The following is a 144179-nucleotide window of genomic DNA, read 5'->3' on the forward strand; positions in this document are numbered from 1 at the left end:
CAAGTTTGAAGAGCTAAGCAGAGGTTTTCTCAACAGGAGAGGAGCATCTACCTGATCGCAAGGGGTCTCAGGGTGCCATACCTGGCATCAGGCCCATCTGTGAGACCCCAGGTCAGCCCCTGTGTGGGGGCTGCCACAAGAAGGGCGAGGGGCTCATTTCTCAGGTGGATTGGCTCCTGTCCTGCTCAGTGATAGCAGGTGGGGGCTGGCGGCCACCAACATCACATCAGCTGGAAGGGCACTCTGCTTCAGGGAGACCCAGAACCAGGGCAGCTTCCAGTCCAGTGTCCAGTTCCAGCTTGACACACAGAAGCCCATGTGTTCTGAGGTTGTGCTCTTGCCATCTGTGAAACAGAGCTGGTTTATAGGAAAAGGGACAAGGGCCGAACCAGGGTGACTGAGCTGTCATCTGTCACTCCAGAGGCGAGATGTTTGTGGAGAGGCTGAGTGGAGGGATGGTGACTATCTTGAGGCAGGAATGTAACGTGCTTTCGGAGGGACAGGAAGTGGCTCTTTCACCAGTGGCCTGGGGACATTTCCTTTGCTCGGAGATGTAAGCAGCATCATCCAGATTAGCGTTGTTGGATTCCATGGTGTCCTTGGCACAAGTGTCAATAGTGTCACAGTATCATTTGTGGTGGGATTGAATTCTGGCTCTGTACTTGACCCAATTACCTGGAATTGCTCAGTTTCAGTTTCCTCATCTGTAAAATTTTTGTGAGGATTAGCATTAATGCCTATAAAATATTTAGTGTGGTGCATGACACCTCATTAAAGTTCAATTTCAATACATGGTAAATTTGTTTTATTTGCTTTCTTTGTTGTGGCTGTTTTGTTGTTTTGTTTGAGAAATGGTACTGTCTAGGTAGTATTCATCAATTTTCATTTGCATATTACTTTGCATTTTGTCATATCTGTTACTATCTGTCTATTACTTACTTAATATACATTATGTGGCTCTTAAAATATTTAAAGCCGGGCACCGGTGGCTCACACCTGTAATTCTAGCTACTCAGGAGGCAGAGATCAGGAGCATTGCGGTTTGAAGCCAGCCTGAGCAAATAGTTCAAGAGACCCTGTCTTGAAAATGCTTCACAAAAACAGGGCTGGTGGAGTGGCTCAAGGTGAAGGCCCTGAGTTCAAGCCTGCAAAACAAACAAACAAATAAAAAAAAGTTAAATACAAGCCAGGCATGATAGTACAAACCTATAATTCCAGAACTTGGGAGGCAGAGGCAGGAGGCTGGAAAGTTTGAGGCCAGCTGGGCTACATAGTGAATTCTAGGAAAGCCTGAGCTACATCGTAAGACCTTGTAATATAGTATAGTAAACTTGTGATATCACTAGTGAAATAATGGTTTTGGCTGGGTAGTGCTTAGAGCAACGTACGGCTGCCATAATAAGAGACACCATCACCTTCGACGTTGACATCAGGTGACTGCCAGTGTTCTGCTCTACCTGGCACCTGGCATTGGTCCATTTCATTCCTTCCTTCCAGAACAAAGTCTCTTGCAGTCTCCCTGCTGAGTGAGATCACATCCTTGCTCCTACATGAAATAACTGAGGTCATCTTAAGTGGCTTGCTTGGCCAGAGGTTTTATGCAAAATTCAGGGATTTTTTTTTTTTCCTCTCTGTTAAATAAGTTGGGCTCTGACAGATTACAAGGAAGTGGTTACTCAGAGCTGAGCACTCAAAGCTGTTTGCAGGGAGTGGTGGAAGTTCCCCTTCCTTGCCTAAAATAACTGGAACTGGATCCCAACAGTGTGCGCTTTGTCCAGGTTTGAAACAATGTCCTTTGCACGGAAATCCTCACCGATATGTGGTGGTAGTCCTCTCTGACAGGCTAGAGAAAGGTCAGTCATTCTGTGTTCCATGGCTAAAAGGCCATTGTCAGAAACAATGAGTTCCGGAGGAGCGAAACTTAAGCATGTGGAGTAAGCAATATTGACCTTCCCTAGCTCTCCTGCCCTTCTGTCATTTGATTTCCTCACTGTCACGGGCATCTGATTCCGGAAATAGATATCCTCTCCGTGCATTTGATTATTTTTATTGCATGGCTGTTTGTGACAACCTTCCCTGGACATTCCTGAGCAGGTTTTGAGGAAATGAGAGAAGGAAATGGTCGATCCTTCTAGTAGAGCAGAGTTCAGAGGCGCTGTCCCAGATGAAGGTCTGTGGGTTCAAATTCCACAGCAGTGTTTAATCCCAGGCCTCCACTGGTCAGGTTTCATAATTAGGGCAAGGGCGTGTCCAGTGTAGTCTTTGGCTGACTCAGCATGGAAAGACCTGGGGATTTGGTTTGAATGGGAATCTTAACAATGTAATGTAGACGTAAGGAAAAGTAGATTGGGTGACAACTCCTGAAGTGTTTCACTTTCTGTTTTAACACTACCTTATTTATTATCTAGGGAAATTTTAAGGCTAAGAGAAAAAGGCGGGGGGATAGGAAAAAAGCCATAAAGAAACTTTTTTTTTAAGCTCTGAGAAATTCTGTTAGTGTGGTCATATTAACCTCTGTGTGTTACTTAGCTTTCTATCACTATAAATAAACACCTGAGATAATGAACTTGTGAAGAGAAGACTTCTATTTTGGAGGTTCCAAACCTTGATCCATTGGCCCCATTCCTTCATGTCTGTGGGTGAGAGGGGCCTGATAGCCAGGAAGTAAAAAAGAGGGCACTTTCCCCATGACCTACAGTCGTCTCACTAAACCCACCTCTTAGAGGTTCCACCATTTTCCCATAGAGCCACCCTATGGACTAAGCCTTAACACAGTGGCCTTTGGGAACACATTTAAGACCCAAACTGTGCCACCATCCTAAGATTTTCTCTAGTCCTGAAACCTACTGCCTGTGACATATTAAGTTGCAGCTTGTGTTCCGGGAAATTTCCTCCTCAAGGAAGAGGAGGCAAAATGTAAAGGTACTTTAACTTTCCTTTCCTGGCTGAGGTCGCTCTCTGGTGGCATCTTGACCAAACCACCATTTCCTGTGGGGCAGGCCTCCCCCACCAGCAACCTTTCAGCTTCAGGAGGGAAGCACTGGGGCAGGGCTTTACTCCATTTACCTGATAGGCCGGATGGCTCTGATATTTAGTGGAGTGACAGGTAGGATTTAGAGCTGTCTCAAGCCTTTCTTTGCTTTCCCTCTCATCCTCCTTACCAAAGCAGAGGAGTTGCAATGTTGAACCCTACATGTGTGTTGCTCCAACTCTGCAGTGGCATGCTTGGCCAGGGGCAGTGGTCACACATAGAGAGAAACAATAACGTCAGTGGTGCTCCCAAAGGGGCCTGCCAATCCTCTCACACAGCTTGAGCTGGAGGACGTGACATGTCTGGTCCTCCCAGATGAAGGAGATCTCTTGTTCCCAGTATATAAGGACCACTTACAGGGTCCTATTTTTTCTTATACCATGGCACCTAAATGCAAGCCTGTGACTGCCTCTAGTGTTCCAGGAAATAGCTCCATGCTGCACGGGAGCCAATGCGCATGGAGGTCTGGAAGGAATCTTCATGCAGCATCTTTATTGACACACAGAATGGCCAACGGGGGCTCTGAGCTGGGTGTGTGCTGCATGCATGGCCAGTGAGATTCTTGTCTGAGGCTTTTAGAATTATGGGAGGAAAAGGTGTGTGTGTGTACTCACCAGCTGTGAGGGTTGTCTAGGCCTGAAGCTACAGTGATTGCTTTGGCATTCACATGGCCAGAACCTGCCTGAGAGTGATGCCAACGTGGAGAGCAGCAGAGCCAAGAAGTGACCATCCCGGGTGCAGCCTGCTCCAGCTGTGCTGAAGTGAGCAGTCAAGTCAGATGCTTCAGTTGGATAAAGAGACAAATTCCTTTCAATTCTTTTTTATTTTTGGAGACTGGGGTTTGAACTCAGGGCTTTGTGCTTGCAAAGTGGGAACTCTACTGCTTGAGTCACACCTCCAGCTTTGGTTATTTTGGAGATGGGGTCTAGCGAACTATTTGCTCAGGCTTCTTAAACCAGATTGAGTCGTGTTGCTGTTGCAGGCAGCTGAACTAGCAGACAGTTACTAGTCTCCTTTTGACCTGGACTCTGTAAGTACAGGTAAATCCTTCTTTTGGGTAATGACCAGACTGTTCAAGAGAGGAAATCCACCAAGCCAAGAATCAAGTGCTTAGCTCATCCTTGCTCAAGGGTGGACTTTCACTTAAAGTGATCGGCCTGCTTTAGTTGCAGACAGCTTGTCTTAGGTTTGCAAATTGGATTTAAATAGCCATTGATGGCATAACTTGGGATCAATCAGCCCTTCAAATGTCTGTGAGGAGTGTGAAGGATTTTTTAATACTCATTTTTCATAATAGACGTGCAGACTCACCCTTGAGTCACTGGTTAGCTAAGGGGTGCCCCTCCTTGTAGTGGCTATTCACCCACGTTCTAAGTTTATGGCAAGCACACTCCCACACACCTGTCTTTAATGTGCCTCCGGGTAGTGCTCTGGCATACAGGATGTCTGCCTGTAATCCAGTGGCCCAGGTAGAACCAGGTGCCTGGTTCTCACAGCTGCCCCTGCCTACTGAGTGAGTAGTGATTGCCCCATCAGAGACACAAGCCTTTGACTTGTCTTTCCTGTAGAGATAATGATCCATGCCAAGTCACCCACAGAACCACATGCAACTAGGGACAGGCTGAGCTATCTGGAGATGCAAAAGAACAGTGTTGTGAGCTGGTTTTTGTAACTATCGAGTCCTGTTCAAACTTTGTCCCGGAAGACTATCTTCCTCATCCAGCTTTCTAGAGAGCTGGTGCCCCAGGGAACAAGAATAATGGGTTCCATCTCCAGGCAGAGGTGTCTGGTGTCTCAGAAATAACAATGAAGAGATGCCAAAACAAAGGTTAACAAAAATTGGGGATTTTTCCATGTTTAAATGGAACAAAATCAGAACTGGAGCACACACACACACACACACACACACATGCACAATGACTGTTCATTGCAGTGACATTGTGCTAGATCCAGGATCATTGCATTTATAAAACAGGTTTTTTCAGAAAGAACTAGAGGTAGCACATGTAAAGCTGTCCTGTTTCTGCATCTCTGCAAAAGTGTGAGGTCTCTTTGGAGATGACATTGGAAGGTTGATATCTCCTGAACCCTCACTGCCAGCCCTTCACATGATACTAAATAAATAAAAATTAAGATTTAAAGACATGACTCCTTTGCGTCTTATGCTTTCTGCCTCCTCCTTAGGCCGGAAAGGGAAGGAATGGGGGATGTCATGGCAGAACCACTCCTTACTTGACAGGGGCCCAAGGGAATTCAGTGCTTACTTTGTGGCTTTACCTCGGCTTGCTGTGTGATCTTGGGTAAGTCACTTGCCCTCTCTGGATTTCTCCACGTATAAAAAAGCAAGTGGTGGATGAAGGCCTTGCAAGCTCCTTCTGAAAGTTTATTATACCAGTTTCGTGTGAATAGTCTAGGTATTAGGGATAGAGTTAGGGATGGAGTGGTGAAAACCCCCCACCACACACAGATCCAGACCCCACCTGCATGAAGTTTATCTTCTAGACACAGGTGAAGGGGAGGGTAAAGAGGTATCAATATATGTGTATATGTTTATAGTTAGCAAAAATACAGCTACACAAAGACAGAGAAGATGAGTGCTATGAAGAGCAAAAGAGCAGCAAAAGGAGAGAATGTGGTCTGTGACCTTGGCTGTGGGTGCTTCCCAGATGAATTTAGCAAGACACTAATGAAGGGTGTGCCATAGAGACGTGGAGGACTCAGAGAGCAGAAGGGCCATTAAAGGGTCTGATGGAGACAGGAAGTCACTCCTTGGTGAGTCAAGAAGAGGAGTGGGGGAAGAAGAGATTCCAGCAGCACTTGTGAGCCTGTCGGCAGGCAGGTCTAAATGGGAATCCCTCTAATCACTTAACAAGGTGTGCCCTCAAGTCCCACCTCCTCTCTGAACCTCAGCCTCTTCCTCTATGAGAGGAAGGAAGAAGCAGCTCCGACATGTGCAGGTGCAATGGATAAAGTCTCCACAGAGCTTAGCACAGACCAGCCCAACCTGTAATCAGTATTCAGCTGGCTAATGTAGATTGGCCATCATTGGCCGAGCAGCGTTTATCATGCTTTCTTTCTAGCGCTTCCTTTCACCCTCCCCAAACATGATGAGGGGCGGGCTCTGTTATGATCCCATTTCATGGATGAGGTAAATGATTTCGTCAGGGCATCTATGTTAGTCATCATTATTATGTCCTCTGGCAACGCTATGGGAGGTTGAGGTGACCCAGCTGCCTAACAACAGTGTCATCAAGAGCTGCTGATGGCTGGGCTTCCTGGAGAAGGAAAAAGAGGAAATACCATATTTAACACAAATACACTGCATCACCATTATTGAGGCATAACGTCTACACAACACAATGTGCCAATGCTACATCTTGTTTTGAAGCCTGACAAATACGTAGCCACTTAACCATCGCCACAACCATGACAATCACTAATTTGCTTTCATTTTAATTTTACCTCTTCCAGGATTTCCTCTAACTGGAATCGTACACTTCTTTCACAGAATTGAAGCTTTCTGAGATTCGCCCAGGTTCTTGAAAATGTTCATGATTCCTTGCCTTACATTGCCGAGCAATACTCCCTCATAGAGATCTGCCATCTTTGTTCATTCACTCACCAGTGGATGGACATTTGAGCTCGTCCAGGCCTTGGCTATGGCTAGCACTGCTGTGTGAGTCTGAATACGAGTTTTTATGTGGTCCCTGCCTGTGGGAAGGACCACTGGGTGGCATGCTAAGTGTATGCTTCACTTTATGAGTTACCAAACTTTTTGACCAAGCGGCGGTACCACTTTGCATTCCCACCAGCACTGGGTAAAAATTCCCATTGTTCCTCATCCTCCCCAGTAGCTGGTATTATCAGTCTTTTGGTGTCCAGCTACAGTACAATACGTGTACAGTAATGTCTCATTGAGGGCTTTACTGTGCATCCGTGACCAGTGAGTGCCTACACACGTTTATTTGATTTTCAACATCTTTTATGGACAGTGTCTATTCAAGTCTTTTGTTCATTTAAAAACTATCTTCTTATTCCATTGTAAGGAGTTCTTTATAGGTTTTTCTTTAATATAAAGTCTTTAATATATATGCTTTGCAAATATTTTCCTCCAATCTGTGCCTCTCCTCCCCTCCCCTCTCCTCTCCTGTAACCTCCCCTCCTCTTCCTTTTCCCCTCCTCTCCCTTTTCCCCTTCTCTCCTCTTCCTCTCCACCCCTCCCCAGGTCTTTTTTGAAATATGGTCTTATTGTGTAGCCTAGGGTGATCTTGAACCTATGATCCTCCTGCCCTGCCTCCTGAGTGCTGGGATTATAGGCTCACACCACCAAATCTGGCTCTGTTCATTTTCTTAATAGTGGCTTTTTAAGAGGAAAAGCTTTTCGTTTTTATGAGGACCAATGTATCCATTTTTTATGATTGAAAAGAATCTTGTGTTCTAAGAAATATTTGTCTAACCCAAGGTTACTAAGATTATTCTGTGCTTTCTTCTAAGGGTTTACAGATCTGTGTGTCATATTGAGCTCTGTTAGTTCATGACCCATTTCAAGTTACTGTTTTACTTTGTGGTTGAGTTTCACTCTTTTTGCATGTAGATATCCAATTGTTCCAGTACCATTTGTTGCAAAGACTCCACGGCCATTTCTTTTTTATTAAATTGACTTGGTGCTTTTTTATATAATCAATTGGGCATGTTTGTGTGGTGTATTTCTGGATGTTCCATTGATCTACTGGCCTTTGGTTATGTCAGTAGCACACTGTCTTGGTTACTACAGCTTTATACTAAGTCTTGAACTCAGGTAATTGAAATCTTCCAATTTTGTTCTTTTCAGCATACATTATGGAGTTTTCAAGGGCACAGTGGGTGTGGGGGAGTTGGAATAATCATATATATATGCATATTTATATGCATATATATATATTTGTCATACTTCTTATTGTGTGTGTGTGTGTGTGTGTGTGTGTGTGTGTGTGTGTGTGTAGTCTGTGCTTCCAGGACAGAACAGCAGCTGTGAGTGCTTGGAGATAAGACAGGCTTGTCTTTTCAAGGACCTTGCGGTGACATCCCTCAGATGGACCAAGGCTCACTGGATGCCGAAGGACAAAATTTGGATTTTATTCCAAGGGGCAACAGACACCATTGGGTGGCTTTAAGAAGGGGAAGGTAATAAGATTGGTTTCAGCGGGGCACCAGTGGCTCACGCCTATAATCCCGGCTATGCAAAAGGCAGAGATCCAGAAGATTGAGGTTCGAAGCCAGCCCTGGGCAAATAGTGAGACCCTATCTGGAAAAAACCCAACATAAAAAAGGGCTGGTGAAATGGCTCAAAGAGTAGGTCCTGAATTCAAGCCCCAGTAAAACACACACACACACACACACACACACACACACACACACACAGATTTCAGTTTTTAAAATGTTGTGTGTTATGTAATTGATTCTATTCTTTAACTGCTTCCGTGTAACTCAGTAGCATGAGTCAGTACTTGGCCTGTATTTCAGAAAATTCTAGAGTCCTGAGAAAACATGCTGTCTGGCTGTACCATCTGGAAACTTCCAGAAAGCCCCTGACCTGGGGTGTTTATGAAAATGCTCAGGCACAGAGGCTGTTGAATTGTCTTAGATGCAAACAGGAACTCTTCACTTTATTACCAGGAAGAATGAGTTTTGATATAAGGCGTGTGCCTATGTGTGTTTGGAATTCTTAATCACCAATGAGTCATTACGGTGTGTTTCCACATTTCAACTAAATGAACCTTCTGTTGATTGTAGGCTTTCTCTGTCCCCAGCTTTAAAAGTAAGTTTACACTTACCAAAAAAGCTGCAAATGTAGAACTAATATTAAAAATACCTGTGTAGCCTTTTTTAAGCCTATGAATGCTTTGCTATCCGTGTTTTGGTTATCTGTGAGATGCTGTAGTCTGCAACGCCCCCACAGTTTGTGTGTGTGAGTGTGTCTTTTATGACATTAGTAGTTTTAAAGAATATAGTCATGCCTCCTGGCTACCCCACTCCCAGTTACACCAGAATGTTCCTCACCTTGACTCTCTGTGAGTCAGCACAGATTATACACTCCTGGCTACAATGTGGGACACAGAGGATGTCCTACCTTTCTTCCTTCTCAGATGTCACATCTGGAGGCATGTGATGTCCATCTCTCTGTCACAAGTGACACTAAATACCCCCAAACTTGCATTCAGTTTTTGTGGATGAGACACAGTGGCAGAGCAAAGGAAGAAGGTGACAGAAAGAAGAAACAGAAAGACACAGTGACTCAGTGTTAGTTTTGTTCTTGACTCATCCTTGCTGCTGATCAACTCAGCTAAGGTGAGGCCCATGCACGCCACACACAGGCTCGGTTCCACTCAGCTAGCTCCAAAGTCCTAGTTAGGCTGTCTGTGTGATCTGGGTGAATTATGAAAGCCCTCAGCTACAGGTCCTCCGTCCATCCCTCCCTCAAAACGTGATGGATCACGTAAGGAGGCTGCCTTGGCACTCAGGCACCAATCAACACTGGGAAGGACAAACCCATTTCCACGTGCTGAATAACCTTGCTGTGTTGTTTCCTTTTTGGGTGGCTTTTTGAGGAAGAAGGAAATGGCAAGTGCCACGCAAAGACTAAGATGTGGGAAAGAATGTTAATAAGAAAGATAACAGATGGAGGACGGCCAGGCAGAGGAAAGAGAGTCAAGAGCAGCCTGGGAACCTGTGGTTGCTTATGTAGTCCTGAAACAAGTAGGAACTGAGTACCGACCATGTGGCAGGACCTGCCTGGGAAAATGTGTTGGGCAATGGGACAGAGCACTCAGGAGCGTGGGCAGATTACATTCTAGTAGGAAGGCAGAGGCCAAACAAATAAAGTGATGCATCCTGCTAGGGACAGGTAGGCGCTGTGAGGAAAGTAAGGCAGGAAGAAGAGTGGGTGTGCACAGGCAGGCAAGGGCACAGGATTGGAGGACAGGGGAGAAGAGCCCCAGAACACAGGGAACAGTAATTGGAAAAGCCACATGTAGTGAAGTACAAAAGAGCAAGGAGAAACAGAAGCCCAGAGGCCATCAGGCCAGGGCAAGGAAGAGAGATCTGTCACCCATGCATCTTTGGCACCTTGGCCATGGAGGGCTCTGCAAACTCTGGTGTGGGGCTGTGGAGTGGCTCAAGTGGTAGAGTGCCTGCCTAGCGAGCATGAGGCTGTGAGTTCAAACCCTAGTGCTGCCAAGAAAAAAAAATTTCATGTTAAAAACCTCTTGTGTGGTGGGTGGCCCTTATAGGAAGAGGCAGCAACACATTTCTCTGCCTTGGGTCATCCTTCCTGGTTCCTGCTTTGGCCAGAGGCCAAGTCCTCAAGGTCCTTATTACCCCAGGAAAGAGTTTCAGTTTGGTTCTATGATTTACATTTTAAATTAACACTACTGCTGCTTCAGGCAGGTGGCCTGAAATGTGACCGATTATCTTGATTGGCCCAAGACTGAGTGCTTTCCTGGAACTTTCAGTGGTTAAAGCCAGGACAGCCTTGGGCACTGAGATGAGTTGATCACTTGAAAACAGGAAGATGAGAGAAAGCTCCAGTCTTCTTTGATGGAGAAATGAGAGAAACTTGGACTTGGTACGATAGCAATGTGGCGATGAGAAGAGGCTGGAATAGAGATACCTTTTGAAGGAGCTGCTGCTTTAAGAAGCAGGTATGACAAGTCTTGGGGAAAAAGGCAGAGGCAGGAAAGCCTTGTGGAAGCTGGAGCTTCAGGCCTTGGTTCTGCAGGCCTGGCAGGAGACTTTGGGACATGACAGCCATCAGAGGCTTCTCATGGGGGAGGGGCTGGAGATAATGCTGACCCCACAGTATCGCCAGGGTTCTGTTGCAGACTTGGATGCCTTTTGTGGCAGGTGGGTGTTGATGTCATTTTAAACCTTCATAAAAGTTCAGAAGACCCTTAGGGAGCTGGTAGAAAGGCATGGATGTTTATAAAGTGGCAGCTGGTCCTCCTTTGACCAGACTGCATTCTCTCTGTGTGGGATATGGGGAGGGGGCAGGGGCCTTTGTTCTCTGCTCTCTGTCTACCACCCTGCCTGTCCTGTCCCTAACTCAGGCAGGAGTCATGGCTCCATCATCTTTACCCCTTCTCTGCTCTGGCCCTCCCCCTCCTGCCTTGTTGGGTCATTGGCTCTTCACAAGAGCCATCATCTCACAGTCCATGGCAGGTGGCACTTCATGACCTGCAAGGGCTTCTAAGAGGTCTTTGTGGGTTTTAAAGACAATGGAGTCCTCTCCCCAGTCCCAAATGAGGTTCAAGAGAAAAATATTACATCTAATTGGATTTTTGGAAATAATATACAACTGTAAATGCCACAGTTTATTTTCTTTTGAGGTGTTTTCTTCTTTTCTTGGGGGAAAGACCAACACCTTCTTCACAACAACTCATCATCTATTGGCCAATCCTACGCTGACAGACACTGCGCCTAGCACCTGTAGTAAAGTCAGATCAGCATCCCTGGAAGTAGGGATGACTCAAGGGTCCCTGCTTTCCAAAGGAAGAAAGAGAGTCTCAGAGATCACTTGCCTGTGGGCACCTGACTGCTCAGCTCTTGAGGCAGGATTTGATCCCAGATCCCCCTCTCTTGCTCCTTAGACTTATTTTATTATCCAGGTATCTCTCAGTCATCTATGTATGTATTTGTCATCTATCTCCATCTATCTGTCTGTCTATCCATCCATGTATGGATCTGTCCACCTGTCTATCTATCCACTATCTAGTTGTCATCTATCTAGGTATCTATTTGTCATCTTTCTGTTTACCTATCTATGTACCTATGTCATCTATCTATCTACCCATCAATGTATCTATCTATGTATCTATTTGTCCTCTATTTACCTATGTCATCTATATCTATTTGTCCATCCATTCATCCATCCATCTACCTACCTACCAACCTATCCATACATGTATCTATCTACTCCTATCTATCCATCCATGTATCTATCTACCCACCTGCCTATCTATTTATATCTATCTATCTATCTATCTATCTATCCATCCATCCATCCATCCTCCCATGTCTGGTTCCCTACTTTGTTTCTCACTCTGCTAAACTTCCCTAAGCCTGATGCTAGGTTTTGTAGGGTGACCTTCTAACACCCCATCCTACTGAGGACACGATGGGGAGGCAGGGAAGCGCTGCTAAATCTCAGACATGAGCCAGAGGTGGCCCAGGCACCCTGGCTTGAGGGATGGGAGGTAGGTCTGCTTCTTTTCACTCCTTAGTGCCTTGAAAGGGCTCCTCAGAGGTGAGAAGCAGAGAGCACAAAACTCCCTCTGCTGAAGTGGATCTCAGGGCTGTGGAGCCTAAAGGAGATCCTGAAACAGCTGCTTCCACTGGGTCCTGCCTGTGCCTTCCCTAAGTCCTTTACAGACATCGTGGTATTTATTTCCTAAGGAAGGAGACTGACACAAGAAAGGAAAACAAGGGACCACAGTCAGACAGGCTGCCATTGCCACTCAGCTTTGTCCCACTGCTTTCTATGTGGGCATTTCCCACATAGAGAGAGGTCTCTTGGATAAGTTTTCTGGGACTCACAAGAAGAGCAAGGAATATCCATTTAGAAAGAATCTTTTTAATCTCATAAATATGTTCTGTGAACGGAAATATACAAACAAAACAACCTAACCCAACTCATAACGTGCCTAAGGACCTCAGCTCTTGGATACAGAAAAACAAATCACAGACTGCTTAGCAACACGCAGGGGCAGAGAGGGGGCGGCAGCCAGCTGGGATCTCAGCCTCCCCAGCCCCAGGAGGAGGGTAGGGAGGATAGTACAGCGACTGTAGAAAGAACAGGGAGGTGGGAGAGGGAGAGGGAGAGGGGAGGGGAGGGGAGGGAGAGGGGAGGCGAGGGGAGGGGAGGGGAGAAGAGGAGAGAGAGTTAGTTTTGACCCAGGGTGTGCAGGGTGGGAGGCCAGCCCACTCAAGTTGCACAAAGTCGTCCCAGGTCCCTCGTGTCACCCCTCTTACAGTCACCATTTTGTGGCCTGGCGCCCAGAGCGCCTGGGTCCCCAGGACGTGCGCCTCTGCCCCGCGCCCGGAGCCCCGAGGCCTGGCCAAGGCACCGGCTGTGTCGCGCACAGCTCGGATCTCCCTTAAGAGTTCTGCAAAATGGTGTCGCTGCACCTGCTTCCGGTGCCGCGCCCCGCAGCGCGGTCCCTACGAGAGGCTATGCTCCCACAACTTGTCCTTAAGGTGACCTACATATCTGCTTCCTCGTACTGCAGCTCCTACAGAAAGTATCCCTGGAGGAAAGGAAAAGTCCCAAGCAATTGTGTAAACACTGCTCCCGAGATCTGAGCGCCGCTGCCCTCTGCCGGGCGCGGGGCGCGGGGCGCGGGGCTCCCGCCTGCTCCGCAGATGCGCTCAGCCTTCCCGGCGCGCGGCCAAGACCAGCTGCTGTGACTGTGAGCAGGGCACCAAAACACGAAATCACGGACAAGCAGGCCGTCCCCCTTGCGGGAACTAACGACGTGCTCACCTGCACACCCCTCAGGTTACTGACGTTGTTGGATTTGCTAGGTGGGCAAGGTTGCTGGACTCTTTTTTTTTTTTTTTTAATCAAAACAAAGAGGTTTGGAGTCTCCTCTCCGGAAAGTCCTGGCAAAGATAACAGCTCAGGGGATAGAGAGGATAGCCCAGTGAGCAGGACATTTTGAGAGTTAATGATGAAAGCACCAGGAGTGTGGGGCAAATCAAACTGTTCAGTGTAACACTGACCAAAGAGAACTTTCCAGGCTGATAAGAATGTTTCAAGATTGTCCCCATCACTCTCAATGTGGCCTTTGAGTCCTGGGAAAGGGGCTAGGCAACTGAAGAAGTGAAGTTTTGTTTTATTTAATTTTTGTAAATCTGAATTTACATTGAAATAATCGCATGTGTCTAGTGGTTAATTGTTGACTGTAAGCTCTGGTCACATTATTTGTAAAAACAGACCAGGCCCCAAAGGCAGCACTGAGGCCCCAGGCAGAGATTGCTGGGAGAGGCCCTCAGTAAGAATTTGTTGAATGAATAAAAACATAATCAAAAGTCACTGTGCTGGGTGACTCCCATGGTCTCCACGGTGATAAGCATTTAGCCTCCTCAGAGACATGTAGGAACTTTGAAAAATGCAACTTCAACTGGGGACAGCCAAGAGCCTAGTGACATTTCCTTAGCCTTGTCAGAGGTCTTGAGCAGTAACCTTTGCAAGTGGCTTGGGCATCGCAGTAGGGAAGCTTGTTTTTGTCTTGTTTCCAATGCTTCCCTGGTAGTGCCCTCAGCCGCTAGTCGCTAGTTTCAGCCTGGTCAGAAGAAGGCTTCTTTTATTTAGTGTTTCACTGGCAACTTTTAAAATTTCTTTAATCGTCTCCTGATGTTGTACATTTGACATTTTTGTTTCTAATTTTAAATTCCTGGTGAAGTCATGAAGTCCCCAAACACCCAATGGGGCTGTACTGGATAGGGAAAGACAATATGCTAACAAGTTATCTGGAGGTGTCAGAAAGAAATGATGAAAAACAGTGCACTTTGGGGAAATGTTTCCCAGCTTGCTTTCTGGTTTTAGCAACTGCACTGGAAGAGATAAGATGCACATGGCTCTTACAAGGAGACATCGAGGTCTCCAGGGACACGAGACAGAAGAAGAGAAATGGGCTGAAAACATGCTGTCATCCCATGTGGCCAAGGAGGCTCTTCAGGGGCTCTGACAGGGACCGTTAGGGCAGAGATTCAGTGGGCTCTGGGACAACTTGACTTCAGCTAGATGGTATTTGAATAATCTACTAGAGAGAAAACAGTTATAGCACACATTGTCACATTTAGTGTTGAAACTCTTGGTTTGACTGTTGAGTAATGTGCAGCCGTGCCCAGAGGTCAGGCCTACTCTCATTCAAAAACAAGTGGGGAATTGAATCAATTATTCAGATAATCCATAGACACAGCTACTGGCCAGCAGTGCATCCCTGACTTAGCCCGGGAACAGTAAAGCTATTATAAACTGTTAGTGATTTGTGGAGCCATCTTGAATGTATTAAGGAAAGGAGATTACAGAAAAATCCAGAATGTCAATGAGGATGCATTCAGGTTGAGTCATGCAAAGAGGGAAACAGAGCCTCCCACCCATGAAAGGGACATCTTGATTTCAGCCAAAATGGAAATAAAGAATTTGGGTTCAGATTTTGCATGTGGTTCAGGTCTCCACATCACTATTTTTACATGCACAGTTGAAAATTTTCATGTTGGGAGTTCATTTGACCTCAAAAACAGAGAACGGTAAAAGAACACATGAAGAATTTTGAATACTATGAATGTATACAGTAACTTCCCATGATTTTTTAGGGGGCTAATCAAGGGGAGGTTTTTCATTTATTTTATTTTATTTCTTCTACTTCTCCTTTTGTTTAAGTAGCTTTGACCATATTACACCTTACCTGCCTTTAGTGGAAAACTCAAATTCAAATAGCTTAGGTGTGATTTATTTTTCCTACCAGCGTGAAATTCAGAGGTGGGTGGCCGCTGGCGTTGGTGTAGCATCTGGTGAGGCCTGTCCCTCAGGGTCACATGTGTTTAGGGAGCAGGAAGGGAGAGGGCGAAAAGGCTCACCTGAGTGCTGCGACCCCACGCACCACCCACCTCCACCTTTAAGGAACTGTTTGGGAAGCCCCACCCAGTGACTTCTGACACCTCATTGGTCAGAGGCCTGTTGCAAAGGAGGCTGGGAAATGTAGTCTTAAAGGCGCTTCCTCAGGAAGGTTGCCATTCTGTTACCAAGAAAGAAGGGAAGCTTTAGTCTTTCTGTCGTCCCGAAACCGGGTTCATCCGACACCAGCCGCCTCCACCATGCCGCCCAACGACATCAAAGTCGTGTACCTTGTACCTGAGGTGCACCGGTGGCGAGGTCGGCGCCACGGGTGCTCTGGCCCCTAAGATGGGCCCCTTGGGTCTGTCTCTAAAAAAGGTTGGTGATGACATCGCCAAGGCAACCGGTGACTGGAAGGGTCTGAGGATTGCAGTGAAACTGACCGTTCAGAACAGACAGGCCCGGATTGAGGTCGTGCTTTCCGCCTGGGCCCTGATCATCAAAGCCCTCAGGGAGTCCCCGAGAGACAGAAAGAAACAGAAGAACATTAAACGCAGTGGGAACATCACCTTTGATGAGACTGTCAACACTGCTGCACAGATGCGTCACAGATTAGCCAGAGAACTTTCTGGAAGATTAAAGAGATCCTGAGCACCGCACAGTCTGGGCTGCAATGTCGATGGCCGTCACCCTCGTGACGTCATAGAGGACATCAGCAGTGGTGCAGTCGAATGCCCAGCTCGTTAAGAAGTACAAGAGAAAGTATTTCAATAAAAGATCATCTGGGCTTCTGAAAAAGAAAGGAAAGATAAAGGAAGGGAGGGAGGGAGGGAAAGAAGGAAGGAAGGAAGAAGAGAGAGAAACTGGTTTTGGGTAGGTATGGAGTGACTTTACCACTTTCCAAAACCTAATACAGCCGGGGGCTGGTGGCTCACTCTGTAATCCCAGCTACTCAGGAGGCAGAGATCAGGAGTACCTTGATTCAAAGCCAGCCTGGGCAAATAGTTCGCCAGACCCTATCTCAAAAAAAGCTCATCACAAAAATAGGGCTGGTGGAGTGGCTCAAAGTGTAGGTCCTGAGTTCAAAACCTAGTACCGCAAAAGAAAAAAAAAAGAAGTTAATACAAACCAAAAAAATTTTACCTAGTTAAAAAAATCTAACTCAATACTTTATTTGAGCAACTTTTATTTGTAAGTAATTGCCATGGATAGAACAATTTTGTATAATAATTAAACGTGTATCAAGGTTAAAGGCTAAAGAGGAGCTTCTGGGTTGTGCGTGAGCGTTGTCTAAGAACACCAACAGCGTTCTTATTCAATCATCTACCTTTCTCTTGGAGGGTTTAAGTGAATGAAGTGTGCCCCGTCCATCGGCAGCTATCTTCTTCCATTAGAATCTGAGTGGAGGGGATACTCCCGAGGACTAAATAAAGAGCTTCAGCAGTACTTGCTTAAGTCTGAAATGCATTGTCTAGAGCAAGTTCAACTTCATTAGTGATTTGAGGGGAGATTGAGCTGAAGGGAAGACCTCTCTGAATGGAGCATGTCCATCTTAATTTAAGTAACTAAAACAGCATGGTATTTGAATGGTTATTGGACTCAGTTCTGAAACAATTTCTTCGTGAGTCAGCTGTTATTAGTGGTGGAAGAAAGGATGGGGATGAAGGAGAGGGTGGAGTAGTCTACACCAGGGCATAGGGATCGGATCTGCCAGGGTTTTGTATGCACAGTAAGAGGTTGAGTTGTAGTCTGTGGTTCTGGGATGGCAAACTCCCTTGGGGCTGGGCAGTAACACTGATGTACAAGTCTGGCTGGGGTGGAGAAACAGAGAAAGGGACAAAACTTCAAGAATGCAAAGTGTTAGGCCTAAAAAGGACACAGAAGAGTAGCTAATGTACAATGTAAGTCTAATCAGAATTGTTACTATGAATTCCTCCCCCATAATGGATATATCCTGATATAAATTTATATTATGAGAAAGACACAGAAACCTTCAGATGCTGGAGCCCACTGCCACTTACAGACTGGGAGTAGATACAGGAGATTGGTGGAGAAGTCCCAGGAAGAACACTGGGCGGGAAATCCTTGGTTTGCCCTCTGACCCTCCTGAGGTAATGACTTAAGGGTAGTGTTTGTCATTCTTCTAGGTTGGGTGGGAAGTTTCTAGTAAATGGCTAAAGGTGGATATTTGTATTCTTTGGGTCCAGGTGGAGAGTTTCTAGTAAGCAACCTGTGAGGGGGAGGGGGTCTGGTCCTAACGTGGCTGCCCCATGTTCACCCTAACACAAAGCACCTGCCTCCCAAGGTCCTCAGTTCCAGCTGAGGCTGCAGACCCAGCGTGACCTGCTAGTGAAGAAAAAATCCAGTATCAGAAAATTTTCATGAAGTCTGTTAAGTTTGGATCAAGGCTGAACAAATGGGGCCCACATTTGGCAACTGCTTTGGGGGCAATGTGGTGCTCACTTGTAAAGTTCTGAGCCACCCCCCCCCACCATCTCCTGCTTTTCATTACCTCCTCCTCCTCCTCTCTTCCTCCCCTTGCTCCTCCTCCATCTCCTGTTCTTCCTCTTCTACTCCTGCTCCTCCTCCATCTCCTCCTTTTTCTCCATTGTCTCCTCCTCCTCCTCCCCTTCTCCCTCCTCCTCCACCTCTCCCTTCCCCCCTCACTTCCTCTGGTGACCCTAGGCCCTGCCTGGCAGTGTGGGAGGTGCTCTAGAGTGGAGGAGGGTAGCACTGGCATGCAGGTGGCCATTAACTGATGGCAGGGAAGCCAGTTAGGAAGCTCTGCTGTTTAATGAGAGCTGGATTTCAGGCAATGACAGTGAAGACGATGGGTCAGCTGAGCTCTGGAACAATTTCTAGGTGGAATCACAGGATTGGTGTCTGGTTGAGGGAGGGAGTGATTGTGTTGGAGATAGGCATCTGGGTAGTTAAATCTACCCCTCAGGTGTATTTTGTTTTACTATGTGGATTAGAATCTCTTCCAACTCGTAAGAAAATGTGAGATTTTATATTCAAATATGGGTTTGCAGCTCTGTGGATTTCAACAAACCAATGACAGCTGGAATTATGGATGGAATCAGGGCTTGGGTGGGGGTTTCATTGAGATATTGATAACATGCATGTAATGTACTTTGATCAGATCTACCCTGGTTACGTTACTCTTTCTGAACCACCCTCCTCCTCCCCCACTCTTAATGTTAGAGGGAAGAAATACTCAAATGGCTTGCAGGTGGCCTGCAGATTAGACACTGAAAAATCTCCACGGAAGACAAAACAATACAGTTTCTGCTCCCGTACCCCCACAGAAACAGGAGACCCAGCCCTCTCCAGCACTGCCTATCCTCCTTGCTGGGGGAAGTTTTCCAAGATTGGGAATAAGTGGAAGTTATTTTACCTAGGAAAATATGTTTCTGCACCACTTGTGAAATTGGAAATTAATTCAAGCAGAGGAGAATGGATTTGGCGTTTTGCAAGGGCTGGGTAGAAGAAAAGTCAGAGTGAAAAGTGGATTTCGACATAGGGGGGAGTAATGGGAGATAAAGAGGAATTTGAGGCGAAGGGAAGGAGGAACCTGAGACTTCAGAAGGCTGGGTGGGGCCGAGGGAAGTTTACTTCTAACGGGCTCAGTAGAGGGCATTTTGCTTTCTCCAGGAGGACTTTGCTATTATGTTACAGCCATGGGATTTTCTTCTGAGTTGTGACCACTCCTGTAATTTGCATTCCAGCTCTTTTGAAATAGAAATGCCTAGAAGGACGTTGGAAGGGAATCAAAGTTGTTTGATAGATGGGACAGAGCCACAACGCTGGGTAAAGGTTACTAAACACAGGACAAATGTTGCTTGATATAGAGTGGACAGGAAAGGCCACCAGTAGAGAAGTGACTAAGTGCCACAACCTGTGCACTTGACCACTAGGCTTTTATTTTAATTTAATTAATTAATTAATTAATTTTTGCCGTACTGGGATTTGAACCCAGGGCCTCCTGATTTCTAGACAGATGCTGTACCACTTGAACCATGCTTAGCCCTAGTTATTAGTTATTTTTTTAAAAATCATGTTTTTCAAGATTAAAAAAATTAAAACATGAGAAAATGCTGGTGATACAATGTTTAATTAAAAAATGCATGCTACAAAAATATATAGCAGTTGGGTCCAATTTCGAAAAAGAAAGAAAATCTCTGAAATGTTCACACTAGCTCTCTCTGGGTGATGAGGAAGTTGGTGATTTTATTTTTCATACATTTCTGTTGACACAACAATTTTCTATCACAAATATTGCTTTTATAATTCCCCCAAGGAACTGTTTTTAAAATGAGTTTGAGAATCTTTTAGGTGGGAACCCAGCCAAGGAAGGATTTCTGCTTGGCCAGAAGTCAGGCGGCAGGCCCTCAGAAGACTCTCAAATGCCAGGCTTCCACACAGTTCAGAGGATCTAGAACGAAGGGCAACAGAAGTCAGCTTCTCCCTTTTCCCAGCCCCAGTGGCATGGTCACGCTGCCCAATTAGGCAGGAGGCTACGACAGCTCCATTAAACTGTGGATCCAAATGTACCTATTTTGGAATTCTTGCTCTTTTTTCTTTTCTTTTTCTTTTGACTACACTGGGGTTTGAACTTAGGGCCTCACTCTTGCTAGGTAGGTACTCTACTGCTTGAGCCACGCCTCTAGTCTATTTTTGCTCTGGTTTTTCTGGAGATTGGGTCTTGCAAACTATTTTCCCAGGCTGGCCTCAAACCGAGATCCTCTAGATCTCTGCCTCCCAAGTAGCAAGGATTACAGGTATGACCCACCAGTGCCTGGCTTGGTTTAACTTTTTAAGTTCCCTTATCTGCTTAATTTAAAGGTTTATCTTGGAATGTTTACTTCCAGATTTTATAATTGTCTTAAGGAATTTTTCCAAAAAAAAAAAAAAAAAGGCCTAGCACTATGCGAAATTGATCAACGTGATAGGATCTAAAATAATAATGTTTTAGTCAATTCCAACTCTAACCAAACAGCAAAGGGGAAAATATCTTATTCGGGGCTTGTACAATGACATAGCGAGAAACCTGTAGCCATAAAATTATAAGTGTGTAGTTTATGAGAAATACAGAGGGGAATGTGTCTGATGTAATTTTAGGTACACAAAGCGTTAACAACAAGAAGATAGTCTGCATGCAGTTGAGCAGTCAGATGGTCAGTGAGTGTGTCATTGAGTCAATAAAATCAAGTGCTTCCTATACACCAGGCACTGGTATAAATATGAGATGACTCATGTAAAAAGTATTCAAAGGCATCTTGTAAAAATAAGGGTGCCTCAGGGAGATGGGATCATGGTGGATTGGTCTGCATTTCCCCTCTAACATTTAAGAAAACTCTTTCAGTTCCATTAATTAAAAAGAAAAAGAAATGCCTGAATCGACATAATGATAAGGAAATGCAAATGCTGAAGATGTGCTGAGCCCATCCCTGATCACCTCGGTAATGACATCAGTAACTTGCCCCACTTTACAGTGAGGACAGAGATAGGATGACCTCTTTGAAGTGCAGTATCTTAAGAGCTAGTTTTTTGGAGAGCTGAGTCCTTAAGGACTCCAAACACATGGGCATCCACACGATGGTGCCTGAGGGTTCTTCTTAGAGTTCTCTTGACACCCCGCCTTTGGAGGGGCGCCTCCTACCACACAGATCCTTCTTTTCTTGTTGACCAGAGCCGACTAGTGGTCAACACTGAACCAGCTGTTGGATAAACCAATCAATCCCCTCCCCCACACCAGCTTAGGAATGCGCTTGTCCACTTCACTTTTTCAGCTGTGTCTGCTTGCTCCCTGGGACATTTTTGCTGTGTGCCCATCATTTCAAATGGAACCAGAGCATGCCAGTCCACAAGACAAACACTTCAACCAAGAAGGCAGTGATAAAAACAGGAAATTATTTCACCCTGGGAATATATTGGAAACCAGGTTTGAATGATTGTCTCATGTTCCACTGGACACAGGTTCACTTCCCAGGTTGACTCACATATGCAAATACTCTGACTGCAACACACACACACACACACACACACACACACACACACACACACACACCCTTGTCCAAAACGCTGAGCATACAGCGTGAATGAGTCACTCCCAGGTCCTCCTTCGTCCACGTCGTCATCTTTGACTCCTCTTCCTCCCACACCTCTGCAGCCCCACCTGCTAAGCATGCACAGAATTTGCTCTCCTTCCCAGGCTGTGACAGCACCCAGCCAATTTCCAGCCATCTCTGAGCTGGAGGCCAGCAGCGGCCTCAGAACTCCCCTCTGTTTCCTCCACTAGAAGCTTTGAACAGAGCTGTGACATGGTCACATTGTGAAGGACTCTCCATTTTCCCACTGGTGATCCAGCTCCCCTCACTACACTATGAGCTCCAGGCAAGCAGGAACATGGCTTATCTGGCTCTCTGGCATGGCCCTGGCACATGGCAGCAGCATGCAGCAGGCCACTCACTGCATAGCTTCTGAAAAAACACGTGAATTTGTTTTCTATAGTCATAGGGCAAATGATTACCAAGGTGACCGCCTGGGACAAGAGCAGTTATGATTTCTCAGTTTCTGTGGTTTGGGAGTCTGGTATGAGTCACCTGTGTCTTCTGCTTCAAGTCCCACTTGGCTGAAATCTAATGTGTTGGTCAGGGTTGCAGTCTTGTTTGTGAACCTCTTTCAAGTTCACCAGGTTTTGGCCGAATTCAATTCTTTTCAGTTGAGTGGAGGCCTTGGCTCCTGAGGGTCTGCTTGCCAGGGGCTGCTGCTGGTGCTCTGCATGGCATTTGCTACAGAACACATCTGCAGTGGCTGCCCCAGTCTCCTGGAAGTGGTTACCTGCTTAGGTCAGGCCCACCCAGGATAACCTCCCCTTGATCAACTCAAAGTCATCTGATTAGGGACCTTAATTACAATTTTTTTTTCATCTAGTCTAATCTAATAATGGTAGTGAAGTCTCATTAATTCAAATACTGAGCCAGTGTTGCAGGGAAGGGGATGCCACAGGGGATGCACAGGGTGGAGGGAGAGAGAGCACAATCTTGAGGACCATTTTAGAGTTCCATCCCCACATTATGAACTGGTTATCTGTTAGAGCATCAGGTAGGACTGGCGTCCTGGGAAGTGCAAGGAGGTGTCCTTTCCCTCACCCACCCATCCATCAGCCTCCTGAGGCAGAGGCTTCTGGGGGCTCTGCTGAAGTGAGACAGAGCCTCGTCCAGGGCAGACAGTGGGCACTAGATCCTTACATTTTCTTCATGTCACCTACTTTCCAGTATTTCCAGAACCTGGGAGTCTGAATTTGCATATGAATTCTTCTGATACTGAACCCTAGGAAATGAATTTGAGGTTTAGCCAACTACTTTGCTCCATCCCCAGAGAAACACATCTGTAGGCTACATTATTGAAACTGTAGTTAAAAACTATTGCTGGAATCGGTGCTCGTGGCTCCTAGCTACTCAGGAGGCAGAGATCAGGAAGATTGAGGTTCGAAGCCAGCCCAGGTAAATAGTTCCATGAGATGATATCTGGGAAAAACCCTTCACACACACACACATACAAAGAAAAAAAAAATTAAAAAGGGCTGGTGGAGTGGCTCAAGGTGTAGGCCCTGAGTTCAAGCCCTAGTACTGCCAAAAAAAAAAAAAAACGACAAAAAAAAAACCTGTTGCTGGAAGGAATTACTAGTCTCTTGTCTCTCTCTCTCTTTTTTTATTGGTACTAGAGCTTGAACTCAGGGCCTTACACTTGCTAGAAAGGCACTCTATCACTTGAGCCACTCTTCCACCCATTTCATATTGTTTTTTTTCAAGATAGGGTCTCACAAACTATTTGCCTGGGCTGGCTTCAAACCTCAATCCTCCTGATCTCAGCCTGTGGAGTAGACAGGATTATAGGCGTGAGCCACAAGACTCATGCCAATCAGTCTCTTTTGAAGTCACTGAATCCACATCTTTGCTTTGGAGGCTTCTCTGTGATATCAGTCACTCTCAGTCACTCATCTGTCAGCTCGTCAGCCTGACATTGCTTTTCTAAATGTTGCTTGAGCTTAGAACACCCACAGCACGCAGCCATGTTTTCAGTCCTTCCTCTTGGTCTCTGCTCTTTCCTGATGGGATTAAAGGTGCCGCCTCCACTTGCTCAACCAAGCTTAGACATCATTGATGTGTTTGACCCTCTTTCTGTTTGTCATTCCTCTAACATCCAAATGCAGCAGGGTGAGAAAATAAATTACTTTTTGAAAATCTGCCTGGAACTCTCTCTTCAGAGGCAGGCGGGAGAATCCATCTATCTGTAAAGATTGCTCTTTCTTTGGAAAATCATGGCAATAGAACTTTAATTATAGAATTACAAAGGAAAATGACAGATTAATCTCCTTGGAGGAGTGGAGGAGAAACAGGTCTTATGAATGTCTAGACCCTGCCATGTCTTATTGGAAAGGTTCTAGCACCTTCCTATCAAATCCAGGCCCAAGCCTGGTCATAGCACCGCCACAAGGCTTTTCTGGCCCCTGACAGCCTCCCCACACTGTCCAGGGCTGGCTTCAAACCCATGATCCTTTTGCCTCAGCCTGCTGAATGCTGGGATTATAGCATGTGCTACCATCGGCTTCTCACTTCTTGACATCGAGTAACCAGTGGTTTGTTTATTGCCTTATTCAAGCTTTTTTCTATACTTCCCTATTGGGTCTCAGTATCTATTGAAAGAATGGACAAATGACGGACAAAGAAATGGATGGTGTGCTGGTGGCTCAGTGAATGAGAAGGGTTACATCCCTCTGGCAAGATGTCTTGTGCGTTTGTTTTCTTTTTCATAACGTTCTTTTATTATCTCTTTTTTTCTACTTTAAAGATTTAATTTGCTTTTATTTTTTTCAATGACCAAGATCAATGCTGGGTTCATTGGTCTTCATGCTCTCTTCTGGCCTAATATGCACGTTTAAAATTAAAAATTTTCTTTCTAAGTATGGATTTGGTTGACTCCTACACCAACAATCACTTAGTCAAAATATTTTCTAATTTCCGTTGGGATGTCTTCTTGAAGGCATGGGGTTTTCAGAATTACATTGCTTAATTGGCAGCTACTTAGATGTGTCCTTCTGGTCTCTTGTTGATTTCTAGCTAGTTCCACTGTGGTCAGAAAACATACTAAATATGTTTTTATCCTTTGAAGTTTTTTGAGGCCTCCTCCACTGGCCAGGATGCAACAACTTTTGGCAAATGTTCCATATGTACTTAAAGAATATGCATTGTGTAGTCATTGCTTGTTTTGTTCAGATGTGTACAAAAGGGTTGGTCAAAGTTAAGTTTCTTCATTCTCACTGGTTTCTTGTCTTTTGTTTGTCAGTTACCAATAGAGGTATTGTGAAGCCCACCGCCATGTGTGGATTTCTTTATTTCTCCTTTTAGATCTGGAAGTTTCCACTTTACGCATAGTGAGTCTATGTTGGTGGATACTTGTCGACTTAGAATTGGTTTATCTTCCTGGTGGGTATGACCCTGTTGCTATTATAAATATTTCTCTTTGTTTATATTGTTTCCTTCTTTAAGATCTACTTCCTTCTATACCAGAACAACTACACTGGCTTTCTTTTGGTTAGTGTGTGCATGTAGTATCTGTTTCCGTCCTTTCTGTATCATTATATTTAAAGGTTATTCTCTTGAAAGGAGAATATAGTTGGAGTGTTTTTCATTTTCTGTGAAATCTGTGTTTTAGTTGAAGTATTTAGTTTGTTTATATTTAATGCAACACAGTACCATTCTATTATTAGCTATTGTCCTTTAGTTTCATCTGTTATCATTACCCTCTCTTTTTCTTTTCTTTCTTTTTGTTTTTTTGGAGCCAGCGTCTCCTATGTAACCCAAGCTGGCCTCAAACTCCTCCTGCCTCATCTCCCACGTGTGGAAACACAGCCAGGAGCTACCACACCTAGCTGGTGAGTTCTCTTTGTTCTCCTTTTTGAACTTTTAAATTAATGAGGTCTTTTTTTTTTCTTTTTGATGATTCTGTTTCTCCTACTAACTTTGTGTGTGTGTGTGCGGTACTGGGACTTGAATTCAGGACCTTCGCCTTGAGCCACTCCACCAGCCCTATTTTTGTGAAGGGTTTTTCAAGATAGGGTCTCAGGAACTATTTGCCTGGGCTGGCTTCAAACTGTGATCCTCCTGATCTCTGCCTCCTGAGTAGCTAGGATTACAGGTGTGAGCCACCGGTACCCAGCTTCCTACTAGCTTGTTATCACCAATTTCTCTGTCTTTCTATTACCGTATGGCTGATGACTGATATTCTTGACTTATCAGAGTCTGATAAAATTAGTGCATTTGGTATGTCTCAAACAATGCAAGGAATTTGGAACATGCTTAATTCTCTTCTCTTCTATATTTTGTGCTATTGTTACTACCATGTTTGAGAATTATACATAGCTTTTAAACCTCATGTGACGTCATTATTTATCTTTAAACACAGTTGATATTCATTTAGACTCACCAATACATTTATCCTTCTGTTGCTCTTTATTCTTTCCTACATTTTTATTCTTCCATGTGAGAGCGTTTTATTTCTCCCTAGAGGACTCCTTTTGTGTGAATCTCAGTTTTGTTTTTCTAAAAACATATTTATTTCATCTTTACAGCTGTAGAATTATAGATTGGCAGTTATTTCCTTTCAACCCTTTAATTCTCCCTTTCTTCCTTCCTGTCTTTCCTTTCCTTCTTTTTCCTTCCTTCTTTCCTCCCTCCCTCGCTCCCTCCCTCCCTTCCTTCTTTCCTCCCTCCCTCCCTTCCTTCCTTCCTTCCTTCCTCCCTGTCTCCCTCCCTCCCTTCCTTTCTTCCTCTCTTTTGGTTCTTTCTTCTTCCTTCCTCTCCTTTTTCTTTCCCCTCCCTCTCTCCCTCCCTCCCTCCCTGCCTGCCTTCCTTCCCTCCTCCTTCCAAGATTCTCTTTTCTGGCTTCCATCAGTTGTACTGAAAAGCCGACCATCAATCTCACAGTTGCCTTCAAGTGGAATGGAACATTGTGGCACCATGCTAGGCTGCTTGTTGTAATCTTTTTTTTTTTTGCAATACTGGGGCTTGAACTCAGGGCCTTTGCCTTGAGCCACTCCACCAGCCCTTTGTGTGAAAGTTTTTTTTGAGATAGGATCTTGTGGAACTATTTTCCCTGGGCTGGCTTCAAACTGCAATCCTGATCTCTGCCTCCTGAGTAGCTAGGATTACAGGCGTGAGCCACTGGCACCCGGCTGGTGTAATCTTTCCTGGTCTACTTTTTGTAGTTGTTCTCAGTAGGCGAGATGCTTTTACATATTAAGTGGTTTTGGATTTCCCCAGATGATGTTGGAGACAGCAAGTGGAGGTTGAAGGAGCGAAGGATGATCAGAGAGAGAGAGGTGAAGAGAGGAGTATGGATCCTAGAGGATAAGCAGCAGTGGGATTCAAGGAAGGAGCTAGTGACAGGATGGCGTGTTCTGACAGCAGTGGTCCCAGAACCTCTGAGAACGTTCTAGCCGGCGTTACATTTGCTGTTTCTCTGTATTGTATTGGATTTGCCTGAAGCCACTCCGTGAAGGAGTGGCAACCTTTTCCTCTGGGTCACTACTAGAGAGTGGCCTGGAATGGTCTTTCCTTGGACAATCCAGTTGTCCAAGCTGCTGCTGTCCTAGGCTGCTCCACCGCTGAGGATTTGAGAAAACTGCCTCTTCCCCATCCACACCAGAATTTCCTGTCCTGTCTTGTGGTTGACTTAAAACATTTTCAGCTCCTGCTGCTGGTTTCTCACCGAGCCTCCTTCATGGTTAAGCGGTTATAAATTTGCAAAGGAAATGATTAAGCAAATCCAGTGATCTTGGCCATGGGACCTGATTTTTCAAGGCCCTCATTTTTGAGAGTTGAAGAAATCTGTCCATGGAAGGATTTTGCACATGAGATTTTTAGCCTCAGTCCGGGCCAGGGCAGAATTTCCTGTTTTTGTATTCTCAGAACTGCTAAGCTACTGTGAGCAACTGGCCAGCACAGATTAGGGAGGGGTAGGGGACATGGAGAGAGGGTGGGAGCCAAGGAGGGAGCTTCCTCCTGCGCTGGCAAGGCCTCTGTCGAAGTGGAAAGATGGTTTCTTAAGGCGGTGCAGTGGAGACCAGAGGCAGATTGTAACCCATGAGGTGGGGGCATCAGGGGTACAGAGAAGAAGAAACAAGTTCCAGCAGGAATTTTAATGGGCCGACAGACACTGAAAGAACAGTTGAATGGCGAAATGTTTCCCCAAGCACAAACACAGATTAGGTACTAATCTTTTGCCAGGCTCCGTGCTCTCTGCCTTGCTTGGAATGGATCACCAGTGTGCTATGCAACTTGGTGAGGTGGCTTCAGCCATCACCTCCGTCTTGTGGGTGTGAAAATGAAACTTGAAGATGTGTAGTGAGGTGCTCAGACCACGCGCTCAGTAAGCAGCAGATCCGAGCTTCCAATCAATGCTATGGGAACGAGCGCCAGTGTCCCTAACCATGACTTGGTTCCAAAGATAAAGAAGGTGACAGCCTTGTTCCCAGGCTTAGAGTGCACGTCTTCATTTACTGAGATCCAGACAGGAGCTTGGACCCTAGCCAAGGTTGCTTTCTGGTTTTGTTTTAATCTCTCAGCCAGGGATTCCGACTGTGCATGCCTTGCCTGTCTGCTCTTGGGTGCTCTTTCCCAGCTTCCCTGCAAACCACGTTCCCAAGCGCCATAGTCAATGGCTTCTGCACAAGCTCTGGGGCAATGCCCTGGGGCACTGATGTTTTTTCTGGAACTCCCATCCACAGAAAGGCAGTGCTTTCAGATGGCCCTGCTACCCTCAGCAGCCTCCTGCTGTCCCCTTGGCCTGGCACTTCCCACTGGTACTCTGGATCAAACAATATCACTCCTTCCCCTGTCTGTCTCTGTGATGGCAGCTGCAGCTTCCTTCCTGCTCCAGGCTTCTTTTCAGCCCCTTCAGAACCTTTCGAACTAGTGCTGTCATTCAGTTTCCTTTGTCAAATTACTGGCAGGGACTCGGTGTTCCTGAGAGGTGCAACCCCTGAGACCAGAGTGTGGGATGCAGGCAGTGGATTTGGGAAGTGACCCCAGGAGGCATAGAGGAGAGGGAGTGCTCATGGGTACCTTACATCACTGCTGTGGGGGCACTGTGGTTCAGTCCTGATGAGGACCCTTTGGGAGCATGCAGAGGACACCTCAAGTCTGTCCCACTGCAAGCTGGAGAAAGAGCTATTTAGTGCCCCAGGGTGCATAAAATCTCAGATAGTTCCAGAATGCCCTGCAGGTGGGCTGAAGGAGCTCCCACAGTCCCTGCAGAAAGCCAAGAAGAAAAGTGAAGAACAGGGTTCCTTTGAGATGGGAACTCAGATGTGGGCTGAAGAGACAGGGGGCGGGGCATCACAGCATCTGCTGCCATGGCAACCTGCTCCTATTGCAAGTAGATACAACCAAAGAGAAGCCAGAGGCAGACCCAGGTCTCCTCCCCAGAAATCCCGATGTACTTCTGAATGGGGTGCATGCTGGGAAAACCAATGCTTTGTCTTCTCTTCTCTTCTCTCCTCTTCTTTCTCTCCTTTCCTCTCCCCTCCTCTTCTCCCTTCCTCTCCCCTCCCCTCCTCTTCTCTCTTCTCTTTCCTTCTTTTCTCTCTCCCTCTCTCCTCTGTCCTCCTCTTTTCTCTCTCTTCTCTTTCCTCTTTTCCATCTCTTCTCTCTCTCTCTTTCTCTCTCTCTCTCTCTGTCTCTCTCTCTGTCTCTCTTGTGAATGAGCCAGTTGGTCAACTGATTATCAGAAAGAGGAGAAACTGGAACAAACTTTGAGCCCACGGAAGAGAAGACCTGTGTTCTACCTTGGGCAGAATCGCCTGTACTCTATCAGTAACACTTGCTATGCACATTCCCTGTGGGGCACTGTGCTCGTGCCCTGAGTGTCTCATTTGTTCTGCTCAGCAGCTGTCTTGACAAGTGCTGTTAACATTCCCACTCTACAGAGGAACAAGTGAAGGCTGGAAGACCTTACAGCCTCAGATCACCGCTTGAGGTCATCTGTGTTATAGCTGGGTCAAATTCCAAACCCACACCGATGACACATGGAAATGAACACATATGGGTCCTTTCAAGGTTTAAATCCATTTCTTAAAAAAAAAAATCCATTTCTGCTGGGTGCTGGTGGGTGGATCATGCCTGTAATGCTAGCTATTCAGGAGGCAGAGATCAGGAGGATTGTGGTTTGAAGCCAGCCTGGGGAAATAGTTCATGGGCCCCTATCTTGAAAAAAAACCCATCATTAAAAAGGGCTGGTGGAGTGGCTCAAGGTGTAGGCCCTGAGTTCAAGCCTCGGTTAAAAAAAAATCCATTTATTTTTAAACTTCATTACAGAAGTTTAAAAAGAAAATAATGCACTTTATAATCAATATCTGGCAGATAGGTCACTCAATGAGTCTTAAGTGAGTATGTATTTGACCCTACCTGAAGCCAAAATGCAATTAACTATGTCACCCTCCAGCTCACATCTCTTCTGTGGTTCCCCATTGCCCTCTAGAGACAGCCTCTGTGTGTACACGCATGCTGGACTCAAACCCAGAACCCTGTGTGTGCTGAGCACACTGCCTGCCACTAAGCTGCACCCGGGAGACAGTTTCACCTTCTTAGGGCAGACTCCTCCCACACGCACTGGATGACTGCATTTATGCCGCCTCCCTGGCCTCTAGCCTTCCCACAGCTAACGCCAGCCAGCCGTGCTGAGCTACCTGCCATTCTCTGTAGACTCTACACTTTGGTACTTGCTGTTCCGCTGGGAACAGCTCAGTCAGCCCTTCTTTGGCTACTCTGCAAGGGGCCATGCTTCATGGAATACTCTTGTGACAGAGCCTTTTCCTTAGTGCATCCTGCAGCACTGCATCTGGGTTCGCTTGCCTGCCTGTCTCTCCCACAGGTATGGAAACAGGCCTTTCTTTAACAGCTTAGTTGGGCTTTCAACCGTGGGCAAGGCTGTTTTTCTCTCTCTCTGAGCCTTTGGTTTCTCATCTGTGAAATGGGCAGTGCTCAAGGCAATTCAAATGATGCACAATATGGTGCTCAGTGAAGCGCTATCCCTACCTGGACCGGTGGTTTTCAGATTTTTCTCTTGCACAAGAACCGCCTGGAGGGCTTCTTATGACCCAGGTGATGGGTTCCCTTCAGAAGGTGTGATTCTGGGTCTGGATTAGGATTTGAGAACCTGCACTCTTAACAAGCATTGCTGATGTTGTTGGTCCTGGGATCAGACTTGGAGAGCTGCTGGGCTGGTCACTTGGGCAGGGGTGGACAACAAGTTTGCTTGTTGCTAAGACAAGCTCTCACTAGAGCATACGGTGACCTACTTCCTGTGGAAGTGGCCATGGAACATTTGTCAATCAATCTATTCGAATGACAGGTATTGAGTACCTACTATGTCTGGGCATTGTGCTAGACATGACAACACAGTAATCAGTGAAACAGATAAGAAGGTCCTTGATCTGTCTAATGGCCATATTTTGAAGGATGGGCCTTATAACTAGGAAGGTCCTATTAATCTGAATTTAACAGGAGTGGTGTTTGGAGACTGGCTCACCTTAAAAATACTGCTATACTGATTGATTTCCTGTTTATGGCACCACTGTAGTTGCCTTCTCAATACCGATTTTACCAAAATGTGCCCTTGCACGGCACCTATCACTGGCATAGTTTTGGGATGCAGTCAAGCCATAGAACATGGCAGAGCAGATACATTTCCTCATTGTTGCCATCTGCCAGAGAAGAGCCTCAGAGAGTGAAAGCCAAGGCTGTTGCATAACACCTATGTATGAAGTGGTAAGTATCCTTGTTATCATTATGATGGTGCTTTGAGTGGGGGTTCTGTTGCTAGGTGCTGAAAGTTCTTCGTGCTGGAAGAGCTCTCACATGCCAAGTGCTTATTGCTCACCCGCGCTGCACTAAGCATTTGGAACGAGCCCTCTCGTAACTCCAACTACAGGTGGCATTGTCACCCACTGTTGACAGAGGAAACCAAAAGGTTAAGTCACTTGCTCTCTGACTGGATATGGAGAGGGTGAGAGCTAAGGCTGCTTTGTGGAGCACAGTGGGTCAGTAAGGGTGACTTAAACACTTTGCAATGACACTTTCTTCTTTGAGCACCTTCTAAGATGGAGCTGGTAAGAATGAAAAAAACCAACCAACCATTCCTATCTTTTGAGGGCTGGGAGTCACAAAAGGCATTTGACTCTCCCAGTTTGGCCTTCTTGTTCCAGTCTTCGCTAAGCCTGGCTGAGTTCTACAAGTCAATCAACAGGCACCCTCCAAGGCTGCTTTGGCCTAGTTTCCTGGTTAGGCAACCATAGAAAGATGACTTGTTAGAGTGCAGAACCCCAGGTCCTGGAGCGCCCCCGTGTGGCTGGATGAAGAAAAAAACATGCTTTAGTAACTAAGGGATGAACTTCCTCAATAGTAGTCATTGCCACATGAGCAGCAATGTGCAGAAGTGTCCACTTGAAAACCACCACCAACAACCAACTCCATACAGGGCCTGCCAGTCCTCCCATAAGGAGATGGGACAAAGGAAGCTGTTAAATTCAGTTTGGGACGTACAGCGTTAGTGCACACTAATGCACTTAGTGTACGGAGTGCTTTTGGAATGGGTGACTGTGGAAGGCATGACAACTGCTCCCTGCACTCCTGGGAAGTCCCATGGGAGCTGCTTCTGCCATGCTAAGTCAGAAGGCCGGGGGTGGAGAGGAGAGTGGCAGCAGAGGTCCAAGACCACCAAGACCCCAGAAAACCAACTCATGCAAACGGCTGGATCCCACCTGAGCCCACTCCTGCCTTCATTAAAGATCTGAATTTCAAATGCATGGAACTCGCTGTGCAGTAAGTCATTTCTTCCTAATGGAGCCCCTAATTTCCAGGGGGCCAGTGTCACTTCATTTGCACTGAGTGAACAAAATCTTGACCACCGAGAAGCCTAATTCTACTCACAGTGCAAAATTGCTCTCTTAAAAGGCTTAAGACCCAACCTGCAATCACCAGTGGCTGCAAAACTCATCCCCACCCCCTGCAGGCAAGGTCGGAATGGGCATTGATCCTCTTTTCTTCCCTTTAAGGGAGGTAGTGCAAGTGATTTTACGTCTTAAATTTATTTTAATTGCTGCTTGCAGTGCGGAAGATGGAACCCAGGGCCTGGCTTATGCTGATTCCTCAGCCTGGATTTTCTTTCTTCTTTTTTTGGAGGTACTGGGTTTGAACTCATGCTAGGAGGTGCTCTAACACTTGAGCCACACCCCAGTTCTTTTTGGGATAGGGTCTCTCCTTTTTGTCCTTGCTGGCCTCAGACTGAGATCCTCTCACCTATGCCTCCAGTATAGCTTGGGTCATAGGTATGTGCCACCACACTCAGCTTCTTTGTCAAAATGGAGTTTTGCTAACTTTTTGCCTGGGTTGGCCTTGAACGTTGATCTTCCTGATCTCTGCCTCCAGGGGATTACAGGTGTGAGTCCCCTTGCCTGGCTTGATTTTATTTCTTAAGGCCTAAGATCAATGTAGGACTATCAGATAGGAGAAATGACACTGATGGGTCCTGGTTGTGGATATCTGCTCTTTTCCTGGTTCTTGGAATAGCAGCCAGCAGGGCCCATTCTGGCATTTTGCAATCTAATGTGAAGGATCCCGGTGTGCCTGGATGGTTTGCAAACAGAAAAGGACAATCCAGCTTGTGTGTGTGTGTGTGTGTGTGTGTGTGTGTGTGTGTGAGAGAGAGAGAGAGAGAGAGAGAGAGAGAGAGAGAGAGAGAGAGAGACAGAGAGAGAGAATGTCTAAATAATCTGGATAACATGTTTAAAGAGCAAGAGGGCACAGACAAAACACCAGAACGTCACTGTTTTCTTTCCCTTCCCTCCCTCTTCTCCATCTCTTTAGGTACCTGGCCCCCTCCCCAAGATGATGAATTGAGGAGGGGCCTCATGGGTTGCTGGAATACTGCTCCTCTGAATGAATTCTTTTGTGGATATCAGTCGCTGTCAGCTGGAACTGGAAAACAGAGTCGTGTGTGCACGTGTGCAAGAGTATGTGCGTGTGTGCGTGTGCACATGAGTGTGTGGATGTAGGTGTATGCGTGTGTGCAAGGCAAACGGTTCAGCTCGTTAGCTCCGTTGCTGGAAAGGCCACCTCTTCCTGGCACGGGAGAAGACACACTTGCCTGTGTACCTAAAAATAAGCCAGCAAAGAAGTGAAGGGATCAGCATGGCAGAGATGGCACCTAGTCCCTCCCAGGTCTTAATGTCACTTACGATGCTTAGCCGCCACCTTTGCTTTGCCCTCCCTCCCCCTGGTCTGTTCTGCCTGGGCCACCTGAGGGCTGGGATTTGGAAGGACGCCAGGCACTGCCCTAATCTGCTGTGTCCTGGGCTTTCTGCGCTCTCTCGTGGAGTTTCTTTTTTTCCCCACACTTGTGCAGCACCAGGTGTGGAGATAAGCAAAACACACACAAAACACAGAAGTAGAGTTGAAGCTTGCTGCTTACATGACATCTGGGTTTAGATTAGTCATTTTCTGTACTCTCTGGAGTTTAAGTTTTCTTGCCTTTAAACACAACAAGCCATTTCATTAAAAGATTATTCTCTTCTTTGGCTGGAAGAGGGGACAACAGGTACAAAACCTGGGGTGTGCTTTGTGGTGAGTCTCTTTTTAAAGGGCCTCTTTTTCTTTTTTCTTTTCTTTGCTCTTTTTTTTCTTCCTGTTTTGTTTTGTTTCCGGGAAGGGGAAAGGGGAGGGCTCCATCAGTGACTGGCCTGAGCCTCTCTGTCACTTGGTCTGCTTCTCCCCCTCCTGCCTGGGGACATTTCTCATCTGGGCCAAAAGCCCTTGTGCCCAGCGAGGTGAAACTTGCAAATGATACTGTCACCTTCCTCAATGGCCCTCAGTGCAGGGGCTCAGCAAAGGTCACAGCAGGCAACCCCCCTGAGGGCTTTGAAGACAAAGGAACAGCCAGCTGCCTGGTTTCCTCGATTCTTCCCCCTGCTGTAATGATAAAGGGACAGTCATCCCCTACCCAGGGTTTTCCCTGCATTCTGACAGGAAGAGGCAAAAGGGAGTTCTCAGCAGGGTGAGGGGCAGACACAAAACTCTCCAGGTCTGATGGGGGGACAGAAGAAGCAAACACCACTGCGAGGAACTGACTTGGGTCTCTAGTGGAAACTAGAACTCAGCTGGGCAGGCTCTGGCAGCCAGCCAGCCCCAGCAGCAAGCCTTGCCCTCCACCAAGTCTGGGTGTTTAGAGATACTGTTCTTTCTGGACACTGATCCCACACGCCTGTTTGCAAAAGGCGTGGCCCCATGCTCTAGTTCGAGCCAGGACAGTGCTCTTGTTTATTCCTGGTCATTGTGAGATGGGTTGCACATGTGATGCACTTGTGTAAGTGTGGATTCTGTACTGACTGTGTGTTTGTGTGCGGGTATGAGTGTGTGCATGCGTTAAACTGTTCCTGTTTGCATGTGTTGACTAGTATGAATGTGTAACTGTGCAAGGGGGCTGTAAATACATATCTGAACATATATGTGTGTCTGTGTGTAGTGGACACCATCTGTGCTCTGATCTTCCAGCTACTCAGGGATCCCGGCTTCTGAGGTTATTGGGAGCAGTGGGTTGGTCCTAGTCCTACCACCTCCCACTTCAGCCCATGACTCAGCTCTAGCGACACAGGGCTGGTCCCTTTGTCTCATGGTAGAACCAGCTGTGTGGTATAGTTCACGGGCCAGCAAAGACCAGTTCTTGCCCAACCCTTCCCTTTCTTCCTCTTTTCTCTTATTTCCTCTCCCAGCCTGCTCTCAGTGTGCCTTATGCATTTGAATTCCACCTCTGCTTCTAGCAGCCTGGGCTAAGACACACTTCCTATATGTGCTGGGTGTGTATGCAAATATGTATGTGCACTATACAAAGAAATCCAGGAGGACGTGGGGGAGACAGGGGGAGAATTGTCTTGCGAAGGAGACAATGAGGCAGAGCACTGAATTTAGACCTAGACCATGGAAATCAAGTCATCTCAGACAGGCTAAGAGAGATCTGCTTTAAAAGTTGAAAATCAAAAGATACTTTAGAAGTAAACGTATTTTTAAAATTAAATCAAAAAAGAAAGGTACAGTATAAATGACAGTCAGTCATCTGACACTTCACATGACATTTTAATAGACCCGTGGTCCTATTTAGTCCTCTGTACAATAATTAAAAAAATACTCAGGTATGTGGATAATCTGTAAATTTTTATTAACTGGGGTTATGGGGATGGTTCTATGAGTACATCCTGAGAACATTAGGAAATTACAGACAGACTTGAGGTAAGTGTCAGACAGAACAGATGAAGCAAGCCCCAGCCATCTGAGAGACATTAATAATGGAAGTTTGCAGACACTCAATCTTTGTTAGACAGAGGATGCAGAATAAAATGGAGTTCTTGGCGCCCCCTTGTGTTGCAAAATAAACTTGCAACCTCATTTCTTTTCTTTTCTTTTTTTGAAGTTGTAACTCTCACCCACCCTTGTTCCTGGGCTTCAGAAGCAATTGTCTTCCCAAATCATTTCAATCCCTCTCCAGTCAACCATTTCCCTCTCATCAGTAGCTTTCAAGGACCCTGTTTGAAAACCAGCTCTTATTCTTTCCTTTTCAAAAACCACACATTCCATCCTAGGACACTGGTAACCACCCAACACAGAGCCAGCCTGAGTTCTCCTTCCTTGAAGTGCTACTTAAACAAATGGGTTTTCCTTCCCTTCCCCAGGCTTACAGGATTTTTTGTAGCATGCATTTGCTACAAAGCTTAATTTTTTTTCTCACAGGCATTTATCTTCTGCAACATACTTGTCATGGCCATTTTTTTAGACATAACACGGGTGCATTCCTCTACTTCCTCCTTCCCCTACCTGGCAGTCATCAATGCTCCTGACCTGACTAGTTGAACTGCTAACGCATCTTTACAGTTATACGCCAGGAAGACTGGACCAGAGACGTGAATAATACACCTCAGTATACAACAGCTCAGCCTTCATTTGTAGGCAGGATTTCATTTGAGGGCCATGAGAAGACAAAAATATATACATAGAGTGTGTTTGGGAGGGAGATGGAGCAGGGAGAAAATGTGGTGTAGGAAAACCTGGCGGGAGCTCTAATTTGTTTACTTGGATTTGCCAGCAGGTCCGATGGATACGGGGTCTGTTTGCACTTGAGCATCCAACATCCGCTTTGGTCCCTGGAGAAAAACAAAGCAGTGGTAGCCTGTTGACATTGTATAATAGCGAGAGCAACAATTGCTAGCCATTGAGAAGTTACTGTGTGTGAGGTGCTGAACAATTACATCTTCATCCTTACGGTCAGTGCATAGGAGAAGGGTCTCCAGTCAGATAATTTTCATTTTTTTTTTTGGATTGGGGCTTGAATTCAGGGCTTCACACTTGCAAAGAAGGTGCTCTACCACTTGAACCACATCTCTAGTCTCAATCAGGTAATTTTCTAGCTTTGTGGGATTTTGGACAAATGAACTCTTTGTGCTTCAGTTTCTTTATTTTTAGAATGGGAATAATAAAACTCATCTCAGAGGTCTGTTCCCAAGGTGAAGGAGCACAGATCTGCAAATGTGTGATGGACTTGGAATAGTCCCTAGAGTGCCAACCCCTTCTCCCCATTCTAGCTTAATCACCTGTTCCCCAGTTACTGTTTAACACATTACACTTTTATTTTCTCATAAATGGCTCTGTTTTATTCCCTCACAAAACATATCACTTTTTGAAGTGCTCTTATTACATTTTATTTGTCTGACATCTGCCTTCTCTGTGAGTTCTGTCTGCTGTGTCCTTGGGCCTAGTGTGAGTGAAAGGACACCAGGGGCCAAGGCTGTTATGACTGTACTAGTGTCGCCTTACCTTTGCTGTTGAGTGCACTGTAGACAAAGCAAACTAAGCCTTTCTGTGTGTAGTTCTATGACCTCAGACCAACACAAGTAGTCATGGTAGCACCACCAAAATCAAAATGTCATGTGCTTCCCTGAGTATCTAGCTCATTTAAATCCAAATGCTAAATAATACTGTGCTCAAGTTTTGTGTTGCAAGAACAAATGGAATAAACTTGCATTATGCTACAAAAGAGATCATGTGTTTCCACTGCTGCCAAATTCCCCTTGTGCCATTTGAGTTAAGCCTCTTCACTCTCAGACCCTGGCAACCATGGATCTGTCATCCTAGAGTTTTACCTTGTCCAGGACATTTTATCGGGGCATTGTAGAGTACATAGCTTTCTCCCCTCCCTTTCCTTCTGTTTTATTAAGGTATAATTTATACACAAAACTGCCTGCATTTAATGGATATACTTTAATGAGGTTATATGTGTGCAGAGAGTACATAACTTTTGAACCTAGCTTCTTGCATATGTGTAATAGGTTAAGAATCCTATCAGAGGCACTGATATTGTTGCCCTGTTTCCCAGTACAGAGTAGTATAGGGATGTAGCCCGTAATTGAGGATTGCATGTATCAAATAGAAAAGTACATATATAGCACAGTATAGAAACAGTGTAATGTAGCAAAAACATACATAGTATAGTATAATACAGCACAGAACAGCAGAGGATAGTGTACATTATATAGTATATAGTGCATATTTAGTGTACACAGAGAATATATTATGTGGTCTAGTAATTATAACATAGTGTAGTACTGTATGTATTCATAATATACACAGAACATGTATATTGCATAGAACATATGTTGTCTATTTAGTAGAGTACCCTATAGCAGCTATACCACAGTGTAATAGAGAAGGATGTGGTATATCATATATACTACCTGGTGTAGTGTGATGTAATTTGTCACTGAGATCAGATAGCTGGGCTTCTGAGGGCCACTCCTTGTGTGACCTTGGTCAACTGTAGTTCCCTCACACCTTAATTTTACCATTGGTGTGAAGGCGCTCACAGGTTCTTGTGAAGATTACATGCTAGGGCACGTGGACAGCATTTGTGGCACGGTAAGTGCTAGGAAAGAGTCATCATCATTCTTAGTGGTGTGGCTGGATTCATGCGTTCTTCCTACAACAGGCACAGAAGGCCTCTCGCCTCCCACCCACTCTGCCAGTCTTTGGGAATGTCAGGGTCACCAGCACACATGGGCTAGTGAACGCTTGTTGTCAGGGGCAGCTGTAGCAGATTTTTTTCTTTCTTTTCAGGGAAAAAGGGCAGCATCCACTCTGGCTGGACTCTCCCTTGGTCTCCTCCATTCTACTGCCTTGAGGGGACAGAGCGGCCCCTCCACTCCCTCCCATAGCTGGGTTTGAGCACTGCCCCATTCTTTTCAGCATTTGTGGCCTGATTGATCCCTCACCCTGACAGCCAGTCACTCATGTGAGAGGGTCCTCAGCTGTGAAGCCTCCTGGACGTTATGCAGCCTGTGATGTGGAGCCTGTTCTGCTCTTACACTTCATAGAGGCCACAAGCCTTGTGAGCGTCTACATGGGATGGAGTGGTGGCACAGGCTGGTCTCACCTGTCTGAACCTGAGTCAGCTGGCTAAGTGCTAGGCCATTTCCAACCACCGTGCTTCCACTGAATGGGAACCCCTTGTGGCTCTTACTCAGCTCAAATGACTCACGGCACATGGGACCCCACTCATCTCTGCACCACTGCCCTTGGGTGAGACTGACAAAGCCAGCATCTCAACACAGTTACTCTTTCCTTGCCCCCTACACCATGCTGACATTTGTTCTAAGGACATAATTGAGCCCTCATTGCACCTTCAAGCTGACTCTGTCATTTCAATACTATTAGCCTCATTGAGAAGGTACCCAAAGCTCAGAAAGGTGACTTGCCCAAGGTCACACAGGCACTAAGTGGTAGAGAACTAGGTTCAAATCCAGGAGCAAGCTGCCCTTGACCTGAATTTGGCTTTATTTGACAAGCAGGTTTTCTTCTTTTATTTTTAAAATAAATGCTGACATTTTAAAATTAACTTCTTTCACATAAAAATTTGCCCTTTTGTTCTTTCTCTTAAAAAAATAGCAGATTAGTTCCACAGTCCTGCAAGACAATACCTGGCTCATGGCGGTACCTTATTTAAATGGGGCACTTACTTTTCAGGTCACTAAAGACCTTGCCAGTCACCTTCCCTCCTGCATCGCCTCTCTGGCCCCACTGGGCTTGGACTTTGGAGGCCAGAATTGCACATGCAGCTCTTGTGTACACTTCATGGTGTACAATGCAAAGCCTTTCTCTCCTGTCACTCCCTAGCTCTGTGAGGTGTTCAGTGATTTCTAACCCAGTTTTACAGATGTGGAAACTGAGCTCCAACATAACCCAGGACTGGACCGGGCAGTGATGTCGAACACCCTAACTTTGAACCTGCCTCTGCTCTCCCGCCCTCCCCAGCAGTGTCCTGTTCACTGTCCACTCTTTCCAGCCTCTGTCCCAAGCTTGCAGTGACTGAGCTGATAGTGCAGGTTCATGCCCAGTGGGGAGACAGTCTTCCCTTACCAGTCTCCATCTCTCTGTTACACCTGCAGACTGCCTTGCACAAAATCCTACAATTTTAGGGACCATGAACCTGGCAAAGGTGAACAGAGAACATGAAGTAGGTGGGGCTTAGGGAGTAGGGGTGGGGCAGTTCTCTACCCTTCAGAGTAGTTCATTTTGGGGTGTGTGTGTGTATGTGTGTGTGTGTGTGTGTGTGGAAGTTGAGAAGTTGTCGTATGAAAAAGAAAAGGCTGTTGCAAACACGGAAGTTCATGGATTCTCTGGGCTTCCTTCCAGTTCTTTTCGGACTTGTTAATACCAAGTCAGCTGCTCTTGGTGAGAACCCCAGCATGATGGGGGTGAGAGAAAAGGAACTAAATGAAAAGGATGTCACCTAGAGGAAATGGTCCATGGTGCCATCTTAGACAGGGTGGCCAGGAGCCCATTTCCTATGGGTGACAGAGACTGTGATGGTCCCCTAGCTGGTGCCAGTCACACAAAGAGGTGCTGGTCAACTTGGAGGAATGTGTCCAGTTTGAAGGTCTTGGGGACTTGGTCCTAGAAAGTGGTAGATAGGCCTCTCTCTACCCTCCACTCTGGTCAGCTGTCTCCTGACAAAGGCAGGCTGCCAGACTTGGGGTCAGAAGACCTGGAGTGAGTTATGTCTCTGCTACTGCTTTGTAGAGGCCATGGGGTGTGCAGCAAAGGACACAGCTTCTCAGTTTACTCATCCGAGAACTGGGAATAAGCAGTCCTACCTTGAAAGGACACTGTCATAATAAACTTCTACATAAAGAAGCATGGCCCCAGAGGAGGGGCTCAGGAATAGAACTGTGATTAGTGTCTCAGGTTGAGTCTACCTCTCGTCACCTTTGAAGACATCATGAGGCCAAACCTATGCTAGCTCTCCTGGTCACACTGGATACACAATAACTGAGATATTTCTGCTGTTCCCACCACCAGCCATTTTCCACAGCTGCGAAATGATCTTTACAAGTTATAAACGGGGCCAGCTCTTCCCTGCTGACACCTGTTAACAGCCTCCCGGTTGTTACAGGGCTGTGCGAGCTTTCTCTGTGCAGCCTGCGTGATGGGTCCCTGCCTGTGGCTCTTCTCTTCCATTCTTCTGTTTTCCACACTGAGCTCTTGGATCTCATTCCCACCCAGGGCTTGTGCCAGTGCTAGGCCCGTTTCCTGAAGAGCCTTGCTGCCTCTCATCTGGCACCAGTGATCCTCCCATGACCCCTCACAGGCAATTTCTGCACCCACCAGTTCAAAGTAGCACATGGTCCGTCCACCCGAAGACCACCAGGCACGCTCTACCGCGTGATTCCATTGTTTCCCTGAGTAACCTTTCACACATAAATTTTTGTTTGCTAATCTTGTTTATTAATTTTGTTAATTTGTAGAAGATAGAAGAAGGAAGGAGGAAAGAAGAGAGAGGAAAGAGAGAGGTCAGTCTAGTTGTTTCAAGATGTAAAACAAAAACGATAAAATAAAATAAAGAAAAAATATAAAACAAATTATTAACGACTGTCTAGTCTTAGTGTCTCTATCCACAGCAGATATTTAAAAAATATGCAACCACAAATGTGGTTAAAGTTGAGAGCAACTTTTCACCAAAGGGTAACGATTTCAAGTAATTTGTTCCTCTCATCTGTAATATTTTAATATCATATTTTCATCTTGTCCTTTCATTGCTGTTTATCGAGATGTACTGTGTGAGATACAGCCGTGAACCTGAAAGATGGAAGTTGCCATCTTTGTGATGCTGAAGGTCCGTGGCAGACAGAGGTTTCATTTTATGGGGAGACTGAAATAAGTAAATTTAAACTACTTTTGTCACCAGTCTACCTAAAGTTGCAACAGTAAAAAGGAATTCTGCACCTAGCAGCCAGTGCTTCTGCCATCCAGGGAGTAGCACAACTTTCCTGTTAAATTAAATAAACCGGAGATCCTTAGCCAGAGGTGTCTCCTTCCTTCCTCTCTTGTTTTGCTTAGCTGCACTGAGGGATGCACTCACTCAGGGCCTTACGCCTGCTAGGCAGGTACTCTTACTGCTTGAGCCACTCCACCAGCCTCTCCTTACTCTCTACAAAGCAAACTGCAACCTAACTTAGTGCTTAAACAACCCAAAACCTAATTTAGGAGTATACACAATTTTTGTAACAAACAGCCAATCACAAACAGCTGAGTTTTGGTCAATCACAGGTGACCAACTCATCTCAGCATGTTCAGATGCGTGGCTGTAGCCAATCAGGTGATTTCTCTACTTGGCATCTGTATCCAGCCTATGGAAGCCCTGCTCCACTGCTGGGCAGAGCTCTCTAAACCTCCTCTGGTTCTGAGTGCTGCCTGATTCATGGATCGTTCTTTGCTTAAATAAACTCTGTGAAATTTACTATGTCTAAAGTTTTTCCTTTAACACCCCAAATGACATAATGCAAATGGGAGATACCATAATGCATTCGTTTCTCATTCATTCATTTAGCAAATATTTGCCCAGAGCATCTGCTATGTGTAAGACATTGAACAAACTGATAATAAGAAGGAGGAGGACCTGTTGGCTGCTCCTAGGGCTCAGGTGTGGTGCTGAGGCTTCCATACACCACCTCCGTGGTTGTTTCAATAGTCCTGTGACTTAGACATCACTTCTCTTTTACAGATGCAAAGTCTGGTTGGTAGAGGCAGTAATTTGCTCAAGGTTTCATGGTTTGTAAATGGAGGAAAAGTGAACCCATTGTCAGTCATGTAACAGTTCAGAAACCCAGAGTAATGGAGGCCAGAGTGAGGAAACACAGGTAGAATTTGGGGAAGTGCCTGGGCAGAGAGTCTGTGGAGTGCTGGGAGAGGGGATTGAACGTGGGCTGAAAGGGAGTCTGATGAAGGGAGAGGGGTTCCCCTGGTGTGTGTTGGGTGGTTTGGAGCTGAGGTGAGGGCAAGGCTGCCCAATGTCCTAATTTTGCAGGGGGTGAGACTCAAGTCCATATATAGAAACCTAAATACTTTTCTATGGAAGCAGTAACATCCACAGTTGAACTCCAACTGTGTGCCAGGCACTGGACCAAGTAGATTATACGTCCATCCAATCTGCATGGGAACATGAGAACTGCAGAGGTTATTATTACTGAGGAAAACTGAGGCTCTGAGAGGTTAAATGACTACGGCAAGGTCACACAGCTGGAAAGTGGCAGGAAGAGGACCTCAACCAAGCCTCATGGACTGACTCTAAGCACAGGCTCTTTGGCCCACTCAGCCTTCTCTCACTGTCCTCATGCTACGTACTTTTTACGATATTCAGCACCTGCAGATCCTATTCGTCCTGCACTTGACCGTGGTTCAGAATAGCAATGACCATGTCTCTCTGGCTTTCTGCCTAGCACAGTGCCCGGCACTCAGTAGATGCTCAATAAATATTTGTTAGCCAGATGTCCAGCCAGATGTGGTAGAAACCACATCCCTTGCCTGAGAGCCCAGAAAGAAGAGGCAAAATCAACCTACCAGGCCCTTAAGGAAGCCCCCAAGGGACTGCCGTCGCTTCTCAGGTCTCTTTTGGGACTTGTCCCCATTCTGCAGTGAGTTCGAATCCAGCGCGGCTGGCTCCACACACTGGGCAGGTTCTTTGGCTTCCTGTTTGCTGCTCTTGTGCTTGTTCATCTCAGGGACTGACTTCTTGTCCTTTGTGGAGCCCTCTTTGGCCTTCTGGGCGGCTGCTGCGGGTTCTGGCTCGGGGGGTGTGGTGGCCTTTTCCGTGGAGTTTGATGTCTACGGCAATTCAGACAAGGCCCATTTTTAGTGGCTGTGAGACAATTCTCAATAGCAATGGAACAAAAAAGTTAAAGCAGAGATATTCAAATGTTGAATGGGAGCCACACTTTCACGAGTCTTGGGTGAAATGAAAAACAAAACTATGCAGGGTCATGCATGGAAGGTGACATTTATTTGTTTAATAATTCATTAATTTTAAGCTTTCCCAGAAAATATTCTTTCCCCCTCTTCAATTATATTTTTGCAGCACTGGGATTTGAACTCAGGGCCTCATGCTTACTAGGCAGGTGATCTAAACACTTGAGTCACTCTGCTAGCCCTCTTGTCCCCTTCTTTTGGTCCTAGAGCTTGGATTTTCCTTAGGAAACCACTTCCTTCCCCGTCTATTCTATCCCTGGATGGGGGCCATGTGGCTCAGGCCTGGCCAATCAGAGCACTGCACGTAATTGGATGGCTATGATTGGTTCAGGATTATCAGACAGTGAAGAGCTGAACTAATCTTAGAGATTTGCTAAAATAATTAAGACAGGGGCCTGGCCACTTTATAGGGGCTTTGAAATTATAAAAACAAAAGCCCGGAGCCTCTAGAACCAAGCTCATTTCCAGAGAAAATATGCCTGGAAAAGAAGCCGACACAGGAGAAAGCAGAGCTGAGAGAAGGAAGAGATCAGATGATATCATGTTGCCTGAATCTAGCTGTTCCTGAAGCCCGTGTATGCTATGCCAGCTTTGTGAGGATTTCTCACACTGACAACCACGAGTGACTTTCTTGGGGATGACCGTTCTTTTCTTCACAATTACATTTACCTTGATTTCTGGTGTCGTTTTGCTTTACCAAATGTTGGTTTAAAAAAAAAAAGACTGATTTTAGGGTTTTTTTTTTTTTTTCTGGTACTGAGGTTTGAACTCAGGGCCTACACCTTGAGTCACTCCACCAACCCTTTCTTGTGAAGGATTTTTCAAGATTGGGTCTCGTGAACTATTTTCCTGGGCTGGCTTTGAACCGAGATCCTCCTGATGTCTGCCTCCTTGAGTAGCTAGGATTACAGGTGTGAGCCACCGGTGCCCGGCAGGTTTTAGTTCTGAGTGTATATCTTTCTGTGCCCAAATGAGACTTCCATAATTTAGAGGAAGGAAGTTGTAAAATCCAGAATCCTAGAAGATACTGGGTAAACTACAGATTTAACAGATCTAAAAAACATAAAATTTGATAGAAAAGTATAAACGCTTTCCTGTAATTTTCTTGAACTCAAATGCTATGAAGACATATGACAATAAGGAGAAGGAAGCTGGATTAAGAACAGTCACGTGCAGCTCTTAGCTCCTAGGCTTGAGAAAACAAAATAAACCCAAAGAAATTTTTCTCGGTGTGGGAAAAACTGCATCCGAGCAATGCTGGTTTTAGTGCTGGGGTGACAATTTGGGGTAGGGGGACTGTGGTGAACTGAATGTCACATGGCCTGTCCAAAGGGCCAATGGCCTGGGAGATACCATGCGGGCGGTCCCAGTGCTTAACACACAGGCCCCAATGCTTTCAGTTCTATTTTTGATTGGACCTTGATATTGGAGTTTTTTGAACTGCAAAACAGGTGAATACTGACTTCAAGTTTTAAAGCTTGGTCAAAGCAAATATCTACCCTGCAGGCCACATTTGATCCAGGGAATCCATGTTTACAACTTCTGATTCATATAATCATGTACTTTCCCCAGGAAGGAAGTGCCGTGCCAGCTGCAGCTTTGTCTGAGAAGGCAACAACCACAGAGCTGGCATTTTGCACCAGTGACCCCAGCCACCCCTGATGAAGAAGTGAGAAGACAAACAGGTGGGCCTCCCAGGTGCTGAGGGTCCGCCAGGTTGCAGAAATCTTCACCACAGAAGCAACAGTAGCCAGTGTGCCTGGAAAGCTGTTCTGCAGCCACTCAGTACTCTCAGGTTGCAACCTGTGCTAAGCCACGGATGTCCAAGTGTCACAGACAGCTGGCTGTCACCTCAGAATGCAGCAGAGACCCTCCACCATGGTGCTCTTCAGGAACCAGTGACCGCTGTCCAAACCTCTGAACTGTTTTTGTTGTATGGAAGGTTTTAAGATCTAGCAAGTGGCTAAAAGCTGTGTGTCTGGGGTCAGGACCTGGTTTGGATCTGGTTGCATCCCATCCTGGCTGTGTAACCTGGGCTAAGTTGTCTACACTCTCAGTGTCCTCTTCTGTGTGGAAGGACTAACAGAAATACCCCTCATAGCACAGTAAAGATTAAATCAGCCAAGGATGGAAAGCCTGTTTGGCCCATGACTGGTCCGTGTGAAATTCCAGCATACAATAGCTGGCCAGTCGTCTCACTCTGTCCGGGAGTGAGGAGGTTCCAGGACAAAGAACTAGAAAGTCCCCAGCAAGCAGATGAGCTGCTCACCCTGGCTGACCACTGCCAGTGGCTCCTCTTTTTTGAGAAACTGTGTGACTCTGAGTGCTTTGTGCCGATGAGGCACCAGAAAGCTACTGTCGAGTGTGACATGCCAGAGACACCCATGCCACTCAGCCACACAGCCTCCTCCTTCCCTTCCAGGAAAGGAATAAGCTTAACCAGGGAACAGGCTTCATAGTTGATTGTACTTCAGTCCAGCCTGCCACCAGGGCTTTGGGTGATGGCTGTGGTATTTCTGTCAACTCTCAGTTCAGATGTCGCCTCCTGGAGACGCAGTCCCTGGCTCCAAGGTCCAAAGAAGCCCATCCACTGTCTTGTGGATCACTGCTGTACTTCCTTTACGTCTGTGCTCAGGGATTTCTTTGCTCCCCCGGAGCTTCAGAGAACAGAGCTCTGTCCCTAGCACTATAGGGAGGAGCTGGCACAGAGTAGGTCTTCTCTGAAATGTGTTGCACGAAGCCCAGTGAGACCACCCAAATGCTTCCAGAAATATTTTGTTCCCCAAATTGTTGTAGCCTGGAGGTGGGGAATACAAGGAACACTGGCTCTCATTGGTTTTTCTCTGAGAGCTTTCTGTGGATGGTATCCAGTTACCACATTGCTGCCCCATATTGCTTAGAAACTCATCCTGAGAGGATAATTGACTGTCTCCTTGACTGTAGATTCAGTTAAGAATCATAACAGCACAACAGTGCAATGATTAAATGTAGAAGGCTCGAAACATTTGCCTGGGGTTTGACTCTGAAATCTTGTAACAAATATATTTGCAACTTAATCAGCTGTGTGTACCCTCTCCTGGAAACTGCTGGAACCCAGCAGTGCTGGCAGAAGTTGCAGAACAAGGCTGTAGGCATGTTGTTTGATTCAGACTCTGAAGGCCATCTTAGGCCAGGTGTGTCTGGGCTCCATTTCCTAGACACATCAGCTAAGCCCTTTACAGCCCTGAGAGGGTGAATCTCAAAGGAGCAGAGTTAGCGACTCTCACCTCCCAAATTAAAATAGGCCTTTGGTTTCACCTCCCAATGAGGACAGCTCGGTCTTCTCAGGGCAGGATGGAAGGCCCTGGAAGATGGAGTCTCAGATGGGCTTGAGATATTCCCGGGTGAGAGCAAGGAGAATGATGTTTCCAGGTCGCTTAGATTTTCATGGACGTCACTCAAACTTTATGTTTTTGGTGCTGGGCCTTGAACCCAAGGCCTCTCACACGCCAAGCATATGTTTAGCTATATCCACTGAGCTACACCCTCAGCCCTCATGGTGACTTTAAAACCAAAATTATTGGTGTAACTTTCAGTGTAGGATTCCAGACAGAACACACAATCATATTTAAGGTTTTCTTCCTGAACTCAGGTCTTCATAATTTCAAGGCAGGCACTCTACCACTTGAGCCATTCCACCAGCAAGTTTTTCTTTTTGAGTAGAGCAAGCTTGTCATGTTTCCAGGGTGGTAAGCTTTGGAAGTTTTGGTTCCAAAGTGATCTAGAGTAGAGATTTGGGGGCCAGGCATAGATATAAGTTAAAAAACAAAACAAAACCTGAAAGCAGTAAAAAAACAAAAAACCCCATGCAGAATAAAATGATTATGGCAGTAGAAATATTGTAACATATTCAAATAGAATTGCTGTGCACGGTGTGTGTGATATGAGCAAAACTGTGAGCAGTTCCGCAGTTACATATAGAAACTGCTATGAACTGAACTGTGCGTCCCAAATTCAAAAGGATTAATTAGTGTCATTGTAAGAACTGGCACCAGAGAGCGCTCTCCTTCCCTCGCTCTTCCTCTCTTCCATGTGAGGGCAAGCAGGAAGGCTGCCATCTGCAAGCCAGGAACAGAGCCCTCGAAGTGACTGAACCGGGCTGGCACCTTGACTTGACCTTTCCAGCTTCCAGAACTGTGAGAAAATTAATTTGTTGGGTGAGCCACCCAGTCTATGACTGCCTAGGTTGACTAATATGGCAACTGCTACTCTGCACCCTCAGTGCTTTACCTGTACCGATCCATCTGGAAGTATGACACCCTATGAGGTGTATTTTTCCTAGCTCCATTATATAGATGAGAAAACTAAGGCACTGATAGTGGAGTGGCTCAACTTGTAGAGTGCCTGCCTAGCAAGCATGAGTTCAAACCTCAGTACCACCAGAAAAGAAAAAAGAAAGAAAGAAAGAAAGAAAGAAAACTGAGGCACTGAGAAATTTGCTAATTTGCCAAGAGCCACACAGTTAAAACGGCCACAGCAAGATTGGAACTAGGCATTTTGGGTTTACTCCTGAGGCCTTAAGTACTTCTTTACATTTCTAAAATTAATACAATAGTATTTGATGAAACTTTTGAGGATGTGTATGTATAATTTTTTGTGTGTAGGGCTGTGATTGAACCCAGGATAAAGTACACTCCCACTTGAGCCACGTCTCCAGACTTAGAAGTATATATTTAAGTTAGAGAATGCAGATATAAAACAGGGGTTGTGTATGATCCTCTTAGAAAAAAAGAACAGTACAGTTATAAAGCTGTCACAACTGTCTGTTTAGAATGGAGGAGTTTTGGAAATGAGCGACGTGATCCCGTGTCCACCGCTCATCTGTTTTAGAAATAGCTCCTACTACATGCCAGGTGCCAGGCACTGCAAGAGAAAACTGGAGGCTCCTGCTTGCTCCAGACTGAGGTAGAAGCAGGAACTAACAGACAAATGAATGATTACAGTTTATGACAAGTGCTATGGAACACAAAACAAGGTGTAATGATGATCGGTGGAGATGGAAGGGCTCTTTGAAGAGGTGGCATGCCTTTGAAGGAGGGAAAGCAGAGGGAAGAGCAGGTGTGAAGGGGCTGAGGAACTGTAGCTAGCTCATGCTGGCGTCTGCAGAGCTCAACACAGTGCCTGGCAAATAGCGGGTGCTTGATCCGGAGATGATAACCCGAGTTGGCTGTGGCTGGGAATTACATTGAAAATGAGGCTGGAGAGAAGTGAGAGCACACCGGCTAAACCCGCCACCAAACTGAGTTGAAGGTCACTTACTTGGTAGCTGGAGTCTTTTGCATTTATTTCTTCTGGGTGGGTGATCCCGCCATCCCCTTTCACTGACTAAAATAACAAACAGACAGTGGTCTTTCAGCAGCCACAGCACAGTGAATTGGGGAATGCAAGAAATTCACGAATGGATAAGCTAGTCATTTATTCTTGAGATTCAAGATCAATAAAAATGGAAGACCAACTGGAAACTCATGAGATATATATATTTCCACATGTGTAACAGGCACCTGATGAAATTCAGGTGTCAGCCTCCAAGAACAACAACAGAAGTCTTAAACCCTGGATTGGATAATTCTGGGATAAACACACAATGATGAAAATACTAATGTTGGAACCAGGAGTGGCCGAACACACAGAATGAACAAACACTGAATGAACACTGAACCGTTACTAACCTTCCATTGGTTCCTTGGGGTCATTTCCCCCCAGTATAGAGCTGAGTTAGAGCGAGCATTTTATTTTTCTTCTTTAGTGCCCCCTACAGCCAGCAGCATCCACGACAGGGCTGGATGGGGCCAACAGTTGAATTTGTAGCTTTGGTTCTTTAAACCTCAAGCCTTGACCTAATGTTTCTACAAGTGTGGATCCAGGACCAGCAGCGTCAGCCTCACCTAGGGACTTGGTAGAGACACAGATTCTTGACACCACTCCAGATCTACTGAATCAAAAACTCTGGGGCTGAGGCTCAGCAATCTGGGCTTTAACACAACCGCCTTCTCCCCACTGGGAGGTTCTGAGGTACACTGGAGTCTGAGCATCACTGCTCTAAGCTAACTGGCCACAGGCGAGTTCAGACCCATCCTGGGTCTACTGCTTTCACTGTGCGTTTAGTAATGTCCTGCTCTTTCTGCTTGATAAGTCTGATAATGAATCATTCCATTCTCGTCAACATCAACTGAGAGTCAGTCCCTGAGCGTTTGGTCGTTTTTAGCATCACTCCTCCCAGCTATGGAGGGAGTCTGGCTCAGCACTGTGGGGAGAAGAAGTGTCCAGACTGCACGGTTATCAGCCTGGCTGTTCTCTTATCAGACAGCACAGATTCATAACACATGTGCTAAGGACAGCAAAAGACACTGCAGGCATTCGAATGCACTTGACTGATGTGGCACTAATATTATTAGTGCTAATAAGGACTGCTATTCATAAGCTCACTTTCAGTGGAGTGCTTACTACGGTGCCAAGCACTGTGCTGAAAGAGATAATAACTTTCATATTTACTCATCACATCAGAACCTTCAAATAGAGGAGAAATCATAGTTTGATTTTACAGCTAAGACAATGGAAGGTCAGAGACACTAGCTTGGACCATAGAACTAGCTGGCAGAGAGCCAGGCCATAAGTCCACACTCCGCACTCTAAGCCACCTTCCCATCCTTCCACCCCCCAGGAGGCAGGAGTGCCATTTAACCAACAAAGATTACTGAGTATCTGCTAGGAAGTTATGTGATGTCAGATTTTTGGATGAAATGGAGGTTGATAAATTACCAATATGGGCTTCTTTGGGATGTAACCACTCTCAAAGTCAATAGTGCCCTTTAAACATTGCTCAGTGCTGCTCTCCAAATCAGAAGATGTGACTAAGGCCACCAGTGGTCTAACAGAAAATGTGCATTCCTGTGTCTTTTCCTACTCCAAGCAACCTTGCCAGAGCTTGGCATAGGGTAGAATCTTGGTACACACTTAGGAATGGAGGAAGCTCTATGCATTTTTTAAAAATTCTCTTTTTGAGACAGGTTCTTACTATGCTGCCCAGGCTGGCCTTGAACTCATGATCCTCTTTCTTGCCTTCCAAGTAGCTGGAATTACAGGAGTGTGCCACCACGCCTGGATTCCGTGCACTTTTCTTAGAGTCATCATTGTTGTGAGCCTCACCAAGGTTTTTCAACCCAAAGGCAAATAAGAATCAGTCTGTCCTCTCCATGAAATTTAGATCTATTAACATGAAAAGTCCTTCCTCTGGGACTTGTTCTGAAAGGTCCAGTCTGACTGAGAAGGTTTAGAAGAACAAATGACTCCTTAGTCCTTGCTCTACAGCCCATCACAGGCAATGTCTTGGAACACTATGGGATGTCATTCAGCCTCCGGGATTCAGGTGGGGTGGGAAGAGCCCTCTCATGACTCATTCACATACCTGAGTGTCCTTCAGAACATGGTTTCATGTCCACAGTTTGGCTTCTAAGTATGGTGAGTAGCAAAAACACATAAATACCTTTTGTTCACATTTTAAGAACCGAATAGCTTTTTAAGCAAAAACACTTTTTAAGCGTGACACCAGGAGTCATGCATGGCTCTTCCAGCTCTTGCTGAACATAAAATTCTTTCTTTTGACTCTAAGAGAAAGGGATGTTGACCTTCGCTTTGTTTCAACATGGCATTCATTGGACACTCCGCCATTTATAGTTTCAATTTGCTTTCTTCCCCTCCCTTTCTCTGATAGTTTTGGGGGAGGAGAACTGCGGTTGAATCTAAATCATGCTATCTTGGCAGCATGAAAATAGACCTTTAGGCCATCTGAAGAGCATTGCCAAGTTCAACCTCTTCATGGAAAAATAGTGGAGAGTACCACGAACATTTCAGTGACTTTTCTCCTGTTTATTTTGAGGTGAAGGAAGACATATGTACGCAAAGCTGACTAACTGCCAGGTTTCAGGATTTCAAGTTCATCTGAGGTATCTCCACAACAGCCTCCATCACTAACAAATCCCCTCCCGCCTCCTTTGCGTTCCTCCTTTTCCTTTCTTTCTTCTTTGCAGAGCCCTCTTCAAAGACAACTCAGGACAATCCATGTTGGACTTTTTGTTCAAAGGACCATGCTCATAGAGGCTAACTTTTCTCCAGCTGTCAAAAATAGCAAAGTTATTGTCTAAAGAGACTAAATTTTTTTGGTAGGACTGGAGTTTGAACTCAGGTCTTTGCAAGTGCAAAGCAGGCACTCTACTGCTTGTGCCACACCTCCAGTTCATTTTGCTCTGGTTATATTGGAGATGGGGGGGGGGTCTCAGGAATTATTTGCCCAGGCTGACCTTGAGCCACAGTCCTCCTGATCTCAGCCTCTCAAGTAGCTGGGAGTAGTGGCATGAACCACCAGTGCATGGCTTAGGACAAAATTTTAACATAGTGTGGGAATATCAGCAATATCGCTTAGAAAACCAATCCCTTTACCACAAATCCAAGGAAATGGATCTACTGGCAACTTCCAGGGTCCACAAAAGATATGCATCCTGGTATTTTATCAAGATGGCTGCTTGAAATGGAATGGGAGTATTCAGGTAAATAAAATTCCATCTTAATGACAAATATATTCAGGAAACCTATGTCCAAGCTTTATGTAAGTCATGTACTAATTTATTTCTTTTGCCTTGCTGTAATTTTAGGTAAGAGCAATAGCCCAACACATAAAAAATGATGTTTTTACAGAAAACATTACTAAGGGAACAACAAAAACGGAGCTGTTGGTTGCCCTACTGCCAGACACTCAGTCTCTCACACACCTGCAGAAGCACACAGCACAGAAAGGACACCTGAGTAAAGGGCGAGCTTTAGAAATGATGAAAAGTAAACACCTGACTTGGAATAGCCTGCCTTAGCCTTTTATCAGCTCTGGGATGGGGGGCAAGTCTCTGAGCTGTGGTCCTCATGGGAGGCAGGGAGCATTGGCTTCACAGTTTCCACATTAGTAAGCAAGATAACATGGCTGGAGGCATGGCTCAAGTGGTAGAGAGCCTGCCTAGCAAGCGTGAGGGCCTGAGTTCAAAACCCCAGTACCACCAAAAAAAATAAACCACCCATAATGCACGCAGCAAGCTTAGCACAGGGTCTGTCATGTCTGAAGCAGCACACAACCAATCAGTGGTCCATATTTGTTACTGCTAGTGCTGATAACACTGAGATGTGACAATGACTATAGTATCCGGGTAAGGACGGAAGGAAGCAAGTCTCCTGTGAAGGCAGGAACCTTTCCTTACAGAGCAAATCACCATTAATATTTTAATTCTCAGGGAAAAATTTGGGGTCAGGAACTTTGCCTACACACTCCTATTTTTTTTTTTTTCTTAATCTCACTAATACCATTCCTTCCAGTGCTGGTGGCTCACGCCTGTAATCCTAGCTACTGTGGAGGCAGAGATCAGGAGGATCACAATTAAAAGCCAGCCCTGGGCAAATAGTTCTTGAGACCCTGTCTTGAAAAAACCCATCACAAGAACGGGTTGGTGGAGAGCCAGGTGCTGGTGGTTCCTGCCTGTAATCCTAGTCTTACTCAGGAGGTAGAGATCAGGAGGATTGTGGTTCAATGCCAGCCCAGGCAAGTAGTTCTTGAGACTCTATGTTGAAAATACTTAACACAAAAAAGGGCTGGTGGAGTGACTCAAGATGTAGGCCCTGAGTTCAAACCCTAGTATTGCCAAAAAATAAAAAAATAAAAAATAACCATTACTGACCGCCTTCCTTTCCCCTCCAGATAGTAATTTTGACAGGTTTTATTACACTTATTACAGTGAATGTCATCAACACGAAATTGTTTTCTTGCCTGTGTCCTCATCTGGGATTTAATCGGCCCAGTTTTAAAGCCCACAGGTTTTCTCTAGCCTGAGAATGTTACGCTAATTTTCTTATAAAACAAGTGGTCCAAAGAAGCCATGAGGAAATAAATGAAATAATGACCGTGACGACAGTGTGGAGGAGGAACACACTTTTTGGGGCAAGATGCTGTCATAGCAACGGATTATAAATCTGAAATCTACATATTCCTCTCTGCCACTTTCTGGTTTCCAATCTGCCTACCTGGTTGGTGGGTACGTGAACACAGCCCTCTGCCCACTCGCTGTATAAAAATATACCAGCATTCAAATGTTCAATTTGACATAGAGCTGAATTATTATGGATAAAAGTCCTTTTCTGTTGACAGATGTCTTAGCTGTGCCTTGAAATTATTTTGGAATCCTGTAGGAGCCTGTAGGATTTTTCAGAGTCGTGCCTCTACCTGTGTGGAAGGCAATCTTGGGACTTGTATTACTCTGTTTTCTTTTAGCTGAAATGTAGTTATATGAGAAATGATATTCTTTGTTTTTATTTTCATGAGGTTGACTTCTGGAAATAAAATTCTCCTTAGAATCAATTGGGAAATGCTCTTATTTTGAAAACAGTACTCAACCGAGAGTCACTTTGCCAAGGGATGCTAAAATACGTTATCTGGAAGAAACTGAAGAGAGAGGCTACAAGTTAGAAAATCAAGAGTGTGATGACTAGAGAAAATGACTGCAAAACAGAGGTTTTGCAATTTAATTTAATTTTCTCTTCTATTAAGTCATTCCTTTTTGAGACAATGTCTTATTATGCAGCCCAGGCTGGCCTGGAACTCATGATGGTCCTCCTGCCTCAGCCTCCCCAGTGCTACGATTACAGGATGTGCCACACACCCAGCTTAAGTATTTTTTTTAAATCATATTTTTCTTACAATATCTAAAATGAGTTTGAAACATTCACTTATTTGACTCAGAAAAAATCCCCCCTGACCCTTCATGGTAGGCCAGATGCTCTTTCTATTTTCAGCCTTTAGAGCAGCTTTTGTCTCCCCACGGAAAAAATCAATTTGGAAGTCACAGACATGTTGTCAAGAAGTGGTTCCTGAAAGTAATCTCCGGAGCTGACTTTGGGAATCTCCCCAAAGGGGAATTAACACACGTGCGTGAAAATGAGTGGATCCTGGTCATCTTGCACGTGTGAGAGGTGTGAGATGGGTGTGAGACATACACTCACTGAATCTGAGTGTAAAGTTAAGGGTCTGTTTTTCCTCACTAGGTTTTATTCTCACATATTCCTGGTGCCTGGAATGTTGGTGGGCACTCCACAATTCTCGTTGAACAAGTAAATGAATAAAATGAAAGAGGTGGAAACCACCCAAGTGTCCATCAACAGAATAACAGCTAAGCTGAATGTGATTAATCCAGACCATAAAAATCAAAGAAGTTATTTACCAACAGCAAGCAGGGGTTGCAAACTCAAACACCCATAGGGACAGGCACAGTCAGAAACAGTGAGCTGAGCTGGGCTGGGTGTGACAGCAGGGAGTTTGGGGATGCTGGTAAAGTGGAAACTCCACATCAGCTATGTATTTGAATTAGTCACAACAGTAATCTAATGTTTTAATGAAAACAAAACAGACATCTAGGATGTCTAGATTTTTAGGGGAAATTCCAGCAATCATGGAAGTTTTGGAGAAGTGTTAAAAGCAAAGAATAATGTTCAAGTTCCCAGGTAATAAGGGCAACGAGCCTGGGGGACTTGACCTCTGGTCCACTAAGGATTACTAGGCAAGACTGTCCTCACCTCCCTCTTGTTCTGTCAATTCTATCACAGTCAATTCCAAAGGACTCTTTGCATCCATTTTTTTTTTCTCTCCAGGCATTCAGACTTACCTGGTTTCTATAGCTAGAAAAGACTGTCTCATAGACAGCTTGGAGGGGTAAATTTAAATGATATGGAACTTCATCCAGACTTAAGGATTTGCTGGAAATGGATGTAGCTCCATGCTGGTTATTTGGAAGACACTCGTTCTATTTGCTATTTAGTCTGTGTCCCTCAGCTGTATCTGGAAACAGGAAGGCCGATCACCTTCAATATTATGATCAACTATTTGGGGGTCCCATTTGTCATTCAGATGAGTTGTCAAATGTTCTTTTTTTTCCTGACATGGTGTAAAAATTGGTTCAAAAATTGCAATTCTTGATCCTTTTTTCAGTGCCAAATTGCAGAGCAAATGGCCAACAATCTAGGAGAGCCAGCCAGAGAGCCAGCTATACTTAGTCTGCACCTTCGACTCCATGAGAAACCAACATGAAAGGAAATGATTCCTGCCAATGACTTCTGACAGACCACATATTTCTAACAGGCTTCAATTCCCACTGCAAGATTCTGCTCCATTTTGTTTTATTTGTGCACATGAAAGAATGCTTTACAAGGCTGATCTTAAGAAATTGAATTGCTTTCCAAAGGATTAAACTCCCCAGTGCTGAAAATAAACGTACATGATATTGAAATTCTTGTTTTTCATTAAAAGAGAATTAAATCAATGACCTTTTACATGGGTTTTGTTTTTTTGTTATCCAACTGATTTTAGGTTTTGTTGCGTTATAATATTTAAGTTCCTGGCTATTTAAGATATGTAATGTACATAATATTCACAGGCACCAAAAGCTCTCTGGCCACATTCTTCCCCTTCCTTTTTTTTTTAGTGGTGCTGGGGTTTGAGCTCAGAGCCTTGTGCTTGCCAGGCAGGCGCTCTACACTTGAGCCACACCTCCAGCTTACCCCTCACCCCTGGCCTTGAACCAAAATCCTCCCAGTTACAGCCTCCCAAGTAGGTAGGGTGGCAGGCACGCACCACTATGCTTGGCTTCTCAAGAGCCTCAAGAACTCTTCGCCCAGGTTGGCCTCAATTCACGCCCCTCCCAATCTCTGCCTCGCACTGAGGCACACCCAGCATATTCTTTCCATAATGTGTGAATTAACAGCACAGCAAATCCACCAACTAACTGCACATTTATCATGAGAATGTCATTACTTTGTTTGAATGATTTCTATCAGTGCGGTAAAAATCTGTGCCACTCACATGTCACCTTCAGAATACCTGCCACCTCAATCTGTAACTTCAACTCTTTGGTTTGAGTGTTTTTTGTTTTTTTTTTTTTTCTTCTTTATAGACAGGGTCCCACTGTGAGGCCCAGACTGGCCTAAAACTCATAATCCTCCAGTAGCCTGGGATTACAGGCTTGCCCCACCATGCCTTGCTATGATTTGGACTATATAAAATTTAATCTTAAAGTACCTTATGTTCTTTATGTAAATAAATATATTTTAATCAAAGGAAACTTCATATCATTACCATAATGAGAAAAGCAGCATCATTTGTAACCAACAGAATGAATTTTTTTGGTGGGACTGGGGTTTGAATTCAGGACTTTCCACATGCAAAGCAGGCACTCTACTACCTGAGCCACACCTCCAGTCCATTTTACTCTGATTATTTTGGAGATGGAACTATATTCCCTGGCTAACCTTGAACTGTGATTCTTCTGATCTTAGCTTCCCAAGTAGCTAGGATTACAGGCATGAGCCACTGGTGCCCAGCTTCTGAAGTGAACTTTTAAACATAAAAATTAAAAGCAAGCAATAATATTCTCTTCTAGGTGAATGCGCTTCTCTGCCACACTCAGGACCCAAGGCCAGCTCCTTCTGTATTAAAAAGGGAATTAGCAAGTGTTAGAGGGTTAAAGAATACTAGCAGTAAACATCGACTTTGTGACTGATCAGGAAGGGTAGGAGGTGCTCCCCCCAGTTCATAGTCCACTCATATTCGCTGTACATCACTGTCACCAGCAATCACCTCATGCCATTGTAGCTCAGGCCCCCTCTCTCGAGGCTGAGTGGGCCTTTCACTTTCCTGTGCCCAAGGCGGGAGCTTACCATTTGTCTGAAAAACGACATCAGGGAGGTCCTCCGAGGCTTGCTTTCTCCTCCTCTGAGTTTCACTTCTGCTGGTTCAGGCACACCTTTTTCTTCATTGAGATCCACTGTTTGTGAGGCTGATTCTACTTTCTCAAACTTTAAGATCTCTACTGGTGATTCACACACCACCTGGATTATTTTGCCAGGTAACAAGAAAGTGAAAAAAAACGAAACAACCAAAACATTCCCCCAAAACATTCATACAGGGTGTGCTTTTGAACAGCTGACTGTTGAGCAACGGACAAACAGACTACCATGGAAGTCACCAATTCCTTTCCTGTGAAGGTGCAAGGCATAGACAGGAGGTCTCTTTGGTCTGCCCTGGGTAGAGATCAGGATGAATTATTTCCTGGAGTCCAACCTTAGGGACAGGGACCATGAGAGTTTCCACTCCACATCCTGGTCCCCTTATGACTGTGGAGAAACTGTCCTCTTTGCAGGAGAGTGCAAAGGTCACTGGATTCACTAGATTTGACTTCCTCTTAATTCCTGTCCCTCCTCATCAGTCCTAGCCATGCCTTAGCTGAAGTTCATGATTTCAGGAGAAGAATGGACTTGAGGACCAGGCTCTGCTGAGTTGTTTCTGGCCCCTGACCAATGCTTGTGACTCAGTACCTACTGAGAACATTTGGGGGGAGAAAGCATGCCAGCAATGGGGACTAAGACAAGAGGTCCTTCTCACCCACTTTGCCTCCAATGCTTGCTCCTCTGCACTGCCACCTCCCATATGTGGCCCCAGTCACACCTGGGATGGTCCCTGCCGTTGACTGGTCCCTGCAGCAGGACAGAGATAACTGGCCAGGAGAGTTTTGTAACTACCTTTGCTCCCTCAGGCAGGGTTGGCACACAGCTACCAAACCCAGCCCAGGGCCTATGGTGTGTGGCCCCGGAGCTAGGAGGCTTTTCTAAAGGGTTGTAGAAATTTTTTAAGAGATGAAAAACAAGGCACAGTGACTGAAAATGGCCTCCAAAGCCCAAAATAATTACTATCTGGCTCTTTCTACCATGTGTTTCCCAATCCCTGTCTCCAAGGAAAGCACTGCAGAGCCAAAGGCCTGGTGTTTCCCTACTGGTGCCAGGCCTGGCTTCCTCGGAGCCTGTTGTCAATGTCTGGGGTAGGAGAAGGGGATTTAGTGATTTCCAAAAGCACAGAGTGCTGAGGGACCAGCCAATTCCCTTTCCTTCATATAGAACACCTCCTTAGTTTGCAAATGCCCCAATTCTCCAAAGATAGAAGAACTCGCAATCTTTACATTGTCTACCTGATATAGAAAGGCACCCAACATCAAATCAGCATGCAGCACCGCCCCCAGTTTGCAACTAAATCACAGCAGTCTATTCCCACCTTATAATACTGACACGATTTCTAGCATTTTGCCTTTAATCCAAGATCTAAGCTGGGGAGTTACAGACAGTCCCAGGAGGTAAGCAGGGAGTAAGCATATCTTGACCAGCGATAAGAGCAAAAAGAGTGGTACTGACTGTGGTAAGTAAGGTCAAGGGGTTGCACCAAAAGGTGGTAAAAGAATAAGACTCTAGGTTAGCCAAACAGAACGTGTTTGTGAACAAGCTTCTGCTGCCAGGCTGCTTTAGGACACCAGGATGAGGCTGATGGAGTCAAATAAGAGATTGGGATTAGTGGTTGAAGGTGGATGTGGACTGCCACACGCAGGCCTGGCTTCATTCGATTGCATTTCTAGAAAAGAAATATAAGCCACGAGGGCCTTGGGTTCAGCCTGTGTGATATCACTGTCACAGAGCAAGCTGCCTGGCCCTAAATCTTGTCCACCCCTGACGGGGCCTTATCTAAGGTCAGTGCTCATTGTTGCCTCTGTTCTCCATGGGGACAGTATACATGTCGGAAAGAGAGCCTGAGGATTAAATGAGGCCACACAAGGCAGGTTCTTAGGACTGAGCCTGGAACATAAAAAGCACTCAATTAATACTAGCTGTTGTTCTAGGTGTTACTGCAGACCTACGTACTCCAGAAGCATGCCCCCAAGACACATGTGCATCATTTAGAGATTATGTTTGTAGCTACCCCTTACTACATCTGGTGTTATGCAAGGCTCAACATACAGCCTAGGAAACACAACTTTATCTCCATTTTACACAGGAAGGTGTGAATAGTTGACTGATGTGACCCAGTCCAACAAGAGGGAAGTAGCCATTTCAAGCAATGTGGCTTTTTCTGCTGATAACTAAGTATCTGATGGTGGATTAACTAGAGGGACATGGAATAAAAAATCTGAAAGCAGGATGTTCTGGGTTTGTTCAGAGTCTCTACAATGTCTCTAAGAACTTTGGCTCTTTCTATTCATCCTTGGCATGCTGGATTTTCATCCTTTTATATGTTACCTCATGGTCACAAAATACCTGTTACAGTTCCAGGCATCACATCCTTAATTCATTATCCTGAGATGGAAGGAAACTTTTTGTCATAGTGAAAGGATTGTTACAAAATAAGTTCTCAATTTTTGATTCTCTGTTTCAGGGTACATAAATTTCATTGGTTACAACTAGGTCACATCTTTATCCCTGGACTAATTAATGGTGAAGAAAATGGATTACTGGTTTGGACCAACCATAACCAAATACTTTGGGCTACTTTGGGGACAGTGGTGGCCACCCTTGTCTACCACCAAGGGTAGGAGGGTGGAAGGATCGGGTGTCTCTGAGGTAGGAAATAAACAGAGTGACTTGCTGACTCTGGATTCAGAGCTATCTGGTTTGAAGCACCATGATTCTTTTTACATGTAAAGGATCAAAGAGAAGATTGTCAGATCCAGTGGCAATGACTTGGTAAGCCAACCTTCTTCCAGTGCCACTGGCCCTTTCCAGTTGATCAGAGGTGTTAATTTGTAAACCATAGGCTACAAGTCCATTCTCCAAAACCCAACTATTTTAGTAGATAAAAGACATGGAGTTTCTGGAGACTCCCATTTTCTTTGAAGCTGGGCCAAAAAGTGGCTTTCAGTAGCCAAGGAAAAATCCACCAGCATCCGGTGTGGAACCCCAGAGCCATCTGGAGTGGGCCAGGATCTGCTTTGCGGAGTGAGACGGGAGAGTTCAGTTTTTAACTTGGATCCTTGCCTGGCTTCCTTCCAGGTTCAGCTTTGGAAAAAGTCCTCATTTAGAATACACGACTACTCTGCACATTTTAATTTGGGTTTCAATGGATGTAATCGGAATCAGGTTTTTGCTATATTTGATTTTCTTTAACAATTTTTTTGTGCTGTAGTTCAGAATTGAGTCCCCCTTGCTTAACTTCAGTAGGAGATACGGTGTTCACAGCATAAACACGACTGCTGTGTTTGACCCAAACAGTAAAGGGTTCTACTGCTTGCCTCAGATTGTATGCCATACTTACTCCTGAAATCTGGTTTATGCAGATTTTGCTGGTGTTGGGACTTAGGGGAACTGATTCATAGACATCTTTTAAAAATCTCACTTAAAGAATAATGATATTGATATTTAAAACTTTTTAAAAAAGAATCTTTTTTTTTTGGTGAACTGAACTCAGGGTCTTGCTCTTGCTAAGCAGGCACACTACCACTTGTGCAATTCTGCCAGCCCTTGTTTGTGTTGGTTATTTTTGAGATAGGATCTTAACACTTTGCATGGCCTGGACATTGATCCTATTTATTCTTCTCTGTATAGCTGGGGTGTCAGGAACACACCACCACATCCAGCCATTGGTTGAGATGGGGTCTCATGAACATTTTGCCAGGGCTGTTTCTGCCTTCTGAGTAGCTAGGATTGCAGGCTTTGCCCAGCCAAGAATCTTCTAAGATTATTGTTATTGGATTTATGACATCACTATTTGATTGCAAAGACTTGGAGGTTTGCTTTCTGATCCGTTATCTATTCTATTTTCCCCCAAATTTTGCTTTGGGGAACAACTTTCCCTAACTTTAAGACTATGTGATTGAATGAAGCTGATTGAAAAATTTAAACCAACTAATGCAGCTGAGCTCCCTGGGCTAGTTGAGGGAAGGAGGGACGTGGCACAATGGCTTTTCCTAATTATTCACTTCCCCTTCTAGGGGAGTTACACAGCTGTGGCTGCTGTGAGACTTGCTCTGGTGATGGGATGTGAGTTTGTATGATGTAAGACGAGACTGAGTGGAGGTGTTAGGGGCCTTGCTGTGCCTCACCCATGGCACCATTAGAACTGCACATCCTTGTTAAAGACCTGCTTCTTCACTCTGGGTCTCAGCAGAAAGAGGGCATGCCATGCAGCCACAGCTGACTTGTGATAAGAGTGAGGAAAAAAGAGACACCTTCTGTTGAAAGGCACTAGAATTTGGCCTGGTTGTTACTGCAACAAAACCTGGCACAAGCTGACTAATGAGCTTGTGAGTACACTTGAGTCAATGAAGGAGAACAAATTCCAGGACATGGAGGGTTGGTACCAGGCAAATCTCTCCTTTAATATGGACTGGGTGAGGTGATGCTGGGAAGCTGAAAACACAGCCAGACCAGAAAGGTGAGCTGAGGGAGAGCCCTGATCAAGCTTTACCTGAAAGTTTCTTAGTGATTAGATCCAATGTGCTCCTTTTTCTTTTTCCTCCAGGTTGAGTTTCCTTTCACTTGCAACTGAGAGGTCCTTTACTAAGAGAGATAAATCACTGAAGAACCTCTTGTCTTGCTGTTTATACATCATTGGCAAGGAAAGGTTTTTTTCTCCCCCCTCCCTTAGTTAGAACATTAATTCAATTAATCAGTGGCAAAAACATTTTCGGATTGCAAGTGAAGGATTCCATAATTTCTATAATCAAGGGAGATTTTTTATTTCTGGTAGGAAGAGAAGCACTTCTAGGAAAAGCACTAAACTTCCATGGGCCTCAAAAGTCTTATTCTTTTATTTTCATGAAAACTTTGAGAAATGTTGAATTCACCCTAACCTGTGTTTGTAAATTTCAGGTTGGAAGATTGCTTTTGGAAAATTGTGAGAGATTTAAAAAAACCCAATAAACTCAGCCATATATTAGCCTGGAGAAGCCAGTGATTAACGACCTGTGTAACATGGGCAGGGCAATGGCGTCGAACTGTCCTGTGTGAAGGTTTAGAGCACTACATGATGTTTTTACTGGTGCTCTCTCCTATTTGGGAGGAAAAAATAGAAGGAACTCTGATTTACCTTCTCCTTTTCTCAAGTGGACACTGAGTCATCTGGGAAAAGTAGTTTCCCCAGAAAACATGGTTCTGATGACTGAGGCTAGCACTCATGGTGCTGCTTCCTATCGGTCAGCCAAGTCCTCCTACCCAAGGTCCTGCCTGCCGTGTGGTCTCTCCTGCAACTTCTCACCTCTGCCACCGTACTGTTAAAGTGGCCACAGATGATATATAGGAATGAGTGTGGCTGCATCTTAATAAAACTTTATTTGTGGACATAAAACTCAAATTTTATGTACTTTTCACCTGTCATGAAATAGTATTCTTTCAGTTTTTCTTTTTCCCAACCATTCAAATTTGTAGAAATTATTATTAGCCAATGGGCCACACGGAAACAGATGGTGGGCTGCATTTGGTCCATAAGCTGGAGTTTGCTAACTTCTGAATTAATGAGTTCTTTCTGTGTTTCAGAAGTAAGCACAGTACATGTGTCATCTCATTTAATTCTCACAAGAGCCAAAAACTCTATGTACTATTCCTGTCCCCACTTAATAGGTAAGTAAACTGAGGCTCCAGGGGTGACACAACCTGGAGATGATGGGGTCAACATCACTATGACCCAGCCTCATTCCCTCCAAGTATTGGCAGCCAGAAGGTAAAATACGGAAATTTAAGTATAGAAATGTAATTTGCAGGATTAAGCAAATTAAAGTAAGTTTTATAATGCTCTTTCTTTCCTTTAAAGATGTTTTGCATTCTCTTATATTCCTATCAGCCTTTGTAATATCTTTCAACATAATTTATTTATTAATTCACATCTATATTTCTGTTCTGAGCTTCAGGCTAGAAAATAAAATACCTTTTCATTTTCCAGGTTGCTTGCCTTTTCCAGGTTGACTCTGCGTTTTAGCATCTGAGCTGCTGGGGACTCAGACAAGTGCCTACACTAATGTCCTAAAGACATTTCTCTTCTGGAAATTCAGAACCCTGAAGCTAATGAATACTACAGATTGAACCTGCAGCTTTTAAATTAAAAGTTCATGGGAAGAAGACTCGCTTATGGGATTCCTTCTTGAAAGTTCCCATGTAGAGACTTTGACTCTTGAAAAAACAGCCAGAATATTCACCAGAACTTGCTGCAATCATTAGAGGCCTGAGCTTTGCTGAGCTACTATGTTTGGCTCAAGAAAGGAAGAACAGAAGAAAGGATGAAGGGAAAGAAGAAGGAATGAAGGACAAAGGAAGGAAGAGGGGAGGGAGGGAGGGAGAGGGAAGGGGCCATAGATGTGCAGAGAGAATGAAGGAGAAGGAAACACATTGGTTATTACTTATGGTAGCTCCAAGTGGGAAACCTGATGTTAAGCTTGGGGGAAGGAAGGAAGGAAGGGAGGAAGGGAGGGAGGGAGGAGGGGAGGAAGGGAAGGAGAGAAATCAGAGGGAAGGAACAATAAACAACAAAACCAAACATTTTAAATATTTTTCTTCTAACAAGAATCATAATACAGCCATTCTAATTTTCATTCCATATCACAGATAACATTTCTGGAGCATGTTTAGATTTTCAATATCTGTTTGATTCTAGTAACTAAATAAAAATGGAAGCACATGTGCCATCCATGGCAAGTAAACAAGACACCAGAAGGATCCAAACATGTTTTGCTTTGGCAAAATGATTGTGATCCATTTTTTTCTTAAGGAGCTGTGAATGCATTTATCTCCACTTAGAAAACTTCCCAAGACTGCTCTTCTTTTGGAGCTGAAAGCCCTAAACCATGAGTCCCATTTATTAATCGTCCTAGAAGATGTTTTAAAAAGATATATTTTTGTGGTTTCTCCTACATCCCTTCAGACATAAATATACTGTCATAAAAATTTTGACCATATCTCTAGAAGATTGAAGACTAGAAATGTCTGATCTTTAATCAGACCAGACGGATGAAGCTCTGTCTGTCTCTGCCAAGTGCAGACATGGAGTCACCTCTCCAACTGAGGCCAGCAGTCTCGGCATGGATTACTGTAAGACGTTTTCATTATCAGTGCAACTACCTGTCCTGGGTACCACCCAAAGTTAGTAAGAATCTGGATTGCCATGGGAACAAAGATAAGGAGCAAGAAAGGCGTAATGAAGCAGGAGATGCATCCATGATTACCCTCTAAGGATGTGCAAAGCCATTCTTATATGCAGTAAACTCTTTCAGCCCCTAAATGATAACAAATGATAAAAATGTGAGCTCTGATTTTGCATTGGCTCAATGGGAGCTACAAAATTTCACCCAGTGTTGTTTCTCATTGATCTCTAATCATGGGAACAGGCGAAAGAGTCTACAGCAGATAAATGACACCTGGGACATGCAAGTACCCAGGATCCCAGCGCTGAAAATGGCCAATGGTCCAGCACACCAAAGATGAGAGTGGAATGATTCTGTCATTGAATGTGTCACTTACATTCTCCTCTGCACCTGTGGGGACTGAATCCTCTTTAACTGACTAGAAGAAAGATAAAAACAAAAGTGAGAGTCAAGATGTTACAAAAACAAGTTACATAAAAGCAAAGGGTTATCTGAGCTGGCAGTCAGTAATGTGGTTCCGTCATGCTGAATTGGCTATGTACACTTTGTTCCAAAAAAGAACCTGAAGGAAGCTTACATAAATATAAACAGCATAGCAAGATAATGTAAGTTACGTCCTTTCAAACACAACAAAAGGGGATTAAAGGGACAGATGCAGCAGGGAGACAAACCGAGCAAGAAGGTTGCTACAGAAAACACAGTCCTGGCCGTGGGGAAGGAGCATCTGTGCCCTTCTATTTTCTAGTAGCTCATGGAAAGGGGTAAATATTATTAATTAGTCAATATCACCCATGGTCCTTATGGAGTGAGAGGCACTGTCTTCAGCCTTACCCAGATTGTGACTGGTCACCATCCGAGGCTGCTCCTTACACCAGCCTTCAGTCTGCGCCAATTTCATCACGCCCAAATTCGCACTGGCCAAATACTCCGGAGGACTCAGGTCCAACACATCCCAATTCAAACACTTTTTTATGCCCTAGAGTAATTGTGGCATATGCAGTCCTGCCCCAAATAGTAGAGGAGTTATTCTGATTCTATCAAAGGTCAATGCCACAGTCTCTGTATCAGCTCCAACTTTGGACCCTGATCTTTGCACTTTCCCTTCAGTGGTTCCTAAACATCTCTGGGGGGAGCACTGGTGGGTTACAGACAATTTAGACTTATTAAATAGATCTGGACCCTCCTCCCACAAACAAGATATTACTGTGTGCCTGTAATCCTAGCTACTCAGGAGGCAGGGATCAGGAGGATTATGGTTCAAAGCCAGCCTGGGCAAACAGTTCACAAGCAACTATCTCAAAAAATATCCAACACAAAAAAGAGCTGGTGGTGTGGCTCAAGTGGTAGAGCGCCTGCTTAGCAAGCATGAAGCCCTGAGTCCAAACCCCAGTACTGCTCTCTCCTGCAAAAAAGACATTTTGTAAATGACATCACAGTTCCTAGACCTTCTGCATCTCTTTCCTTAGCATCCAGATTAAGTTTAACAAATCTTCCCTTTGTCTATTTTGTTACTAAGATCTGTTCTGTTTTTTTTCATCTAAGACATCATGTGGGAGGGGAAGAAGTGATATTTACAAATACATCTTTTGCAGGGCACCTGATACATATTACCTCCCTGAAAGTGGCCCAAATAGAAATCACAATGATCCTCATTTACATGGCAAGAAACAGAGGTACAGAGAGACAAAGTTACTGGTTTAGTTTTAGGTTAAATAGCTAGAATGTGGAGGAAATCCTGTAAAGCCCTGTCTCTTCCCTGCCAGGATGACTTTAAGGATCAAAATATATTTTTTGGTCACTGTGTGAAGTTCTTTCTGCATTACGATACCTGGCAAAATCTTCAGCTTAGGCCATTTATTTCTGCTCACCTTCTTCCTATACTGATGTCTTCTTTCCAGGCACAAAAAAGTATCCCTGGAAAAGATAGTGGCATTTCTGGAAGCTTTTGGTTGTCAGTTGTGACAGTGCATTCTGAGGGATTTGCAAGAAGTGCTTTCTTTGATCTATACCCCCTCTCTCTGGGACCAGCTGGAGGCTATTTCACACTATACACAGATAAAGAACCAAATATTTTAAAAGCTAGTCTTCCTCAAGTCTGACTCACAGAAGGTTCAGGAGTCAGTCTGCTGTCTACACTAAACTGGGAAGACCTGGTCTAAAACCCTATTTAACAATATATCATCTTAGGTTTTCAGACCTATTTCCTGTACCAGTTAGTCGTGTCTTTGATCTACAGGCTCTTGGTTGTTGATGGTTAACTGTGGTCTGAAGCATAGAAGGAACTTGGTGTAGGTGACAGAGAGGAACAGAAGAAGCTAATTCTGAACACTAATGTTTCTTTGATTTTCATTGTGGTACAGGCTTCCAGATCTTTCTGCTGATTTGGAAGCTGTCGTTATAAATATTTCCTGTTCCAAAAGGAATACTTTTAAAAGCCAAATTCCTCAGTAAAACATTCTTTATTCTGAGAATTAGTTGAGTTCAGCATCTCTCAAGCTTCAATTGTTTTCATAGCATTTTCTAATTCTTGACCTGTCTTGTACCACTTGAATTTACTTGATATTCTTCTTTAAATTAGCTATATTTTTACTTAGGTTTATTTGAAAAGCAAATGTATTATTATAGTAAATGTAATACCAACACCTCTGCTGTGTGATAGCATGTATTAAAATAAATTCAATGAGTAAAACAAAAATATTCAAGTCTTTTTTTTTTTTTTTTAATAGTACTGGGGCCCTTTTTGGGATTGTTTTTTTCGAGATAGGGTCTCATGAACTATTTGCCTAGGCTGGCTTTGAACCTTGATCCTCCTGATCTCTGCCTCCTGAGTAGCTAGGATTATAAGTGAGAGCCACCGACACCTGGCTTGGACACTGGCTTGGACCTCTTTGATGGCTCTGGTGGCAGGGCTGTGGTTGGGGGAGTCATTTGGGGGACATAAAGCATTCCAGACTGATGGATGTCCACATGTCTTGGCTTCTAGAACTATGTGCACAGGATGAGTGGGGGCACGGATTCATTTATATCCACCAGTCCATGAACACTGGTGACGTGTGTTTTCTTTTTGCAAAGCACTCAGCACAGTGCTCAAAGGTACTGTGTGTTCACTTAATGGTGACACTTTTTAAATTACTAGGACAAGTGGCACTGTAAGAGGCACTCAAAGTCCTTTTTGCTGAAAAGCACTGACTTCTTACTTGGGCCCACAAATTAACTAAAAACAGAAGCTTAGTATCCCTGCCTCCATTTTGAACCTGTCTTTGCTCTAAGCCCTCCTCTTTACAGTCACTTTGTGATCACCTTGGATTCCAGAAAGGCCAGAACTGATAGCATCTTTATGACAAGGAACCAGAGCCACGGGAGTTGCCACCCTCCCAGTGAGAACAATTCACATCCCAAACCACAGTAATCTTCTCAAACAGGAACCAGATTACTCTCTCCAGGTGATTACTTCCCAGAACTGGAAGAGACCACCTGTCAGACCAAGATTGCTGGCCCTTCCAGTCAGGAGACCAACCAGACTACACCTGTGACTGGGACTGTTCAACTATGCATACCTTTGTCCCCTGCCCCCAGTTCTTTTGTCTACTTAAACCTATAGCTCATGTCTGTACCCTGAAGATGGCTGAGGGTGAACTGAGTGCTGACTCTGCCTCTTCCCACGGCATGTCCTGAGTCACGTAATAAACCTCCTTTCTCTGCCTTCACCAGGCCTCTTTATTTGGTGTTTAGAGGCAGGTGGCTGGACCTGGCATATGGAATCTCAGGAGTTTGGGTCTTGGGTCCAAAACTCCAGTTTCAGCTTCAGCCAGGTTTATTAGACTTAAAGAATTTTCTTGATTAATTCTATGTTGCTTTAGAAATGTCCTTAAGTCTGCTCCTTGAACCCTTATAGATAGACATTTTAGCACTGCTTCAGGTTATATTAGGATCCAAAGTTGCAATGGGGTATGAGATGCTGGGGGTCTGAGTTAAAACCTTAATGACTCAGTCTGCATAGCTAGTGGCATACTGACCTTCATGAAATAAAAATTCTAGGTCATACTGACTTTATCCCATTGTGCCAGTATTTTGAGGTCTTTATTATTTATATTTTGGACTGCTTTCATGAGCCCACCCTGCCTGTAAAATTGATGAGTGTGCTTTCTGGTTTTGTCCAAGTTTTACTGATAAAAACTGAATAAGCAGGATGAAGGTCAGATTCCAGAGCCTTCCCAAAGGGAGCTCCCTGCAACATGTGCTCTTCCTTAACAAATACACTGTGGTAGCTTGCGTCCCTTCTTGTAGTAGACACATTAGCTGCAACTGTTGAGAGCTGGAAAGACAGTACTGCTACCAACCAAGATAAGAGCACTGACAACGACCCACACTTTGGGCCACTGTATGTTACATGGTTCCCATTAGTGTTCCAAATCAATAGTCAAAATGGAAACCAATCCCCATGCATTTCAGGGCCTCTGTTCCAACATCCAACAGCTTTTGCCCCTCTCCTAGAGTCACCCTTCCTGTTGAGGCTGGAATGTACCTCTGACTCTCTCAAAGCTGATTACAGCACCCCAACGAGCCAAGCCTGGATCTGCAGTGTTTCTTCCTAGCCTGGCCCCCACTCCATATGGAAGGACAAATGAAGGCCCCAGGCAACTCCCCTTTTCCTTTTTTTCCACCTGTTCAGGGAAAGTCCATGGACTGAGGAACCAGGAGTGCCAGATTCCAATTCATTCTCTTCCTTGCCAGTGAGCAGTTGTGGTGGAAGACCTCTGAAGAAGAGGGCGGATGGTTGGTTCCACACTGGGGATGTGTTAGGAAAGGAGTCACAGTTACAAGAGAAAAGTTAAATGAGAGGGCAGATGGTGTGACAGTGAGGTCCAGGCTGTACAGAGTGAGGGGTGCTTATTCAGTCCCAAACCTCTTCAGCATAGTCAGGAAAGACCCAGGGGGTGAAAGTCTCATTCACATCTCCTTCAGTGACCTGGATCTCTGGCTATTATCTGGTGAATCTAAAAACAGTCCAGTCCAATTCATAACAAAAAATAGCTATTCTGGTTTAAAATCTACAGGCTCCTGATTACACATGTATGCTGCTAAGAAGGAGGAGAACAGCAAATAACTAATCAGCACAAACCCAAATAACAAAGACAACAGGGCTCTTCTCCTTTAAAGAATGCATTCAATTATTGCCTTACTATGTAGCAAGGCTGACCTCAAACTCAGGATCCTCCTGCTTTAGCCTCCTCCTAAGTGCTGGATTATAGGTGTGCAGCCCGAGGCCAGGCCAGAGTGCATTCAATTCTTAAAAGAAAGTTTCTTTAAAATACATTCACACGGTAGCACTTCAGCTGATAGACATCCTGTTATTAGCAGGTCTTTCTATCACGACAGACATCCCATTACCAGCATCATTTTGATCACGTGACAGCCATCTGACTCTCTGATTTCACAGGACCCCAAGAATTGTCAGCCCATCTCTCAAGTCCTTCGGTAAGAGTTCAGCCATATGCCTGGCCTTCTGTAACCGCAACCCTCTGGGGAAGGTGTGGCCCTGATAGAGCAGAGTGACACATATGTTCTCTGAGTCTGTTCTAGGCACCCAGGCATTTGTAACATGTATACCGAATGTTCACTCTGTGGAAGTTTGCATGTCCCCAAACTTCCTTGTTCTGGAACAGGGCCAGGGATCCCTGAATCCATCACTAGATGCTCTTTGTTTACTTAGCCATCCCAATAATCATGAAAGGCAGGCACTATGGACCATAGTATAGCAGAGGAACCAGGCTCAGAATCAAAGCAACCTGCTGAATTCAAAAGCCAGTGGCTGTCAGAACCGAGGTGTGACGCTCTGTCTCTGTGGTGTCAGGGCTCACAGTGAGGTTTTGTCGGTAATGTCCCCACCACAGGAAATCAGGAGAAGGTCTAACAAGTCTTTTTTTGTACAAAGGAGGCATTGGTACCTGAAGCCACACGTAATTATGACCACAGTCTGCTCATATTTGGGGAAAGATGACGACATCATTGCCAAACACTCGCTATGTGTCAGGTGCTATGCAATGGTCAGTTTTTGGTTTTTCCTAACAACGTTGTGAGATAACATAATCCTATTCACAGGTGAGAAAATAGGGGCTCAGGGTGGAGAGGTAACTTGTCCAGGGCTGCACAGTGCAAGCTCTCGGGTCTTGTTGTGTAAGACCTGTCACCTAGAAGAACCACCAGGTTATCTGCCTCACCCTCTCACTCCACAGAGGAGGAAAAAGAAAGGCAAACAGGAAGTGATGTGCAAAGCCCCAGAGTGAGTGGCCACCCAATTAACCCAGACCATCAGGGATGTTTAGTTCTGGTAATTGGGTTTTTAAGTCTTAGTTTTGAAAAGGCCATGTAACTAGAAATTCATTTCCTCAAGGGTTGTTTGGTATCTATTTTATATTAAGAATTACTTCAGCAATCAGGACAATTAAACCAAAATCACTAATGCTACCCACCCACAGCCTGTTCTGGGAAAAAGTCCACTTCTGAGTTTGTAACTATAGACTTATAAACTTTAAGAACAGTTTGTTTAAAAGCTTCTACATTACAAGAAAGAGAGAAGAGAAAGAAGGAAAAGAGGCTAGGGCTAGTTATCCGTGAAAATATCTTTCCTGGTGTTTTCCTTTTGTATTTTTCAAAATGCCTACAAAGCTGATTTTTTTTTTAATCAGCACCTTTCTAATTGAAAGAAAAGAAAGCAAAGGTCCTCACTACATTTCCTACTAGAACACCATCTCCCCTACAAGAAGGGAGGAGGATTCTCCCATGTGTAGAACGTCACACAGACCAGCACAAAAACCTTAGTGTAGAGAAAAGGACAGCTTTTCCTTCTGATTGGTTGTGAGAGGGAAATACAAGATTCAGATGATTTGATTCTCTTAACTTCATTATTTTAAATAATCTACTTAATATAAAACGTTGAATAATGGTTCAAGAGACAATGAGTCTGAATAAGCGAATTTCCACTGTTAGGGAGGTGAACATCAAGTTGTCCTGACTATCACTTGCAACGGGAAGAACTTGAACTTCAAAGAGACTATGCGCCTTACAGATTGAAAACGTTGAAGAAGTATCCAGGCAACAGCTTTCCCAACTGGACAGCACAAACAAATAAAGCAGGTGACACAGAGTACAGAGGAAGTAAGTGACACAGGGCACAGCAGCTGTTCATTGGCTACTTTTGTGCTCCTTGCTGTGTTAGGAGGTCTTGCTGGCAGTGTTTCATTTAGTCATCGTTGTTTATATGACATGTGTACCATTATTACTTGCATTTTACCCTTCAGGAAGCTGAGGTTCATAGAGATGAACTGGAACTCTAAATCTGATCTGACCCCATTCCTAACTTCTATCAGTTTTCCTCAACACCATCCTCTATTGTTGGTAAAAGACTTTAAAATACACAGTGGTACTTAGTTAGGGAGAAAGGATTGGAACAGAATGTTGACTGACATGTCCCAAAGTTTTCATGAATGATTGGAGTTTGTGTTCTGGGAAGAATCTAGGAGGAAGATTTCTGTACAACAGGAAACAAACTGAAAGGAGGCTCAGAGATCCAGCTGGATTCCCAGCCACAGCATAAAACTGACCCCATATGACATCTGGATTTGCCATGTGCTTTGTGTGGTAGCCAAATAGCATGTGTGTTTCAGTGAAGTTACAAAATCACATTTTTCCAGCTTTATGAATTTCTGCTCTGTCACCCCTAATTTCTTTCCTTTTCTTTGGTGGTACTGATATTTGAACTCAGGCTCTCATGCTTGCCCGGCAGGTGCTCTACACTTGAGTCACACTTTCAGCCCTTTTCACTTCAGTAATTTTTTGGATGGGGTCTTGTGTTTTTTGTCCAGGTTGATCTCAGACCAGTCTATCTACTTATGCCTTCTTGCAGTTGTTAGGATGACAGGTGGGCACCACCACACTTGACTGTCATCTGTAACTTCTTGCTCATCTTTTGGCCATATTTAAACCAGGCAAGCATTGTGAACATGGATGGTGGCAGGTTTGCTCAGCACTGAAGAATAAGGAGGCTTTTGGAATACCTTCTGTACTTTCATTTGGTGGAGGGAGAGGGAGTCAGACTGTGGCTTGCTTGACTTTGCTGCATTTGCCCAGGTGCTGACCTGGCAGAGACTGATTCTGTGTGGTTGGGGAGAAGAGAAGACAAGCCCCAAGGTGATACATTTCACCAGGGTGAGAGTGCTCAGAGGAAACCAGAAGGGTGCAGTCTCATCAAGCATTTCAGAAGAACAATGAAACTACAAAACGCCGCAACCCTTTGTCATAGACCCCAGTTGTTCAAAGGGTGAAAATTTTGACTGGTTCATTTTCTTTTCTTCCCCACGAAACACCTGTTTATAACATGATAGGCATTTCATTTGTCCTAGGAGAACACTAGAAATCCTCAACTCAATAGCACGTTGGCTCATGAAGAAGGAAGACGGAAGAAGGAAGAAGGAAGAAGGAGGAAGGAGGAAGAAGGAAGGAGGAGGAGAAGAAGAAGAAAAGGAGGAGGAGGAGGAAGAAGAAGAAACTGCTGTCCATGTTTGGTTGACTACAAGAACTGGTTCATCAGAAAAAATTTCTAAAGTCACGCCAGCCCCAAGGGCTCTGCCCACCTTGGGACTCAGACTGACCTTTTTCCGAAACAGCTTCCCCAAGGGCAGAGAGGAGGTTCCTGACTTCTCCTTGCCACCTTCCTTTGTTGTGTCACTGGCTGTGGCAGATAGTGCATGACCTGGTGGGCTGCAGCCTTTAGGACTCTTGGGTGTCACTTGGGTCTCCTGGGGTGTGAAGTTGCCTTTATCTGATCTGAGGTTGGCTGAAGTAGTAGATGTCGTTTCAGTACCCTATAGATTTAAAAAAATGAAAAAAAAATGATTTCACAATTCAAAGTGAAAGATCTCTTTTTTTAAGGTAAATAAGGGCTGGGGTCATGCATCGTGTTAATATTTCTCTATAATTTTCTGTGTTCTCCACATTTCTACAGTGAATATGAGTTTGTGATAAAATCATGGGAAAGGTCGAGACATTTTCCTTTGGGATAAAAAATAGAGAAGTGGTATTACTGCTGTTTATATAAGCAACTCAAGGAGCCAAGGTGATGGGAAGAAGTGTTTCACTGTGAGAACGCAGAGTTTTTACCAAGGTCATTGGTCTCCAAATGGTTTTGATCCTGTTCCCCTCAGGAAAACGTTTTGAACGTGAACTCCCAATGCATCTCTCACAAACGTGCATTGTTTTGCTAACCCAAATTGGGAACTAAGTGAAGATAAAGATAATTGGAATAGAAGACCATTTTGGAGACCGCCGATCTCAGCTAGAAAGCCAACATGAGGCAGCTGGACAGGAACTTGGTGAAGGTCCTGAACAGGAAGACGGTCCAGAATCCCACAGCTTCAATTTCAGATGCAGCCACCATGCTCCACAATGAAAACTTCTTCAAATGTTATTATTTCACCCCTGTTCCCTCCCTCCTTCCTGCACATACTCATCTTCCCTGAACCCTTCCTGTCTCTCTCTCTCTCCAGGTGGCTGTGCTGAAGTACAATTCTAAGACACCAGCTTTCTCTGGTGAGGTGGCGTCCAGTCCTACACTCTGTCTCTCCCTGTCGTTGGATAAGAATCACAGTCACAACTTATCTGGACACGAGTGAATAGTGGCTCCAAACTTTCAACACTGGGTTTACCTGACCTCATCTTTCCATGCTTATTATCTTCAACTTATGACTTTTGTTTTCGGGACTTATCACTTAATCCCTTTAAATTCCTAGGGCTGTTATATCTCTATTTTCTGACTAAATTAAAAAAAAAAATCTGGCAGTGAAAATGGGGTGTGGACAAATTCAGGAAATTTTATAGTATTTTTGGTGCTGGAAAAAGTCTTAAAGATCATCTGGTCAGTACTTGGATTTTTATGTAATAAAATCGAGGACCCTGACCTGCTTCCCACTAAACCAGACCTGTGGGGCACAGCCTGGGCTCCCATCTGGACTTCCTGCCCTGTCTACCCTCTTCACAAACAGCATAGCACCTCTCAAAGAGTGCTGGCAGTGAAGGCATGAATTTCACTCTCTGATGCAAGACACTTCTTCCTGCCAAGATTTTGGTACTAAGAGGGAATTGTTTATTGAGCAGATTCTAAGATTGAATCATGATAAAGGACTAATGTGTAGCAGTAGCTTATAACAACCCTAATTCCACTGAAAAGCGTGCAAAACTCCAGCATGCTGCATCTTATAGGCAGTGAAGTTAAAAGGCTGAGTTTATGAACCTTATGAGGTTCTGCGTTAAGAATGCACTTGGCACTATTTTAGCCCTAAAAAAGTGATTAAAGGGGACTGGTTCAAAGGGAACCTCCTCCTTCCCTCAACCAAATCACTAAGTTTCATTTTCTTTGTTCATTTAATCATAAAGCTTGCACTGAGCTGCGATGTGTACTAAGTGCTGGGGGTCCATGGTCCCATGGACTGAATATCACCAAAGAAATCACAAATAAATACAAAAAAAAAACCCCCACAAAAACAAAAAACAAACCAAAACCCTGATAAATTGTACTAATTGGGGAGGGGATTTGGTGCTAACAAAAAACAACCCCCCTGTCCACCAGAAAAACGTAAAGTAGAGAATTGGATCTACATGTGACAATCAGCTTTATTGGGACAAGGTGGCTGCATTGAGCAGAGGGTGACTGAAAATGAATCACAAGGAGCAGTTGCTCTAAGCCCTGTGTTAAGAGGACCTGCGGCAAAGCATGTTGGGACCTGGAGGGAGGCAGACAGAGCAAGGAGTGGTTAAGCTTGGCTAACTGCCCAATATCCACTTCCTCTTTTCCTTGGTGGACCCCCATTAACCTTGGGGTGCATTATAGATGGAGCCTGCCTCATTTCTTGAGCCACTCCACTAGCGCTTTTTTTTGTTTTCTTTTATTTTTGTGTTCATTTTTATTGTTTTTTGTTGTTTTGTTTTGGCGGTACTGGGGTTTGAACTCAGTGCCTCATGCTTGCTAGGCAGGTGCTCTTACCTCTTGAGCCACTCCACCAGCCCTGCCTCATCTCTAAAAAAGGGTTCCAGTTGGTTTCAGTCAATCATCAGTCCTGCCCAGGGCATTCTATATAGAGGCTCCATCACTTTGTGACTCTATGCAGTCTTTAACTCCTTTTACTTGGATTTTCAACTTCCCACAATGGAGATTTGCTCAGCTCATCGCCTGTCATTCAGAGTCACACGGAGGTCATAAAAAGGCACCTCCAGGTTCCCAATTGCTAGGATTTCTTGGGGACAGCTCCAGTTACCTGATGTGTACCATGCTTGGTGTTTCACCATTCAGTCTTCTCTCTCTCTCTCTCTCACTAAGTGCCCTTGGGGCATTATGGGCTCTTTAAGACATAATTTCCAACTTTAAATTTTGATTTAAGAACAAAAGCTAGTGGTGCCAGATGCTGTTCTAAGTACCCAAATGTTCCAGCAGCCCTGTGAGGATGGAGCTGGTTATTACATCTACTTTGCAGACAGGGAAATTTAGGAACTTGGTGGTGGAGTAACTTGCCCATGGTCACTGATGAAGGCATAGAGTTGACAATGAAATCCAGGGAATCTGGTTCCCAAGCACAAGGATAGTATTGAATCTGCACTACACTGTTTCTAATGAAGCAAGGTCTTCCCATTCCAGGCTATTCTACTCATCAACGGATGGAAATGTGTTTGACACCATTCTCAGCAAAGGCCCTTTGCCCCCAAGGTGGGGAGAATTGGGGTGACAATGCCCTTGCTCTTGGGAGGGGTTATAAAAAGAGTAGATATTTACATGGTCTGTGTATATCTAATGGATCACAGAATTTAAAGAGATACACGGTGTAGCTATTAAAATTCCACTGGGGAGGAGTGATTCAGGTAAAGAGGGGTCTAAAAACTTTAGTGTGGGCAGCTGATGGTGAAAGACACATCTACACAGGACTCTGCACTGAGAAATGGCCACTCTTATTTTTCGTATTGGAAGATACGAAGACGACCTTGGAAAGTATTACAAAGGTATGCCTATGTTGTATTTACAGTAACATAACTTCAAAGTTAAGTTGAATATGTGTGCGTGTGTCCCCTCTGCTAGACTTCAAGCCCTTTGGTGTTAAGGTCATTGTCACTATTACATCCCTTCCTACTTTCTCTCAGGCCCAGTACCTGGTGCAAAACAGATAACAATTAACTAACAAATTAACTCAAAAAATAAGTGAAAGAGACTACCACCCTCCCACGCCCTTCTTCCTGACTATAGAGCTCTACTCAGAGCAATGTTTGTCTTCTCATTCTTTGCCCATCCCTCTTCTCGTTTCCCAAAGAAATCCCCAAATGGTGTTCTGCCAGCACTAGGCAACTGAATATTCTTTGAGTTATGGAAGATACTGCAAAAAAAATCTAACCATGTTTCTGAGGCAACCTCATGACAAGGATTACCATATTTAGCATATAAAATGAGAATTACACAATACCCCATTGCACTTGAATGTCAGCTCAGCAAAGAATAATTTTTATAAAACTTTTATAAATTTTTATAACATAAGTATGTTCCAAATATTGCATGGGACATGCTTATATTGACACTAACATGATTTCTTGTTTATCTGAAATTTGAAGCTAACTGGGTATTTTTTATTCTATCTGGTGACTCTACTCATGAAATTCTTGTGTGTTGGATTTGGGGATTTCAGAGCAAATGACCCTACCTTCTTAATAAGTTGCCACTTTTGGGCATGGGGCATGGGACGTGTTAGTAACATGTAAACATTACAAGAACCCCAAACAATGAATGTACGGCAGAGCTTATGAATCACATGGACCAGCTGCTAAGAAAAACTTGAGTTACCTTCTTGAGATGTGGTCATTTGAGTACAAAGAGGCACATTTCTGGGCACGGCAAAAACATTTTAAAGCCATGGCTGGCCTCAAGTGCCTGTTGTCACTGAACATCGAGGACACGTGACAAAGTTTAATTCTGAGGCATTGCATGTGATTGAGCCAAGAAACAAAGATTCAGACTCAGCAAAGGAAAGCTGACGTTCTTACCATTTATAACAGTGACATTGTTGCATTTATTAATTCCAGCCTTCCCCATTTTTTTTTAACTAAGAAAGTTCTTTTTGCAGGAAGAAAATTAAGATGGAAAAATAAACCCTATAGTTAACTGCAGTTGGTAACTATGACATTTTATTTTTTTACAACAAAACCAGAAGGTAGTGTTTTACCCTTGAATTTCTTGGATTTCCGCTTTTATCCCTTTTATAGTCTCATGGTGAGGGGTTCACCCTTCCCACAGTCATTTAATAAGGGTCACTGGTAGGATCTGGCTCCTCATTTTAATGACACTATTTTCCTCCCCGTGAGGACAACATAATAATCAAAAGATGAAAAGAAATAAACTGTCCTAGGTGTAGAGGTGAAAGTCAATAAGCTCTATCAACTGACATATAAATGAGAAATGAGGATTTTGGGGGTCATTCCCTTACTTTAATTTACATCTCCACCAGAAACACACTGGATACAACTCAGGGCAAGACCCTGAAACCCATGTGTCTGTATTGCAGACTGCAGAAAAGATACTTCCTGTACATCTTTCCAGATGGGATCAAGATCCCATCCTCCCCCCAAATGTACCTTGGTAGCAGGAGGTAGACCAATGATTTTGGGAGGCCTTAGAAATAATCACATTAGCCTTGGGTGGTCCACTTATGGGTGGAAAGAGATACTGCAGATGGGGAAGTTTACAGTGTATAAAATGATTGCCACAAAGAAATGCACATCCAGGGTGCGTTCCTGTGCTCCCGGCCTCACAAACGCGCCAACCAAACTCCTTTGTATGAGGTCTAGGATGATTTCACTAGCAGTTACTAAACTCTCCCACTTACCAAAGTGGCTATACCACTTTGTAAAGTTCCCTCCACCATCACAGTAGCTACTATTCCCCTGTATTCTCTCTTTGGTAACAAAATAAGCCTGCATGAAATTTGAAGGTGACCTCATAACATTGCTTATGGAAATACAGATTCAGCTCAAGAACTTTCTACAGAGCTTCTATTTGCAGCACAATCCTGAGGTTATAATAGCCAGCTGGGGGAAGTTTTTAAATAAGGTCATTCAACTTGGGGGAGAATGGTTGATATTTTAAACAAATTTCCAAGCCTGTGGACCCAATTCAGGAATCCCTTTAATTGATGGTTTCAGACACACAATAGCATCTTCTGAATGTCAGAAGAACGGTTCTCCAAAAATGACCTCATGTCTTAACTTCCTCACCACAAGGACAATGACTTGCTCTGCTTTCATTCATTGTTTTCTTCAGCCTGGGCTTTTATCGGGGTTCAGTAAAAGCTTAGCTGACACTGGGGTTAGATGGAACAGACCGCAAAGAGACAAAACTGTTATTCTGAGATTAGAACAGTGTTTCCCAGAGTGCAGGCAGCATACCACTGCTGGACCAGAGATGCCTTACGGTTGTTCAGAAATACGTAAGGCATTCAAAGAGTGAGAATACGCCCCTTTCCCGACCCTCACATCGTCTGTCCTGCAGCATTCAAGAAAAGGTTCAGTCTGTGCTGCTGGCTCAATATTCTCTATCCTTGGCCAATTACTTTTAATAAAGCCAGGAAGGACACTGGATTCAGAGCTCAGCCCAAATGAGGCAGTGAGAATGCTGCTGTTCTATTAGCCGTGTTAATGGTTATCTTTCTCTCATGAAGAATGATTTTTCTTTTAAAGGTATACTTAAATAGGAAATGATGAATTTCAACCTAACAATTCAATTGGTTAATAGCGTATCTAGAAACTGGTGAGGGTGATATGCAACTGACCAACATTTGGGAAACACTAGATCAGAATAAATTTAGAACCCTGGTCCGCACTTGGAAGAATGCAGTCTGAGAGGTTTATAACCATGGGGACTTAAGTCCCTCAAATTGAGTCATATGGTCTTTAATTCTCTTTTACTGATCACAGCCACCATGGCTCAGACTTCAGTGAATCAGAGCGTGGGCCAGGATGCCTGGGCATCGGGGTACCAGTGTGGAGGACCAGGGTCCTTCTTCTTCCTAGTATAGCTAGATACAGACCTTATGCCTAAAAAATTTCCTAAAGGTAAGTCCCAGCCTGGGGCTGTCCAGGTGCTTTTTCTTGCTGCCTTTGGCCTGGATCTCTGTCATCTTCTGACCAGCTTGTCCATCACAGACACCTTCAGCTTTGGATGCCTTTTGGGCAACAGCAGATGCAGCTTAGAATTTTGCTTTTAAACAAACCCATTTTTCTGTTGTTCTAAAGTATATTAATTGTTGCTATATTACTCCACCTCCTAACCACAAGACACTATCGTTTAAAAATTCTTAAAGATGATTTGCTAAACAGCATATTCATGGTCAGTTTCAGGTACACATTGATTTTCAACAGGTGACTTATTTAAAGACTCAGTTATGACCCAGATTAACACATCTTGAAAAATCCGCCATACCAAACCCAAACAACTCACTTTTGTCTCTGTTTGCTAACAGCTATTGTTTTTTTTTTTTTTTTTTTACTACAGGACATTTAAGCTCTGTCACTTAAAACATTCAAATGAAAAATTATAAAACAAAAAGATAACAGAATAATCCCTACTTAATTAGCTTTAAATACCTAACTATAAAAGAAGGAGAAAAATACCCACTGACAAATGATTTACTTTTGTGTCCTGATTTAGTTTTGCTGTGGCTAAATACTGTTGCCCAATGGTTTTCATTCTCAAACCTAGTTCCTTTGGTCCACTATTGGAAACCTGTGGAAGCAGTATCACCCACCAAAATTTTGATTGACTTCTAGATGGTCAGATCTCCCGGGCAAAGGAAGTTTCTAGTGTGAACTAGCTCACTGAGCTCAAAGGAGAGTGCGGGGAGAGACTGGAACTGAAATAGCCCAGTTACAACCACTAAAAATGGTTGACTCAAGTTACAAATGGTTGGAGATTTTTGCATGGGGCATGGAGTATGCTAAAAATCACCCAGGCCAAATGAGACTTTTCAAAAGCTCTCTTAGAACTTCAGTAGAAAAACATGTCAGAAAGGCAAGGAATGACAACAGGTTTTCAGGAGAGAGGTCTATTTCTGGGTGTCATGGCCAATCTACATTCAAAAGCCCTCATCTATGATCCAGGTCACTAGCAGGGATCTCTCAGCCTGCTGGGGGGAACAAAGCTTTTATCAGCGAATTGTGTTCAGTTGTGACAACATCTGGGTTGTGGGTTCTGTTTAGCATGACCAGCTAAAGAGAATGGGGCTGCATTCAATCACTTGGGAAGCCATCCAACATCCTCCACAGTTAAAGACCCCATTGCTGACTACGGGAGTTCATACAATTATAAAACACAGAACCAAAAGAGACATTTTGACCCAACCATTCACTGAGCTTGACCTTAGCTGACTTGTAACAAATGAATAATTTTAAGGAACATACATGCAAATGACTTGAAAAGATATTTTTCAATGAGAAAAGAAAATTCTAGAGGAACAAATCAATACACTACATTTGCAATCACACACGTGTGATTTTGAGAAAAGAGATCACCTGCAGTTGAACAGAGCTCTACAGCTTACAAGGCATCATTACATGGTCATGTGATCCTGAGGTCTTGGGAGAGAGAAGTTTTATTGTCCCAATTTTACAGATGTGGAGATTTGGGTTCAGAAAAGTTGGGATCACACGGCTATCAAATCATGGAGCTGGACTTAAATATAGGTCTTCTGAGACAAACTCTAGGATGCTTTTTTCACAACTTAGCTCCTTTGAATGTAAGTAGCAGATGTATGGTGCTGGCTAAGCCATTTATTTGGTCCCCTTGTTTTTTAAAGCATTTCTAGTTATCAAAAGGATCCAAGCCATTTATCTGTCTCTGAGTTAAACTTCCTCATGGTTTATGTGAAATTGAAACCATGTGTCCCACTAGAGGCAATCAGTCCTGTCTAGTGTAAGCGGAAAACCTCTCTAAGAAAACAGTTGTTTCAAGCCAAATTTATTTCGAGGGGAACAGTCTGAATTTCTAGGAAGACAATGAAAAATCCAGCCTGATCAGGGTGTCCTGGCTTTTCCACATGGGCCTTCACTGGCATGTGTCCTTGGCAACGATTTTATTTCAAAATCTCTACCTCTGTAGTAGAGATTTATCTTTGTTTCAAATTACGTGAAAGCAAAGAATGCCTTGAAAAGAAAAAACAGTAGCAACTTTCTCCTACTTTAGTCCTTAAAATTTTTTTTACTATATTCTCTGGGTTTCTCTACACACAATAAAAACTTAAGGTGATGAGATAATTATTAGTATTCTGCTCTTATTTTATGTAAAAAATTGTGATGTTATTTGATGTTATTGTGATGTTATTTAGCAGAATTGGCACAGCTTTCAAGTTTCCCACTAAATTTTTCATTAAGATAGCGTTAACCTACAAGAAATATTTTACAGACAATCCAATGGCACTATGAAATTGCTAATTATATATGTATATATGTCTGTATATGTAGCATATAGATATATACGATACATCGTTCAGGAAACAGGCAGATACAAATTTAAACCCAACTCTAACACAAACTGAACACATACATACTTCAAGCTACTTACCACATCTTCTGGATCTTTTTTTGTCTCAGCTTTGTTAGGTGAAACCTTAAAAGTTTGAGAAAGCCAAATATTAAAAACCTTTGTTCTTTAAGGTGATTTTTTATTTCACAGATACACAATTCTTCAGGGTGGTTCAGTTTACTACACAACTTTTAGTTGGTAGAAACCCAAGGACCTCTGGGTACTATAAAGTTAACAAAGTTAATATTTTATAATGAAATGAATCAGATCTTACACTGTCACCAAGAGTTTGACCAAAATCAAAGTTATTTTCTGGAAGGCCACAGACTTCCCATATCAATTCTACTGCAAACACAGAGCAACCCTTTAGAGTTTGTAGCACATTCTGTTGACTTTTTGTCATTTTATCCTTTGAAGTTAATCTTGATCTTGCAGGTGGTACAAACACGTTTGGGGCTGGTTAACTATGAATTCATTCATTCAGCAATCTTGAGTGTCTGGCTTGTACCAGGCCATGGCTTTTGTCAGAGATGGGCAAGCAATGCAAAGGCCTGGTCCCTTCCCCCAGCCAGTTTATGGTGGTAGACTTAGACCAGACATGATAGAAAATGATTTCTGCAGTGCTTTGTTTGCCATTTGAGTGGCAAAGTTGCTTTGATAGGTGGACAACTGAAGGCAGTGTTTTCCAATAACTTTTATGATCAATGACCATGAGACATTCAAATGCAAAAGAATTTGATTACTATCTATCTCATGTTCACAGTTTGGGCACCCACTGTTCCTACCATGGCTCTAATTCTGAGGGCTCACTCAGGGAAAGCCCGATAAACACAATTCCTAGGAGGCACATTTACATGGTTGCAATTGCACTGCAATATAACTCATTCAAATATGCATTATGCTTTTAGCACACCTCGGGGCAATCAAACTGGGAGTGAAAAGAAAGGAAACTGCTTACCAGAGTCTTAAAGAAACTCATGATGGAACTATTCTCTGCTATGTCTGTTGTCTGGGAGTCCTCCTTTGCAATTCCCCGTCCCTCTGGGTCCCCAGGGCCTGAGCAATTCCAAATTTCCGTTTGTTGTCCTTCTGTCTCCTTGCCGTCAACTACGTCCTGGGAGCAAAACAGAGTTTTCACAGTTGCAACTTGTTGAATGTGGACTCTGAAAGTCATATTTTTGCTTCTCACCCCTTTCTCCCTTCCCCCTTAATTCCAGTCATACTTCTTCTGCCCACGGGCCTGCAGAACAAAGAGGAGTTTCTGGGAGTCCTTCTCTTCTCCCTTCCCCCATCCAACATATTCAGCATTTGCAGTTGGTTGAGGGACATTGCTTGGAGCCAGAGGGAAATAAACACAGCAGTGCATGTTACATTGCAAACAAAAGCCCTCTTCTCTCAGTCCTGCGAAGAGGCTGCAAGAGATGCCAGCGTTTTCTGTCCTTGTGCCTCTAATCATTGGTACGTCATGCACAGAGATGGCTCTATTTGATTTCCCACAATTGCTGCAGTAGTGAAACATTTCAACCTAAACGAACACCACAGCAAGCACTTCAAAGGAACTATTCTGCCTTGGGGATCTGGGAGTTTAGTGGTGCCAGGGCTGTTATGGGTATGGATTTTCTCCTCTGACTGGCCCAGCAGGGCAGTATGCATTCTGGCTCTGTCTTCCTTGCCCCATGTCCACCACGGTCACTCTAGGCCAAGACACTGACATCTGTCCACCTCATGACTGCTGTGGTCCCCTGCCCTGTCTGCCTGGGCTCTGGGCAGCATCATTCCATCTGTCACTGAACACACCCCATGCCCCACTCCCTGCCACCCTCCAGTGGTCGCCCATGGTTTGGAGTCAGGCCCAAGCTCTGACACAGGCTGTCTAATGTCTTCCACGGTGTGGTGTACGCCAAAGCCTCCCACTTCTGTCTCTCCCTTTTCTTTCTGGCCAATGTTCTTGGAGTTTCTTAAACATACTGCAAATTATTTTCAAACACATAGCTCTCTGTCTGGAACATTTTGCCCTTCTGTGTGCCTGTAGGCAATATACATTCATCCCTGACCACCCAGCTAAAGCTCCTCTCCCTCCCCCGTTATCATCTCTGCCATAGTCCCTTGTCCTTTTCCACCTTCAATGTCACAGCATCTTGCTTAATATTTGGATCAATATTGGTCCCTGCCCTCACATCCCCACCAGATGGTAGACTCCATAAAAGCAGGGATTGTAACTATTTTCTTCCTCATGTATCAGGGATAGTGAAGCCCACAGACGACGTGTAATAAATATGTAATCATTTGACCGTGCGATAGATGAATGGAGTAAGTGAAAACTTTGTATGAATGGGATGAGGCTCTCTTCAATTTGCTTTTCTCATGTAATGAAACAGCAGGGATCTCGCCCCTGCCCACTGTGTCTCTGCCATTGTTCAGTTGTGCCATTATTTATTGTCTAGTCTCCTTAACGGCGGGCATTGCGGTGCTTATAGCATTATATTAGGGTTGTAAGCAGTGTTCTTGCAGACACTCCACACTTTTATTTTCAATCCCTTGTGTATATCTCTATTTTTGGGGGGCAAATTACCCAAAGTGAAATTTCTGGGTCAGAAAGCATGCAGATTTTATACCTTGGTAAGTTTTCTTGCAAAAATGAAGCTTTCACTAAGGCATATTTCCTGCAGGTGGGTCTGAACATTTGTCTGGTGCATCAGAGGGGCAGCAGGGGATACCTGGACATGTCCAGAGCAGGCAGGGCAGCCCTGGGGGTTGGGGACTGAGAGGTGGGCACAATGAGGAGGGCTGGCTTGACCCTCACCTTCCGGCCTGGGCGTCCTCTCCCTTTGTCACTGTCCCTTCCACCCCCCAACTGTCCCCCAGTGTCCTTTCCTTCATCCCAAGGCGTTGGGGTTTTAACCTCCACAGGTCATCGCTCCATCACCATTGCTGCCAGCTCCCTGACTTAAAAAAGAATGGAAGGCAACCCTTTTGTTTACACATGGGGATTTCTAATAACACCCAGTGTGAAACTGCAAGAAGCCCACAGAAGACTTGGCTCTTCTTCTTTGACTACTTCCACCAGTAGTAGTGGTGGAATGGAGGGTGGAATACAGTGGCATTGCTCCTAGACTCCCATATTTTAAACTTTTTCTTCTGAAATTGGTAGTTTCTAGAAACCCAGTATAAACTGATGTAGATCGACTATCCCAACCACTGGAAAGCAGCTGATCTAAAATAATAACTATTTATCAAGCATTACTCCACCCTCTCTTTTGTAAGCTTATATAATTTGGGAAAGCTCTCTAATCATTTTTTTTTTCTTCCAGCAGTACGGGGGTTTGAACTTGGGCTTTGCACTTGTTAGGCAGGTGCTCTTCCTCTTGAGCCATCCCTCCAACTCTTTTTGCTGTGGCTATTTGGAGATCGGGTCTTGCTTTTTGCCCAGGCAGCCTGGACTAAGTGAGATCTTTCTATTTTACACTTGCTGCCTTAGCTGGGATGACAGGCATGCACCACCACCATGCCCAGGAGGCTCACAAACTTTTGTTGCCAGGGCTGGCCTGGAAACAGAATTCTCCCAATCTCCACCTCCTGCGTAGCTTGGGATGAGAGGCATGTGCCACTGTGCCCAGCTATTGGTTGAGATGGGTTTTTTTTTTTTGCAAATTTTTACCCCATTCCAGGGTTGGCCTTGAACTGTAATCCTCCAATCTTGGCTTCCTAAATTTTGAGGATTTCAGGTGTGAACCACCAGCACCCAGGCTCCAATCTTAATATACTGTTATTTATTATGGAAAAATCAATGCTGTCACACATTCTGTATAAATAAATGCATTAAGTGTAGGCTAAACAATCTTTTCAACAATTTTCTGAGAAAAATATTAAAATTTACAGCTTTTCAAACAATGAAATGAGAGAGGTTAGGCTACTTGTGCAAGGTCACACAGCTTGAGAGGGTCAAATCCAGGGATTCTAACTCAAACCTGTCAGAACAGAATATCTTCGATGTTAAAGACATTTGGTTCTGAGTGTCAACTTAGCTAAACTTGCGTAGCACAAGCCACAAAGTTCGGGGCCATGTGAATTAAATCCAGGCACTCAGAAAGCAAGGTTGCCACAGACTCTGAGGCTCTCTCATTGCTTGAATACCCTACTACACTTACAAGATTTTTGGGGAGCGCTACTGGGATTGAACTTGGGGCCTTGTCCTTGTTAGGCAGGTGCTCTACCACTTAAGCGACACCCCATTCCCTCTTTTCTGTTTTAGTTTATTTTCCAAGTAGGGTCTCAATTTTTTCCCACACTGGCCTCAGACTTCAATCCTCCTACCTGTGACCTCTGCATAGCTGGATTACAGACGTGCACCAATGCACCTGGCTTTTTTGTTGAGATGTAACTTTGCTAACTTTTTGCCTGGGCTGGCTTCAAACCTCAATCCTTCTGATCTCTGCTTCCTGAGTAGCTGGGATTACAGATTGTCACAGCTCAGTCCAGTATGCCCAGCTGCTGTTTAAAGGCTTCCTTTTCCTGGCATGTTTTATGTCTCCTATGTTACTGGTCTCTCCTCCCTTCATGGACATGTGACAATCTTCAGAGATATGTTTGATTGTCGTCACTAGAGGGTACAACCAGAATCAAGTGAGTAGAGGCCAGGGAGCTGCTAAACATCCTACAATGCACAGGACGATTAACTCTCGGGTGAAGTGTCAAGAGTTATCATTCGCTGGTAAATGGATGGAATTGGAGAACATCATTCTAAGTGAGGTTAGCGTGGCCCAAAAGACCAAAAATCGTATGTTCTCCCTCATATGTGGACATTAGCTCAAGGGCAAACACAACAAGGGGATTGGACTTTGAGCACTTGATAAAAGCGAGAACACACAAGGGAGGGGTGAGGATAGGTAAGACACCTAAAAAACTAGATAGCATTTGTTGCCCTTAACGCAGAGAAACTAAAGCAGATACCTTAAAAGCAACTGAGACCAATAGGAGAAGGGGACCAGGAACTAGAGAAAAGGTTAGATCAAAAAGAATTAACCTAGAAGGTAACACCCACGCACAGGAAATCAATGTGAGTCAACTCCCTGTATAGCTATCCTTATCTCAACCAGCAAAAACCCTTGTTCCTTCCTATTATTGCTTATACTCGCTCTTCAACAAAATTAGAGATAAGGGCAAAATAGTTTCTGCCGGGTATTGAGGGGATGGGGGGTAGAGGGAGGGGGCGGAGTGGGTGGTAAAGGAGGGGGTGGAGGCAGGGGGGAGAAATGATCCAAGCATTGTATGCACATATGAATAATAAAAAAATAAAAAATAATAATAAAAAAAAGAGTGCTGGGACCAAGAAGCCCTCTATCGTGCTAAAAACCCCACTCATTCACTTTGTGCCTCTTCCCACACTAGAATATAAATAGATAAGGAGAGGAATTTCTGGGTTTTTTTCCCCCTTATATTTCTTTCTCACCTAAACTTGTGCACAAAGTAGATGATCAATAATGATTGAACAAGTGAACGATTTGATCCAAGCAAGGTCGGCAATCATCAAATTTCACTATTGTGTCTTCAAATGTTTTTTCTTCCTTCTCCTGCTGTCATGGACTCTAATTACATGTAGCCCAGCCTGCTTGGAGTTGTACAGCTCGTTGACTTTCTTTCCTTCCTCCCTCCCTTTTCTTTTTTCCTTTCTCTCTCCTCCCTCCCTGTTCTTGAGACAAGGTCTTCCTATGTTGTCCAGACTGGCCTTGAACTTTTAGGCTCAAGTGATCTTGGGCTGTGTCTCAGTCTCCCAAGAAGTAGTACAAATGTGTGCTACTCTATGCTTTTCTATTTTAATCCCTGCCCCCACGCCCCGCCCCCCACCACCGTGTTTCCTTGGGGACAGTTTCTATTGCTGACTTAAATTCTCCACATTTAAATTTTTCCCCATTGTCTGATCTGCTGTTAGCCTCATTTGATGCATTTCTACCTTACACAGTATGGCTTTCATGTCTAGATGTTTGATTTGGATTTTTAAAAACATATCTTGTCTCTGCTTAATTTTTAAACACGGAATACATATATACCAATTCTCTTATAATGTCCTTTTCTGCCAATTCTGACATCTGATTCAGGTCTGGTCATTTTTGATTGGTTTTTATGAGGTTACAAGTTACATGTTCCTATGTCTTTGTTTCCCTGCCAATTTTTGGTTGAATGCCAGGTGTTGTGTTTAGGTGCTGGATACTGCCATATTTCTATAAATATTCTCGAGCTTTGCACTGGATTTATGACACTTGAAAATGTTTCCATCCTTTTAGTTCTTGCTTTTAAGACATGGCAGACAGGACCAAAGCTGCAGCAGTCTAGAGAGTACATTTTTCCCCACTGTGGAGGGGTCCTCTTCCCAGGGCTGGTGGGTGGGGAAGGGTCCCTGTCGGCCCCTCAAGGATGCCAGTGCTGTACTTCTGCCCCTCTTGGAGCTCCCGCCTGCACCGGTGTCCTTCATGAACGTGCTGGTCAGTGCTCTGCCCTGCACTCTGTGCATCCTCCACAGACTCCTGCAGTTTCCACATCTCTGCCCTGTAGCTGTCAGGTGAACTCCAGGCACCTTGGTCTCATGCAGAGACTCTGTTGGGCTGGGTCTCCATTCCTGTCACCCATCAAGGCAGTGAGTGGGGCAGCCAGGGGTTTCCTGTCCCCATCACCTGTATCTGGTGTCTTGAAAACTGCTGTTGGGTGCATTTTGTCCAGGTTTTCCTGGGTTGTAGGAGCAGGAGGCCCACTGGTCACTCCACTTAGCTAGAAGCTTCTACTCTCATCTGTTCATAGCAGACCAGCCTCAGTTCACCTGTAGCTAGTGCTTGGTGAGGAGATCTTAGGGTTACATGAATCTTTGAGCTGCATCATCATGGGAGCAACAACACTGACCAAATCAAGCTAAAAAGAAGTCAGCTCCCATCCTGTAATCCTAGCTATGCAGGAGGCAGAGATCAGGAGGATCCTGGTTTAAAGCAGCCCAGGCAAATAGTTTGTGAGACCCTATCTCGAAAATACTCAATAAAAAACAGGTCTGGTGGAGTGACTCAAAGGGTAGAGTGAACATAAGGCCCTGAGTTCAAACCCCGGTATCACGAAAAAAAAAAGTCCGTTCTTGTTCCTTGAAATCAGAAATAAATCGAACTCCAGGGCTAGCAGACCTTGTGTATTAAATAATGGTAATGATAGGCAATATTAGTTATGACTACATGAAAGACTGAATTTCCTATCAGGTCATTTTAGACACGAGCTTAGCCCCATTAGCTCTCACCGCTGTTAGTTTTTTTCTTTGAGACAGCCTGTGCAGCCCAGGCTGGCCTTGAACTCATGATCCTCCTGCCTCAGCCTCCTGAGTTCTGGGATCACAGGTGTGGCCACCAGGTTGGCATTAACCAGTATTAATTTCCACAGCTTCCCACTCATCAGTAGCCATCACACCAAGCCCTAGTTGTTTAACTGTCAGTGTTTTCTGTCGACTGGGGACTCCTGAGGACAGGCATTGTGTCTGTGTCCTTCACAGCCATGTGGCTGGTCCATGCTCTAGCTCCCAGGTGGCCTCTGTGCTCATCACCCAGCTTTACTTCCTGTATGTCAAGGGACTCCAGTCGGGGCCTTAGCCTCTGAGACCACCTCCTCTTCTCACCTGGACTTGATAATAAACCCTACCTCAGGTAATTTGCTGTGAGTTTTAAAGAGCAATTTGCATGTCAACTCCTTAGCAAAAAGCCAGTATGGAAGTGTTTGTTTGATCAGTGTTCACAAACATGAAAACTCCATGCAATTCTCACAGCTCCTGACACAGAGTGGGACTGTTCATGGAAGGAGTGGATGGACAGGAAGTCGGTGCTCCCCTACACCTTTGTACACCATGCTCTCCCTTCCAACCCAGGCCTCTCTCAGTCCCCTCCTTCTTCAGGCACGACTCACTTTATTTCCTACTGAAGTCCCTGGGCCCAGGCCTCCCACAGCAACCCGTCTCCTTCTCTGAGTTTCCATTCCGCTGTTCTTGGCTCTCACTGGGCACTTAGCTTACATACATGCACCAGCCTCATGCTGAAGCCCAGGTTGGAAGCATCTGAGTTAAAAATAGGGCTTCTATGGACTGGCTGTAAAAATACAGAAAGCACGTTCTGATGACTATTTTTAAAGCATTAATAATGTGTGCGTGCCACAAGGATTTCATTCAGCAACCAAGATTTTCTTCTAAATGGAGACACACTTCTCATGAAATGCCTCATAAAGAGCTGGGATTTCATAAAACTATAAGCAAATAAAAGCCACGGCTTGACAGTCTTGTTAGGGTTTCCTGTGGCTTCCAGGCAAGAAGCATTTGGCTTAAGAAGATGGGTGCTTTCACAACACAGGTTCTAGTATGAATTGAGCTTTTTATAATTTCAAAGCATAATCAGGATTCCAGTTGTTAGGATGGTTAAGAAGGATGGCTAGATGTGTGATTCTGTTTGTGTAAGATTTTAGCAAAACACAGGACTGGGGGATAAATGCCAGAAGTCACCAGGGATGGTTTGGAGTAAGTGATTTCTCTGTACAATTCTTACAACTATGTATGTGTGAATCTACAATAATTTCTGGATTAAAGAGTGGAAAAAAATAACAAGAGGGTTGGAATAGTAACAAGGAAGAGCCACTCCCAAAGTCTAATAATTCTGGAATAATAAATAAATTTACATGGGGTGTTAACATGTGAAATTTACCTACAACCACGTGATGGAATATTTTTTAGCCATGAATTTTATTTGAGAAACATATATGAGAAGGAAAATGTCTATAATAATAATAAAAATGATCAAATTTTATGTTGGGCTCTATGCAGAGCTCATTGAAAGATCTAACTTAGTTCTTAACAAGGATCTCAGGAAGAATGTGCTATCATAATTTCAATTTAACCGGTGACTGAACGGAAGAATGAAAAGAACGAATAGTTGCCCAAGGTCACAGAGTAGAGGTGGGAATATAACCCAGGCCCAAGCAATGTCAGAGGCGAAAATCTGTCAGAAACCCCTGGTTTTGACTCCTCTCCCTTCCTCTAGGTATTTATTCAACTTTTATCTTCTCACCCCAGGTTCTTACTTTAAGTTCACTCCTCCCCTATTCCTCTTCCCTGTTATATATGTTTCCATTCTGCTACCATTAGCCGTACAACCTATTTTACTCAAAGACATGTGAGAATTTAATACACAGTAGAGATGACATCTTGAATCTATGTAACTGAAGGAGCACTGGTTAATGAAAGATGTAGGGGACGGCAGAATAGCCATCTGGGGAAAAAAATTAACTTGATGTTACAACTCAACCGTAAAGATAAAATCCAAGTGGCTAAAAACACAAGAAGAAAACATGGAAAAACTAAACAGAGCATAAGTTAATTCAGTCCTGGAGGAGGGCAGGTTGACACTGCCTACCAAAAAGTTTAAAAAAAGATACGTTCGTTCACTAAGCAATTCTACTTCTAAGAGTTGATTTTAAACCTAAATTCACAAATATATTAAATAACACATGTACGAAGTTATTCCTTGTAAGGAGGTTAATTGGAAAAATTTGGAGAGCAGGCAGAGAGGACTAGGGACCTGGTTAAATGTCATGATTCATCTGTTTAATGGAAGGCCTTGCAGGGGGTACGCATGAGGTGCTATGTGCAGATATAGAAAGTACTATTAACTGAAAAAAAGCACGGAATAGTTGAAATGTATATTGCAGTATCATTTCTGTAAGAAGGAAGAAATAAAAACTCACATTTGCTCATTTTTGCTCAAAGGAAAGTATATTAGAAAGTGCGAATGGCGACTATCCACTGAAATGTCTTTGATGGACAATATTGTAATTGCTTGTTCTGAGCCAGGTGACTTCATTACCTAGTCTTAAAATTAAAACAAAATGTGCATGACTAATTAAAAACCTTAGAAAGCATCCAGAGGGTCAAACTGGATGTAAATGGGAGGAGGCTCCAGGTGTTAGGCTACCAGTTGGCAGCTCCAGCCCTCCACGCGTTACTGGTAGAACGACCTTTGTCGCTGATTGTAAATGTGTCCCCACTACCTTGGGCAGATCTTTCTCAGTCAACAGAAACTCCACACAGAGGCAGACATGTTCTCCAGGAAATACCTGGAAAGTGCTTTTAAGAAAACAGGTGTTCTGGGTCGGCTCGGGTTTCATTTCTGTGTGAAGAGTGCATGCATGGTTTTCCTTTCTGTTGGCTTCAAAGAGCAGATGGACAGGACACTAGTGAAGTGATCACAGTCTGTCATGTTAAAAAATAATGCTACCTTGTCATTGTTTCATGGTCTGCAATGAAGCCCATATGGAGCTTCTGGCACCTTCTCTAAGTGGAAGGTGTTGTGGTGGTGGGACTTCAGCCTCTTCTAAGCCAGGTCTTAACAGTCAAGGCCATAAACTCCTCGTGTGGAACTCAGGAGACTCTATGTCACCTACACATGCTGGCTGGGCAACGCTGCTTTGTTGAATCAGCACCTCAAGTACCTTTCATTACGGGAGCATTTGTCTAAACAACGTTGATGGTGCCGAAAGCCATGGCTTGCTCCTTCCCGTCTGTTAGAAATCTGAGCCACAGGCTGCCTGGGATTACAGGAAAGGGAGGAATCTGGGCTTCCTCTCCCCCTCGGATGTCACCACAGTACAAAGGATTTAATTTGTCAGGCCACCCCTGTCTCTAGGCTATGATTAAGGCTCATTTTTCTTCTTCCTAGAGCATGGGCACCTGTGGAGCCAATGTCAGATTCAGGAAGAAAAAGTGGGTTTGGTTAATTGTTGAAGATACAATTTATCCTCCAGTTTGCTGGAAAGGGAAGGAAATTAGCAAGCAGGAAGGAACCTAAGACCAACACTACAGGCATTTCATGCAGGGTGTCTCAACACTCCCTAAATGTCTGGGATTTTGGTTTTTTTCCCAAAGCCACTTAATGAGGGCCAATGACTGTATCAACGTAGGAAAATTTCCCTTTTATTTTCCCATGGTTCCGACCCAATTCATATCAACTAATAAAGCCCATGGCAAGAAAGAGAAAGAAGCCGGGAAAGTGCCACCTATGAAAGGGCTGCAGGCTGCTCTCCAGGACAAATCTCTCCCAGACTCCACAGCTGCTATATGTGGATTTAAAAGCCAGGGCTACTTCCAGGCAAGGATGTGCCACCAGCTTAGAGTCCCTTAGTGTGGGTATTAACGGGAGAGAAAAGCTGCCTGTGGAGTCATTTTGACAGGCGACTGGCTGTTTCCTGGAGCACTCAGGATGTTTTGACTCCATAGTGCAGCCTAGGGGAGCATCCCCGAATTACATGCATTATGGGAGGTCCCTTCCTTGACTTCGGCGATTCACTACACTAACCTTTTATAAAATAAGAGAAAATATGGGAAGGAAGAGTGAAGAATGACATCTGTTATACTCCTCTTTGGGTGGAAGAAGGGTATGCAGACAGATGGGTAGAGGTCATTTTAATCCAAAAGAGACTACTCTGTATACTACATTATGTGTGGCTGCCTTCACACATCAAATTCTCTCCCATCACCCTTCTTTACTGTGTCCATTGTAAGGGTGGCACACATCTGCAATCCCAGCTACTTGGGAGGATAAGAGTTTGATCCTGGGCAAAGTTAGCCAGACTCTGTTTCAAAAGAAGCAAAATAAAAACAAAAGGACTGGGGTGTGCTTGTTTGCCTCACAAGCTAAAGGGCCTCAGTTCAATCCCTGGTACTTCAAAAAAATAAAATAAAACAAACCAAATAAAAAACAGAAAAGGCTTATTAGAGAATCTTTCAGACTTTCCCAACTTTTATCTTACAAAGGGGAAGTAAAATTTCTCGTGGATAAAATTTTGTTCAGTTTCTCAACAAACCCTTAAATTTGGAATGTGTCATTCAAAAACCACGTGCAGTTTAAATTGTGTAATTTCAAAAGGCCCTGGTGGCTCAGGCCTGAAACCCTAGGTATTTGGGAGGCTAAGATAGGGAGGATCATGGTTCGAGGCCAGCCCAGGCAAAAAAGTGTGAGCCCTCACCTCAACAGAAAAAAGGCTGGGCATAGTGTGCACACCTGCCATTTCAGACAGCAGAAATGTAAAGTAGGAGTATCAAGATGCAGGCTGCCTGGACAAAAAGCGAGACCCTAGCTCCTACATAATCAGAGCAAAAAGGGCTGGAGGCATGGCTCAAACATTAGAGCACCAGCCTAGTAAGTGTGAAGTTCTGAGTTCAAATCCCAGTACATTTTTAAATTTTGTATTGGCGATGCACATGGTTGAAACAAGCTTCCTAAACGGAATACTACAGGATCTAAACACTTCCTCTTAGCCTTTTTCCTTCCCCTTTTCCAGCAGAGAGAGGTGCCATCGTCCATTCAGCTGCTAGGCTAAGTAAACTATGATGGTTGGACTGAAGCATCCGGAATAAGTCTTTTTTTTCTGCAGTGCTGGGGATCAAACCCCAGGCTTCAGACAGGCTAGGCAAGTGCTCTACCACTGAGCTGCACCCCAGCCTCAGCACAAGACCTTTCATGTAAATCACGACATCACTACCGGCTCTGCCACTGTGTGGATGAAGTCTCAGTGGGTGAAAAACTCCTCTCGGGTCTTGGCAGCATGAGGAGAGCGCGGGATTGTACACGGTGGTCCTGACCCACAGCTGTGGACTGTGGAAGTGCTGGATTTGTAAGATTCGATAAACCAGTGCTTGAGTGGTCACAGGCGGAGGGCAGGAAGGGATCTATCAAGGAGATAGGTCCTGCTTATGAGCAGGCAAGGCTCCCCCATTTTCTCTCAGCACCTGCTGTCCCCGAGGAGTCAGTGCTTTGTCAACTTGATTCCCGATGGCCTGAGAGAGGCGGGCAGAGAATTCAGTAGTGAAACCCTCCTCTCTGGCTCTGCCTTGGTGGCAGTCATCACTTTGGGCCTGTCCCGGAGGACACACAAGTGAGCACACTCTTACACCCACCTAGGTAGGATGTGTAATGGGAATACGTTTGCCAGGAGTGGGAGGCGTGACTTGCAGGGGGCTCACTGGGAGAGTGGAGGGCGCCTCTGCCCCGCTCTGTGTGCATCTATGTGCATCCCACATTTCTTAGGCAAAAATACTCAACATTCATAAAAACCTCAAACTGCCAAAGCTCGCCCGGCTCCTGTTTCTTGTCTGTTCAGCAAACACTCCTCAATAGTGAGAAAACAGCTTTGAGCCTGCCACAGTGAACCTGGGAACTTCCTAAGAATTGTTTGGTTTGGCCTTTGCAAAGAAAAAAAAAAATCACATCCCTTTTCCTGCTTTTTCTTGGCAGTACTGGGATCTGAACTCAGGGCCTTGAACTTGCTAGGCAGGCACTCTACCACTTGAGTCATGCCCCTGGTCTGTTTCTGCTCTAGTTATTTTTCAGCTAGGGTCCCATGATTTTTGGCTGTGGTCAGCCTTAGACCATTAGTCTCCTACCTGTGTCTCCTTTGTAGCTGAGATTACAGGTGTGAATTACCACCTCCAGCTTATTTTGTTGAGATGGGGTCTGGCTAACTCTTTTGTCTTGGCTTGCTTCAGACCTCCATCTTCCTGATCTCTGCCTCCTGAGTAGCTGGGATTACAGGAATGTACCACCATGCCTGGCCCCTTTTCTCATGCATTTAAAAATCAGCTAATTGTCTTCCCTGACTCTGCCCCATCTAATTTTAATGTTCACTCTCTATGTTCTATTTCAAAACCTAATTTTATTTGTAGTTTTTTTTAATGCCATGGAACAACTTTATTGTCTATTTATTTTCTTTTTGTATTTTGGTCTTTCCACTAAAATGAAAGCTTCCATCCTATCCATGTTGGAATCTAAAATTTATATTTCTGGCACAAAGAAAGCACTCACATGTTTGTTGAATGAACCAATGAAAGTACCCCCTCACTTCTATTTGCTGCTTAACATGCTGATGGCTTGCCTCCCAGTCACAATGGAGACTGGAGTCACAGTTTAGTAGCCAGATGGTAGCTGAGTAGGTTCAAATGTGACAAGTGCTGAAGTGACATGAAGCAGCCTGAACCCTCTGAGACAGGGTTATGCTCTGTAGTCCAGGCTGGCTTTGAACTCAGGATCCTCCTGCCTCAGTAAAGGTATTTCTCACGGTGGGATGGAAGTCAAGTCAGAAGCTGTGTCCTGAGGGACTCAGATGACCTCTTTTGGGATGCTGCAGCAGATAGTTTATGCAAAATGCTTACTACGCAGCCTGGAGAGTCTGAATTGTTAAAAAGTAGGATGACTGCTATTCTTTGCTCTACCGCATGGCTGTAAGGTGGCAGAATTTGAACTCACATTAAGGTCACTCAGGCTTCCAACATTTCCACATCACATCTGCTGCTGTAAAAATCACCTGTGCACACCTGTAATCCCCACACTCGGAGGCAGAGGCAGGAAGATCAAGGGCTCAAGGACAGACTGTCTCAAAACAAGAAGGAGAGCTCAGATCAAGCAGGCAGAGTAGGGCATACTGTAATCCCATCTATGTGGGAAGCCTAGGAAGGAGGATCACAGTCTGAGACCAACCTGGGCAAAAAAGTTAGTGAGATCCCCCATCTCAACAAGCAGGCTGGGCACTGTGGGTACATCTGCAATCCTAGCTACTCAGGAAGCAGAGGCCTGGGCAAAAGCATAAGACCCTATGAGAAAAATAACTAAAGCAAAAAGGGCTAGGGCCTGGCTCAAGTGGTAGAGCGCCTGCCTAGCAAGAGCAAGGCCCTGAGTTCAAACCCCAGGATTGCCAAAGGACAACCCACACATCTCGTATCAAGTGTTTCCGAGGCTCAATTGATCAAATCATAGCTGAGCCTTGCTCACTCCTCACTTGCCGAGTGTGAGGGGGACTTTGGGCACTGACAGCTGTGGGTGGAGCATTCTCTTTACCGTGAAAACAGCGTGGCCTTGTGGCTGCATGGTAAACAAAACAAAACAAAACAAAAAACGGTCCGTGTGGGAACTGGGCGGTTGGCTAAAGTTTTAGACTCTGGATTAACTCGGCATTTCCTCTTTTGCATATACTAACTTTTTGAACCACACTTCCTCAAATGAGCTGCTACTCAATTGTTCATAAATTGTAGCTTTGCTGTGTAAGTTTGGGATAATTGGTGAAAACAGTGATGCTGGACACTGGGATGGGCTTCGGAGGGGCAGGTCTGGCTTTGCCGGCTTTGTTGGCATAACTTGGACCTAGTGACCTTGCTCTTCTGAACCTCTGATTCCTTCATCTCTAAACGGGAGAAAATTTAGGAATTTCCTCGCCAGTTTTGATGGGTTAGTGAGATGGTTGCTTCAGGGTGATTTCATCACAGACTTCGACTTTGACAACAGAAAACAGAAAAATGTTAGATTTGTGTTGTCAGAAACCACCCAGCAGGGGGATGTGCAGAATGACACTTGTAGGTGCTAAGGCAAATTTTATTTTTTTCCTAATTTTTTAAAATTTATTTTTTTTAGACAAGGTGTCACTATGTAGTCAGGCTAGCCTTGAACTCACTACATAGCTCAGGTTGGCCTTGAACTCTCGATCGTATTGCCTCAGCCATCCAAGTGCTGTGATTACAGGTGTGTGCCACCACACCCGGTTTAAAGTTAGTTTTTGGTGAACAGAGGAAAAAGAGAGAGGCAGAGCAAATGCTGGGCACTGCACAGGTCACTCGTTGGCCACAGTGACTGCAGAAATTTAAGGAGGAGGAGGAAAGGCAACTGACTGACATGGGGAAGGGTATGGATGGCCTCGCATGTCACGATTTCACAATGACTGCGCCTTTCCTCAACTTAGACTCATGACCTTGGTTACGTAGCTCTCAAATTCGATCCAACTGTGTGATCTTGAGAGCTTTGGCTGAGATGCGTGCATGGAAACGGAAGGTAAGGAGATTAAAGCGTAGAGCAGCAGGCAGGGTAAAACCGTGATATTAATGGTAGCTAGTATTCCTCCTTCACAAAATGCAAATAGCATGCTAAATGCTTCCCATGACCCAACACAAGTTAAGCAGCTTCCTAAATTGCACAGCCATGTTTTGGATGGGCCAGGATGACCCCTCCCTGCTTCCAGCCATCTCAGCCACTCAGAGACATTATCTTTGACCCTGTGTCCCCAGCTCTCTACTAGAAGACTCAGAGATGGGGCCACCATTTTGAGTCTTTGCTCCCATTTCCTTTGTGGGGAGCAGGAAATGTTTCTCTCTCTTTCTAATGCCCCCACCTTGTCTATAAGTTATCCTGTTACACTAAAATAAATCCTTACTAAAACTTTAAAAAAAGAAAAGATTGCACGGTCAGCAGGTGACAGAGGCACAGTGGTACCCAGGCTCCGTGACGACAGGACTATGTTTTAATTCACTGCTTACTGTCATGCAGAGAAGGCCCTGGCTCTTTAATTCCAGTCTGCCTCTGAAAAACAACGGCAGGATGAGCCGAGGTGAGGAGGCCTGTGGGTAAAACCCGTGGGCAAGGTGTTGTTAGGTGAATACGCACACAGAGAGCATAGGAATTCAAACACATGCACAGCAAGGCTGCTGGACGTCTGTACTTCGGGGGTAGATCAGGCGGTGGACAGAAACTTGGACCTGTCACCACACAGCTATATTTAAGCCCTCAGGACTGGGGTGGGCTAAGACGTTGAAGAACAGGACTCTGGGAAACTCCGACATTCAGAAGATAAAGCCAACAGGGGAAATCAAAGCAGAGTGGCCAAGGAGGAGGGGGACCTGGAAACCAAGAGAGGAGGACTTCAAGAAGGAAGCATGGGCCTCTGTGCCAGATTCAATCCACTTGGATGAGCACTGAGACTTAGGGGATTCTGTAGCTGGGGGGAGGCACAACGGGGAGGTGCGACATCATGGCGCTTTGGCCAAAGCCTGAACCAACCGAGTGTGTTCAAAGGAGGAGAAAAGGAGGGAGGACGTATGTCAAGTATGGTTTACATGGAGGGCCAAGGTACCGCCACAACCTCGCTAAAGAAGACTCCTCCTCAGGCTCTGCTACTTGGAGGACTGGGACCCTGACTTTCTTTCCTGCCTTGCACAGGTTGGTGTTCCACAGATGCAGAAGTTAACTGAATATTTGAGAAGAGAAGCATTTTAACCCCTCCCCCCAGTTCCCACCACAAAGATACCTTTGGAAGCACCACATGGAAAACAGAAACTCAGTGTTCTTTTTTAACCAATGAAGGGCAAAGTTCCTTTGTATGAGCACGTTGTGCATGTGATGAGTGTTGTAAACGCTTATCTTAGAACTCTGGTTCAGTTGGGGAGAGAAAAAAAAAAAAATCTTCCCTCTGCCAACCCATTGGTTTATGTGAATCACAGCTCAGTGAAACCTTTCAGGCATAGAATTTATCTTTTCTGTGGCCTATGTAGTAAATGCTGCATTTGTTCATGAATTCTTGCCTTGTTTTAATTATGCTATGCTCTGAATGTAGTTTTATGAGGCACAAAAATAAGACTGTCATGCTGAAAACACAGAAGATTTGTGTGTTTCCCCAGAGTGAAATGGTGGTATCTCACTCCCAATTCACAGCTCTGTGGCCTTGCAGTTGGAATTCCAAGCCCGGGGCTGGGGGTGGGGGTGGGGGTGCAGTGACAGTGTGTATGTGGGGGGAAGGGCTGGTGGGGGACAGGGGAAGGGAGGGACAGCTGACATGGCAGAATCCAAGGCATAATTTGCCCTAAGAATTCTAAATCAATACACTGACATCCATCTAGGCATAATGGTGCACTCCCGCCATGAAACCCATTGACATTTCATGGGTTTTTCCTTCCAAGGGCTGCATCACTGCACTCACAGAGTGACTGCTTTTCTCCCAAACACAGAGGTATGCAGCCAGGGGCCTGATGGGAAATCTTTGCAAATGTGAAGGCCTTTTTTTGGGGGGTGGGGGGAAATGCTTGCAGACATATGCATTTGAATATCCACAGGCTCACAGGCTCAAGGAGAAATGGCCAGCGCCTAGCTAGTCTTGTTTTATATGTAGGCAGTACAGGTTGGGCACCCAATTACCAAAAATGGACATTTGCAGTACACCAAAGGCAGATGAAGATTTCACTGAGGGATCTGGGGAGCTAGCTCATCCAGATTATCCAGAAAGGAAGATGGGTTACAATTTCGGGGTATTCTGAGAGATTATCATAACTGGACTTAACCGTATTCGATATCTGCCATGTTTCTAACACACACCCCATGTTCAGACTCACATCTCATCTGGAAATCACTATTTAATCAAGGAGCTGCCTCTAAGATTTTTTTTTTTTCAATAAAGGAAGCTGAGTTAACAAAGCACAACTCTTAAACTTTTCCCGCCACTGAGTTTTTTCAGACTAGGGATAGATTGAGTGAGACCATTACCAGACTCGTTACCCCTGCTGAGGTGGTTGACTTGAGCGAGGATTTGGCTGAATCTCTAGACAGCTGGTAAAAATGATAAAGTGCTGCCCTTCATTCTCTTCCCATAAGTAATTCAGTCCTTTCCCAATTCAGGCAATGACTAGCTTTGGGTGACCACACCAAAGAAACACGTGGCTATTAAAAAGCAACAACCTGAGAATGCCTTTAGGAGCCTATCACCAGTAAGAAACCCTCAGCAAGAGGTTCTCTGCTCAAAGGAAAGTTAGTGACAGAGTCTCCAACATTCATGAATATTGATGACCAGTTTACAGCCCCCAGGAAGTGGCTCCAGGCTTCTGCACTTGATGGAAAGGTTCTTGTGCGGTGAGGCCAGTTCCTCCGTGTCTGGACCTTCTCCCTCCCAGCACTGCCTCTCCAGGAGAGCACTTGCCACCCACATGGCCATCTCGGGTTTATTTATTTGTCTTCTCTCACTGGACATCAAATTCCATGAGGGCAGAAACCTGTGACCTGTCCACCACCATGGCCTCATGCCTCACCTGTGCCTGGCGTGTCACACCTGATATACCCGGATGCATCTGAAGACTTACTATTGAATTATGTAAAAGGTATTTGATTGGTTCCTTGAACTGGAACAGTTTGGGAAGTGGGTGATGTGAAAGGAAAAAACTTAAAACTTTTGAAAGAAATTTTGAAAATATACTTTTTGAGTCAAAATTTAGAAAAAACAGGAAGAATGCTGACAGTAAGTGTCTCAACACACAAGTCTTAGCTTTTACAATTTCAACCATCTAATTATCACAATATAATTTTTGATGCCATCCTGGATGCATTAAAACCACAGGCTATTGTGACACTCATTTTCATTAAGAAAAATGGGTGCACAGTGTTTAGAACAGCCCTGCTGTATTGTAGGCGCTTACTGCAGAAGTGCCTGTGTTGTTATCAGCACCTTAGCATCGTGGCAGGGTGTTGTTAAGACATTATGATGAATACATTGACAGAAACCCCAAGTCGCAACCATAAAAAGCTGAGCCCATGAAATTTTTCCTCACTCAGCTAGAGACATCTAACTTTATTCTGAAAGTTTGAAAGGCATTGGTATTTAAAAGTCTGTTAAGCAAGGAAACAATGCCTTCAAAATGCAGTGTATCAAATTTATTTTCTTCTCCACTCAAGTTCTTTTCCTGCCTGAAAAACAAACACGTTTCAAGGTTAACTACTCTTTTTTAACATCCGAAAAAGCTTGCCTTTTTTTTTGCGCAGGAAACAAAGTAACCGCTTCAGGATACCGCCTTAAAAAAGAAATAACTCGTTTTTATAAAAGTCTTGCTTGTTGGAACCCAATTAGTACATCAAATGGTCTGCCCACAGCACCTCAGTGTAAAAGATGGTGAAGATCAACTCCCATCAAAATGTGCCCCCGAAAGCCTGTGACCATACCGCAACTCAAAGAGGCGCTGCAGGGTATTTAAATGTTTCGGGTGCCGTTTTTGTTCCATGCATGCCTCTCTGTCCAAATTCCACTGATCCTAAGTGGGGCCTGTGTACCTTAGCCTTTGATAAATGGGAGGACAAATTCATGTGAGTGTAAGTCACCTCCTCTTTTCTTTTACATAAAGCAGATGTCACAGCTGTTATTGTTCTTCCAACAGATGTTTCTACATCTGGGAGATGCTTCTCTCATGGACCTTGTCTAGGACCATGGATGACTGCAGGGGTGCCATATGTACAGTGGTCTCACCTCATCCGTGCCCGGAAACATGCATCTGTCCCTTTGCACACTTACCTCCCTTGTAGAGACACCATCAGTTGGCCCTGTGGGTCCAGGAGCCTCCTCGGCCTGGTCTTGATGCTCTGCGCTCCTGACTTGCTCCTGGCTTTCAACAGGTGCCTTTTCTTGTCCCTTGTCCAGTTTGAAGAATTTGTCAAAAAAGCTGGAGTCCTTGGGCTTGGAGGGGGCGGCTGCCCCTGACTCAGGTGGGAGAGGCGCAGGCTGGCAGGTGGCAGCTTGGGCCTGGTCCCCAGCCGGGGTCTGCCCTGGGGTTTTATCCCCCGCGGGCCGGGGCACAGCTGCGGCCGGATGTGCCTTGCGCTCACTCGGGTCTTTGTCTGTGCTGGCTGTGCTGGAGCTGCCATCCAGCCTGGCCGGTGTGGCAGATGAATCCAAGCCTTGGTCCCCGGGACGTCCTGGTACAGGCCGAGAGAGAGTCAAGAAAAAACGCGATTTAGCAGCTGGGGCCTCGGGTTTGGCCTCTTTCCCAAGATTCTTTCCTCTGGCATCCAGCGCAGCGCTGGTCTCCATTGTCTTGGAGGAAGAAGTGGCTGCATTATCCTTTGGGACTCTGATTCCTAGATCGACTGTAAATACAAACATAAACAGTGGTGATTCAACCAGCCAGGAGATTCAAAGATGAATGATGGACTCCAGACATTTGATACACAAAGGCAGGATGCAGGCTGGGGCTGTGCTGTTTTTGTTCTCCCCGGACTCTGCAGAGCAGAAGTCAGCCCTGCAGACACCCTGACCCTGCTTTTCTCGGGAGAGGGGAGAAGGCTGGTGAGGAGGGAAAGCAGCTATTGCAGAGTCAATGGCAGCCAATGGTAACTGTTGTCTTCTGTTGTCCCAGGAAACCCCACGTGCAGTGGTTAAGAGCTGGCTGCAGAGCCAGAGCGAGGACTTTCAGCCTCAGAAGTATTGACATGTGGGGTTGGACCATGCTTACAGGGATCCATATTATAGGATGTTCTGCAGCATCCCTGAATTCCACCTACTGGATGACAGTATACACACACCTTGTGACATTGTGACAAGCAAATACGGCTCCCGGAGGGTGGGGAGGGTCACTCACGTTTATAACCAGTAAGTTTGGTTAGCTACTTGAATCCTATTCTCTGCCTCAACTTTCTAGAAAAATGAGGCAAATAATTGAACCTACCTTGTAACTTTGGTATGGAGATTGCATGAGTTAAAGTACATGGTTAAGTATATTTAAGGTGCCTGGAACGTACTAAGTGCCCAATAAATGTCTTGAGTCTTAGTTATTATCATTATTCATGAGTGAGAAAACTGACATCCAGACAGGTTGATCCACCTTCCTGTGGTTGCCCAGTAAGCTGGGAAGTAGCTGAGCCTGGTTTAGGCAGAAACCAACTCTTCAAATTCACTCACTCTCATTCTCTCTTTTTTCCTCTTTTGGGATACTGGGACTTGAACTTAGGGTCTCAAGCTTGTAGACTGGTATTCTACCAGTTGAGTCAAGTCCCCAGCCCTTTCTGCTTTTAGTTATTTTTTTGAATTGGGTCTTGAGTTTTTGCAAGGGGCTAGCCTTGACTACAATCCTTCCTATGTCTCCTGAGTAGCTGGGATCATAGACATGTACCACCACACCTAATTTACTGGCTGAGATGGGGTCTCGTTAACTTTTTGCCCAGGCTGGTCTCAAACCTCTATCCTCTGTATCTCCACCTCCCAAATAACTGGAATTATAGACATGGCACCACCACACCCAGTCCTCATGTCCTATCTTATTGCAAGACTTATTCACATCAACTCACATGGACCTCAGGCTTGTGAGGGATGGAGACACAGTGTCCGCTGGTTAAGTCAATCAGTCTGTCTGTGTTTCTCTCTCTCTCTCTCTTTCTATGTGTGTGTGTTAAGTCTACCTCCTTCCAAAGCAGCACTTTCCTAAAATCCAGCTGTTTCTGCCTTGAACTTTAGCTAATTGAACTGCTTTCTTTTGTAGCGCTCTCTCTCTCTTTAATAAACCTATGCAATGTTCACAGAAAGCAATGGCAAGAATTTTGGAGTCACAATCATCGAAGAACAAGATCCTCTACTGAGAAGCTGTGTGATCTTAGTGAAGTCCTGCAGAATCTTTGAATTTCCTCACTTGTTCATTGGGAATATTTGTTACTCCTTGCAGGGTCATTATGACACTTCCACTTCCGGGGCCACCTCATGCAAATGATCTGGTAGGAAGTCTTTCCCACAGCAGGTGTACTGTGATTATTTTAAGATTTCTCCCCTGGCTTTGACAACATTGCATTTGATACACTTGTAGTCAGACACTCCTGAATTATAGGAGTCCTCCTGTTTACAGGAAGACAGAGCAGAGAAAGGGAAGACCTGGGATTTCTTTGCTCTACTTATATTATATGGCATCACAAACACACATTTGTTAGCAATAGTGTTTGCCAAACCCTGGTATATCAGTGTCCAGAGTCAGAAATAAGCAAATGAGGAGGGGTAGTTCTAGTTCAGAATGACGTCTTAACAAACACTGCGGAGCAGAGAGAAGGTACAGGACCACGGTGAAAGCGAGGGTTCATCACAAACCTCTAGGAGGTCCCCTCCAGTGCATGGCTGCATCTTCCAGCTCTCCTTCACCTTTTTGTCTGTGGCCCATTCATAATGGAGGAAAATAAACTACAGGAGTGAGGAAAGGAAACAGGGAGCATAGGGAAGCGAGAGAGATGTAGCAGGGCACAGGGGGAGGCAGTACAGAAATGAACATGCCAAGAGGAGAGAAGAGAATTTACAAAATGGGAGAGACTGAGATGAAGAAACAGCAAGGGCTTTCAAAATGCCCAGAGCATCACTGATTTCTTTCTGTCTTTTCTTCTGTCCTCGTTGCACCCTGCCAGGGAACTTTCCTAGCCAGTGGTAAGTAAGAATGTTATAGCCATAGAAAAAGTCTTCAGGGGAAAAAAACATGGATAAACTTTTCTAAAAAGTGCTAGTATATTACTTTCAATAAGGATAAAACCCTCACATTTGGACTAGATTCTAACACATTTAGAGATGATGGCAGATGCTACCAGGGAGTAATGAAAGTGTTCTCAAAAACTTATAAGAACTTGGGGTTCTTAGATGGTTCAGCCCATGACAACTGAGGCCTGACCTGCCCCCTCCCCCTACTCTCGGGGTGGTTTATTCCCAAATCTATCACTTGGGCCTCTATCCTCTTACTAAGATGCTCACCTTTCTGGTGGCTTAAGACCTAAGTTAGACCAATCAAAATAACTCCTGGGACTTTTGCACCTTTGTGCTTGGGTTGGCAAACCAACAGGGGTACAAATGGAAATGGGGTGACCTCAGCTACAACACTGGGGTGATGACCAAAACTTGAGATCCAACATGGATGAAAGCAGAGCCAACAGCTCCAGTTACCCAGTGATACTCTTTGAACTTCTGGGTTCAGGTGTGCTGGAAGCTGGACGTAAGCCCCACTCCCTCTGCTGGTTTAAGTTGAGCATATACTCAGTGACTGCAGAGAGTTTCAGGGCATGGTCACTATTCTCCTTGTTGTAGAGTTAGTAAGCATCTGATACTCTGAGGGAAGCCATCTGTAGCTGCTGAAGCCTGCCAAGCAGGCCTTTAGGGTAGGAGGGAAAAGTACAAAAAGAATAAATACAGGGCAGTAAGCTCTAAGGAACTGGGCAGAAGTGAAAAGCCTCCACCAATGCTTTGTCTTCTCAATAAAAATGAAGGGGAAAATCCACTTGAGATAAGAAAAGTACAGTCATCTGAAACCTTAAACATTAAAAACACATAAAATGTATTCTGAAACACACATACACAGCCTATCCATGTGAGTTGAGCAGAAGAAAAGTTGCTGGAGTTCTGGACTGTGGACTCTTGCGAAAGACAAGATGGTTCACACTCCTTCCTCACGTTATCATGGGAAGAATAAAAAGTCCCTCCAGAGAATCAGATTCTTGACAAATCTTGGAAGAAGCCCATCTTAGAGAGAGAGAGAGAGAGAGAGAGAGAGAGAGAGAGAGAGAAAGAGAAAGAGAGAGAGAGCAAGAGTGAGCCCATACTGATATAACTTATTGCAGTAGAGAGTATTGTTAAATGTTTTACTTGAGTTACTATTGCTCTCTTACTGAGCCTAATTTATAAATTAAACTTTATCATAGCTAATATACATAGGCAATAGGGTTCAGTGTTATCAATGGTTCCAGGCAGCCATTGGAGGTCTTGGGATGCCCCATAGGCAAGGGGCATTGTGAAATTCCTTATTTCCTCCCCACTAGATATCTGCTAAAAAAAAGATGGGGACTTGGGGTGTTCTGGCGACAGTCCCAGTGCCTCCAGCAGTGTCTGGCAGGTAATGTGTCTGAGGTAGAGACTTGCCAAGTCCTTAACAAAAGACCACACTGGTCACAGTGGCAGAAACAGCCATCCTTGTAACAGGGTGCTGCAGGAGACAACGCCCTTTTTTCCTCAGGTCATATTATCCAAATCCTCCTCCTCCTTTTTTTTCTTTTTCAAATCCTCTACTTCTGAAGGCTCACGGGAAGCAGAAACGTCTCACAATTTTATGACACATGAAACATCCACTTATGAAAAGTATTCCCCATTCCAACTTCACTTTCTATGCAATCCTGTCCTTATGTGTGGGTGTCTTGGTCCATCAGGATGAAGTGGGCATATAAGGCACACTAACTGTAAAGAGGGAATTACAAATCTTACAAACACTAAAGAAGTGTACAATCATGTGATTTAGTGTTGGTGAGCAGCTGGGATCAGACATGAAGCCATTGTTGGATCTGCAAAGCTAAAGGATCTGGCAAAGCTAAAGCAGTTCATGGAAAAAAGGAAGGGAAGGAGATGACTTCTTCGGAGGAGAATTCTATTTGAATATCAAAGGGTTAGGAGAGGCCCCAGGGAAAACCCAAAGATGAAGCCCTCAAAACCTTCACAAAAATGACCCTTTTGCGATCATGTTGCAGGAGTCAAATGACAGTCAAACAACTGTGGCCTTCTGTGTGGTGCAGAGGTAGTCATTGTTTTAAAGTCCTAAAGCTAGAATTCACAGGGCAGATACTCATGGCTTGGAAGATGTTAGATTTGAAATTGCGCTGATGGATCATATTTTAGACTTTTTGTGTCAGTACTTGCCTGGGCCAAGAAATTCTAGCATAAATAAAAGAATGGGTTTTGGGGCATAGGGAAAAATTCTTGATTATCAGCCTGATACAACACATCTGGCAATGAAAACACTGGATCCAAATGGAACACGAGCGACAACTAAGTGTTGACCCCATGCTGTTTAGAAACTACCCTCTATAGACTGGTGGTTATCAGTCATTGTGGGGCAAGACTGTGACAGTGACACACTCAGTTCCCACTCATCACTCACAAACTTCCTATCGTTCTCGTGCCCAGAAGAATCCTGTGTACAAAGTTAATTCAAGTACAAAACCAGAAATTTCTCCAACATGAGCAAATATTGTCACAAAGACACATCAGATGTCTAATTTGGTCTTGTGTGTTTTTTTCCTAAATTGGGTAATATACATGTTTAACATGTGTTTATTACCAGAAATGGTGAACGTGTCTTAGCCCTTTCCTTTCCCTGTCTCTAGCCTCACCCTTACTGCAAGGTAACATGTGCAGCCTTCTGTGACTTGTCAAACTTTGTGAACACAAACACGTATAGGCATTTCAAATATTTATATATGGTGGTTGTAGATGTCAATGTAAGTTTTTATAAAAATCAGATTGTCTTAGAAATAGTTTTGATTGATTTTAAACATCATATTTGTCCCTCATAGTCAATATGTCCAAATCTGCCTTCTCCTTTGTAAGAGTTGCATAATATTCTTTGGTCTGGATATACTAAAAGATATTTAAGCCTCTGTGTATCCATTCTGGTAATTTCCATATTGTTTCTGGCACTTCCACTACCAACAATGCTAGAATAAGCCTCCATGGTCAAAAAGTTTAAAGCAGCGCTCCACTCTTCCACAGAATAGAGGCACAAATGTAGACTTGCTAGCCCTAAATCCAAAAAGGGTCTAGAGAATCAATTTCCAGCAGATGTGACAGGGTGTCTTTCCCCCCACTGTCAAGAGAGTTGAGCACAGATACTAAGCACCTTTTAAATGCTAAGCAGTTTACCAGGGAAGGTGGTCCTGCCCTGGGTTGCTGGAAACAAGGGTGAGCTTTGGAAACAAGGGTGAGCTTTGGAAACTGGGGGAGGGGTTCAGATCAAGTATGTGGCACATAGGATGTTGTGGCAGATGACTGTCACCCTAGCACTAGGGAGGCAGAAGGAACAGGACCGTGAGTTCGAGGCCAACCTGGGCTACAAAGGAAGACTCTGTCTCAAACAAATAAAGTTAACCAACCAGCAAACAAAAGGACTGATAGAGAGTGACCATTATTAGCTCAGGACTCAGGAAAACCAGCCAGGAGACAGCGTGAGGCGGGGAGAAGGATGCAGAAAAGCAACCAAAGGGGGATGGCTTTACTCTCCCAAGAGTAGAAGTACAGATGGCCACTGAGCACGTAAGGCCCCTTAGTATTGTCAGTCAGTGACCGATTTGGTCATCACCACAACGTGACCCCACTTGACACCTTTGCCTCTGCCCGATCTCATGACACCTATTGTTCAGAACATTTCCTGTGTCAATGTACTGTGTCCTACCCCATCTCAAACAACATACACGAAGTAAAAAAGCTTAAAGAAAATAGAGTGGGCATTTGGCCCATTTTACGCCACTAGGATGACCTTCGTCACAAAGGTGGAATAACCAGCGCAGGGAGGAGGTGGAGAAACTGGAACCCTCACTCATTGCTGGTGGGGATGGAACACGGGGCAGCACGCTCTCAAAAAATTAAACCTAGAGCCAGCATACCACCCAGCAAGTCCATTCCTAGGTACACGCTCAAAGGAAGAAAATACATATCCATGCAAAAATTAGTACGCAAACATGCACAGTGAAATTATTTATGATAGCCGAAAAGTAGAAACAACCCAAACATCCAATCACTAATGAATAAATTAACAACATGTGGCATACATACAATGGAGTATTATTTACCCATAAAAGGGAATGAAGTACTGGATGAACCTTGGGAACGTTGTGTTAAGTGAAAGGAGCCAGCCACACAAATGAGGAAGTTTGTAGTTGGGGAGCTGCCAGAGTTAGAGTTGGGATTTTTTTCCTGGCCTGACCTCATTTTGTATATTGTTTGATACATTTACTATGTCTATGTACTATGTCTCAAGCCATCTGAAAAAAATAGACAAATGATAAAAGAGTTAAAGCAGGTCAAGAGAAGAGAGGCAGGATTGAAAGCAGATGGACGGTGCATTGGATCTGGTTCCTGCTTTGCCAGAGTAGGCCCACAGATGCGTCAGCTCTAATTAATGAGTCTGTAGCTTTTTTGGGGGTTTCCAGGCCACGTGAGCCATACATCCCAGATAGTCAATGGCCTTGGGGACCAATCTGTACTACAGTCCTATCTGATATAAATTCAGAAATTTGAACTTTTGAAGTTTTCTGGAGTAAGGCACCTCTACAAAAGGGACTGGCCACTGGCAATGCCCCACCACAGCCCCTCTCTGTAGGAAACATTCATGGGGCGCACACTCCAATTGGTAGGATGCTCTGTGCACCCAGAAACCAAGTAAGCATAGGTGGAGTTGGGTGGGGGGCTTCAATGCTCAATCACATCCAGCCGTGGTACCCTGATGATTTTTTTTTTTAAAGCTCTCCTTTGAGAGGTGTGAAGTAGGGAGAAAAGCATGATATAATGCCAGCTGTGTGTTTGGTCAGCAGGGTTGAGGCCTTTTTGAAAGCCACTCACATATATTTGTTTTTTTAAGAAAGCAAAATGAGGCAATTCCTCTTTTTAGGAACAACTGAGCAGGAACCAAAAGGAAGGTATTAATTTTGGAAACTTCTTATCCTTACAAAACAGAGACATTCTTCAGTGGCTGAAAAATGACACATTCTGGCAGATACATCATGTATTAGTCTCTGCCATCCATCAGCTGTGAGGACTGAACAACCTTTTTTTTTTTTTTTTAAAGAGTGACTAATGTGAAGTGTGCTAGAAAGAAATCAAAGGAGGAGATAAAATGAGGTATTTTTATTTCCCCAAAGATCTGTGAAGCTTTAGGCATAAATACTCAGGTGGGAAAATCCAGTTGGGCAACACCTGAGGGATAGCTGGAGACAAGGGGCAAGAGTGACAGTGACTTTACCCTGATGCCTCCTTTTCATCATGCTCACTCTCTGCAGTGGGGGTCCTTACAGCTTCCTTAAGTTTGTGTCATTACTTCCATCTTACAGATGAACACTGGATAAATCCTTGCTACTAAGTTGCAGAGCTGGACCCCTCAACCTGGTTTATTTGACTCCAGTGCTTGAGGGGCACTGCTCAATGCCCACAGATTTTGTGACTTAACACAGAACAAATATATTATCTTACAGTTCCGAAGGTCATAAGTCAAAATTGAGTTTCTGCTTCCTCACCTTTCCCAGCATTCAGACTTCACCTGCACTCCTTGGCATGTAGCTCCATCTCCAAGTTCAAGGCCAGCAGCATCTCTATCTCTATCTCTGTCTCTGTCTCTGTCTCTGTCTCTGTCTCTGACGTTTGTTCCTATGATCATATCTTCTTTTCCTGCTCCCTCTCTCCTGCTTCACTCCTTATAAAGACCGTTGGGATTACATCAGAGCAACCTGGATAACCCAGGATCATTGCTCCATCTCAAGGTCCTGGATCACTGCTGCAGAGTCCACTTTTGCCACATAAGGTGACATGTTCACAGGTTATGAGGATTAGGCCAAAGTCATCTGGGAGGAGGAGGGGGATTGTTCTATAGGCCTGTGGTCTCGTAAATAAATACATTCCTGAGTGCACACTCTTGGTGGAGATTCTGCTGACCCCAAGGGGGCAAAACCTTTTTTTTGGGGGGGGGGCGGGAAATGAAAAATAAAGTGTATTTTTTCATGTGTAGAGCACAGACATAGGACCTACACAGGAAGTCAGCATGTGTGTGATAATACAATGTCATTGGTGGGATTCTCTGAGTTCTGAAGGCATCATCTCACTGAGTCCCGGGTCACCTGTGAGGCCAACATGTCCTCCTCGCCTGCCTCCCTCCTTTGACCCAGATACCCACACTTGCTTCCCTCTGCCCCACACTTCAGGTCTGTGTAAGTGAGGAGGTGACTCAAGGGACTCTCAATAGCTCACATGCCTTTACCACTTGAGCCACTCCACCAGCCCCAACTCACATGCCTTTAAAGAGCAGTTTTGTAATTGAAGAACAAAACATTGATGAAATCCCAGCAGCACTGCCTCTGTTCTCGTGGGCTTGGATGGATGCTAAGCTTGTCATCTATCTCCTTAGGGGAGATGTGCAGCCACTTTTGTCAAAAACAAAACAGAAAATTTCCTTTTGAGGTGGTTACAACAAGTCTTTTCAGGTATTCCTTCCCTGAATCTCTAGACTTAGGCTTTATCTCCACCTTCCTGCTATTAGGGAATGAAGGTAAGGCACAGCTGTCACTCTACCTTACTGGGTAGAAAGGGATTGTTGGAGCACAGTGGGGTGTGTAGCATCTCCATGGCTAGGGTCTTACTAAACGGAATCTACGTTCTCCTTCTAGGATGATTAATTGGATCTGGCCTGGAGATGGGTCCCTTCTAACTCTCCAGTGATCTCACGGCTGTTGGAGATTTTCTTTCTCCCTTGTAGTTCACCAAAGTCTACGTGTGAACAGACACAAAGAAGGCACCCCTGCACTCAGCAGGAGGACCACAAACTCAATGTGGGGCAGAGTCTATCTCAATGACAGTGTGAGTCAATGAGCTACAATAGATTCATAAAACACACATGTCCCATGACATGCTCCATGTCACACAGCCAGTGCACAATAGGTTCTAAGCTAGGTCTGTTGACTCCAAAAGCCAAACTCTCAGTGTTTTCCTCTGCTGCTTTTCTCTCATATATTGCAAATCCTTGGTCTCTTTGGGCTGTCATGTGACTCAAACAAGCTAAAGGTCATGGAATAAATTATATCTACCCTCCCCCCAAGACTGGCCCCTATCCTCATAAATGGGACCTCATTGGAAACAGGGTCATTGCTGATGGTGATGAGGTCCTAAGGGTGGGCCCTAACCTCACATGTCTGTTTCCCTATAAACAGGAGGAATCTAGACACAGAGGCAGCCCTCTGGAGACCTGCCCTGAAGACACAAGGGAGAGATGGGAACTAGGTCTTCCCTTCCAGCCCTCAGAAGAAACCAATACTGCAACACCCAGATTTCAAACTTCCAGACCAGCACCATGAGACAATCAACACCTTTGTTTAAGCTGCCCAGCCTCTGGTCCTTTGTTATAGCCTCCCCAGGAAACGATACAAGTGAGCATCTAAAGTGAGTCTGTGGCTTTACCTTTCCATTCTGTTTGCCATAAACAGAACAAGAGACCCTCCCACCCCAGGGGAGCAGCTCTCCCAGCATAGCACTGACCTTCATCATAGTGCTGAACTGTGCAGGTCGATACAACCACCGGGATCCCGTTCTGGCCACACTCACTGTCCTCTGTCACCTGGAACAGAACCGGTGGCATTACTGATTAAGTCTTCAGGGAAAATTAGAAAATTCAAGAGAGAGTCTGAAGGCTACAAGGAAGCCTCACAAAAATTAAACAATTTAAAGGCCGCATTTCTAGAAAAAACCCAGCTTCTGATCATGCCTTAGGCTAACAAAATAACCCACCCTAGGCTGGCTTCTTGTCACTGTAAGTGTATTCTGTGGTTTGTGCTTTATCACAGTGCCACAGGTGGGTCCTGTTCCCCACCTCCCCAACCCATCATCTACCCTGGATTCTAAGGCTCAAAAAGGCTACCTATCTAATGAGGGATGGAACAGAAATGTAACATGGTGGTTTCACCATCTGTAAAACTAACATCACCAAATGGTCCTGCACACAAACACAACATCAGCCAGGCCTTGAGCTAACAGATTTGTTAGATACAGGAATTCATTGTGTGTGTGTGTGTGTTTTATACTCCCTTATTCATTGTTGCAAACTTTTCCTAATTTTAGAGTATTGCTCTTTTTGTCTTTTGTTACTTATTATAGATATTTAAAAAGATTGTATATACATATAATAATCACATAGAAAAACAGTTGCAAAAGAATGTTATATAATGTTTTAGTGATAATTTATACCCTTTAATCAGTATTAATTGCATATTGATTATATAGTATTTTGCATATGGAGTCTTATTCTGCTACTATTATTAATAGTAAGAACATATGTTAATAAGTACAGAGAGGAAAAACACCTAAAAGACTAAATACCAACTCCCAAAGGTGGGAACCTCCTGGAGGATACAGAAGGTCTTTCCTGTTTTTAAAATTTTTTTAATTATTTAAAAGTAGTCTGTGTTTCTGACTTTATCATTAGCCCTACCAAGAAATAAAAGATCCAACCATCAAACCATTTGGCCTACACACCATGACTTGCTCCCCCAGGTCAATGCTAGGGTACTAGGTACTAGAGTTTGAACTCAGGGCCTCTTGATAACCACTTGAGCACAACCTCTCCCTGATTTGTGACTGTCAAAAATATCTCCAGACACTGACACATGTCCCAGGGGACAGCAGTGAGGAACAAAATCTGATAGTTGAGGTCCCACTAGGGAACAGGTTCCGAATTGGCTTCCTGGGAATCACCTGTGGAGGTCCCTGAAGACACAGGCTCTCTACTTCAGTTTAGTGGGGCTCAGAGCCTGCATTTTTAGCCAGCTACAAAGGTCTGACTACAACTGATGGATAACAGCAGCAGCCCCCACCTGCTGTTCCCCTGCCACAAGCGCTGGGCGGGTCATTAGCTGCCAGTGTCCCAATGATTGTGACTGCTCTACCTTGTAAGTGTCTGCTTCTGATTCGAGCTCTTGGTCTTCAACTCTCTGTGGAACACTCATTTGGTTACCCATTGCTCCTGAAATAGAGAAGAGAAGAGGGAGAAGGAACTCAAAACCAAAACAAAGTCAGACATCTACACACAAAGCCAAACTGTAGACCGACAAGGGACTCATGCATGTATCATCACAGCCCAGGTTCGAATAAATTGCTTCTATTTATTTTGTGGAAGGAGAGGCGGTCTTGGACCCTTATATGCAACAGAATTAAAGTCAAATGTGCCCCTACCTTTCAAATGCATTTCATTGCTGGTGGAAATATTTATCATCATGAAAGGTAAGATCAGGGTGAAAAATGTTTTCTTCCCTCTCATCTGCTATCATGTCAAGGAGACTTTAAGATGAAGGCAATTGAAATAAAGTTAGAATTTCGAGCATCCTCTGATCCTCAAACTAAATGATTTTCCCATTTTACATTCTCATGGTACTGGCATTTTTTTTGTTACAATACCCAAGTATGTGTGTGTGTGTTTTTGGCAGCACTGGGATTTGAACTCAGGGTCTCATGCTTGCTGGGCAGGCACGCTACCACTTGAGCCACTCTGCCATTCCTGCCATTTTTTTTTCATAGCACTTGGTACTGCTTGTAATTATATATTTATGTTAGTAAATTCTCATTCATTGATGCAGCAGATATATTTTGAGCAAACATTGGCACCTGACACTGTCAGGCGTGAGGATGACAGCTGGGAATTAAGCAGACAGCCCACTTGACTCCACAGAGTTAGAAGCTAGTAGATAGAAAGAGGATAAGCAGAGCAGTAAATCCATAAACTAGGCCACTTCCTGCAGTGCAAGGCACAGTGGTTACAAGTATGAGTTTACAGGAATGCCTGGACTCGAATCTACTCTCTGTGCTTCACAGCTGTGAGTCTTTGGGAGAGTTAATTAGTGTCTCTGTGCCTTTTAACATTTGCAACAGAGATTCAATGAGTCAATGCTTAAAAGTGATTAGATTATCTGGCTCATAATAAATATGTATCTATGAAACAAAAATGCACAGTGTCCTCTGCTACAAGGAACAGGGAGTTGATAGTGCTATGTGGTTCTGGGTGAGGGTGGCAATGTTAGGTTAGATGTTTCTGGAATGGTCATTGTTCCTGACCAGGACAAAAGGGAATTTCTGGTTTGTGTCCCTAATACATTATAAGTGCCACTAGGCCAGAGGCTGTGTCCCCCTTACGGGATACCGTGTCTCCTTTTCCTAGCAGCATGTTTGCATTTATCAGGCGTGCAGGGGTAGTTTATGAGTTGAATGGAGGAAGTAATGCTTGACCCCATCTCTCCTTGGTCAGGCCCTAACCCGGGCCCATGCGCAGGTCCTCACTGACCCTCTCAAGAGCTTGTTGTGATGATGGTGAGAGGAAACAGTAACTTAGTGCTTGCAATGCCAAGCCTGCTTCTCAAGTGCTTTGCCTGTGATTGGCGCATTTTGCCCCACCACACCCTGGTGAAGCAGGTTTTACTGTGATCTCATTCTCCAGCTAAGACTCCAGAGGTTAAATGACTTCCCACAGCTCCCCCAGTTAGTGAGGTAGAAACAAGACTCAGGCACTGTTCATTGGGTTCTTCACTAGGGGATGCTCTGTATATTATTATCTCCCCCAGAAGACAAAGGAATGGAGCCTCCAAAGCTGACCCACGGATGTACCAGCTCTGGGGATTTATATGTTCTCTAATCACAGCACAGAAGAAAGCCGAGCACTGCTAAAACCTATGGGACACTTGTTATTTTGAAGTATTTCCTATTTTTAAAATCCACAATATGCATATTTCCAACAAGCCATCATTTTTGTCTATAAATGGAATATTATGAATACAGCATTGAATCCTCCAGACCAGGGTCAGGAAACAACAGCTGTGGCCCAATTCAGCTGGGCTCCTGTTTTAGTATGTCCAGTGAACAAAATGGGCTCCACATTTGTACATGGTTGGAAAAAAAAAAAAAAACCACCAAAGAAGACAACTCACAAAGTGTGATACTTGAAATTATGTAGGGGGCAAATTTCAGCTTCCATAAATAAAGTTTTATTGGAGGACAGCCAGGGGCATTTATTTATGCACTCTCTGAGGATGCTTTCATGGTGTAATGGCAGAGTCTGACAATAGTGACCAGGAACACGTGCCATGGCTCACAAAGCCTGATATATTTACTCTCTGGATCTCTGCAGAGAGCTCACTGATGCTGGGTAATTTGTAGCCATTTGCAGATGAGGGGTTTGAGACATCTGAGAGACTGAGTGCTACCCATGGTTAAGACCCAAGGGTTTGAACCCACCACATAACAACAACTCCAATCACAGGGCCCTGATGAAGTAATAATAGCAACAACTTTTGGTGAGTGCTTGCCCAGTGTGGGAGGCACTGTTTTAGAAGCTTCACTCATAAAACTAGGGTACTCTTTGTAACAAGTCAGCAAGGTAATGGTTATTATTTCAAAGTTATAGATGAGGTAACTGAGGCGTGTTAAATGTCTTGGTCAAGCTCATACATAAACACATGCAGGAACATTATTTACACATACGTACAATGTCCTCATCTAAATTCAGCTTGTGACAAGCTTACACGTTAACAATGGGTTTGCAAACTTTCTAAGCCTCTACTATTCAATTTGAATTCAATCCTACTTGGAGGCTATCTTCAATAAACACTTGAGATCTTGGCTCAAGATATTTCATCATGTCTGTCTATCTGTATCTATCCATCTATCCATCTATCTTGCAGGCAAGAGACAAGCCTCATCCTCCACAGAGTTGGGGTTCCATGACTCACTCTGCACATTCTAAGGAACCTCTTACTTCAAGGCCACAGGAACTGAAAGAAGGAAAACCAATGACATGTCTTTTGCAGTGATTACCTGGAATCAGACAATGCTGCGATCATAAAGTACTTGTGAAATTGCTCCTACAAAACCAAGAGGTTACTGTCACCTATTGGCAGACATATGTAAGTACAACAGAAATGGATTTATTCAGCCTGGGGGAGCTATGCTCACATGACTGGGGAGGTTGAAGAGAACATTTCTGAGATGGTGCAAGAAGGGGCAAGCTTTCCAAAGCCCAAAAGGTACAGCAACTAATAAAGTGACAGTGATACCCATGCCTGAGGGGTCTGGAGAGCTCACCACAGACAGCCCAGGGCTGACACTCTAGGGAGAGCACAGTATGGGAACATGGACTCTGGGATTTGGAATCTCTGCTTGCCATGTGCTGAAAGAGTGACTGTGAGTTTCTGAGCCTCCCTGGGCCTCAGTTTCCTCATCTGTAAAATTGAAATAAAGGTTGGCCCCATCTCAACAAGTTGTGAGAATTAATATACACAGGGTGCCCTGAACAGGGTCTGGCACCCAGTGAGCACCACACCAGTGCTAGTTACGAACAGGATTATGGTTAAGACCAGAAAGTCCTGGGCAAGCCAGAGTGACTTTGGTGCCCCCTAAGCCACTCAAGGACTCTTTGTCTGTTTAACAGATGGGAAAACTGAGACACAAGTCCAGTCAGACAGTGATTCATGTCTGTGATGAATTTTTCTCAAGTACCCAAAATGGAGAAAAACAAATCACATAGGAAAATTTCAAGGAAAACTTATCTAATGGAAAGAGCTAGCTTTTATTTGGGAAAAAAATGGTTAATGTGATGTTAAAATGTTCTTTTTTCGTGGATGAATGGTATAAGTTGTTTTGTTTTTATTTCATTTGACATTAAACACATTAAGTTACCCTTTTGTAGGGAATTTTGTTTTTGAAAGTAGACTTACCACCCTTCTAATCTGTGAGAAAAATAAGTGCCCCCTCCACCCTTCCCTGGTCTTTTTGCTATTGCAATGTTTCTGAGTAAGTGTAGGTCCTGGGGTTTAATTCTCCCGACTTCCTACTTTCTACTTTTGCACTTTCTACTCTTTCTTCCTGCATTATGCTACAATTTCATCAAATATTTGCCTGTGATGTAAGAGAACATAGGACACAGAATAGTCATTGCATGTCTGATTTTGCTATAAGAAATTAAAATTGTAACTAGTTGAGCAATACGGATGGCCTAAAATGAGGAATGCAAAGTTGGTTACTGATTACACAAAGGCGTGGTGGGAGTCAGGAGAGACACGTATTATATTAGTAATAAATATTTTTCTTAGTAATGTGATAACCTCATCAGCTGTGATCTGATTCATGAGTGAATCTGGAATTTCTCTCTGACATCAAGGATGATACCCTTGAACCCCCATTTTAGCAGTGAGCCCTCCTCCTGGGGGGCAGGCCAAGCACACACCGTTCAAGCCAGCTGTGGAGACAGAGCATTTCTGAAACCTTTTGTGAGCAGGCAGCTAAATGGCCCTGGAGTGAAAGGGGGCAGTCCTTAAAGGGTGGAATAGTGACAGAATTAGTCACCGAGTAAACAAGAAACACCTTCGATCAATGCAATGGTTTATAGGCAAACCGTGGCCTCCTCCCACCCAGCTGAGGACAGTGCCAACACAGCCAGGCTGGCACACCCGGTGCAAGCAGCCCTCTGCTCCGGCTCCCAAGGCAAGTTTGATATGTGGATAAATAGGTGCCGACCATCCATTTCCCGGTGTGCCCAGCACAGTGCAGGGAACATGCAGCCACCATGAGGCACTGTGCACAGTGGTGCTGTCTGCACTCAATCTACTTCAACATGCCTCTCTCGTGTCTCATTTAGGGAAAGCCATCCACACTGCAGGGCTGAAGGAAGCCCAACCACAGCAAGGTCAGGGCTTCGGGGGTGTGGTGGGGGTAGGCCCTGGCTTCTGGTGCAATACTTCAGAAAAGTTTTAAAAAAAAATGGGCAAGAGTTTAACACAAATTAAAAATCAAGATCAGTACTGTTGCTTATCCTATTTTTACTGAACGGGTTGAGATTTTGCCCATGATGGATATCTAATTCTTAAGTTTTAACTTAGAGTAGCAGTGACCTTGATGGTGTTCCTTCAATTTGGGGCACTCTCTTCCCCTCCTGCCACCCTGTCAGGGTCCCACAGCCTCCTTTCTTGAGATCTTAGAACTAGTTTCCACCCCTCCTTCATCTGGCCTTGTCCCAGTTGTAATGGAGACTACAAAGTTGGTGACAAGAACAAAACCACAGCTGAGGTTCTTAGTCCTTCAAGTCCTCTGATTTTGGTACTGTTCTCCTGCCCATTTTACACATTAGGGAACGGAGGCCCAGCAGGCAGAATAAACCTGCCCCAGGGCAGCCAAGTTTGATGGGGCTGAGAGCAGCTTCCGTGGACTGGCTCCAGAGCCCCCATCCTCTAATTACTGTGGCTCTTTTGGACAGGAGAGGGTGTTAGAGGGCGTGCAACCGGGATTTGAACCCAGCACCTGCCTCAGAGGCACTCTTCGAGGTCAGTAAGATCATTTAGGAAAAGAACCAGGTCCACAGAAGGCCCTCTACCAGTTTTTTTCCCTGTCCCCAGTGCCATAGGTATAGACTCAAAGTCCAGTTGGCTGTGGGGGTTCCTGCCCTGACAGTGGTCCCCAAACCACACAGCATCCCCTGCCATCTGCTGACTTCTCCCTACATCAGCACCTACCAGACCCTCAGAGGTCCCCCAATTAGGTTGCTATACCCCAACTCTACCCAAATTTAGCAAACTTATAGGAAGCACCCTCTGTGAGTCCATTTCACAGATGGTGAGACCAAGGCTTACACACACCCAATGCTAGACAGCGAGCAAGTGGCAGAGTTGCAGGCAAGTTTAACCCTCTGGTCCCAGCGTCTATATTCCACCCCACCACAAACCACAGACCCTCAAGCCAAGGGTGGAGAATCTGAAAGTGGTTACCCAGTGACCACTGGTGGGAGTATCTTCGGTTCTCTGGTGTCACCTGGAACTGTTCCTGTTCAGGGTCCTGTGTCCCCAACTGGTGCACGCAGTACCAGGCTATCGGTTGAGCCCGGCTCCCCGCCCTTTGATTCCTTGTCTGGGGCTGCTGGGTGAACACACAGAGCAGGACAAACAGAAGCCTGGGTGGAGCTGCCCCCTCCCCGGCCAGCCCATTAGAAACAAGTCTCTTCCTGGATTTGGGCTGCCCTCACCTCCCAATAAAACAGAACACCTGAATTCTCTCCCATATGTGGCTTGTTAGTGCTGTAGACATCCTCTCTGGAACCCCTTTCCCCTAAGGCTGTAGGTGGACCTGAGCCCTAATTCCCTTCCCCCAGCAACTGTGGGTCATCTCGAGAGCGGGGAGAACACTCTCTGTGAGATTTTGCAGTCTGTCTGCCTTTCACCTTCACTGATTCCAGAACACCACCTAGCCACCTAGTTAAGTTTCACCCGCTGAACCCCCTTGTCCTGCAAGCCACACTCCCAAAGGGTTTTGGACACTGATCAGCAGGTAACCTATGGGTGACTTATTGCTCTGAAGCTAACATGGCAAAGGGCCTTTTTTTTTTTTCTCTATGCAGACCAGAAATATAGACAGGTTTATTTAATTTCAGCAAGGTTGTTTGTTAAAGCATCTTACAAGGACAAAAACACTATGACAGCATGAGCTAAAATATAGCAAAAGAAGATAGAAAAGCAAGAGTCAGCACATCAAAGGAGAACAGAATCAAAACTAAATGTGTACTGATTTACAGACTTGGTATGGAGCATTCACAGATGTGACTCTGAGCTTCCCAATAGCCAATGTGAAAGGGGAAATATGGTGAGTTATGGTATTTAGTGCTCTTGAAACACTCAAGAGAAAAGCAAACTAGCAATTAGTGTGGCTTCCATCAATACCACGCTCAGCTGAAAGCATTCATCACGAACACTTGCTGACCATCAGGCTATATGCAGGCCTTCTTTACAGAGGCGCTAGGAAGAGGGGGGTGTCTCATCCGCCCTGGGGCCCTTGTCATTGGACACAGAGCAAGGTCCTCATTGTGAAAGAGGAGCCAAAGTGGTCAAGAGAGAGAAGCAGAGAGAGCCAGAGAAGGGCTCTGTCAGAAAGCAGCAAGGAAGAAAAACACCGTTTAAATAGATGCTAAATTCTCGATCAGGCGCACCACGATTACGGTGTAGACTTGACCCCAGCGTAGTGCTGGCTGTTTAAAGCCAGAATGTAATAAAGCCTGCTGTTAAGTGGCTGCCGAGCACACACTGGGCCAACACAGGCCTCAGGGGTGGGGTGGCCTGGAGGTTGGGGACATGGCCCTGGGCTCAGCCAGAGAAGGGCTCAGATCTGGATTCGTACAGAGCAGCTGTGTGAAGCTGTGTGATGGTGAGCGTGGTCCACTAACTCCCCACGGCGGAGTCAGCCCGGCTGTGAGCGCCTTTGTGCTCCTCCCGCATATGCTTTTGTTGCCTCACTTGCTGTGGAAGGACGGGATCTCCATGGCTGCTGGCTCTTGGAGTCACTCACTCTCATTAGACGACAGTGACAGCCCTCCAGATGGAAGTTTACTCTTTTAGATCCACTTATCTAATTTACACCCTGGAATAAGGGGTTTTGCACCTGTTTAACAGAAGATGGACATGAGATATGAATGACAGGGAAACTAAGGAAATCACTCTGGCTCTTTGGGCGGGTCTGGCTGCTTGGGTACTAACCAGTGTGCTGGAGCTGAGCCAGTGAGTGTCAGCTTTCCATCACTACAATGCAACACCTGAGGCGATTTACTTACAAAGGGAAGAGGTTATTTTGGAGGCTGCAAGCCATGGTCAAGTTCCCAATTGCTTTGGGGCGCCACATGCAGTACCACCTGGTGGAGCAAAACCACTCACCTTATGCAGCAGGAAGCAAAGAAGAAGAGGAAGAGGCCAGGGGTAGTGCAATCCCCTTTGAGGGCACACCCCCAGTGACCCTAAGGGACAACAATCTGGCTCCACCTCCTAAAGGTCCAGGCTCTTCCCAGCAGCACCACTCTGAGGATCAAGCCTTGACATGTGCACCTGTAGGGGACACTTCTCCAAATGACACCAACCTGCTACACAGTTTGCAGGACCCAGTATAAGATGGAAACAGGAGCCCCTTCTTCCAAAAACAGGAAAAAGAACTCTTACCAGTATCGAAGGCAGGTTTTTTCCTTTCTTCCACACACTCTATTTGTCACAAATTATATTTGCTACTCAAAATCATCTTAAGTAAAAAAAAGAATTAAAAACTCAAATCATTGGTAAGAATTGACTTCTGTATTGTGCAATGCTGGCTTGAAATGCCACAAGCTGGTGTGCAGAGTCACTAAGTCACATGGCTTGTATTTTGTAGTGAGCACACACGTGTGCATTTTGTTCTTGCTAGGGTAATGTAAATGCTGTACTGAACTAACTCGGATGCTTTCCCTCACATTTAGACACACGTCCCAGCAACAGGCTACCCGCTCACTTACTGATGAGTATGGGGTGGGAGAGGGCATCTGAGCTTCCTCTTTGGCCTTTGTCAGCAAAAGGGGTCAGCTCTCCCAGGCAGGCAACACTAGGAGGAAAGGAAAAGCCATGCATTATTTGTGGTTCATGGTCCTTAGAATGCATTTGGGACACTTTCTGATTTGAGTGACTCAATACTGTCAGAGTCCCACACGCTCAGTTGGAGATGTAGTGTGCACCTGTCAACTTGCTTCCAGGTTTGTTCCACCCCAATATCTGCTGGCTGCATCCTGGATGCTGTGTGAATGGGTGACAAGGAGCAGAGGACGTGTGTATTGCACAAATCTCATGTCCATGCCCCATGATCCCATCAGATTTATTTACATAAACCGAGTTCAAAGACAATACTTCTAAGAGTTTTAAGATGGTGACTGCAGAGCTTTGACCTATACCTGGGGCCCTGGTAGCAGTAAGTCTTCAAAAGTAAAGACTTGTTGGTGAAGAAATTGTCTCTGAGTATGGCTGCCAGCACACTGAGCAAAGAACCTGAGATGCTCACTGTCACACCCCTAGCTTGGTCCACCTAATCTTGCCTTATGATCTCCACCTCTCTTCAAATATTGGCCCTCACTGGTTGTCTGCTCCTGTTATCAGCTGTGTTCCTAGGAGTCCAGATGGAAGTGGCTGCTGAGTGGGGAAGTCACTCTCAACCTGAAATCTCCCAGAATTCTTTTCCAGGGCAGTTCCTGGTCAGCCCTGCACAAATTTGTCCTCTTCCACATAGACCTTGCCTCTACTCAGCTGAGCTTTGATCACTGAGCTAGAAAGGGGCATGACCCAGACACTTCATGCAGGTCATGCGTGTCAGACCTGTGGATTGCACCAGATAAAAAATGACCTCGATATCTCCAAGAGTACACTTTAAAATGGTTAAAATGGTAAATTGGAGATTGTGCATATTTTATCACAGTAAAAGTACAAGGTGCCCTGTTGGATTTGAATTTCACATACAGCAACAGACGCTTGTTTTCATAATCTCAATTTGCATTGGGGTAGAGTGATTATATCTCATGAACTATTTTAGCTTTAATCACGTTGGCAGTTCTAAGTGGGACTCGGTGAAGAGTCACTCATTAAACCATGATTCTTCTGTGGAGGCAACATGGTGGTGAAGAAGCAAATGCAGGGTTCTTTTAGCAGGGACAATAGAGAATGGGAAATGGCTGATGGCCACCAACAGTGTCTGCTCCATGGGCAATGACCTAGGAGGTCATTTGCTCATTCTGTAGTGTTCACTGAGCACTGCTGCTAGCCAGACCTGGTGTTAGGCATCAAGGGCTCAGCTGATAACTGGGCACATCTCGTGTCTTCAAAGAGAGGGATACAAACAGGTTACCAGGCAACCGCCATACAGTGTAGTCCAGGCCAGAGAGGAAGGGCAACTAAATTGAAAGGAAGAGAGATTGGGAAGAGAGGACATAAGAGATGGTTTGGAGGTAGAACTGATCAGGCATCCTCACTGGAGAGAGAGGAAGGGCTTATGAGATTTGCAGCCTGAGTGACTCGACAAAACGTAGCTGGCTTCATCTCTTGATAAAATAGGAAGTGCTAGGAATCTGCCTTATCTCCCTGTGGTGATGGTTAAACTAGTCACATATGCAAAGCACTTAAACCAGTCTTAACAAATATTTGGTATTTGTGCTGGGGTGGCTCACTTTTCTGTTACCAACACCATGAAAAGAAAGGGAGCCTATGAGCTTCCATCTATCAGAGAAAGGAGACCCGACCTCAGAGGTCCTAGCCTGGATTGGGAGGCACTAAACTGTTAGTTTGGATAGGGTAAGGGAGCTCACACAATTGAACACCTCCAAGTTTGAAGGACTGGTTGCAACACCATCTTCAAGGGGAAGTCTGTGCACCCCGCACTTACTCAGAACCCATGGGGAAAGATGCCATGGAAGATAGCACACGACTCCCTGCTAAATGCCCTGCTCCTAGGGCAGCATGGGGATGAGGAAGGGAATCCAAACTCTGTCATTTTCCTAGCTTGTTCCAAGTCTCCATTTGGGAGAACGTGGGGTAAAATTAAACCTGTATAAATATTGCATGTGGTCCCTGGGCTATGCTCCGGAGAATAGAAGCAGAAAGCTGTTTCAAATTAGAAACATCTGTAAATACTTCTTCAAATAGAGTTGAAAATATGGTACTATGAGGTGGTAATCATTTTCCCTCACCATGGGAATTCTGGTGTTTTTATTCTGTGTGAATATAATATAAGGCAGACAATATGGATGCACAGGCTGTGGGGGCTTGCTCTGTTTTCTTTTCCTGCTTGCAGGAGCCACGTAGAGGTTCCTGATCATAGCGAAAGAGGACAGCCTCAATTCTTCCCCTGGATTTGAACACACATGAACTACAGGACAGAAGCCAGCTGGAAGCTTCCAGAATAGAGGAAAGGCCACTGTGTCAGAGGGATGTGGCAGTGAATGTATCCCCATGGCTCTGTGGGTGGGTGTGGCATTCGTATCTCAGCAGTGCCCCCATCACATAAGACTGGCGTGAATATTTCTATGTCAAAGATGTCACTTTACTATATTGGCTTCAGATTCAAGGTGCTCTCTTTCTGCTTCCTGGCCTCCATGACGTGAGCTGCTTTGCTCAACACACCCTTCCCACCATGATGGACTGAAAACTCTGACATCATGAGCAAAATAAATCCTCCCTTGAACTGCTTCTCTCAGGTATTTGTCACTGTGACAAATCCTAAACCTAACATCATATCTAAGATGAGCTCACGATGTTAAAAGATGTTAAAGAAATTCTGGCATCAAACTAAGGGTTTGTGTCTGACACAATCAGAAACGTTAGCTGATAATTGAAAGACCCTTGCAAAGAGAATAATTTTCTCACCTTTTCGTTGGGTGATTCAATGTCACTTAACACTCACTTTATGTACCATATAAAATCTTCTCTATCATCATCAGTAAGTACCTCATGATTTATGAAACACTATCTTAGTACACTGTTTTTTCACTTGATTAGTTTTTTATTTTTTTTATACTGATGGTATATTGTGACATTTACCAAAGTTCTTACAATGTATCACAGTTGAATTAACTTCCTCCATTATTCTCCTTTATCTCTCTTCTCCCATTCCTGGAATTGTTTTTTCTTGTGATGGAATCCAGGACCTCATGTATGCTAGGCAAGTGTCCTACCTCTGAGCTACATCCCCAGCCCTTCCTATCATGCTTTTAAGCACTTATTAATTGAATTGAAAAATATTTGTACCACTACTTGGTTATTCTACCTATCAGTTACCATGTCACCCCCTCATTGATTGAAGATTTACTCTAGTGTGCTATTTTATGTCTTTACTCAAGTCTTTGAATTATTATTCTACACTATTTCCAATTATTGCTACTGTCCATTTTACAGATGAAGAAATCAAGGCCAAAAGAAGTTAAGAGAGTAGCTAAATTGCCACAGTTAGTAACTGATAGAGTTAAAATTCAGCTCAGCTCCAACGTCACTTGCACTAATTTAAGGTTATTTCCTCACACAAGTCCCCACAATTACTCTGGTCTTGTCCCACAAGCCCTCAGTTCCCACAGTGTAAACAAAAATGGTGGTTCCAAAGAGTCTCCTGTGAGAGAATTGGCACAGAAAACTCCCTCGAAGACTTTTGTCCTCACAGCAAGGGGAGGTGTGGCACCAGACTCTGAGTGTCAGTTACAGATGGGAGCTATGCTGACTAAATTTTTACCTGGAGGAAATCTGGTTAATTAGTACCTATGCTATCTTGAAGAAGAGCTAGCGAACAAGGGGAAGTGTGGTGTGGGCCTTATTCTCCAGAGACAGAGTTACAGAAATATAGGTAGGAAGTTTCTTCAAATTACAGAATATGGGAGCTCCTGTCACTATAACAACTGCCTTCCAGTAGCATTCGTCCATCTGCCCATCGATCCAGTAGACCATCCACTCAACCCCCTACCAACCCATCCATCAGGCACCCAGTTATCCCAACCGCCTGTTTATCCACCCACCCACCCATCCATCCAACCATCCTTCCATCCACCCATGCACCCATCCACCCATCCACCCATCCATCCATCTACCCACCCACTCATCCATCCACCCATCCACCCATCCATCCATCTACCCACCCACCCATCCACCCATCCACCCATCCATCCATCTACCCACCCATCCATCCATCCACACATCCATCCATCCATCCACCCACCTACCCACCCACCCATCCATCCATCTACCCATCCATCCATCCACCCATCCATCCACCCACCCATCATCCATCCACCCACCAATCCATCCATCCATCCGCCTATCCATCCATCCATCCACCCACCCACCATCATCTACTCATCCATCCACCCACCCATCCATCCACCATCCATCCATCCACCCACCTACCTGCTGACCACTCACCCATCCATCTATTCATTCATTCTTCCCTTCCGTCATTTATTAAGTGCTCACCATGTGCCAGGCCCTGAGCATTCAGATTACAAAGGAAACAAAGTTAAAAAGAGTTCCTGTCTGGTCCACAAACCAACAGGCTTTAGGAAGGTGTGTGTAGAAACTGAAAAAAAAGTTTGTCTAGAAGTAAACTAAGGGGAGATGTGAAGCCAAGGAAGAGGTGTTCTCCTTTTGCTTTGGGTGGGGAGAAAGGCTTCCTGAAGGAAGCATCTTATTGAGAGTTGAGTTAAAAATTGACATGGTCATGTGAAAGCCAAGGTCTGGCAGGGAGGAGAGAGCTTTTTCCAGCACGGAGAGCCACCTGTGTGAAGGCCCTGTGCACCAGGCTCGACAGAGGCCCCCAGCTGTAGGTACCCAGGGGATTGCCTCTCCCTCTATCAACCCTTCTGGACATTCAGTCTCACTTGGGCCCTTCCTGCCTGAGGAGTTGGATTTTCATAGGTATTTGCATTCTGATGTTGGCTGAATCTTAGTCAATATTGTCCCAGCTTATTTGGCGCCAGGATCAAATGCCACAGCATTGCTCAGGGCAATTAACCTTTAGTATTCAGCCAGCATACCTATGTAGCCCTGCTGAACAAGAGCCTAGGCTTTTCTGCAGTGCATTGTTCCTGGCCCAGGGCTGCCTGCTGGGCTGGTTAGCTTTCAATGCAGAGTTACTTTGCTGGCAGACAAATGGTGTGGAGGCTCTTGCAGAGGTTAAGCCAATGTACGGTTGGCCTTTTGCAGCTTCTTGGCATCCCAATTGATGCCAGTATGTATTTCCATCCTTTTTATGGTGAGCCTGGGGGTTGAAAACTAGTATCTGTTTCCTCAAGCCTTTGCAAAGGCCTAAACTGATAGCAAGGCGGTGTTTATCATATGCACAGATAACTTGCTCAGTGCGAACCTGTCACTCACAAAATGCTGTAGACCCTGACGTTGGTTTTACGTATAAACCTAAGAAAAAGTTGGCTTGGGATTAGAACGGCTGTATGACCTTCATAGGTTACTTCTTGTCTCTGGCTCTCACTGCTCTTCAACTATAACGCAGGACAGGAAAATAGAAGCCAACTCATGGGATTTTTTAATATTTGGAGTTTTTGGCATAAAGTAAGCATATAAATGTTTGTTAAATCCAACAAAAATAGGCAAGTGATATAGGGCAGTGGGTAAGAGCAACTGTGCAGGAGCCAGGCCAATTTGGGGCCTAATATAAATTCTTCCACCTCTTAGCTGTGCAGCCTTGAGCAAGTTATTTAATGTCTCTGATATTCCATTTATTCTCTGCTTTTAGGATTCATTTTTTTAGAATTGCATGGGGTTGAGATGAGGTAACCCTGGGCTGCTCTTGGCACAGTTGGCATAAAATCAGTGGTGGTTGTTTTGGCCACTGTTACATTGTTCCTCAACTTAGGCTCCAACTGAGTTTGCCAAAATAAAGAACTCTACAGTTAGATGTACAAGAGCAAAGTGAACCTCAGCACACCAGCAGTGCCCCCTTCCTGAACACCCTTGAGCCTCTACTAAGTGACAGGGATCTGAGCAAGGGACAGATGGCCCCTCAGTTACTCCTGACAACAGGCCTGGGACACAGGTAATACTAGCTTTACTTGACCAATGTGGACCTTGAGTGTTCAGTCACTGTCTGAGGTGACTTAAGTGCTAAGTGACAAGAACAGCATTTGAGACCTTGTAGACAGCTGGTCAACCCTTGCTATGCTCCAGGCAGCTCTGGGACCAGACCGACTTGGGTTTGAATGCTATCTTTGTCACTTACAGGCTAGGTGATGGAGGATCATGGGTCATTTCAGCCTATTGGCCTCAAGTCTGTCATCTGTAAAATGGGAACAACATAGCTGCTTTGATGGTATCTGTGATCAAGTGAGGCATGTCACCAATGTGGCAGCATCTGGCCTACAGAAAGTGTTTCCATCAGTGTTTGTGATTCTTCAAGCACTCTGATTGCTTAGAGAATTCAGTACCTTCTCAACACCCCTCTAGGTTTCCTAAAGAGGAAACCAGGATCTGCCTCTTCCTTGCCCCATTGTGGCCTCTGTGATGACCCATTTATGGCTGCCAGCTTCCTGGGAATCATGTGTTTTCTTGTCTAAGCTACAGTGTGTAAACTTTCCTAAGGGACACTGTCCTGTTGGAACAGCTGTTCAGGGAGCATGTGTTGTAAGGAGCTTCTCAAATAATTGCTTGTCCCCAAGTTTGTTTTCTGAAAGGTGACTTCAGATCCTTGATAATTTCTATGCTACAAAGGAACATGTTTTAGTAACCAGATCCACGCCCATCCATTTTCTCCTCTATGAGTATGGAACCATAACTTAGGGAAGAGATCCATGAGTGGCATCTGGATGTATGTCAGTAAGAGTCAAAAGGAGACAGGTAGCACAATTTGAATATGCAGGTGATTTAAGGAAGATCTGTTTTCTGAGAAATAAATTACCAGGGGTAGGTGGAATACAGCAGGACAAGGTGGCATGGGAACCACATGTAGCAGCAATGCATTTAGAAGGACACGGTGAGATAAAGCTGGCCACTTTAAGAGCAGGGACACTTGTTTGAAGGATACTGCCAGCCCCAGGATTCTTTCACTTTTCTCTCTTCCCGCAGTTTCCTGTGTGGGCTTCCCGTTGGGCAAACCCAAGCGCAAGACCCAGGGTGAAAAGCCACAGTCACTGGATTTTGAAGCATGAATTTGGCCATGGGAGGCAGAGAACAAGTGGAAATAGTTGAGAAATGGACCCAGCAGGCAAAAAGAGGAATCAAGCCCAGTAGGCTTCCCGGACTGGAGGACCCTGGGGAAGCTGGTCTTGCACAATACTGATTGTTGATTGTCCAGCTAGCAACTCCAGGTACCAATTAAAGTCTTATAAAATAACACAAATATCATGCTGCATTTCAATCCATGAAACAGCATGACTTCCTGAGAAAGGATATCACAAAATCCAGATAACAGAATTATTGACTAAAGCAAAATAGGTCTGATTACTCACCTCTCTTTATAGGCTCATGGGATTCCCATTTCCTCATTCCTGATTCTGTTGTTTGGACGCCCAGCCTGTAAAACATACCAGGGATGCCCCCGGCAGCTGCCAGCACCCAGAGGATGGTGACTCCATGGTTTGGCACCTTTGTTCCCACCTGCTGAACCTTTTGCTTCTCAGTGCTAGGTTGTACTTGGTCTCATGCCTGTAGGACCAGTTAGTGGTCGCTGAAATAAATAAATAACCAATAGTTTAGTATACCAGAAGGGTCAAAATAAAAAAGTTAACAGAGCAATGAAAGTTCAGTTAAATTTCTTGGGGAGGGGGGACTCAGCAAAGACCAACCATGAAAAAATAATCACTCTCAATTAGTTGTGAACAAGGCAACTGTAAATGAAGGGGAAAACATAAAGATCTAGAATGATTCTATTTAAAATTTATGGCTGTAAATCCCATACTTCATTTCCTCTCACCCCAATCTGAGCTATTTGAATTTGAACAAGTAGCCAGGCTTTTGACGGTCTTGCTCAGGGGATTTGCCAAGAAAGGAGATGTTGTTGCTAAAAAAAAAAAAAAAAAAAAAAAAAAAAAAAAGGGGGAGTAGAGAACCCTGAGTTTCGTAATCTCCTGGAAACTTCCACATCCTTTTCATTCAAAAGCTTGTTCCATTTCCTCTCTCGTACCTCGGGGGCATCTGAGAAAATTTATTCATTGGTCTTAATATTACCACTGGAAGGACATGCCCTTCACTTCCTACCCTTTCTGCTTTATTCCAAAATTCCCTGGGGCAACTGAGAATGCATTGAGTAAGAGCTTCCCCCCTCTGCTTGCTTGACAATTTCTTCACTTGCTGTGATCTACTTGAAGTGATTTCCTTCCATGCCCATCTCTCTGCTAGACAGTGTGTTCGGTGAAGACTGGGAACACATCATATGCATCGTTGTCCCTTCATTACCCAGCATCCTCTGCAGCAATCTGAACAGCCAATAAAGGCTGTGGCGATCTCTGGAGTTTTGAAAGTGCATTGTTAGAGACACTTATCCCTTTGCACTTGCAGGTCATAATACAATATTAAAACTCTTCAGACCTGAAGTAGTTGGTTTGGACACTAAGCTTGTCATGGCCAGGTTTGAATAAGCAAACAGTCAAAGGCAAATAAGAGCAAAACAATACTAGGTCAAGGAAGAGGGTGTCCTGAAGTTTGTTCAGTTTTTTCTTTCCAATGATTTGTTTCTTACCTTTGCCTGAAAAATTTATGTACCTGTAGGGAGTTCTCATGGCTGCAAGTAACAGAATACTGAAAGTATAATAGTTTAAACTTAAATCTACTTATTTATTTCTTAAGAAGTCCACAGATTAGCAGTTCCCAGGTAATACAGCAGCTTACTGGTATCGTCAGTGAAAGAAGTCTTTCCATTTCTCCATGGAACCATGCTTAGAGCATGGGCTTTTGTTCTTGGACTCATTATTCCATGGTGACCACTAACCTAAATGTCACATGCTGGCTTGGTGTATCCAAAGCAGGAAGGAGGGCAGAGGAGGGTCTTTCTTATATGGCTTGCCAGGAAGGAAAATATTTCTAAGAAACCCTAACAGGATTTCCTTCTTGTGTGGAAATAGGCTCACACCTGAGCCTATTGAGTTAATTGCTCCCTTGCAGTCAACTGGTCAGGAGCTGTGACATGTGCAATGGCTTGAAGCTGGATCATCCCTAGGGGCAGTGCTTCACTGTCTGTAAAACAAACCAGAGTCTGTTTGCAAAGAAGTGGGAAAGAAAGAGCAGTGTCTGCTGCTGGTTATTTGTTACCATGGCAATGATGTTGATTGAGATATTTGTTTGATATAGGAGTGTTGAAATAATGAGAAGTACTTCAAAAAAGTAGCCAAACTCCAGAGTGTCTAGGTTTTGCACTTGCTGGGATGAGGTTTTGCATTTCAAGGTCAAAGAGAAATTTCCAAACATTTCCAAGACAACCTTGAGTCTTTTCTTGGGAGATGGAGGTACACAGAGGGTCATAAGAGGGAAGATGGGATGGGGGCTGAGCAGGAGGAGGACATTCCTCCTGGCAGACAGAAGGTGATGTTAAATGCCAAGAAAGGGTCACCCTCCTTTTGGGGGGCCTGTTGTATCTGAGTGCAGAGGCCCATTCCCTTTTGCCATCCGTGTTCCTTGATGGGAGCAGCTGTGGGACATCAATGGGATCCAGTTTCTGGGATCCAGCTTGGGCGCAGCAATGGGGGCCTTGACCCTGAGCCCAAGGGCAGCAGTGAGTTCTGCAGGTGGTGCAAGAGCCTGCCAGGAACAGAGGTGATCAACATCAAGGGTTACCTTGTCATGACTCCTTAGGGAACCTAAGCCTCAGTTTCCTCATCTGTAAAATGGGAATCATAATGATATCTCTCCCTTAGAAAGGATTAAACAATTCGGTATGTTGAAAGTGTTCAGCACAGTGTGTGGCCTGTAACAAAGTCACTAAATAGCAGCTATTATCCTATTATTACTTTCTAATATTGTATCATAGAGCAGAGAGCCCTAAGCAAGACTTAAATTGAATTTCTCAACCATTGAGGTTGTTAAAGTCTTGGAGTGGAAAAAAGAGGACATGATATTTTTTGAATTTCAGTGTTGGGGGAGCAAATTTCCATCCATTTCATCAGAAAATCCCTTGCAAGTCTAAGTCCCTGTGGAATTCATGCTTACTTGGGAGTGCAGCACTTCCAGTTCTACTGCAAATGGACCCAGAACCAAAGTGGTCAGAGCTGCATCCAGCTGTATCTGTCACCTGTGCACTGATCGGATCTGTTGACTAGAGGACATCAAAGCTTTTTGGAAAAGTTGCAATCAGGACACACATTTTCACGAGGACCCTGTCCATAGAAATGCACACATGCACACACACACCTGAAGAAAATGCTTATACTATTTCTGTATTTTATTCTGATCCTCTGAAAATTTTATTGTGAGTCACAATATTGATTTCATGAGTCATAACTGAATTGAATTTTCATTATTTCCATTTTATAGAGAAGAAAGCATTCAGGGAAGTTGCAGAAGAACCCCAACCAATCAGCATTGGAATTGGAACTGGACCAGTGACTTCTCTGATGGTGGAGCATTGGTCATGATGCCCTGCTGCCTCCCACAATGCAACTCTTTGAGGGAAGGTGGTTCAAACCTGTGCAGAGCCAGAGCCCACCCACAGCTGTCACCCACCTTCCTCTAGCTCAGTGGGTCTCAGTGCTGGCTGCATGGTTGGAGACATCTGAGCTGCTGCTGGGGCTTAAGATTCCAATGATCTGAGGCAGGTCTGCGCAGGGGCAGTATGCATTATTTCATGTCTACTTAGGTGACTACCATGTGCGTCCAAGGCTGAGAATCTCTGATGGGAGGGACCTTCGCACTTCTCACTCTTCCTGTTTGGGTGAGGGCTGAGATAGCAAAGCAGGCTAGCTACTTTGCTGAGGCATTGATTACCCAAGATTAAATGATATGCACAAACAGGAACACAAAGCATATCATTAAAGCAAGCGTGGTGCAAAACCCAGTGTTCTTTCAGTTGCAGTAGTAGTCCTTCTTCCCCTAGCTGGCTTACAAGTATGTAATCCCACTGCATGGCCAGCGGGGGTGGGGTGAAGGTAAAGTGCACTTTCCTAGTTTCCTCAGGAGCCCAGCACTTTCACTCAATCTTCCCTAGAGGAGAAAAGAACAATGCCCCATTGAATGGGCCTGGGAACTTGAATCTCACTTTGCTTTCATAATTCCTGCTTTCTGGTTGTGCACAATTATTTAAATGCCTGGGCCAAAAGGTCCACCTTGAAATTGGAAGACTGCCTTATTCTCATATTCGTGGCATAAAAAGCCCAAAGAATATAGTCAAATTGAATGTTCTCCCTTGAACAGATTTAAGAATTTATGAATGTTAAGCGATTTCTTCACATGAACAATTTATTCTTGGAGCAAGAGATCTTCCCTTCATGAGTGATGAAGGAAAGCATCCTTAATGAGCTAGGAGAGTCCGTTTCCTTCTTAGGAAGTAGCATTAAGAATTTATGGTCTGTTTGTTTCCCGATATGGAAGAAAATATTCACTTAACGGCATCAACTCCCACACCAAATATTTAGGTCATAAATAAAAACAAACACCTGCACCGGATTTCTAGGCTTGAAAATGCCAAGTCCTGTGGCGCGGTGCAAAGACTTGAAGAAACTCATGATGGTGATGGTGCAAGCCTGTGTTCAGCTGTTAAATGGGTGATGAGGCCCTCTTCCAAAGAAAATGGTGAATGCCAAGTTTATGACCTACCTTGAGACTCACAGTTAGTTATTTTAAAAAGATCCAATGTGATGTCCCATATGTGCTATTGTCATTTATGTTGGGGGGGCATCGACTGATATGGCTTGGCTCGTTCTATCCCAGTGCTAACCATATGAGATAGGAAACAATATTAATGCCCTTCTCAGATGGCACAACTGGGTTCAATGAGGCTAAGAACCGGCTTCACACCACATGCCTGTAAAGCCATGGCCAACAGAGGAGTGTAGGTCCTGGAACTACTGAGGACCCTGTCCCCTATCCCATGGCATGGGAGATGGCCCTGGCAGACAACAGGATGGTCTTTGGCACCACATAAACAAATTTCAAGTATTTTTAATGAGCGACTCTAACAAACCTATCCAGGAATGTCATACACTTGACTTGGCCAATATCATCTCGTGGAACAAGGGAAAATAAAACCAAAATAACTGAATTAGAGGAAAATTATTGAGCAAATAATGATCCAAGCAGTACATCTCCAAAGTGTCAACAGCTTATTTGAATGAATAGAAAATAAATTTTTTAAATGGTGGAATCAGAAGAGCAGTAAGTCCTTGATAAGTTTTTTGAATGAATGAATTCACTATTTTGAGAATCTTAGTCTTTATATATAACCAGAGTCCCTAATTGTTTACGGGCATAGTTACAAATTTTACTTTGCTCACAAGGCACAGCCCAGTGGTAGACATGTGGTCGACCCTCATAAAATTCTGCTGAAAGTCTGGTGTGGCTGAAAGAGCACAAGTGCTGTTACTACCTTGCTGTGTACCTCTCAGTTCTTTTTTTTTTTTCCTTACAAAATAAATGGAATGGAAAAGTTTGCATCTAAAGTGCTTTCTACAGCTGTGTTTCTGGGAGGGGGTGAGTGAATTAAGTCAAAAATTATTTAGTGGCACTTCTTGCAGCTATTTTTTTCCTTTTTTGTGAGGTAGCATAGCATGGAGATTTACAGCAGCAACTCTGGGGGACAGCTCCCCTGGCTTGAATCCTGTCTCCAGCACTATTTGCTGTGTGATTTTAAACAGGTTGCTTAAATTCCCTGTGCCTAGACTCTCACTGGAAGAGTGGGAGCAGTGGTGTTCATATATATAAATTGTCCACAGGCAGATAGATGCCTGGCACCTTGCAAATGCTGGCTATCAACAGAACTGCTATGTGCCAGACACCATTCTAGGTGAGAACCAGGAAACTGACTTTTTAACAACCCAAATCATTCATTCCCTCAGGGAAGAAAGATGACAACGATGGTGGTTCGCATCTAGCAGCATATCCTATGTCTGCCAAGGCTAATTTGCCTGCGACTGTGCTCAACCAGGGTGTTCAGACACCACCTGTACTTCCTAAAGTAGCCAGCAGGCGACAGAATTGGACAACATTTTAGACAGGAACTGGCGTTCCTTCTGCCAGGGGTTTTGTGAAACAAAAAATAATTCTTTTTCTCTACCAACATCCAGAAGCATTAACTACTGGAATAAATAAAGGCTATACTTGTCATTTAATGCTATAGAAATATGAAGGAAAAAGTTCTGCTAGTTAGCACCCTGGCATTCAGCATCATTAGCATTCCTGGGAGGGGGAACTCCAACTTCAGACTTTCTGTTAAGTGAAAAATAAATGTCCCCATTTCCTACAACTCTTAGTATCTTTCATTAAGAAAAGTAATGGTGGACTAGCAGCTTCTGCCATTTGACTTCATGAGTAAAAAGAGTCAGAGTAACGAAGGAGAGACTATATTCTGAAGACAAGAAGGGCACTGAGAATCATAAAAGAGGTGACAGGACAGCTGAAAAGTATGGGGAAACAGAAAGGCAACAGAGAGAAAAATTGGCCCAGCTGCAACTCCAGTTCCCAGAGTGGGGAGGAGAAGGTGAAGTCACAACCACAAAGGTAAGCTAGGGAACCCAGGTGACAGTAGCAATTCTAGGTGGATTATTAGCCTATACTTCCCATCAGTTTTAAAACCAGTGTGGGAATTTGGTGTGACAGTGACTCTCCTAGGTGACAGGCTAGCTTTGGAGAAGAAAGATATCTCATTGCTCCCCATTTCTTGGAGAGCTGTAGGTGAGGTACCATCTTGTGAGGGGGCCTATTGTTTGAGATTGAGCTATTCTGGGGACTTGAAAATGAGGAAAAATTGTGGCTGAAGGAGGCTGGATTCACCCTGCCGCAGTGTCTGGGTAAGGGATGGCCTTGAGAGGCAGTTGTCAAGAGGGACATGTCTGACATGGTCCTGCTGGGAAGCTTAAGCAGTGAGGAGCTCTGGCAGCGAAGGGCACCATGGTCAATGGAGCCTGTGACTGGTGGAGGGCTCAGCTTGAGGGCTGCCAGGCAGGACTGAGAGCTCTGAGCCCAGTTTCACGGATCTCTTAATTTCCCCAACACAGGATGTGAACTGCTGGGGCGGGTCTGAAATCGCTGAGACCAGCAGGCCGGAGGCCTGAGTCCCTCAGTTCTCCACTGCCAGTGCAGAACTCTGTGCTTTGTTTGTATGCCCCACTCTCTGATGCATTTAGGGACACCCCTAAGCTTAGATGCTTGCCACCCCTGGAGGCACAGATTGGGAAGATTGTGAAGCAAGTGGGACCCTACCCAACTCACTGGCTGCCAAGCTTCTTGCAGCCAGCAGTGGCTCCTGATGGACAAAGAGGGAAGCTTCTGAAGTGAAAGCAGCCAAGAAGTGGAGAACAGACTTTTGACCAGCCCTGCCCTCAGCCCCACAGCATCAACCTGTGCACTAGGAACTACAAGAGATTGCACTTAGTTTTTCTCCCTCTGAGTGGTGCTGGGGATCAGGCCTGGTGCACTGAATATATGGGGAACTGTTTGGCTACTGAGCTAGAACCTCAGTGCAGTGGTGAGAAACTGTACCTCAGCCCTACCACTGCAGTCCTGCCTGAACACTGAGAATACTTCAACTGAAAGACTACAGAGGATTAAAACTTCCAACCAATGACTTGGCTTCAATCCCAGTATAGAAGCATAAGAAATGTGAAAAAAATGGGCCAACATGGTTCCTCCAAAAGTCAACAATTCCACAATAATGGACTGAACAGACAGTGAAGTGGATGAAACCAGACAAAGAATTCAAAAGAATGATTATATGTGGAGATCCGAGTGTGAGAAGCCTATGAGAACTTGACATGAGCACAGCCATGTCTGCAGGCTGGGTTTGGCACAGCTCTCAGCTGCAGAAGGGAGTGAGGGCAAAATGCAGCACAGCTGCTTTGTGTAAGAAAAGGATGTTTACACCATGACCTTCAGATAGGAGCTGTACCAGTACTTGCAGAGAGTATTGATCGCAGGTTCCCCCCGTTCCTGGTAACTACAATGCCACACCACCCTGAGAACTGTTGCCCTACTTCATTGTTTGTCACTGTCTATAATAAACTCACTGGAGGTGGTGGAGGCTGTTGTGTGTCTCCACCAGAGTGCCAGCCCACCTGACCCCAGCTTTTTGCATGTTTGTCTTTTGTCCTTTCTCAATTTCCCATTGCTCCCAGTTAGGTTCCTATGACCAGTTTGTGCAGGTCACAAGAATTATATGGATGATCAAGGAAATTAGAGGACATGTACAAACACATAAACTAATTCAAAGACTGTAGAAACAAATAGATGAATGAAGCAAAGCAAATGCAAATGAACAGCAGAAGGAAATAAGGAAGACAATGCAGGATATGAAAGAGGAATTCAGTAAAGACAGAAATCCTGAAGAAAAACAAAATAAAAATTCTGGATATCTCAATAAGTAAAATAAAAAAACTTAAAACTTAGGGTTTTTTTTGAAGGAAAACAGATAGAATTGGATATCATCGTGTTATGAGAAATAAACTAGACTCAGACAGATATTGCTTGTTTTCTCTCATATGCAGAATCTATATTTTAAAAAGACATGAGATAGAAAGGGGACTATTAGGGAAGAGGAAGGGAAGCAGTGGTGGGGGGACAAGAGAGGCAATGGGGGAGTGAGCATGATTAAAACACATTATATATATGTATGAAAATGTCATATGAAACCCATTATTTTCTACAATTATATGCTTGGAAAAAAGTTTTATAAAAGAAAGAAGGTGAATTCTTAAGAGGTACTGTCTTATAACCTGCTTTTTAACAATTTGATTTGATTAATAATGAGGGGATTTCATTGTGATAATTCCATGTATGCATGTGGTGTGCCCTGAACAAGTTCACTCTCTCCATTATATTCTCCTCTTCCTCTTCCCCACCTTTCAAATAGTGTTGGATGGGTTTCATTACACTGTGTCCATATGCGGTATTCTCCCATCTTTGTCACCCTCAGTATCCTTAGCTTTCTCCCTCCCATCCCATCGTTCCTCCTCCGACAGTCCCCCATACGCATTCATGTCCCATCATCATCACCATTTTAGGGCTAGGTGCCACAAATGAGGGAGAACACATGATATTTGGCATTTTGAGCTTGGCTTATCTCTCTCTGTATGATGATCTCCAGTTCTATCCACCCTCCTGCCGATTTCACTTTTCTTTATAATATCCCATGAGCTATATACCAATAAAGTATTTTCTTCAGTCATTCATCTGTTGAGAATCTTGACTGATTCCACTGTTTGGCTATTGTGAAAAACAATGCAAAAAACATGGGTATGAAGGTATTTTTCTCATATATCGACTTATATGTCTTTAGATATATACCCAAGAGTGGTATAGTAGGGTCATTCAGTCGACCTATTTTAATTTTTTTGAGGACCCTCCATACTGGTTTTCATAGTGGTTGTACTGGTTACATTCCTACTCAGAGCGTATGAGGGCTCCTTTTCCCCACATCCTTACCAGCCGTTGTTGTTGTTTGTTTTTTTGAGGATGCCAGTCTGACTAGGGTGAGACAGAATGTCAGTGTAGTTTTGATTTGCATTTCCTTTATGGCTAGGGATGTTGAACATTGCTTCACGTATTTATTCAGTGTATTTCTTCCACTGAAAACTTATCTATTCAATTACTTTGCTCATCTATTAATTAGAGCATTGGTTCTTCTGCTATTTAGTTTTTTTTAGTTCTTTGTATATTCTGGATATTAATCCCTTATCTGTTGAATAGTTGGTGAAGATTCTCTCCCATTCTGTGAGTTGTCTCTTTATTCAGGTAACTGTTTTTTTTTTTATTGTTTTATTATTCATATGTGCATACAACGCTTGGGTCATTTCTCCCTCCTGCCCCCGCCCCCTCCCTTACCACCCACTCCACCCCCCCTCCCTCTCCCCCCTACCTCCTCAATACCCGGCAGAAACTATTTTGCTCTTACCTCTAATTTTGTTGAAGAGAGAGTATAAGCCATAATAGGAAGGAACAAGGGTTTTTGCTGGTTGAGATAAGGATAGCTATACAGGGAGTTGACTCACACTCATTTTCTGTGCGTGTGTGTTCAGGTAACTGTTTCTTTTGATGTGCATAAACTTTTTAATTTGAAATAACCAATCAGCAAAGTTCCCATTTATCCCATAAATGTTGACCCCAAACTCATGTTGGGACAGCAGTGGCATCTCCCTTGTGCTTGCCTGCCCACGATTTCTCTTTAAGCAGAATCCTAGGCAATCTCTTACTTTTCCCGGTTACTTGTCTTGGTAAATCCTTTTACCAACCCATGGCTACAAAATCCCCAACAGTGAGGACTGTGAAGTACCTTAGTGAGCATACACAGCAAGATTCAGAAAGAGCAAGGTGACCAATGGAGTGGGGCAAGGAGGAGAAGAAAGCCAATGGAAGGTAGTGGAGTGGAGGAGGGAAGACCTTGCTGCCACTTCTCTGGCCATCACCCACTGGCATTGCTCTCTGCAGCCTCTCTGCTTGCTGGTCCAGTCTTTCTGGATGGTAGCACTGTAACATGCTGAGTCAAAATGACCTCTGCATTCCTTGGCTTTGTGTCCCAGCTTCTATTAATGCCTTGCCTCCAGAAAGGTGGGATATTTGAGAGAATTAAGAAGTTTCTTACAATTTCTGAGGGTAGGGAGTTTGGGTACTGGGTAGCTGGGTTCTCTGTTCAGTATCTTATCAGGCTGAAACCTGGGTGCTGGCTTAACCCCATTCACCTTCCAGAATCAGTACCCTCTTCCCTCACTGGTTGTTGGAAGAATTCGCTTCCTTGGAACAGAAGAATTGAGAACCTCCTTTCTTCTTCCAGCTGCCATCCAGGGGCAACTCTCCACAGCTAGGGGGCATCAGGGTTCTTTACACAGGGGCATCCTAAGTCACTCACATCTTGGAAAGTTTGCTTCCTTACAGACTGGCAGGAGTGTCTCTGACTTCCACCTCCACCTCAGTTGGCTGTGATGAAAACTTTGTAATGTTATACATCCACAGAGACTGTGCCATCAGCATTTGCCATTAACCACACAATGTGAACTAAATGAGAGATTGACCATCTATCACAATTGCAGATTCTGCCTACATTCAGAGAGAAGAGAACATATAAAGTGTGCACACCTGGTGGGGAAGGGGGGTGGATTCTGTGGTTTGATCTTAGAATTCTTCCCGTTACAGCCTGCATCGGTACAATTATGGAAAATATACTTGTTAGAAGTGCTTTATCCATTAGTTTTTAACAAGACAAACAGATTCATAGCTATTGAGGGATGAACCAGATAGTGTATTGGTCAAGTTAGAAATGTAAAACCTACTAAGAGATGGGATAAAAAGTATTTTAGTTCTTTAAAGGAGTGAGAAATGCCTATAAATCTTTTTTTAAAACCTTCTACATTACATGTTTAAGACAAGTTAGGCAGAGTTTTGCTATTTTTTAGAGAAGGCTGAGCACTCATTTGAAAAATGTTGAGATGAAGATGAAGATATTGGTAAGGTTGAGGACTTGGGTGAAGACAGATGTGGGTTCCAGGGCTAGATCACTAACTTCCTAACTGTGTGGCCTTAAGGAGAAATGGAAAGGGTAAGACAGAAAGGAAAGAAGAGAAACAGAAGGTATTATGAAAAAAGAGAGGGCAAGATTCGACTGGACTCCACACAACTGGATAAACCATGGTTATTTGTTTTAAAAAAATTGTAATGTGAAAATCTTAGAGATGTGTGATTATTCACAAACTTTCTCCCAATGTCCACCCAACCAAGGCAAACCTTTAATTGCTAGCTTAGTTTGCCCTTCTCTGTCACTCCACTCTACTTCCCTCACTGCCAGGGAAGTCAGTTTTCAACCCTTCTGCCTAGATTCTAGAACATTCTAATCCCAGATACTCATTTACTTCCCTCCCTCACTTCATTCAGATCCTTGATCAAAGATCATCTCTGCCCTGACAACATGCCTTAATATCGTCCCACCCCTTAACCCTGAATTCTTTGTTTTAATCCTTGATCTGTTATTACTTTCACTGCTAACAGTGTCTTTGATCTTTATGTGTTGTTTATTTTTTATATTTTTCTAGGTACAGTGCAATTTCCATGAGATCAGAAGTTTGCTCTACTTTGTTTAGAGTCATAGTTTCCAAATGTGGTCACCAAACATCAGTATTAATATCACCAGGGAACTTATTAGAAATGCAGTCTGTTGGGTCCCACCCAACCAAGACCACCAAATCAGACACTCTGGGGATGGGATCCAGCCAGTCCTCTGGGAGAGTTGGATACAGGTATTATGAGGATAATAATACCTACCTCAGTGAGTTACTGTACTGTCATACATCCTGGCACATTCTGCATTTTAGAATCAAGAAAAAGTGGTAATGGCATTCTGATTCACTGGTGAAGCCAGTCTCAAAGCAAATTTGTTCTTTCACTGGTTATAACACTGAGATGACAGGAACTGAAGCCTTAGAACAGAATAGTGATGGCAAAGGTCTCCAAGCTTTGCCTTTCAATTTAATATACATTTATTCATGGCAATCTTAAAAGATGGAACCCCTAAACAGAAAGTGATGACAGCTACTATTTATTAAAGGCTTACCACATCTTGCTACTGTTCTATATCACCAGTTCCATCTGTGTGACACCAGTTCTATTATTCTCTCCTTTTAACAGGAAAGGAAATGGAGGCAGAGAAACTAGTAAATGTTCTGAAGTTGCATAGTTTATAGGAGGAGTAATAACAGTGGAATCTAAGTAAATTGTCTGTTGTGAGAATTCAATGAGATTATTTCATTTATTGAAATTCATTCATTTATTCATTCATTCATTCATTTCATTTATTGAAATGAACACTGTGTCAGTGTTGCTGACACAGTCAAAACTCCATATGGTACCTATTATTTTAAAATCACATGTTAGAAGGCTGTTATTCCTTCTCAGAGGTAGGTGATTTTTGGGTAAAATGTAACTATGATATGTATACATGGGATAAGGGATAAATGTTATGCTATTTTTAGTCATGGGTTTGTATAGTTTTATTTTTGCCCCATAAATTAAAACTTTTTGTCAAGAATTTTATGTGAGCCCTTTATTATCTAAGGTCTTTCTAGTTTGCAAAGTATCATCTTTACTTCATTTCTCTAAAAATCTTGGAGCAGTGGTGGTGATTAGTCTTTACTTGGGATTTCTGTATTCTCCTGGTGGATCTATCAAATGATAGCTTCTGCAGCTAAGATTCCTCTTTCTGAGTGGAGTAGAGGGCTGGACCCAGTGTCTTGAGCATGGTGGATGAATGTATGACTACTGACACCCCCCAAGTCTAGTAATGAGAAAATAACTACAATTCAGCTGCTGCTCAGTTTTATCTAGACTTTCTAAAAACTCCAACTGAAAGAGAATTAAAACTATCTAACAAAAACTTGGCCTCAAACATGTAAATGACAATGTAGAAACACAAATATTATGAAAAAACAAAGCAACACATCTCCTCTAAAAGTCAACAATTCCACAATTGAAGGACTTGAATGATAATGAAGTAGATGAAATTTCAAACAGTGAACCCAAAAGAATGATGATAAGAACGATCAGTGAAATTAAAGAGGACGTGTATAAGCTTCTGAATGAATTCAAAGATGATACAAACAAACAGTTGGATAAATTTAAAGACAATTCAAATAAACAACAGAGTGAGTGAAATAAGGAAGATAAGGCAGGATATGAAAGAGGAATTCAACAAAGACAGAATTCCTGAAAAAAATAAAATTGAAATCCTTGAAATGAAAAGCTCAATACTCAAATAAAAAACTCAATTGAAAGCTTTGTAAATAGAAGGGAACAAGTTGAAAATAGATTACTACAGAATTAGATCTTTCAGAAAAGACAAAGAAAAAACATTAAGAAAATATGGACAGAACATGCAAGACCTCTGGGACACTACCAAAAGATAAAACTTATGAATCATTGGTATAGAAGAAGGTGAAGAGATACAAGCTAAAGGCATAGACAATATATTCAATAGA

At 44.3% G+C, this 144179-nt stretch overlaps 1 protein-coding gene and 1 long non-coding RNA gene across 4 annotated transcripts; one reads left to right on the forward strand and one right to left on the reverse strand.

Moving 5' to 3' along the window:
* The first annotated feature begins 10438 nt into the window (after nucleotides 1–10438).
* Nucleotides 10439–56412, forward strand: LOC141423432 (uncharacterized). The gene is made up of 3 exons (XR_012448312.1): nucleotides 10439–10710; nucleotides 45602–45714; nucleotides 56082–56412. It is a non-coding gene; the product is annotated as an uncharacterized lncRNA (long non-coding RNA).
* Bcas1 (brain enriched myelin associated protein 1) lies at nucleotides 35878–120687 on the reverse strand. 3 transcript variants are annotated; one of them, XM_074074999.1, is made up of 13 exons: nucleotides 120538–120687; nucleotides 114682–114758; nucleotides 113279–113357; nucleotides 102779–103350; nucleotides 83595–83750; nucleotides 82676–82720; nucleotides 80148–80282; nucleotides 73686–73898; nucleotides 65411–65452; nucleotides 57806–57976; nucleotides 49328–49393; nucleotides 43625–43888; nucleotides 35878–36879 (listed from the first exon to the last, which is right to left on the reverse strand). In XM_074074999.1, the coding sequence occupies exons 2-13, from the start codon at nucleotides 114751–114753 to the stop codon at nucleotides 36805–36807; spliced, it is 1890 nt and encodes a 629-aa protein (XP_073931100.1). In that variant the 5' UTR covers nucleotides 114754–114758; nucleotides 120538–120687; the 3' UTR covers nucleotides 35878–36804. The 3 variants fall into 3 exon arrangements, with proteins under 3 accessions (XP_073931100.1, XP_073931101.1, XP_073931102.1); XM_074075000.1 differs by lacking the exons at nucleotides 57806–57976; nucleotides 65411–65452 and having other exon boundaries at nucleotides 114610–114758; XM_074075001.1 differs by lacking the exons at nucleotides 49328–49393; nucleotides 57806–57976; nucleotides 65411–65452 and having other exon boundaries at nucleotides 114610–114758; nucleotides 120538–120686.
* Nucleotides 120688–144179: the final 23492 nt, after the last annotated feature.

The sequence above is a fragment of the Castor canadensis genome, chromosome 5 (genome assembly GCF_047511655.1).
Source record: "Castor canadensis chromosome 5, mCasCan1.hap1v2, whole genome shotgun sequence".
NCBI classification, from domain to species: domain Eukaryota; kingdom Metazoa; phylum Chordata; class Mammalia; order Rodentia; family Castoridae; genus Castor; species Castor canadensis.

Bases quoted from the DNA above. Each gene is read 5' to 3' on its own strand.
- Bcas1 (XM_074074999.1), bottom strand. From the start codon at position 114,753: ATGGGTAACCAAATGAGTGTTCCACAGAGAGTTGAAGACCAAGAGCTC. The intron at 103,351-113,278 runs GTCAGTGCTATG...TTGTATTTACAG, and splicing joins AGTTCAGCACTATGATGAAG to TCGATCTAGGAATCAGAGTC. The intron at 36,880-43,624 runs GTAGGTTGATTT...GTTTTTCTCCAG, and splicing joins GGGGCTTCCTTAAGGGCCTG to GGACCAAAGCGGATGTTGGA.